Source organism: Sciurus carolinensis, chromosome 13 (genome assembly GCF_902686445.1).
Source record: "Sciurus carolinensis chromosome 13, mSciCar1.2, whole genome shotgun sequence".
NCBI lineage: Eukaryota > Metazoa > Chordata > Mammalia > Rodentia > Sciuridae > Sciurus > Sciurus carolinensis.
Window position 1 is genome coordinate 70,045,210 of NC_062225.1, and position 139,316 is coordinate 70,184,525.

Genomic DNA, 139,316 nt, shown 5'->3' on the forward strand with positions numbered 1-139,316 from the left:
ATTTCAGAGAAAACACTCAGCCTTTGGGTTTTTGGGGTTTGGTTTATTTCACTTAGCATGATATTCTCTAACTCCATCCATTTACCAGCAAATGCCAGAATTTCATTCTTTTTTAAAGCTGAGTAATATTCATATATATATATGGTGGATGTATAGATTACATTTTCTCTATCCATTCATCTGTTGAAGGGCATCTAGGTTGGTTCCATAGTTTAGCTTTGGTGAATTGAGCTGCTATAAACATTGATGTAACTGTGTCACTATAGTAGGTTGATTTTAAGTCCTTTGGGTAGAAACCAAGGAGTGGGATGACTGGGTCAAATGGTGGTTCCATTCCAAGTTTTCTGAAGACTCTCCATACTGCTTTCCATGAAGACATTTTTAAATGTGGTAAAATATACATAACCTTAAATTTACCATCTTACTCCTTAACTAAGTGCATACACAGTTCAGTGGTGTTAGGGACATTCACATGGTCTTGCAATCATTGCCATCATTTATCCCTTGAATCAGTTTCATCTGGTAAGAATGAAACCAAATGTCTATTAAATATTAACTGCCCCCCCGCCACCTCTTGTCAATCACCATTCCACTTTCTGTCATTTTGACTACCCTATGTGTATCAGGGAAGTGGAATTTTATAATAGCTGCCTTTCTGTGACTTACTTATTTCAGCTAACATGGAGTCTTCAAGTTTAATCCATGTTAGAGTCATTTCTCAGGATTTTCTTCCTTTTGAAGGCTGATGAACATTCTACTATCCATATATCACATTTGTTTATCCATGCATCCACAGGTACAAACTGGAGTTACTTCTACCACTGGCTATCAAGAATGATGCTGCTATGAACACGTGTGAGCTAACATCTTAGAATCCCTGCTTTTAATTCTTTTGGGTATACACCCAGAAATGGAATGGGTGGATCATCTGATATTCCTTTATTTAATGTTGGTGGAACTACCATTTTGTTTGCCATAGTGGCAATTTTTTTCACTTTTAATTTTAAAGGGTAATATATGTGGTTTATGGACAATTTGAAAAATACAGGAAAATCTGTAGAAGAAAATGAGTTACTTATCATACTACCCTTCAGAGAGCCAGTGTTTACATTTTGAAATCTTTCTGGCCAATCTTCTTTCTCCATATAACTTTACATACATGTATTTACCTGACTGCATTTTTGTTTTTCAAACAGAATTATTTAGATTGTATTGTCTATAATAATCTTGATTTTTTTTCTTTTACTACAGAGTATACTGTGAACATTTCTGACTTTTGCTGATTTGTGCATATGTGAATGGCTATGTAATATTCCAAAATATAAATGCATTGTTACTTATAGAATACAGCTAATTGGACTAATAGAAGTTCCTATTAAAATTTATTATTCTCATACAAAATTATCTTTTATTTATGGAAAAGTTGAGTGATAGTTGTAAGAATATAAGAAGTCAACCAAATATCTGAAAATTTTTTAAAATTTGGGTTTTTTAGGACTCAACGTCTCTGCCTAAAACCTGTACCCCCTATCTCTTTGATTTGAAAACAAATCAAACAAACATTCAAATAACAAAAACCAAATAAAACAGTCATTTTCATCCTGAAGAAATATGTAATGAAAATTTAAAAAGAAATGGAAAATAACCTACCATCCTAGGTCTGAGAAAAAAGTAAAGTTTTGTTCTGCAAGTCCTAGCTGATTGTTTCTTTCTCTCTCTTTTTTTCTTTTTTCCTTTTGCATAACTGTTATAAAACTGTATGTGCATCTGCCTAATGTTAACAAACTAAGTGCATTTGCCATACTTCAGTCTTAATAAAATTAATCGTAATGGTTTCTTACCATGATCTTGAGGGTCATATTATTCTTTACCCACCTTCGAACACACTGCTTGATTTGGGAAAATTAATTTCCTAACCACTATCCATGGGTCTTCAGACTTCCTAAAAAGTACTCCCCCCTTCCTTCCCTGCCAAACCACGCCTTTCTTCTTCTGGAATCACTGTTTTTGTTTTGTTTTTGCTTCCCATGGAAGCTTCTCCTGACTGATCCCACTTGACCTCTCAACTCAACTCTTTCCAATCCAGTCATCATGTTAATCAGAGAAACTATATGCAGAGAGAAACAAATTCCAGGATGAATTTTACAAATAATGCTGAGTCTACCTCCCTGAAATGCAACCTCTCTTTAAATTATGAGTTCTCTCCAAAACCAAGTTCTCATTGATAGACTCCACTTAAGGGATTATTCATGCAGACAACCCTCCAAACACCCGGTGCCATCACAAAAGATAGTAAAACACTTGGAAGGGGACAGCACTGCATGTTAACCAGGGTGGTATCTTATTATCTGCATATCATTATCCCTAGAACCCAACTAGATTAAAAACCATTTTAAAAGAAGTTTCAGAAATGGAACATTGTCCACTGGGAAATCTGAGCATGGTAACTCCATCATAACGTAATAGACCCGTTTGCAGTCTGCATCCAAATGCAGTCTATCTTACAAAATCTTCTCAGATAAAATAGTCTTCTTTCAAAGAATTTACGTGAATAGATCATCAGGTCATCAGTTTAGACTCAGTCCTTAAAAATAAATAAATAAACTTTGATGTCAAATCTTCTAGATTATTCATTCTCACATAAGATTTTGAAACCAAGAGAAAGTAGCCTCTGTCCCACAGTCCATATCTAATTTTATCTCAGGAACAATAAGGAAAAATCGCAGCTTCAAATGATGCTAGTCCTTAGAGGGTAAATATTGAAGTGTCTGAGACCCACAGCAATCAGTCTGGCCATCCCAGCGAAGGGCACTAATCTCGGTGGTGATAGATCAAATGTTCCTCAGGAATAGGAGGGACTGGCTTGTAAGATTCAGGCTGTTTGCATTTGAAGGTTAATCTTGCAATGGACTTTCAATTTACATTAGATAGCGAATTCTTAAAAACAAGTTTTATTTATTTGTAGTTGTTTATATGGTTTTATAACTTGGGAAGAATAAAATGTTGTACTTAATAATCATAGATGGAGGAGGGAAAGGACAGAGTAGGGAACAGAGGTTCCTGGTTTCAGTTTTGATGACGTACACTGGATGGCCATACGCCCTGGGCAGCGAAAGCTCTGCTGAGGGTCCTGAACTTTTAAGGTCAGAGTTTGAACTACTGGATCCTGGAGTCCAAGCTTTTCTGAGCTTTAACTCCTGATTTCCTTTAGATTTCTCTGAGGTGCTTCAAGGGCTGCATATCTAGGGTAGGGGAAAGCATCTTATTTGAAGTCCAAATACATAAAGATTTAAAAATTCAAAAAGAGAAGCTATTTTTTTTATTATTATTCTGGTCACCTATATACGATATGAACTTGACTGCACTAGGTATCTCATTGAAGTGGAATTGTACAATATTTATCCTTTACGTGACTGGTCTATTTCACTCAGCATGATATCTCCAAAGTTCCCCCATGTTGTAGCATATAGCAGAATCTCCTTTTTAAGGCTGAATAATATTCCATCCTAGTGGTAGACCACATTTTGTTTACCAATTCCCCCATCCATGGACATCAGGATTGCTTCCATCTCTTGTGTATTGTGAATAATACTGCTATTAACATAGGCGGTACAAATATCTATTTCAGTCTCTGCTTTTAATTCTTTGGGATATATACCCAGAAGTGGAATTGCTAGGTTTTCTATTTTTATTCTTTTGAGGAATTGCCATGGTGTTTTCCACATTGGTTGTACCATTTTTCATGCTGGTCAGCAGTGCATAAATGTTCCAACTCCTCCTGATCCTCAAAACACTTGTCATTTTCTGGTGTGTGTGTGTGTGTGTGTGTGTGCCTGTGTTTCCGTAGCAGTTATCTTAACAAGAGGGAGGTGGTATCTCATTGTAATTTGGGTTGCATTTCTCTAATGACTCATGACAATGAGCATCTTTCCCTGTGCTTATTGGTCATCTGAACTGTATATCTATCTTCTTTGAAGAAAAGTAGATTCAAGTTTTTGCCCATTTTTAACAGAACAACTCATTTTTTGAACATTATTATTTTTGATTTATTTGGGCTTCCAATTCAGACTTGAAGAAACCGTTCCCCTGATTGAAAGAAGAAAAAAACGTCTTTTAAAATGATTAAACTATTCCATCTTCCGTTTCACATGCCAGGGCCCTCCAGCTGAGCTCAGGAGTGAGCACTCAAGAGTTCTGCACTGCTTTGTCCACATGTGTCTCTTCAAGGAGATAAACTCCCAAGTTCCACGTTGCTTTTCAATCATCAAAGTTAATTTTTTTCCACTGTGGTGATATACAACTTTGCTAGCTAAATCACTGTGCTTGGCAATATGTCAGCGGATTACAATTTCAGACCACTTTTCTGGAGATGAAGTGTCTGGGGAAAAGACAGTTTCCCTCGCTGCTTTGTGGGCTACAGATGCAACAGGAAGCTCAAAAAGGAAAGGAGAGAAAGCAAGGGTGGCCTGAACCCTTCTCGCTAAGACTTGACCTGGCCAGATAGTATGTGACAGCGAGATGCCTCGAACCTACACTTCTTATGAATAAAAAGAACTGAAGAGGTGAACTTAAGGGATTTGAGAAAAAAAAAAAAAAAACTGAAATGGGGAAAGGAGCTGGATTCCTTTTACTTGATCCACTACCTGCCTTCCTGAAGCTTCTCTCTGTCTCTCATGCCAACCTGCCCTGTCACTGAGTTGATCTGATCCAGATTGATCCTGTAGGTAATGGCATTTGGGAGCATTTTTAGATCTCTGAATGACACCTGTCTTTGACATTCAAGAAGGAACAGAAGAAAGCTTCAATCTTGCTTCGATGTCACTGCCCTGGCCTGCGTTCCTCTCTCCTCCTCCAGAAACAGTCACTTTCTGTGGTGCCAAGACAGGCCTGGCTCTGTCTAAGTGGTCTCAACCATAAGGATTGCTTTCTCAGGTCCTGGGGTAGCAGCCAGGTTTTCATCTGTGCTCCAAATGATCTAGTGCGTCTATGAATTTTCCATTCTCATTTATTAACAATCACAAAGTATAGGGTTGGCATAGATTATTGAATTCATAGATTTGCTTCCTCCAATAGTGCCAAGGTTATACATCCTTGCTCTGACAAATCTTGTGTATGAATTTCAGAGGGTGGCTGTAAGAAAGTACCACAAACTGAGTGACTTAGACAACATAAGAGCATTGTCTCACACTTCTGGAGGCTAGCAGTCTGAGTTCTAAGTATTGGTAGGTCCGTGCTGCCTCTGCAGTTTGTAGGGAAGGACATTCCAGACTTCTCTCCTAGCTTCTGGTAAGAAGTTTGCAGCAGCTTTAACTTCAATCTTCACCTGACATTTGCCTTCGTGCGATCTTGTATTTGTGTGTAAAATGGGAGTCCCCAAAAGCACCAATGTATTGGATTATCCTGATGACTTCACTTTAACTTGGTTAGCTCTGTAAAGACCCTTTCTCCAAATAAGGTGCTGGGGGTTGGGGCTCCCACAGACCTTTATATTGTGGAGAAGAAGAAGGGAGTCAGTTAAACCCATAATACATGATAGTAGCTTGGAGTTGCAGAATCTCTGGCTGGATTCACCCAGGTCAAATCCAGCCTTATTGTTAACCTCTTTGGGTTTCAGCTTTAACCTTATAAAATAAAGAAGTAGATGATGATGTTAAGACTGTCTTCCATCTCTAAAATCTGTCAAGTTTAAAATTGCTCTTCTCCTTCGTCAAAACTTCCTGTCTCTTTACTAAAGATTCTCTCAGTAATGGGTTAAACATTTGAAAAACAGTTGAAACCAGTGAAATGGAGCATGCCCCCAAAGGGCCCAAGCCAAGGTTCATGGAACTAACGGGGCAGGCGACAATCAGAGGAGGTACGATCTGAAGACAGGATTCATCAGGGCCTAACAAATGCTCTCCTTCACCACCATGAGCCTCCAGGTGCCACTCCGTACTATTGACAGGCCTCCAACCCCTAAGACCTGCCAGGCCAGGATCCTCAGCCTTCAGCCTCTGCCTGAGTGCAGTCTCCCCTCTTTATCTCACCAGGAAAACCACTCATGCAGAAAAAGCAAATGTCCCTGGTGATAAAATTATCCCGGAGGGCTGGGAAATCCACCCTACTCTGCAGGCGGCCCTCAATCTACAATGCTGCAGCTCTCAAGAAACACTGGCATGGCGATTAGCACCCGGGTGTGTTTTGCTCACATCTGCACACACGACATTTTAAGTAGGGTGGACGTCCAGCTTCACATCCCCACACCCCCCTGCAGGCCACTGCCATCTGCAGGAGGAACTGGTGGGAGGCAGTAGCATGTGCTTCTCCCAGCTGGGAGCACCCTTTTCTATTTTCTTTGACTATTTTTTTTTAAACTCCACTCCCTACTCATTGTGGAAAAATAAAGAACTACAGAAATGGGTAAAGAAGGCATGAAAAAAAAAATCAGCTACACTCTTACTATACAGAGGCAATTATTGTGACATCTTGGCATTTTTTACTTCCAGAGTTTTTCTGAACCATTATATAACATAGTTGAGCTCATATTGAGTTTATTATTTTGAGAACCCAATTTTTTTTTTTTTTGGCACTTGATATGCTCACAGCATTTTGGCAAGGCTGGTTGTTAATCAGCCTTCTAATGGATATTATATGAGAGACTAACAACCTGTAGTTGTCCTCCATATTGACTTTGGGGTTTATTTAGGCCAGGGAGGGTGGCGGTGGGTGGTAGGGAGGTCTTGTTTGCCATTTTAACCTTTCATATTGCAAGTCTTCCTGCCACCTAAAGGAAAATTGACCTGGGCACTTCTTTGTAGTTCAGCTGGGCATGGCGGTGCAGATCTGTAATTCCAGAGACTTGGGAGGCTGAGGCAGGAGAATGGCAAGTTCAAGCTCAGGTTTAGCAACTTAGCAAGACCCTCATCAACTTAGCAAGACCCTCATCAACTTAGCAAGACCCCGTCTCAAAATACAATGAAAAAAGGGCTGGTGATGTAGCTCAGTGAAAGGACACCCTGAGTTCAATATCCAGTAGAGAGAGAGAGAGAGAGAGAGAGAGAGAGAGAGGAGAGAGAGAGAGGGAGAGAGAGGGAGAGAGAGAGAAAGAGAAAGAGAAGGAAAGTAGAAACCTGAGAAGAAACTTTAGAATCCAGTCCTAGAACAAACAAGAGTAACATTCTCTCAGCTTCTTGGCCACCAGGGCAAGTGGCAGGAATTGAAGAGAAGTGGTTTAGTTCTGTCCAAGTGTCCTGCAGGATCAGACAGGGAGAGAGAGTCCCAGGGAACAAAGTCCAGCTCAGGAGGAACCCAAGTTTATACACCCAATGCCCCGGATATTGCCCATATCAGCATATTTAATCCTTAGAGACTCTGCAAGGTACCCATTCATGATCTGATTTTAAAGACAAATTAACTTTAAAGATTTTAGGTGACTTGTCTAAGATGTCCAATTCAGGAAGTAACCAAGCTAGGATTTCAATCCAAATCCAAAAGTTTTTACACTGTATGCAAACTGGTCGCCAAGAAGCCTCCCTTCCTCAAGGCAGCTAATTAGACATTCACTTATACTGGCACCTTGTCTCAAAGAATAAAGAGATGATGCCTGGGTGGTATGGGGGAATGATGGGGTATGACAGGTAGATCCCTGTTCAGGACTGAGGTGACTGACAACCGAGGGCTGCCCATGGAGTCCCTCTGCAGGCACTGCCCTCAATCACCCTTCACTGAAGAGAACCGCCTCGTCCATAGTCAAGCCCCCTCCCCAGGCCATCAGCATCTGGTTACTAGTCCAGGTGGGGGCTTTAGCAGACCAGGCCCCTGGCCTTAGAGTGGGATGATTCCAAGGTCCCCTCCAGACCCTAGAGCTGCAACTGCCTTTGTCATTGCTTCTACCCAGTCCCTCCCTCTGTCCTGTCTGCCTTCCTTCCTGCACAGGAGCTGATCCCAACAACAGTTCCCAGTAAATCCTCTGCATGTGAACCTCCTGCTCAGAGTTTGTTTCCAGGAGTTTGACTAAGACCATGAGACCACAAGTCATAGAAATGCACATCTGTCCTCAGGGACCCTGGAAATGGACATCTTCCCCAGGACCCACGGCTCCAGGGAAGAGAGGAGACAGAGATCTTGAGGCTGTGAGAAAGAACAGGCCTCCGTGGGGTGGCCAAGTTGGTGCTTTGGGGCAGCTTGAGGGTGTGGTTCTGTAACAGTGGTCCACTTTACCTTTTGAACATAGCCCTCCTTCCTCTGAGGCTTATTTTTAAAAGGACATGTTATTTTCTCTCTACTCCCCACTCTCCCTCCCTAACAAGATTAGGGAGACGGTGTCATGTTTTCTTCCCCTAGTTAGTTGTGTTTGAACACACCCACCACAGGAAGGAGATATCTGTGGAGATCTCTCTCCTTTGGAGAGATCTAAGAAGTGAGTTTCAACACACCTTTAGGGTACACCTGGGACCCCCTGTCAGGGCACACCTGGAATGTGGCTTTTGAAGAACTTCTTTAAAAGCCCTCTGTTATCACCCTAAGATTTCATCTTACTCCAATTAGAATGGCTATTATCACACAAGCGATAATAGGTGTTGGTGTGGATGTGGGGAAAAAGGCACACTCATACATTGCTGGTGGAGCTGCAAATTGGTGCAGCCACTCTGGAAAGCAGTATGGAGATTTCTCAGAAAACCTGGAATGAACTCACCATTTGACCCAGTTATCCCACTCCTGGGTTTATACCCAAAGGACTTAAAAAACAGTATACTACAGTAATGTAGTCACATCAATGTTTGTAGCAGCTCAATTCACAATAGCTGGATTGTGGAACCAATCTAGATGCTCTTCAATAGATGAATGGATAAAGAAACTGTGGTATGTATACACAATGGAGTATTCCTCAGCCATAAAGAAGAATAAAATTATGGAATTTACAGGTAAATGAATGCTGCTGGAAAATATCATGCTAAGTGAAATAAGCCAATCACAAAAAAAACCAAAGGCCAAATGTTTTCTCTGATAAGTGGGTGATGATACATAGCAGGGCGTGGGGGCAGGGGGTAAGAGAAGAATAGAGGAACTTTGGATTGTGTAGAGGGAAATGGGGGGAGAGGGGGAGAAAGAAAGATAGTGGAATGAGACAGGCATCATTACCCTATGTACACGTATGATTACATGAATGGTGTGAATCTATGTCATGCACAACCATAGAAACAAAAAGTTCTACCCCGTTTGTGTTCAATGTCAAAATGCCGTCTGTAAAAATTAAAATAAATACAATTTTAAAAAATAATTTTTAAAAAGTCCTCTGTTTTTCCTGATGGGCAGAATCACAACCTCTGGGATAGGAGTCCCCTGTGTTTCTCCTTTGCTGGCAAAGTAGTAAAACTTATTTTTCCTTTTTCTCAAAACCACGTCCTCATTATTAAGTTGGCAAGAATTGTCATCAGGGACAAGGACTGAACTTTGGTAACAAAATTGGTGACCCGGATGGACCAGAGAGCAGCCCCCACTCCAGCTTACTTGGGCAGGCCGGCCACTCCTCGCTGCACTTCCATGCTGAGGATGTAAGAGGGACTTTCTGAGAGCTGCCTGCTGGAGAGTTTCTCAGGTGGAACCAGAGAAGTTATTCCTGCGAGGAAAGGGAGGGACTGAGGGACCCTCCCAGCAGCTGCCTAAGCCCCTTTTTGCTTCGGGGAACTCCCACCTTCCTTCTCTGAACTATATAGACTGCTCCCTCTTGGTCTACTTTGAGAAAAAGGAAACTGAACATAGTAGTCACGACACCTTGGCCATTCGGTAAGCTCCCCTGGGGTGATCACCGAGACCCTGGATTCTACACATATGGTTCCCCTTTGTGGGACATCTGTGGGGACATCTGTGGTGCCACTAGTGTAGAAGTCATGGTTAAGTGGGAGTTGGGAACTTGGGGGCATTTTCCCCTATCTGGTCTGTCTGTTTTAAAGGTTCCCATCTGTCAGCCTTGTTTTGGGAATCCTTTCTGTTTGTCTGTCTCTATGTTTTTTCGTTTGTAGCTATTTATGGCCCTTTAAGACATGGGCAATACTGTGTTGAGCCTATAGATTGTTTTTTTGGGAAAGCTATTGACCAAATGGGTCAACTATAGATATAAACCTGTTTAAGAAAAAGATGAGATTCTTTACTCTACCAATCTGGTCTTTGAGTGTTTTTCTGAATTATTGTACAATCTTGCAATTGGGTGTTGATCTGTCAGAGACAAAATAGGTGAAAGATTCTGTATGTACAGGCTCATGTGCAATTAAATAATAATGAGTTTAAACAGTCAAAAACTAAGTTGGATGCAAAAAATTTCTGCCTCTAATGTGCGAGTACAGCAGGCCATCAAAAAAGAATGTAAAAAAATTTTTTTTAAATTTTTTGAATTCCTTTCAACCCAGTGCTGACAGTCTGAGTACTGCTTCTCAGCCTGGCCCCGGGCAGTTGCCCATCATCCTGCTGTGGGTCAGGGACACCCGTCCTGGGATAAAGGCAAAGAAAAAAAAAGAAAAATCCCAGGAAAGCTGCCTGGTTTATAGAGAAATGTGCAAAGAGGACCTGGCCTCTTCCCTGCTTTCCAGCCACTCTTAGCGCATGGGAATAAATCAGAGTTTGAGAACAAGGCTCAGTTCACCGCTTCTGCAAATGAAATCTATGTGGGCTGTAGGCCTCACTGATTTCTTTCTGGGTTCTTGTCTCATAGGTTCAAAGAATGAAATCCATGGTGGTGGCAGAGGACAAAAATAAAAGAAATAGAATTAGTTTTGAATGAGAGGAATAAAAAGATGGAACTCCCTGTGATGTGAGGGGGAACCAGCAGAAAGCTTCCCACTGAGTATACTAGTGTGGGGACTTAGGCTTCTGGATCAAGGCGCTCATCAGAGTCCAGGCTGAACAGACATTAAAAGCATTGGGGCGAATTGTTGGAATTAATGCTATACATATGTTGGGAAGGAACCAAGGCTGGTGGCTTGGCCCATGACTTTCTATTTGGCTGTGTGCTTTTAGTCCTTAAGTCTCCATTTTTTTGGAACCTCCATTGGGGTCCACCCCCATTTCCATTTTCCAACCACTCAGAGACAAATGAGTGGACTGGAATGCTTAACCTCACAGGGTAGCCTAACATTTGAAAAAATCCTTATCTGAGGCCCACTACACTCACTGTCTGGCCATTAACTAGCCTATCTTAATGGGGGTGGAAGATGAAAGCTGCCAGTCACATGGAATGGGGCAATGGGTTCCAGGTTTATTAAATTGTAACCTGGGGACAAAACAGTCTCCCCTTTTTAAGATCTGATGGGATGCCCTGTTTGGTCAGGGGACAGACACTTCTGGGTGTAACCCTGCCTGTTGCCCACAGAGCTAAAATACAAGGGCCTCCCAAGTCCCCATGTATGCAAGCACGTATGTCTCAACTCTGCTGATTTCTGCAGAGAGGTCCCTAACCATCTCTGTGTGGTCAGTGTGACCTTCATTAGATGGAGTGCCCTAGAGACATAGGTATGTAAGGAGAGAGTCTCTGGGTACAACTGACAGTGGGAATCTCAAAGTTGATGGCATTATGCTGGTGACACTGGAGACTGGTCAAACAGCAATACCCTATGTTCCAACCCCTTGAGTACAAACTGGAAGGAAAAAAGACTTAAGGCACACTTTTTAAAAATAGGCCACACTGTCTCTTCCCTCTCCTGGGATAAAATTTGCTGTGTAAATTAAATGTACAGATAACATTCTCACCCAAAAAACAGTTCCTCCATGACCTGCTCTGCTGGAGGTCTTCTGGAAGTAAGTCCTTTTAGGCCAAGGAGACCGTGAATAAGGTGACCAGTGTTATCTTAACCCAAGACTTGTTTTAGGAGGAAATAACTAACCCCAGGGGGGAAAATAACCCCTTAAGAAAGAGGTTTTAATGGGGATTCATTCTTCCCTGGACAGTTGTTTAAAACGTGAATTGAGTCAGCTTTGCCAGATCCTACTCTGCCTCTTCTGACTGTTAAAAACACCTCACACTAATGAGTGTTAATTTGTGCAAGACTTGAGAGCTATAAAATATTTATTAAAGTGTGATATCCATTAATTTTAGGATTTTTCTTTGTCAGAGAAACAGATGACTTAAAATTTTGACCAGGCTTGATTTTTAAGAATAACGTAAATATATGTGACTGAAGAAAATGGATACATCTGAAACTAAAAATGTTTGTCTGAGCTTTATTTAAATATTCTGTGAAAGTTTATAAAATGAAAGTTCATATAGGCTTAACCGATATGTGCTCTCATTATTAAATTGGCATGAATTGGCATTAGGGACAAGGACTGAGCTTTAGGTAACAGTTAACAGCACAGAACTCCTGGGCGGGGTGGGGCAGGTAGAGGAACAGTAAGGGAAGTTCCTTGGGGCCTATTTTCCATATCCTTTACCTGGTGTCCCAACCATCAGGGACAAGAGAAAAGGGACCCAGAAGACTAAAAGAAAAGAAAAAAAGACACTCAAAGCAGAGGTTCTCAGTCTGAGCTGCACATTAGAATCAGCCCATAATGCCTAGAGTAGCCTCATTCCACCCCAAGATTCTAATGACTGCTCAGAGGCAGAGCCCAGGCAAAAGCATTTAAAAATCTTTCTAGGTGACTCTAATGTACAGTCAGTATTAGGAGTCCTTTACCTGCAGAGATGAGCAGTCAGAGAAGGCTAACACTTCCCTTAAAATCTACTCCACAAGTTTGCTCTGACCCCTGGTGGTCAGACCCTGAATACCACAGAAGATCTCTTCCTGGGTCCCAGGACCAGTGCTCCTGAAGGGAGCCCTCCCTCCTGACCTGTTGAAGGGTTCTCCATGTGCATGTGATGATCTACGTAGTGAACCAGCCACACGTGAGTCCAGGGAGTCTCAAGGAAGGATCGCTTGGGATTCTTGTTAAACCTGTGAAGTCTCTCTGACCTCAGCCCCAAATTACTAAGTCAGAATCGCTAGGATGAGGCCTGGAATACATTGTTTCACAATTTCCCAGGTGACTCTGCTGCACCTGCATTTGAGAACCGCTGCTCAGAGTTCTCAGCAGGTTGCCTTTCTCCTAGGCAATTCTTCCACTCATAGGCAAACTTCATTTTCTGCAGCTCCAAGGAGCCCTCCTGCCCCGTGTTGTTTCTGAGCGCAGGCTAGCTTCCTAAAGCACTCTGGGGAAGTGGGAGTTGCAGGTTCCTGGATGGACCAGTCAGCTTGTCAATGAGACTCTGAGAATCAGCAAATTCCTTCTAGTTTTTTTCCCCCCTCTTTTATCAGGTATGATAAACACTGCTTGTGAATTGTCCCAAATATTTTTTTTCCTGGTCATTGTACAACTGAATTGAAAGTTTTGTATAATAAAAGGTTAACATAATGAGCTGAAAAAGAAATGAATAAAGCTTGATTGTTCTCTTCAGGGACAGCTTTTGCAGCTGAGCAGACTGTACTTATCTTCATGTTTGGTTCCTTGTCTAATGATTGTCCTCTCAAGATGTAAGTACCGCCCTAATGCTGATAAAAATAGATATTAATAGACTTGTCTACACCTCCCCCGTGGCACTGGTTTATAAGGAGGCACAAATATTCCTTTGACCGCTTGTGCTGGCTTTGTGTAATCACAGCGGGCACAACTGAGCTAGATCGAAGTTCATCCTCACGAGGCCTGTCCCAATATTGCTCTCAGATTCCTGAGAAAGCGTTTATTGGGGGATGTGATTGAAGAAGGAAGTAGAAAGAACAATCCCATATCCTGCTATTGAATTCAGTATGCACTGAATGTGTCCCCTAAAGCCCATGTGTTGGAAACTTAATCTCCAATGCAATAATGTTGGGAGGTGGGGCCTTATAAGGGAGTGGATCCATGTCATTTTTGTGGGGGTGGGTTCCTTATTGAGAGAGCAGATTTATTTTAAAAGTGAATTGGCCCCCTCACTCACTATGTGCACTCTCCAATCATTCTGCCTTCTGTCATGGAATGACACAGTAAGAGGGTCCTCACCTTACACTGGCACCTTGATATTGGACTTCCCAGATGCTGGAAATTGGAGCCAAGTAAACTTCTGTTGTTTATAAGTTACCCAGTCCATAGCCATCCTGCTGTAGCAACACAAAGCAATGACACTGTGCTCCCCCTTTACCCCAGGGATAGTTTCTAGTCCCAGGACAGGATATGGCTCTGGTCCATGTGTCCTCCCAGACTACAACAGATAACCCTTGGACTGTGATTTATTGGATCTGGTGTTCACCAAAGGAGCACAGCCTGAGGGGTAGTAAAGTATGGAAGGAGTCAGCAGGCTCCATGATGACACATACTCCTTCCGGAGCACAGGAAGGACCCATATTCCTCCAGTCCTCTCCAACAGACCAGAAGGAGGAAGGGGTTCCCTTCCTTCCAGTCCGCCTGTTACTAGGGTTTCCCCAGCAGTGCAAAGCTCATTTCTCTCTGGAAGGGTTCTTTTGTCTTTATAGGTGCAGCAACACATGGCAACAGACATATTTTGCTAGTCTCTTGGTTTCTTGGCAATATTTACAGCATGCTTTTCCCACCCTGGACTTTCTCTTGGTGTCGAGCCCTACTTCACTGTTCCGGGTTGTCTTCTTTACCCTCCCAAATAGTGTTCTTGGTTCCTACCTCAGGAGTCCCAGCTCCCTCCTAACCTCGTTCCCCTACCCCTCTACCAGCCAAATGCTAAGTTAAATTCACTAAAGAATAGTCATCATTTCCCAAATACTTATTATGTACCAGATTCAGTATTAAATAATCTACTTGCTATTGTCCTTTTCAGTATTACGACACCTGATAAATTAGATTCTATTATCATCACCCTTTTCATGTTGAGGAAACCGAGTTAGGTAACTTGTTCAGAACTCCGCAATAAGGAAGTGGTAGGGCCAGGACAGTTTGATTTGAAAACTAGTGTGTTGATAATGTACTTTTGAAGATAATGTTAGATATTTTCAACTATTCCTTCAATTTTAAAAGTAAGACAAGACCTATATATCACAGAGGCCATGAGAATCTGTAGGGTGCATCCTTCTGGAGGGCAACTGCCTTATCCCTTGTCCCTTTAGCAATGCTCTTGTGTGCCTTCCCTGTCAGTTTCAAATTCTAGTCTGAGGACTCCCTCTAACTTACAGTTCATTTGTCTAGGTAAAATAATTATTATAGCTCAAGATAAATGAATGGTCTTCCTCTTCAACACTCAAGTAATCCACTTGATTTATGTACTACACTAAATGCCATGCAGATTTATTGAGCACCTACCTTGGGCCATGTATCTGCTAGGAGTTTGGGACATAGAGGATACATTATCCTTGCCATGTAAGTAGCTCACAGAACAGTTGGGAAATGATCAAGTATATAATAGCCTCAGTGAGCGAGTGAGACATCGTATAGCACAGGAAGTGGAAGAAGCTGTAATTCATAGAGGATAGAAACCCAGGCTCTGAAGTCAGATGGGACTGAATTCAAATCCAGGTTGACCACTTCTAGCTGTGTGGTCTTGGGTAAGTTATTTAACCTTTCAAAGGCACACTCCCTTATGTGTAAAATGGGGACAATGACACTTCTCTTGTAGGGTTATAGGGATTAAATTAAAATAGATGTCATATGAAAAGGGCCAACATATAGTATTCCATGAAGAAGTAATAGTAGGGGCAAAACTGCCAGTATTTCTTGAACATTGGCCCCTGGTAGGTTGTGAGAATAGCAGGGATACTTGACTTGGGCCTTGAACGGTGATTAGGGTTTGGGGAGAAGAGAGATGATGAGAAATTCTAGATAAAGGAGTAATGTAAATGAAGTCACGGGAACATGGGGGTATATGATGTGTCTGAGGACTATTAATTAGTCCTGTACCTGGGACCTGGGCACATGGCATGGGCAAAGATGCCACCCGAAGGAAAGGTACTGGCTAAATGAATGAGCTGGCAGAGGCTTCTCTGAGGGTTTGGGGTTCACTTCTCTCCTCTCTATTGCTCCAATTTTCCACCCTAGGGAAGTGGCAACGTTTTATAATGTAAAATACTATAAAGGCAGGAGAAAGGCCTTTCTGCTTACACCTGGAAGGGTAGGCTGGCACAGCCTTTTGGGTTTTAGCAATAAAAATTTAAGCTCTTTCCAGTGTTCATAGCTCTTCGTCTGGTAATTTCACTTTTAGGAATTTATTATAAGAAATATATCATCACCTTTTGCAAAGATTCACATGCAGGGATGTGTAACTTTGGCAAGGCCAAAAGTTAAAAATCATCTAAATGTCCAAAAAAAATGCAGGATAGGTTCAACTTCCCAAAATCAGGTTTGGACGCTCACCCCACAGAAAAAACAATGCCTGAGAAATGAGTGTTGGGAGGAAGAAGGAGAAAGGAAAGGAGAAGAGAGACAGAGAAACAGGGCAATTCTGCCGAGAGTAAGTTTAAGTTCAAAACACCTCCCTTCAGAGGCAATGGCACAGGAAGAGGGACCCAGCAAGGACTTGGAGAAAAGAACTGGGCGAGGGACAACATAACAAGGTGGAGCAAGAGCCCAGTCCACTGGGCAAGGCGGATCAGGGTGTCCCAGTGGGACATCCCCAGAAGACATCCCCAGGCTTTTTTTACAGAGGAGAGGCTCCAAGGCAGTGGGTAGGGCATCAACACTGGGTCAACCTCTCTCACTTGCAGCTGTGGGCTCCAGGGACTGAAGTGGCTAAGCTTTATTTTGCAGGGGTGAGTTTAGAAAACCTAATTGTTAAGTAGCCACCCTGGGTTCCTTCTGTCCCTTGTCCCTGTACCCTTCCTGCTGCTTGACCTTCACATTATTCCACTTTTTTATCCAGGTATGGGGAGGGAAACCCCAGCTTTTGTTGGGATCCCGTCCCCAAGGGCACAAGAAGAAATTGAGGGGGAAGGGCTCTGTGCCTGACTTGGATGGTTCATATCCATCCAGGCCACGATTCAAGCTTAGCAAACGCAGGCTGGGTGAGTCCCAGGTCAGGCTGTGTGAGGCCCGGGTCTTGTCATCCTTTTCTGCAAAATCACCTCACTTTGTTGACTTTGCCATTTCCACTCCCGGAAGAATGTAACAACACATGAAATCTGGTAGTTGATCTGTTCAAGCACTCCCTATACCCATTCACCCCGACACACAGTGCCCTTTGTTATGGATATTTGATTTAATCCCATAAATCAACACTGGGTCTGTTTTCTTATAAAGAAAAAGGGAATGAGGCTTATCAAAATTAACCAGACTGAGGACAATTTACACTGGGGCTGCCTGCAGGATAGTGAGGGGAGAAGGTATCAAGAGAGCTTCTGGGAGCCAGTATTGCTGTTTCTTGACGGGGGTACTGTGGAGAACTCATCGAGCTGTACCTGGGCTTTGTACTTTCTCACCTCTCTCCTCCTGGCTGCTTCCCTGCATCCTGCGCTCCTCAGGGAGGCCTCCAGTGACCCCTCCTCTGAGCTGGGATGTCCTTGCTTTGGAGTCTCATCAAACCTGCCACCTCTGCCCCTTCACAGCACTGATCCCAGGCGAAACCGTCTGGCTGTCTGGTGGGTGCTGGTTGGGTGCCTCTCATCAGATTCTTAAGCAGCAGTGCCCGCTGTGCCCACAGGGTCTACAGCTGTGTGTCCTGAGCCCAGCACAATGCCTGATACAGAGGGTGGTGCAGGATGTTGTAAAGGAATGATGGAGGAGCAGAGAGGGAGGCAGGCAGAACAGAGGACGTGGAGAAGAGGAGGAGGAGAGATGAAGAGGAGGGAGGAAGAGCTGCATCTCTGAAGATCTGGGTAACTGGAGTCATGGCCAGAGGCCGGGAAGGGGACACACCCAGGAGTGGATTTCCATGAGTGAGTGAAGAGCGTCCCCAGACAGAAGTCTTTCCAAGGGAAGGTGGGTGGATTCAAGGACTCTAGCCTAGGTTCCTAAGGTGAGGGTGACCCTCGCCTCTCTGATTTTCTTAAGGCTCAGAAGAGACTACAAGAAAAGCTATTTCTCTGTCGTTTCTATAGGACACACAGCATGAGATGTCAGCAGGGTGGTGCAGGGAGCAGTGGCACCAAGGACAGCCATCTCATTATAGAGTAGGAGTAGGGTGTGGTGGCAACACTGGCAATGACAGCCCTTACTGTAGCGCTCAGGGACAGCCCAGCAGCCAAGCTTAGGTGGCCACAGCCGGATCTGTGCATTAGTTAGATACAGAGAGTGGAGGCCTCTGGGTCTCAGTGACACAGGTGCCTCGCATGCAGGGAAAGAAACGAGCCTCAGAGGAAGGGGAGGCCATGGCAGGTGCCACTGGGGGCCAGAGGGCTGCATCTCAGAGCAGGATGTGAAGTGAAGGGCAGGCCTTCTGAGCAGGAAGTCCCACCAGGAATTTACTGTAGGTGTTACCTGGTTTATAGCCCCAGGCTGGAATTCTCTGGAAAACACAAATGATTGAGAGTTGGTTTCTAAAGAGCACAGAGAGATGGGGAGGAGAGCGCCAAAGTGTCAACAAAACCAGAAAAGCAAACAGCCAGCCGGTTGGCTTTGTGAACAGGTCTTCCTCCCGGGGTCCCTCACCTACGCCATCCTTACCGCACAATTTTCACCCAGAGACTTGTCTCCTGGCATCAAACGCTCCCTCGAGAGACATTTCCCTTTGAACTCAATATTCCCAAAGACTACTCTAGGGACAAAGGCTCCTGCTCTTGGTGGGGGGGGGGCAATATTTCATGAGATGAGAGAAGACAAAAACCATCATCAGTCAACTGGAAAACACCCAATTATTTTCCTCTAGGCACCATCTCAATATAGGCTTGTGTGGGTGGGGCTTGCTAACACATTTTCTCACCTTCTTTTTTCTGATATGATGGCTTCCAAATGTTTTTGATTGCATACCCTATTAGTAAAATTATTTTGAGCAGGTACCACAAATATAGGCATGTTTATTCACCCACCATATTTATATAATAGAGTGTGTATTGTATTTATAGTGAAAGTTCTAGTAGAGTATGTCCCCAAGTGTCCCACTAAGCAAATGTGAGGCAGACAGGGCAAGCATCATAAACCTCACTTCACAGATTAGTGAACTAAAATTCAGCAGAAAAAGGACTTTCCCGGGCCATGAAGCTAGAACTTGTGGAATGAGATTAAAAGCCACTTCTGCTCAAGCCAGTGAACCCTGCTCACCCACTGTGCTGTCTCTCAGGGTCATGTCTCACAGGTACTCCAATTCTTCTTTCCATGTTTCAAACTCCATCTCTTTTCACCTATCCAGTTTGGAGAAGGATCAGTCTTAGTTTCTGGTGATTTCCACATTTTTTCCTGCTTTACTGATTTTATCAATATCTCTGATAATGGCAGGTGAACTACTCCATCAGGGTTCTGGAATCAGGAAGTGTGGGCTGTTAATGCCTCATCTATACTCCCCGACCCATCAACAGTGATGATGTAGAGAGCATCCAGGGTCTCTTTGGGCCCAGAGGCTAATGAATTCTGCAATTTATTTGCAGAAAGAAGATGCTCTCTCCAGTTGAAAGGAGGTGCGCCATGATCTTCCTTGAGTGACCACTTTTGAGGGAGGACATGGCAAATGTGCTTTCCTCACGAGAATGTGACCTGAAGACATCCTGGAGTCTTTTCCTAACACTTCCTCTCTGTTCTTAGGAGGAGTTTGTAAAAACACCAATTTCCTGAAGCAGAATAATGATGAAGATAAAGAAATATCCAGAAATAATGGAAACCACAAGGAAGGCAGTCAAGAAATCAGTATCTAGAAACACCCAGAAGTGAGGAAGGTTCAGCTGGGGATAGGACTGGGTGGAGGACATGGGAGATCTTGCTGTTAAAACCTATTATCTCTCTCTGTCTTTTTCTCCAGTGCCAGGGCCTTGACACAGAAGTCACTGTTTAACTAAGGTGGAACAGCAGCACCTGGCGTGCCCATATAAGGAAGAACCCTAGGGGAAGAAGCAAGCAGATTCCAGCACTGCCAGTTGGCCTACAGTTTCTCTGAAGATCCAGCACTTTGCTCCACAGTCCCCACACATAAAACTGCTACTGCTGAGGCTGTGGGACTGGGTCCCAGCTGGGTTTCCTGCAGGAATACTGCTGTGGCTGCTGCTCCATCAGACACACCTGGGTAGAACACAGGTAAGCTGTGAATGGTGGCCTCTGAGGCTCTGGACCAAGAAGAGTCTTCTAGACATTAGCGAGCATATGAATTTCCCAGAGAGCTGCTTCACAATGCACATTATTCTGAGTTCCCCACACCCAGAGGTGTGATTCAGTAACTCTGAAAAACAGCTATCTCTGATGCAAGTGGTCCAAGAAGATGCTTTAAGAATGAGGGCAAAGGATGAGTTCATTTTCTAAGAGAAGCTTATAGAGCTTGTGCCCAGTTGCTACAGAGAGAGGACCTTGCCATCACTGAGCCATCTTGGCTTCTGCTCCAAGTCCAAGCCCTGATGAGTGCATCACTGACCATGAGAGAATCATGCCTCTCTGTTCACTGATGCATCTTTTCTGACACATGGAAGCACTTAACAAAAATTTGCTGAAAGGAGGAAGGGGGCCCTGGCCTTCTGTTTTCTAAAGATCTAGCCTAATAGTTCCATGAACAAAGTGGTGAAGTCTGGACTAATCACAAAAGACAGATCACTGCAGTTTCAGAGAATCCGATGGTTCCCTTACCCCTACAGCTGTGTCAGTCACAGATGGGTCCCTGTGGCTGCTGGAGTTAGGTCATCTTTGAAATGTGATGCTGTTCTCAGGGAGCTAGTCCAGCTGTTTAGCTCAAGTTCAAATGCAGATTTTTTTTCCATCTGCAGTCACACTGGTCTCTGACTGCCCTGTTTGTCCTGGATCACAAGGAGAATTTTGTTCATCCCCAAGAGGCATTAAGTGTATCTTTGACCTGCACATTCTTTTGAACTGCCCCACCACAAGCAGCAATTTTATTTTATTTTACTTTTTGGTGGTGCAGGGGTGCATGGTAGTTGTAGGGAGGTTTACTTATTCACACATTCACTGATAAGAATATTATAATCTACCAATTTGTAGTAGGCATGAGTTATAAGTAGCATGAGCTCATTGTTCCCAAATTGTAGATGGACAAAGCTTCTGCTGTCAAGACCAGACCAGACACAACTTTAGTTCTGTCATACCTCATTTTGTCCCATGAGCTGATTGTCTTCAATGACCCATTTGGAAGAACACCTTAGAAGAGGTACTACCAAGAAGGGCATTCACTAATGACCCACCTCCTGGGACTGTCAGGTATTGTGCCTGATACCACCCTACTTGTGAGCTGGGGTATTCTGGGTTCCAGTTTTCTCATCACTAAACTGTGGTAGCCACAGTATCCATTTCATACGATTGGAAAGGTTAGATGGGCTTGTATATGAGAAGTACATAGCTTACTCAAGAAATATTAGTTATTACTATTGACATTTCTTTAGCTCAGGTTGTCTGTGAAACAAAGACTGAGGTGAAGCATCAGTGCTATGTGCTCACTTCACAGGGGGTGCGACACCTGGGCAGTGGGAATGAGGGAAGTGGGAAATAAGCAGAGAATCATGGGAGGAAATAAGCAGAGAATCATGGGAAGAAATACCACACCACCCACCCAACCTCGCTTCACAAAGAGGCATGGCGGGTCACTCGGCAAAGCAGGCCATCTCTGGACTAGCTTTACAGAACACCAAGCCTTAGAATAGAGAGAAGGTGGAGATGATATTTCATACCGGCTCCTTATCTCCACCCTCTTCTGGTTCAGAGGAGTTCACTCTCCTGTTCTCTTGGCTTGTATCATCTTACTCACTTGGCATCCTCTGGAAAACTCAGATCCTAGTTCTTGAGCTTGACCAGAAGTGACCAGCAGAGCCACGTCCTTGGCTGGTGTAGAAAAGGAAATTTAGAGTCCCAGAGACAGATGAGGCTAGAAGAACCTGAGATAGCCCTTGAGATATGCTTGATGAAGATCAAATTACCATTGTTAATGTTTTCCGGACACTGTGCCAAGAACTAGTGGTTCCTGGGATCACCACTTTCTCATAAGGGGATTATGAAGGGCCATCTGAAGTGGACTACTGTACTCCACTTCTCCTCAGTGTTTGGAAGTCAGATGGAGGACATTCTAATGCCATCAAATCATCTATCTGTGGAGCACGCCACCAGATAGATGGTAAGGAAGCCCAAGGCCATGCAAAAGACCAGAGCAGAGTCAATAGGGGTGTGTTGATCTTCTACCACCCTTGAGACAGTAGCCCCTCCTTCTCTGTGGGTTCTGCATCTGCACATCCAACCAAATGAGGCTCAAAAGTATTGGGAAAAAAAATTCGTGCTAAACATGAATAGGCTTCTTTTCTTGTCATTATTTCCTAAACAATACAATATAATAACTGTTTGCACTGAATTTATATTGTTTGGTATTATAAATAATCTAGAGATGATTTAAAGAATACAGAAAGGATGAGAACAGGTTATACACAAATACTGTGCTTGTGCAGTCCTTGAGCATCCTCAGATTTTGGTATCCACAGGGAATCTTGGAACTTGTCCATCATGGATATTGAGAAGATAGCACTGTGTCCTGAGGTAGTGGCTATTTCTAAATACTTGGGCTGGGAGAGAACCAGGGTTCTGGAGTTAACATCCTTATTCCACCAAATAAGCCCCAAGGGACCTTGAAAACCAAGAGTAGCCAGGACCTTTGCTTTTCCTCTGAAAGAATGGTGCCTTGGGCAGCAGTCTGCCCTCTGATCATACTAGGTCAGCCCTGCCATGCTCACCTGCCTCAGGCCTGACCAGGACCTCTCCCCACACACAGAGAACTGACTCACAGAAACATGGAGGGGCATCCTCTCCCTCAGAGCTGACCTCACCTACCTTCAGGAGACACACCAGTGACCACATCTCAATCCAGTCAACTCTCAAGGGCCTGGGGTAGGAGAGGAGGTGAGGTCCTAAGCCACAGGAACATGTGCTCCAGATCTCTATTCGCACACAGACTTCTCCCCAACCCATGCCTTCACCAGTTAGCTGCCAGTCAGATGCAGGATGGTGTTAAGCTCCATCCAAAAGCTCCAGCTTCCTTTGAGGACTAAAGTTCAGAATCTTTCAGTCGCATCACCTGGGGGAGAAGTTCAGGGCAGAGAACGAATGAAGGAAGGAACATGGGACCCCTCAGCGGCCTCTGCCCTCCCAGCAGCTTAGCTTTGCCTCTCTCAACTTGCGAACACATAGATAGACTTGTGTTCTACGTTTGTTTTCTTTCACACTGCTCTTTGGCATATTTAAGACAGAAAGCTTTTTTTTTTTAAATGAAGTATATGATAAAGTTTTTGATAAACTTTCCCTCTGCTGGTTCCTGACCCAGAGGTGTGACTCCATCTGCTTGCATGGAAGCTTTTATTTTCCCACCCCCACAAAATCTCAGAACATTGAGACCCTTGGATCCATGCTCTGCACTAGCAGAAAAACAAAAACAAGACAAATCAAAGACACCTGAAGCCCAAGATTACAAATTCTCAGAAAAATCTGAGAAGAAGATTGGCCTGGGCCTTCCTGAGGACCATTAAGGGGGTGTCCCTGAGCTCCTGGTTGGAAGAGAGAATGACTTCCTTGGCCAAGGTTCCTGGCTGCTGAGGCTGCTTGGTCTTTCTCCCCACCCCTGCTCCATGGCAGGAGGGCAATGGCAGAGCTAGAGCCAGGCTCCCAGTCCGGGCTCTGCCAGTCACCTCTGTGGCTGCCAACAGACTGAGATGCCCAGAATGGCCAGGCACAGGCTGGTGTGCCTGAGGTAACCAGGTCAGAGGTCCACCTGCCAGCTCAGCTGCCCTTTCCTCCCTGTTCTGCTGTAGTCAGAGCTTGGGGGTGGACGGGTAGGGTCTCCTGAGAGCTCCTCCCTGGGACACAGCAGGTGCAAGTCTGTTTTCCTGCTGTTCTTCAGTTTTCACATGGGATGGATGAGGCACGGTGACCGTGACCCAGGGACACCCAGGCCGCACACAATCATACCTGCCTTGTTGTATCTTTGCCCTTCACGGCATCGTGGCCTCTCATGGGCCACTCTCTTCCCACTGACTGGCGGTCCTCCCTTTCTGTCTTGGCTCCTGTCTGGGTCTCTGCCTTTATCTGCCTCATCTATTTCCTTTCTTTGTCTTACTTCAATCAAAGACTAAGAAGATTGACCAAGAGGAAATCCCTTAAAAATAAATGGATTATCTAAATGTGTCCTCGACTTCCAAAAAGGCTTAAAAAGGGGGAGGGAAAAAGACCCCTAACCCCAGCCCTCTCTGGTTCATGCCTTTTGGAAGAGAGCAGGTGGGGAGCCTGAGGAGCATTGCTCCAAAACAGCAGCTCTTAAGATCCAGCACTTCGGGTTGATAAACGGGTCCCAACTTCCTAAGTCCCTGTAATCGGTTCAGTAAATGGGAAGCACATTCCTTCATCCATGTCCAGAAATCTAGGAAAATATCAAATATTACACAGTGGTTTTTTTAAATTTATTTTTATTGTAAACAAATGGGATACATGTTGTTTCTGTTTGTACATGGAGTAACAGCATACCATTTGCATATTCATACATTTATATAGAGTAATGTTTGATTCATTCCATTATTCTTTTCCTTCCCCCCATCCCTCCCACCTCTCTTTTCCCTCTATACAGACCCTCCTTCCTCCTTCCATTCTTGCCCCCGTTCCATCCCCCATTACGTGTTATCATCTGCTTATCAGTGAGATCATTCGTCTTTTGGATTTTTGAGATTGGCTTATCTCACTTAACATGATATTCTCCAATTTCATCCATTTGCCTGCAAATGCCATAATTTTATTATTCTTTATAGCTGAGTAATATTCCATTGTATATATATACCACAGTTTCTTTATCCATTCATCAATTGAAGGGCATCTAGGTTGGTTCCACAGTCTGGCTATTGTGAATTGAGCAGCTATGAACATTGATGTGGCTGTATCTCTGTAGTATGCTGATTTTAAGACCTTTGGGTATAGGCTGAGGAGTGGGATAGCTGGGTCAGATGGTACACAGTGTTTTTGAGAGTCACATAATTGTAGAACCCAGGGAGAATGCTTTACCTCATTTGTAGAACACAGTTGACCATCTACTTGAGAACTTTCTAGACCTCTTTCTCAGTCAAATGACATATCAAAGATATCTGGAGAGAAAAGAGGAGAATCATTTCATACAAAGATGAGTCTCCTTTTTTCCTGTAGTCACACGATGAGCCTAAACTTAATGGAAAGGAATAAAACATGCTGTGGGTTCCTATTTTATCATCTGCCCAACAATACCATTCAGGGTTTATAAGAACCCATATTCTCAGCTCCAGAAACATAGAACGTTATGGCAGAAAAGCACTTAGAAGAGTAAGTTCGACTTTCTTAGCGTTTCCAAGGGGGGCAACTGGGCCAGAGGAGGGAGCTATAAGCCCAAGGCTCAGAGACTTCAGTGGCGCTGCTCAGAGCCTTTCTGCCAGGCAAGTGTTCTTTGCTACCCCACAGGGTCTCCTGGGAGGGACCCATCAGCTGAGCTCTCTGAGCTCCCTTGGGCCCCGAGCCTGGGTCCACGTGCAAAGCCAGCGGGGACAGAGGGGAAGTGGCTGATCCAGCGCTGGAGCCATGGGAGGTAGCTCCTGTGTTCTGCTCTCTCGTGCCAAGCAGTTGATCTCCTTGGCAGCCAGCCCCGAGGCCGAACCTAGTCACTGGCAGGCGGTGGATAGTTCTATTCTGAGCGCTCACTTCTCTGGCACCTGCTCCAGATCCGGGATGCTGTGTAGCATTCTAAATCTGAAACCCCGGGAACGGCTTCTTTCATGTCTACACTTTTGTAGCCGCTGGTGGATTAGAGATTATCTTGGAGGATGAAAAACACTTGCTTACCTGCACCCATTTCAGGCCCGATTGAGCCGGAGTAGGATGCACAGTGCCGTGCCCTGGTCGTGGACCAGATCTCCATAGGCCTGGAAGCTGGGGTGGGGCAGGGGTCTCCGACTATTGCTGCCCAAACTTCTCCTGATTGATGTCGAGCCTCAGTTTCCCCTTCCACAAAGTGAGCCCTGCGTGGTCTTCCTCTGAGACCTGCCTTTCTGGGAGCCACAACCCCCACCCATGGTTTTCAGCCACAAGGCATCAAAAGGCTCTGTGAAGACTCAGAAGCATGGGGGTCCTGGGACAGCACCCTTCTGGGGGTTAAGTACCATATTCAAAATCCAGAATTAGGGTTCACCCTCACCCAGCACCGTCTCCCACAGGCAATCCTGGAATTGTTGTTTGTTCTCCCCTGGAAGCAGAGGTGCATATGCACAAAATCATCTCTCCTTCTGGCTCCTGCTTCTCTTTCTCTGCTTTCCCCATTTCCTTATCATTTCTCCCATTTTTCTTCTCCTTTTCTTCCCTCTCTCTTCCCTCTCTGCCTCTAGCTCTCGCGATCTTCCTTGCTTCCTCTCTCTCTCTCTCTCTCTCTCTCTTTCTCTCTCTTTCTCCCCCCCTGCCTCCCTCTTCTAGCTTCTCCCTCACTCCTTCCCTCTCTTCTCCCAAAGCCCTGAGGTGTGTTGAGGTGGCACATAGCTGAAAGTGATTTGCACTGGGTTTTTTTTCCGCCAGAGAGCAGTTAAGTGCCTTATTTTCTCCACTTGGGTGGCTAAATTATTCTCCATGTGTTAAACAGTGTAATTAAACACACACACAGGAGAGTGCGCGGGCCCCTTCCCCCACCCTTCCTTGTTCCTTGTCAGCAGAGAGAGTGTCAGCCCCAGCCTTCAAGCTCTGTTAGTTTTAATTTGAGTTGTGGAATTAGTAATGGGTTTTGCTGGAACACTGTTGTGGGAAATAGATCGCTCCTCGTGCAGGGTTTGGGCTCCATTTCAAATGAGTATTTGTTAAGGGGAAAACCGTCCCTTGTCGTGTTCTGCTACATTACATCAGATTTATTTCCATTGTTCTGAAAAACACCAGCCAGGAGAGGGCTGAGCACATCACTCCTGGGCAGACAACAATTGAACCGCTGCTTCCTGTTTCTTAGTTGATTGAAAAAGAAAATGCAAACAAAGTCACCCTTCGTGGCCGGGAGACGCTAAGCAAGCCTTGCAGCACAGTGACCAGGCCAACCCCTGCACTGTCACTGTGAGGCCTGGGGGAGCTGCTGTCCTGGGCCCTGTCATTGGCAGAAGGTGAGTGGCTCGTCGATGTGAAAACTGGATGCTGAAGAAAAGTACTGGAGAGAAAAACGCCCAGTGGGTCAAAGGGAACTGTCCCGTTCAAGGATGCTTCTGCGCTGCCTCCTTACGAGCATCCGACTCTGCTTGACTCGTTCCACTGAAGTGTCCCCACGCCCTTGTTCTGTGGTAATTCGTGGCAGTTCTTTTCTTGGTGTTGTCCAATAAGGCAGCCATGAGTTGCATGTAGATATTTACATTTAAATGTAAATGAAACAAAATGGAATAAAATTAAAATTCAGACCCTCAGTCGTACAAGCCATATTTCAAGGGTCCAATAGCCACCGGCAGCTAGCGGCTACTGTGTTGCATAACATGGGTTTAGAACATCTTCCTTGTGGCAGAAATTCTATTTTAAAGCTCTTTAATCACACCCCCCCCCCAAATATCTGAGGACGGGTTCCACCCTCTAAACCACATGGATTTTGTGTGCTTCCTTTGCTTTCAAATTCTTTCCACCGGGAATGTGGCTGACTTCAGGGGCATCCTGCCCATCCTGGCAAGGCAGAGTGGGTCAGGGTGGAGGCTGTGGGATCCTGGTCCAGTTATAGGTGCTGAGCAATAGCACAGTGTACAGCCCAGCTGATGCCCACAGAGGTGACCACTCAGAGTGGCTACCAGGCAGATGGGCGAGGGTCCAGACACGTGGGAGGGATGTGACTCTGGGAACCAGGAGAGACCTGATGTTGGAAGTTCAGAGGAAGACTGGCCAGTGCCTGGGGTGCCCACCATCTGGTATGGGATCCAGTCACTGGATTCAAGTTCAGTACCAAGGTAGTAGACCAGGCAGGATACCCGAGAAACTCCTGATGGGATGACGGTCACAGGATTTTCTATATGCCACACCAAGCCCTTCCCAAGAGTCTTCTCAATACCCACCTGGCACCATGAAACTATAAATCTGGTTTTGCTACCTTCACCTCCAGCCCATTTTATAAATCAGGAAAGGAGGCTCAGAGGTACCAGTGCCCAGAGTTGTGAGGTCAGTAAGAGATAGCTGGATCAAACCAAAGTCCCCACCCAATTTCACCTACTTGTGACCACCACTTCATGCTGTAACTTTTGCTCTTTTCTTTTCTCTTTCTAAAAGGACAAGGCAGAGCCTAGCTTTTCCATCTTAACATTGGGACCAGAGAAACCACCAGGGAGACAGGAGTAGGGAGACCTGTTGTGAGTCCAGAGGTGGTTGAAACCCTGCTGTCTCAGTGGGACCCATCTGAAAGGCCAGGGAATAGGGTAGCAGGGACAAAATGCCGAATCCGTAGGACTCTTCTCAATCTGCATTTCTCCCAGCAAACTCTGGAACTCCAGCTCTTCTTCCCAGAAAGTGACTTCCAGGCTCCTGGTCTATTTGGCTGGAGTCTAGATGGCACGTTTGTGCCAATTAGGTAGTCATCACCTGGTCCTAGTGGGTATAATGCCTGCCAGGAGAACTTCCTGCCAGTGGCCTGCTTGCCTCCCTGGCCGGGTGAACCCATGCTACTTGAATATTCCTTTTTTGGATACAACTGAGAACACCCATGGACCTCTTGGAATGCAATCCCTAGAACACCATCCGGAAGTTTCTGTGGCTCAAGAGCAGCTTTATACCTGGGACTGGAGCCTGGATCCCAGTTACAGCAGAGTCTTACTTCCCTCAAGGCTGTCAGACCCTGTCAAATCTCTCAGAGTTTTGCCTCATTATAAAGAGGAAGTCAAGTAAAGCAGGCAAAATATTTTTTTAAATGAAATGTAGCGAGACAGACCCTGCTCACTGTGTACTTGCACAGCTAACTCTGAAATGTGAAGACAGGTTTGCAGTTGCGTTGATTAAGTTTCATCTTTGGGTTCTGAGGTCTTTTAGGGTTTTAGTTCTGTCCTCCGCTTGGTTAATGGGTCTTCCTTTTCTTCTATTATTAAGCATGATGAAAAAGTTGAAAAGGATTCTTTATTTTCACTTCAACATTTTCTTTCAGGACTAAGATTTTTTTTTAAAAAAAAAAAGTTCGAATAGGACAGAATGAAGGAAAGAGCTCTGTGACTATTATAGTACAGTGATTCCAAGATAATACAAAACCTTTCATCCATAATCTCTGCAGTAACTTGGATTCTATTTACTATGCTCTACTCTACCTTCCTGAGCTATGTTACATGGCCCTACCATAGGACATGATGTACAACTTCCCAGTCTAATCTGGGTTCACCATCTTATGTATAAGAAGTAAGTGATTTTATCAAATGATTTTTGAAAATCAAGAAATTACACACACACACACACACACACACACACACTCTCTCTCTCTTTTCCTCCAGCATATTTACTAAGTACTCAAAACGCTCCTTTGTAAGTTCATTTCAGATTTTTTTAATGACTATCAGACTTCTTAAAAATACAATCATGGAGCTATAAAAAGTTTTGAATCAGTATTTGGAAAGCAATTGTTTTAATCACCAAATAAACTTTCTGTTATAAAAAGAATATCTCAACAAAATTTTCTTATGTTAAATTTCTATAATAATTAATATTTGGCTCAATTTAAAAAAAATTAAGCTTATTAGCAAATGTTTATAATACCTCTGTATTTGCATAAAGTGAAGTATAACTGTGTGCTTTAAGAGACACTAAAAGATAAAGAAGATAAGTTGCAAACTGGGAGAAGATATTTGCAGCATATATAACCAACAAAAGATGAATATCCAGAGTAAATAAAGAATTCCTACAAATCAATAAGAAAAAGACAACCCAATAAACAAATGGGCATAAGATATGAATATTTATTTCTCCAGGGAGGGAACATGAATGGAGAAGAAACATATTGAAAGATGCTCAATCTTACCAGTAATCAGGGAAACAAATTAAGACCATAAGGAGTTGCCATTTACTCCCACTAGACAGATACAAATAAGAAGCTTGCCAATACCAAGAGTTACTGAGAATCTATAGCAACAGGAGCTCTTTGCAATGCTGGTGAGATTATAAATTGGTACAATCTTGGAAAATAATTTGCCATACTTAGGTTGTGTATATGCATACCCTAAACCCAGAAATTCACCCTGCAATACAACATGGAGATATACTCAACAGTATTTCTGCCATAATTTTTTTACTAAAACAATTAAAGAGGAGAAGAACACCAAATGTCCATCAAGAGAAGAGATCTAAGTAAATCAGAGAATGATAACTTGTTATATATATAGCAATGAAAATGAAATAAAACTACTTTTTAAATTTATTAGGTTAAAAAGAAGCAAGTTGCTGAAGACTAAGCTAGGTACAGTACTTGATTTTTAAACAACTCATTTAGGTGCAATTAATGTATACAATCTGCACAAACTTAAAGTATAAACTTCAGTAGGTTGGGTATGTGTGTTTCCATGTGAAATCATCACCACAAAATGGTAAATATTTGCATCACCCCAAAAAGTTTTCTCATAACCCCTTTTAATCCATTCCTCCCTCCATCCCCATTTCTGAGCAACCTCTGAACTTCTTTCTGTCATAGTATATTAGTTTGCATTTCTAGGATTTTATATAAATGAAATCACAGTATACGTACTCCACTTTGGCTTCTTGCACTCGGAATAATGATTTTTGAGGCTGGTTCATGTTGTTAGATGTAGCAGTAAGGGTCTAAGACACTTCTGCCATTAAGAAGCCCTCATGGTCTTTGCATTAATCCAAATGATGTTTGCATACTCTGCACGTTAGATGCTGCTCTGCTGTTTGCCTCACGTCTGTTGGCATCCTTTACCTGTACCCCGAGGTCCTAATTAATATGCTCCAGTTCCCCCGTGGTCTGCATTCTTCCTGGAATACACAGCCAGGGCCTGGAGAGTCGATGTGTCAGCCAGGGGTTAGTAGCTGCTGGGGCCTGAACTGTGTTTACCCAGAATTCATATGAAGCCCTGGCCCCCAGGGTGACCGTGTCTAGAGATAGGGTCCTTAGGAGATGATTAAGGTTAAAAGAGACTAAGAGGTTATAAGAATGAGGCCTAATCTGCTAAGACTGTATGTCCTCTCACCCCCGCCCCCACTTTTCCTTATCATGTGAGGACACAGAAGCGACATGCTGGCACACTGGTCTCAGATTTATAGCCTCTAGAAACAATTGTGAGAAAATAAATTCTGTTGGTGAAGAGTCTAGTATGCAGCCCCAGCTGATTGTGTCAGTTCCCCCACCCAGCAGGGGAATCAGGGAGGCCTGGAATCGGCCACTTCCGCAGACACTGAGGCCAGCAGAAGAGGCCTCGTGACCACGCCGCACCTCCTGCCTGCTTCAGCCTGCTTCTGAAGCTCCATACATGAGCTCACAAATTTTCTCACAGAAAGACCTTTGTGTCAACTCTGCCATTTTCCAAGCTCCTCCTGTACCATTTTTCTTGCCAATCCAAGAGATCCCCCTGAGAAAAGACAGACTTTAACTTTGGTGTCAGGTAGGCCTTTGGTCCCTTATTCCTTCTTTCTTAAATCAAGGCAGTGGAGTCTCCTCTTGCCTTGTATATATTACACAATGAGGCAAGTGAGACAGGGGACCAAGAGCCCTCTCTAAGGTGGCAACAGGAAATTTGGTTGGTCTTTTCTGGGGCACAAAAAGTGAAATATTAAGTTCTATAGACCCTTCCTGAGTGTACGTGCAAAATGACAGATACAGATTCAGAGAAGATACAGATTCAGAGAAGTCATTTATGTAAGGAAATCCTATGAAACCACACCAGACATGGGAAATCACATAAGGGAATTTATTAAGCAAACAGTGTCTCCCTGCAGGGTAAGAGAGAAAATGAGAGGAAAAGAGAAAGGAAAAAAAAAAGGGTACGCGCTAGAGAGAGTGGAAAGCAAGGAGGATAGAGAAAAGCAAGGAGGACAGACAGAAGGATGGGAAAAGATGGCGGGGAAGCTATGGTAAACGGTTGAATTCTGCCAGGCTAACAGGGGACCAATATCGGAGAAGGATACTTGCAAGCTGACTGATGAACCAATAGCTAGCTAGGATGTTCACAGATTGACAAGTGGTTGGGAGGCGGGGAAAATGACTGCACCTGATGGGCGGGAGAGCAGCTTTATACATTACATTCCCCCATTTCTTTTTTTATAAGAAAATCTTTTGCTCTCCAGTTCCTTTTGAAGCCTTCTCTGTCCTTCCTGCCTAAGTGACTGGGGTTGGTTTTGCAGGTGAGATGTAAAAAGTCCATTCTCCTTCCAGACTTCCAAAGGCAGATGGCTTTCATGGACTACATTTCCTTGATTTGACTGATCCCCTATTTCTACACTAACTGCCTGTCCCCAATTCTGACTTCATTTACCCCTCTAATTCTAGGAACTCCTTTGCTGTAGGGAATGGGGGTGATGACCGATCTGGCTTCTTCGAGCTGGAAGGGGGCAGCGTGGGGCAAGCAGTTTGGAGTTCCCTTTTTAGAAATCCGGTCAATTGAGGGGTCCATGGTAGAAGTCCAGTTGGGAAGAGCAGGTTGTAAAGGCATCTGGGGATGGGTGCTTCTATGAGAGAAGAACAAAAAGACATGAGTACTGAAATGAGATTGATACAATATAATTGTTGCAGAATCTGGAACATGCCAATGCATACTATAAAGATGACAGAAGCCAATAATTCCTCACCAGGGTTGGAAGAACTGAGAAGTTGTTCCCATAACAAGGTCTAGCAAAGGCTGGAGAGGATAAGGCCTTATTTGGGAACTTTAACATTGTCCAGGTTATTAGGAATGTAAACACAACATTTAGTAGAGATCTCTATACTTCTGTTACTAGCAAACATAGATTAAGCCTACTTGTGTCTGTAGGCTTTAAACTACTACGATAGTTATCAGGCACATTTGCTTAAGAATCTCTTGTAGTTTAGTCTTTATTCTAGTGGGCTAACACAAGTGTACATCTTAAGTTACATTTAAGTATTATTTCTTTTAAATGCCCAAGAATGGCTATATTTTGGTTTTAACTGTTTTGCTAGGTGTTTAAGATCAAGTTGGTCAAAGTGACCTGTTCCTGTCTGTTAAAGAGTCAGCTGAGTTTCCACAGGGGTTATTCATAGAGAACTTAAGAGCAGCTTCTTAGCTCCATTAGTGCCATTGGTTAGGCAGGGTCTCCTCGATGAGGTGGCTTTCCTTGAAAGCACCAGGGATGTCTCCCTTTTTCCTTGACCCTCCTCTGCAGCAGGTGCACTGAGTGGCTTTTCCTCTAGTGGTCTCATCAATCTCCTTGCTCAGGAGTTTGGTGACCCAGAGTTTCAAACAAGAGAAGTCCTCTTGTTCCCCGGGTTCAGGCTGACTTTGAGGGCAAGACCCAAATATGGACTTTTCTTGACCTCTGTATTTAATCTCAATCTCTAAGTTTGATCTTAACCATCAAGCAAGTCAGTCTCACCAGTCATAAAGTAAGAGTACTGGGCTTTAACTTCGATGTCTATGACTTTACAGTTATTTACCCCCTTTTATCTAATTGGGGTTTACATTATCTGTCCTAAAGGTGATGGTTTACTATTCCAAGTTAATTTACAGTGTTCGCTCTTGAAGCAGTACTTCTGCAAAATATTGATCAGGCAACAATTAGAGTTTACAAGGAAAATACAAAATGGAATCACCAACAGTAAAACATTCAGTTTGTGCAATACCTATCTTGAATTTTGGCTGAGTTCCCGTTTGAGATCACAGTAATCTTTACAACAAACATCAAACTTTTGAACACAACTTTAAATGAGTTAAAGTCAGGCTTACTTTGGAGCCATTATAATGTGTAGCAGCGTTGTGAGGCAGAGCCTTATCTCAGGTAATGTGGGGCTTTTCAGTGAGGGGCAAAGGAGTATTAGAAAATAAAGGGTTATAAACACAGATTTTGAAGATTAAGCTGAGATCAGATAGAGCTCTGTTCTCTGATGGAAATGCGGATCTAAAGTGTTATGTCAGCAATCTTTATATATGTGCAATGTTAGGTTCCAAAGTTACTGTAAGGTGGGCAGGAACCAGAGAAGGGAGCTGATGAAACACTGGTTATCTAGCAAAAGAATTCCTTCCTGCCCAAGAGCTGTGTGCCCGAGATCAATGTACTGCCCCAGCAGTTAGGCATCTTGTGCCCCTGCACAGGAGCACTCCCAGGCACTAGGCATGCCACAGCCATGAGGTCATCAGAGACCCCAATCTCAGTCACTGTTGTCCCATTTTTACTACTGCGCATTACACTCTTTCTTAAATGTCATTTTAAGAAGTTTACATATATTGACTCCTGAGTCTATATGAACATTAATTAACACAATTTTATATTATATCCTTTTGTGTGGCAAAGTGGTAAAATGCTTTCATGCTTAACCTTTAAACAAATCAGGCTCTCAATAACTTTAACAAATTTTACATATACCCTATTGATGACAGGTCCTATAATAGAACATTAAATGATAGGTTTACCATTACAGACAAGTTTAATTTGGAGAATAGCAGCTTGATAAATTTTCTGCTTTAAAGGCTTGTATACCTGAAAATATGAACACATTTCTCTAACAAACACATTTGAGTAATCCCATACATGTCGACTCTAACTCATTCATCTTATTGTAGAAAAACCAAGATATCAGACAAGTGTACCAACAGTATTTGCCATCTCTTTCCTGTTGAAGAAAAGTCCTAGAAAAATTGATGTTAGACATTTTATAGACATCAACATTTTATTAGTTTGACCACCTAGAGACTTGTGAGTTAATTTTAAGGACATTTTACTTCTATTAGTTTACCCAATTTAAATTGAACCTCTTTAAATCATGTGAATTAAAAATATTTGGATTCATTTTTAAAATTTAAAATTTTAATTTTTATGCGTGCTTATATTTAACACAAAAGCAAAGGCCTTGTAATACTTATCTGCTTTGCAATGTAACAGATGTTCAAAAATAACTCTAACCTAAGTATGTAGGATCAAAATTGTGAGCTCAAAAATATAGCATTTAAGAAAAACAAAAGTCTTAGAAGAAAAATGATAATGGTTATTAATTAAAGCATGAGAAAATGAGAAGGAAAGAAAAGGTGAAAGGGAGAAAAGTATTCTGAGTTGTAGCCCAGGAGAAATTTAAAATGGACACTGTTTTTCTTTGGGTTTGAGATTGGTCTCCCACTGTGCCTTCCTCTATTTACATTTCAATGTAAGCCTTCACTGAGATCTGAATCTGAAAGGGGCTAAAATGTTCTAGCAGAAACTTGATGCTTAGGTCCTTTTAACTCTTTTTCCTGGTTAGTAATTAATTTAGGTTTGGATATTACATGGGGGAGCAGGGGAAGACGGAGAAGCAGGGTCTGGGGCGCTTGAGCCTGCAGGAAGATCTAAGAAGCAGGAAAGAAGAGACTTGAAGATAAGGAATCCCTTTCCATCTGCCCGCTGACTCACGGAAGCTGTGTGCCATTACACAAACGGATTTTGATGGCTTTAAGTACTGGGGGTCAGGCGAAGGGTTCCCAGGGTGGAATCTGCCAGATTGGAGGATCCAGATTCCATGGTGGAGACTGATACAGCCGAGTCTGTGGCCAGGGCCTCCCGAGGCCAGAGTACTGGGCTGGAGATGAGGGGCAGCACATTGATTGTGTCGTCACACAAGTACCAATGTGTGCCGGGCAAAAGCCAAGAAGAGTTGAGGACCTGATATCAGGGTTTTCGAGTACGAGTGCCCAAGCGTGAGATGAGCCTCAACCCTGAGAGGGAATCTCCACCATAAAATCAGGAATCCACCTGGCAGATAAGACTGACTATAGGGGCCAGCCATAACTATAAAAGTTGTGGCTGGGGGTACCCCACCCCTCAGCCACCTCAAGGGTATAAATCGGCCTAGGCCTAGGGGAACCGGCCTAGAGGACTCACCAATTTGAAGTCCAGTGGTGAATTCAGAGCAGAGCCTCCAGGCAGAATGGAAGGTGGAGCCGTATCCGGGAGAACTGGGGCTTAGATGAGTTTCCACTCGTGACAGTGGAAGGACCCATCCCAAGTCATGGCACCAGATGTAAGGAAATCCCACGAAACCACACCAGACAGGGGAAATCACATAAGGGAGTTTATTAAGCAAACAGAGTGTGTCCCTGCAGGGTAAGAGAAAATGAGAGGAAAAGAGAAAGGAAAAGAAAGGGCGCACGCTAGAGTGTGAAAGCCAGGAGGATAGAGAAAAGCGAGGAGGACAGACAGAATGGGAAAGATGGCGGGGAAGCTATGGTAAACAGTTGAATTCCGCCGGGCTAACAGGAGACCAATATCGGAGAAGGATACTTGCAAGCTGACTGATGAACCAATAGCTAGCTAGGATGTTCACAGATTGACAAGTGGTTGGGAGGCGGGAAAATGACTGCACCTGATGGGCGGAAGAGCAGTCTTATATATTACAATTTATTCATTTGCAGATTCGGGCACTGTCGGGGCTCATTTTCTGGAAGAGAAAATGACTGTCGGTTACAAAGGGGATTTTAGTTTTATAGGGTACAATGAGGATGGTTTAATCATTGGAAACTGTGGACTTGCAGTTTGGACAGTCAGGGGCTAGTTGTGCAGGTTAAAACGTTAACTTAGGAGGGTAGTGTAAAAAGGTTGATACTCATTATCTGGGGAGGTAGGAATCCAGATCTCGAGGGATTAGGACTCAAATCTTACCCATTGCTTTTTTCTCTGGGATCCATTGTTTCCCAGAGTTTCAATATTTGCTGTGCCTTCATTTAGGGCTAGTTTGCAATGGGGGAAGGTCAAAGTTTAGGGCCAGCATTCAGTATTCGCCCCTGTCCCTCAGTGTCCATTGTTAGTAGGAAAGGATTTACTGGGAGGTTAATGCTTGGCTAGTCCCTGCCCCCCGCCAGCCACACCTCTCTCTACTTTTCTTTGGTGGTTATCTTGTAGGAATATTATTTTCCATAACCCTTCACTGAGAAAGTGAGCCCCGAAGTTATTCCCTGGTCAAGCCATGAGCAATTCAAGAGAAAGTAGCAGACCCTGGTAGGCGTGGAGTGTGCATGTAGAGGCTGAACTAGCCTCCCCGTCTGCCTTTTCTGTTCAAGATGAAGGTCCCTCCCACCCCAGCGGCCGTTTCATCCGGCAGCCAACCACTCCCCTTCATGCATATGCATGTCCTCAGAGCCCTGCCCTTTCCTTGCAGAACAGCAGTTGAGCCTAGGACATAGAGTGATCACCCAGGCTGTCCTCACCCCTGCAGACCCTCTGAGCTTAGCCTGTCCTTGGCCACCAGTCAGTCTTTTGAGAGTGTCTGACTTCTGCACAATCCTTCCATGCTCAAAGTAATAATGATCATGGAGCTAATAGCCATTGTGTATTGACTGCCTTCTATTTACTAGTCACTGTGCTAAGCATTCTGCAAGCATGGTTTCACCTGAAGCTCACAACAGCCCTATTATGTTTGTAATATGATTGTCATCTCCATTTCACAAATGAGGATGGTGAGTCTTAAGAAAGGGATTCTTAAAGTCTGGCCAGCCCCCGACTCAATAGTGGGCAGCGGGGTCCTCCAGATGGACTGAGACCTGATTCCCACATGAAAGGCCTTTGTATGATTCTGATGGAGAAATGAAGCAAAATTCTTTAGACTTTCATTTCCACCTGGGATTAGGGCTGCTTTCCGGCAATCCCGTAATTGTGTTATTAAGGTAACTACGATTTGGTTTTCATAAACCAAAAATAGCTCAATGCTGGAGTTTATCACACTCCGATTTGACGTTTGACAGAGGGGTGGCAAGCTTGGTCATGCTGTGCGGGTGCCCGTCCCTAAGCATGCACAGGGAGTGCAAAACCTGCAATTTCCCAACTCTTCATTACCAGGTGTCATTGCCTTTGTCTTGAATTGACAAGCAATTTCTATCACTGTTTTCTTACTCTTGAATGGTAGCTTGCCGTTATTTTAGCCTTATCACTATTTATTTAATTTGCTGTGGGTTCTCCATGTAACTCCATTGTGAGTGGTGGGACATACTGAACATTTTGGTCTGTTATTTTCCAAGGATGGGATTGAATAAATGCATCTATCACATTAAGTAAAATCAAATGAAACTGCCTGTATTTAACCACTTTTTACCTTAGTGTATACCACACAAATATGACTCCATTCAACTATTTTGGATCAATAAAAATGCCAATTTTGTATAGTTCAAATGTAAATTATTCACATCCTGTTTGGAAGACAATCATATGTACAATTCTCTCCCAATATGCTTGTATAATGACACTTAATTGGTGATATTCTGCCTGTGAATCTGTGCTAGCTGCAGAATTTGCCACAAACCATTATAAGAGAACTGCAAGATAAATGTGAAGTTATTTCAAGTTTGCATATGTTTTTCTAGGATTCAAAATCTTGATTGCAAACTCATGTTCTCTCCTTATGAGCTACTTATTTATGTTCTTTCGACTTTATCACCTTTTTTTTTTTTTTTTACTGAGATTCAGTAACGGTCTTTTGTGTCACCTAAACAGTACCCTGTCAAACAAACTTCAAAAGCACTCCTTTGAGGCCCAAGGAAGTTTGTTAGAAGCATAATTAAAAAGGTGGATTTGGGATTCAAATCCAGGCCAACCTCATGATTGAGGATGTGCTGTGTATGTTGGAAAATAGCATCAGTTTCCTCCCTATGACTGTCTGAATGAGGACTCCTACCCTTCCTTGGAATCTCTTTAGGGAAACTGGACACCAGCATTTATTGAATGCCTACTGTATGCCGGTCACTCGGGTGACTATTAGGGCAAATCTGAGTTAATACCACAATGAACCCTATGAGGGTTGGTACCATCAATTCATGCAGATAGAGAAATAGGTCCACAGGCTTGGACACCAGTTCAGGATTATAGAAGCAGTGGGTGGTGAGAGCAGAGAGCAAACTTCAAAACCCACGTGACCCTTGGGTGCACTGCCTTTTCTTCTCCCTGCTTCCTACCTCCCATGTTTAATTCTGTGTCAAATCCTATAGGCGCTACCTAGAAAGGACACTGAAGTCTGGCTCCCCGCTACCTTCTTCACCACTGAAGCTCCACCACTGTCTCCTGTGGACAGATGCAGCAGCCTCCTAGCCTCCTCCCTGCCTCCAGGCTCCACCTGTCCCCCAGCTTGCTCCCTGCAGCCCTATCTACAGATCTGATCAGGTCCCCTGTCTTCAGTGGGCCTGCAGTACCTGAAGGGTATAAAAACATTTTGATCCAGCTGTCCAACCTGCCTTTCTGGCCATCTCTTCCAACGCTCCCTAAAGCCAGCCCCCACCCTCCAATCCCCCAGCGGCTCCCTAGCCCTCCACACCCTGTGGCCTCCTAACCAAATCCTGGGCCTTCAAGCCCTTGCTAGCCAGGGCATCTGCAGACACTTTCTAAGAAAAAAAAAAAAAAAAAAAGTCTACCTACCCCTCTCCACCGGGCAGATCCTTCTTCCTTCAAGGCACAATTCACTTTCTATAAGAAAGTCATGTGGGAATGTCGCTTCCTGTGAGGGGGTCATCCCCGACTGTCCACGGCAGCTGCGAGCCCCTCCTCTTTATGTCCACAGGTCTTTGTACACATTTTTAGTTGACAGTTTCTATTGAATGATAGCTGCCTGTTGAAATGTCTAATCCACCTTTCCCACTTGATAATGAACCCTGAGGGATGAAGACCATGTTGTGGTTATCTCTGGATTGCCAGCATTCAGAAGAGTGCCCCGCACAAGGTCAGAGCTCAATAAATGCTCATTAAATGTGCAAATACCCAGCGCAGACTTTCCCGCACAGGTCCGCACCCGAGAAGCTATCTGGTGCAGTGAATTGAATGCTGAACTGGAAATGAGGATGCTGAGTTTCAGCTGAGGCTTGCCCACCCACTGGTTATGTCACCAGGCACAGCATAAATGTGGGGATATCAGGGTGACCGTCTGGGGCTCACATCTGAAGACGCAAGGCCTGGACTTTTCACCCCTAAAAATATCCCTTTTTCTCACCAGAAAGAAAGAACCTCAGAAGTCTTCTGAGGAGAGTCATGGCACATAACCCAGAGCCTCTATCAGAGACCTCTGTCATCAAGTTCAATGGTCAGGACTTCAACTCCTTGCGGGATCGCTGCCTGCGCAGACGCCTGCTATTTGAGGATGAGACATTCCCAGCTGAGCCTTCTTCCATAGGCCAGAAGCTGCTCCAGGGAAAAAACCTTTCCTTCCTGGAGTGGAAGCGGCCATGGGTAAGTGAGTACCCCAAGAACACACCCAGCTCTAGGGCCCTCGAGGTGCCTGCCATGACCCCAGTGAAGGGAGCACAGGCCTGAGACCTGATGTCGTAGGTGGTACAAACCAAACTGGAAGGAGAATGAAAGACATCGGGACCCTCTGCTACAGTGTTGTAGCCTCTCAGTGGGAGGGGAAGACCCTGTGCCAAGAGCCAGGGCCTGGATCCTTGGTTCTAACCCAGTTCTAACACTGAGTCTACCACTGAATTAAAATGCCTCAGCTTTCTCCTGGAAAAATGAAAAGCCATTTGATATGAGGACTGTGGTAGTTGGTCTTTAGGGTCGCTCCCTCCTCCATAATTGAGCCCATCTATCAGTCTGTCACCCTTTATTCTCTTTAGGTATCAGTGTCTTTATATTCTTTTTTCCTTCCCTCTTAGAATACACTCAAAGGGGATATATCATTCGGGTCATTTATACTATAGGATGAATTTGAATAATTGCCTGGCCTCTTTTATATTCACATTCTCAATCTTGTAAAGGGTTGATCACCTATAAAAGAATTTCAGACTTCCACTGTAAAATTAGGGAGATATTTCAGGGCAGCATTCAAACCCTGACTCCCCCACCTCAGCAGATGGCCTCTAGCTCCACCTTGCAGCATGGTGAGCTCCACTGGTTTTTCTAGAACAATCTTAGTTTTAGAGCATGAAGCTCCACCAGAAATTTCTCAGCAGATTCAAACTTCTCATAATCTCATGAGGACTGCTACTGATGAGAAGGGACAGGAAAAGAAACACTTGGAGGATCCTGAGGCCCAAACTTCCTATCCATGCTTCTAAAGCTCCAGTAGAACCTTGAATAAAGAAAAATAGTGTAAAGTTTAGTAGGTGAATGATGGCCAGTATAAATGACTGACAAGACATATTCCTTTGGAGTGAATTCTAATAGGGAAGCAGAAGAGACTATAAAGACAAACTGAGCACAGTTTAAATGCCAAGCTCTCTACTGAGCACTTTCAATAAAGCTAGGCCAGGTTGTATAAAAGGTATTTTCTGATGATGCCCAGTGAGAAGCTGTGAGACCCCAGAAATATCTGTCTAGTGTGTGGGTAGCTCACTCAGTTCTCCCATGGGAAGGAGAACTCAAGTCCTCCCGCTCTGGAGGTGACCTCTTGCTTACATCAGGACAGATTTGTATCCCTGGTGGAAGCAAGGGATCATGGCGATCAGGTGGATCATGGGATGCTGCTCGAAGGAAGATGGAGGTGTTTCAGCCTTCCATGGTCCATCACATCAGCCATGGGCAGTAAGTCCATGCCAATGACTTCTGGCCTTCACCTCATATGGAGAACTGAGGCAGAGCAACCTATTTATGTATTTATTTATTAAAAATTCTGAGCATAAGACAGTGGTGCACACCTGCAATCCCAGTTACTCAGGAGGCTAAGGCAGGAAGAACATAAGTTCAAGGGCAGCTTGGGTAACTTAGTGAGACTCTTTTCTCTAAATAAATAAATAATAAAGAAATAAAGGGCTGGGGATGTAGCTCAGTGTAAGGCATCCTTGGGTTCAATCCCCTATACTGAAAAAAAAAAAAAAAAAAGGAAGAAGAAGAAATTTTGAAGGGTCATTCTTTGTTATTTTATTTAAAACACTGAGATTGTTTTAGAAAGCAGTATTTTTTTTTTAATTTTCCTACCCTCACAGGTGTTGAGCAATAGATGTGAGACATATTTATAGTGTTGAGGAATTTATAACATTTCTATTAGGAAAGAGTTGAGAGTTTCTTGCTATCTAATTCCAGCGATGTCTCAATGTGTGATGTATTTTAGAAATGAGGAGAAACTGAGGCAAATTGTGCAACCATTTGTACAGAATCATACCAGGAACCCCAAAGAGAGGCAGCTAGGGATCATACGTGTTTCCCTACTGACTCTCCTCACCACAAAACCTTCCTGAATTCAATGGGGGTCATTCTTCACTTCAGCATTTCTTTTTAAGTATCATATTTCTATGTGTCCCTTCTCATGACTGACAATACTTAACCTTTGTACAGAACTTCCCATACATCTTCTCTTACTTTGTTTTCTAATTTTATAGAAAAGGAAACTGAAGTTCAGACAGGTGACGTGACTTACCAAGGTGACACAGTTAAGGAGGGAAGGACCAAGATTTAAACAGACTCCTGACACAGATGCTGCCTTTAATGTTTCTCCCTCCCCTCTGTCCCTTTTCCTACTTTTCCCTTCCTCTGCCTAATCCACGTTGTCGCTCAGATTCTGTTTGAAGTAGCTCCTTCTCCACCTATTTCATTCTGATTTTCTTTAAGGAATTTCCAACCCCTCCCCTCAGCCCCACTCAGCTTCTGCAACAGCCTGTGACCTTGTGGCTAGGGGACTCAACAACGCATCAGTCTCAGTGCTTCCTGTAATGCTGGCTCTCAGGAAGAGATAATAACAAGACTCGCACTTACACCTGGGGTGTCTGTGCCGTATTCCCCTGAATTAAATTTGATACTTATAGTAGCTCCCTTTTAGGAGAATTTTTATTTCCTGGATAGCAATAATAAATCTGTTTATCAAGAGCGTGCATGTGTTAGCTTTATTTGCACTTTTGTGCAAGTTTCGATTTAATTCTCCTCACAGTCCTATGAAGTAGATAATATTATCCTCACTAAATAGATCGGCATCGTCCCGGAGACCTTTCCACGATGCTGGAGATGTTCTTTTTGCATGGTCCAATGCTGTAGCCATTAGTCACATGTGGCTTTTGAGCGCTCGAAATGTGGCTGACGCAACTGAGGGACTGAAATTTTAATTTTATTTCATTTAAATCTGAATAGCCACATGTGGCTTGTTACAACCATATTGGATGGCCCAGCATTGTAGATGGTGGAGCTTCACAATGGTCACCAATGTGTGTCAGACCAAGGGACTGGACGGTCATCTTTGTCCCCATTCTATAGTGAGAAACAGTTCACTTCCCAATGAAGAATGGGCTGTGTGCCCAAAGCATGTTGTCTAATGGGCGCTCAGAGCTCAGCACGCACCCCATTGTGGGTCAGCCTGTGGCCGTCCCAGGGCCAAGTCCTGCCTGTCCAGGCTGCAGTGTTTGTCTTCGCACAGCCAAAGCAGTTTCTGATGGGATAATTCACTAGAAAGGGCGCACTTGGGGCCAAAATATGTTCTTCATATTTAAAAAGTGGAAATATGAGAATGGGGTAGGTTGCATAGATGTCCCATCAGGCAACAGGTAACAGAAGGTGATAGCAGTGACTATGCCCACAACCAATTGCCACCGAGTCAATATATCAAGGAAAAACTAAAGGGAGTGAAGTTGCCACCTGTCCAAGTCTAACCACGAACACCCTGTGAAAGGGTCGCAAGGCAACAGGCATAGTGTCCCCTCATCCAGAGTGGCATGGTGCTGTGGGGAAGTCCTGAGCAGCCTCTGAAGAGAGTGCAGAGTGATGTCAATGCTGCCACACTGGGAGAGAGACTCCAGAGACAATGGGGGACAGTGGCTGATGTGCCACTTCAGAAGGGTTATTTGCTAAGATCCCAGGAGCTCTTGCATTACAGGAGCTTCTGAAATACCTAGTGTAACAGAGATCACCCCAAACTTTGCTCAGAGAAAGGGCCTCCCAACCCAGAACTCAAATCCTGAAATTACTTAGGGTTCTTCTAGACACAAAACCAATGATATACATCCCATTGAGACTTATGTGTAAGTCATAAATATTAAATATTTTTTATCAAATGATGGATAAGTATATTGACTATATGCCCCATTACATAGCCTAACATATATATCCTATTACATATATATATATATATATACACACACACACCCCTGTTGATAGATTTATATATATTTCCTAATATATATATATCCTATCGATATATTTATTAGTAAAGATTTTTTTATGAGGGGTTGACTCCTGAGAGTCTGGAGGCTCAGAAGTCCCATGATACGCCATCTGCAAGCTGTAACCCCAGGAGGGCCATGACAGACTTAAACCTGCACCAGAGGCTTGAGAACCAGGGGAGCCACTGGCATCCTTCCAGTCTGAGGGCAGGAAAAAGCCAAAGTATCAGCTCAAGCTGAGAAGGGGTGAATTCTTTCTCCACCTTGTTCTATTCAGGGCCTCAGTGGATTGGATGATGCACCCCACACACTGGGGAGGGCCTTTTGCTTTAGGAGTCCACCAACTCAAATGCTAATCTCATCCCCAAACACCTACACAGACACACCCAGAAATCATATTTACCAGATATCTGGGCTGCCTAGGTTCCAGTGAGGTTGACATATCAAATTCACCACCACAGCTTCCTTCTGTACACCTGGGCATTTCCAAGCCCTCCAGGGCCCAGTTCAACTCCCGGAATCAGAAGCCCCAAAGCTCAGAAGACTCCAGCTGCCGGTGTAGTTAGAGGGGAAGAACACGACTCCATGTCAGCAGATGCCTAGTCCCTAGCCTGCTTCTTGTGTGACCTGGAACAAATTGCGCAGCTTCTCCCTCACCCTGGCTGGGCCTCAAATTGCCTGAGGAACTATGTCAGTCCTGCACTGTGCCTCTGGCTAACCCAGGAAATCAGAACTGTGCAAGGCGGGGCTCGGCAGTCTCCATGTCTGGGAGCTGCCCAGTGATTCTGAGTCACCCTCAGGCGGTAGTTCAGCCTGAATCTGATCTAGGATCTGATCACACTGACTTCATCACTGCCCCGGAGCCCTGCCCATCTGGTCACCTGGGACCTGCCCAGGGTCAGGGCTAATTTTCTTTATGGGCCCTGTCTCAGGAAGTCAGATGACAGACCAAAATGCTTCTGGGCATTTCTATCCCTCTTTGTGGTGACCTCTCACAGCTCTAAAGCCCATGGTGGGGAAGGAACAGGCCCTTGGAGGCAGGAGACACAGGTGCCTGCCCATCTTGACACCAGTAGTTGCCGGGTTTCCCTGTAAACTTGGTGTTGACTACTGATTTCGTGTTTGAAATAATCACCATTTAATTTTTGTCACCTGTTTAATTTTGGCCTCCTGTTCTCAATTAGCTAATGTTTTTGTTTTTTAATTATAACCTCTATTGTTTTGGCAAATTATAAAAACGTGTGCTTATCCAATGCCTTCATAGCATTTAGTGACATGAAATGTACCCCCCCCTTTGCCCCATGTAAGTACTATTTCATGTTATTAGATGTTTTGTTATGAAGCCATCCTTGCATTCTGCATTTCTACAGTAAATCCTATCTGATGGTAATAAATTAGGCAAAAACAGTCTGGTGTATTGTGTGTGTGTGCCTGTGTGCCTATGTGCATGGTGTGGGTTCTCTCTCAGGTTGGGTATCGAGGCTACACTAACTTCTTCAATGGTAGCAAGATTCTTCTGAATTCTTAATAAAGTGGTAAATGACACAAGAACTGTCTATTCCCTAGAAATTTGAGAGAACTTAGCAGAAAAATTTCATATACCTGTAAGCATTTACAGGCATATTAGGGAGCTACTCTTTAACTTAAAAATATTATCCCAAAGCTATTTACTTTTCTGATTATTTACTAACTTGAGTTGTTTCAGCCATGTTAATTTTTGTTAGAAAATTGATAATATTTCTTAATTGACTAAGAATTTTACGTCGTATTTTTATATTTCCGAAATCCTTTTTTATGTCTGATCTTATTTGGGTTTCTCTACCAATGTGCCAAAGTTTGGGTCTGTATAAATCCCCTATCCTAAGTAGAATTTTTTTTTATACTTTATTAATCTTGCTGTTTTTCTGATTCATTTCATACTTCACACGTTGTTCTCTTCATCACTTCCTTTTTGCTATTTCCGGGAGACTCTTTCGTGTTTTTCTTTCTAATTTCTGTGAATTGATGGCTTAATTCATTTTTTAATTCTGTCCAGCAATGACTGCATCAGAAGCTATGAGTTTATCTATGAGCACAGCCTTCTTAACCTTGCAGATAGTACAGGAAAAGGGAGTCAATATTTATTGAATATACACCCTGTAGGATGCTGTGCTACTATTTCATATCCTTCCTTATTTGCAAAATGGAAGGACTTGTGCTGTTCTGTAAGGCTGTCTGGAGCCTGCAGGTAAGAATCCAGGAGTAAACAGCTAGCCCTCAGCCAGGGTTTCAAAAGTGGCAGCCATTGCCTTATTTCATCATTTAATTCTCCTAACTGTTCTTACATTCTGTTCCCATTTTACACATGAGGAAACCGAGTCTCTGCAAAAGAGAGGACATTGCTCAAGGTCTCCAGGTCATCTGGAGAGAGATGTCAGGGCAGGATTCCACACCTGGTCTGTCTAAAGTGCCCTTCCAAATGCACCTGCCCTTGTATGCAGGTTGCTGGAGGGAAAGCAGCAGGACAGCACAAGAGCTGGAGGTAGGTCAAGGAAACAGAGCAAAAGCTGGGCCATGTGGGCACAGGCCTATAATCCCAGTTACTCAGAAGGCTGCAGCAGGAGGATTGCAAGTTCAAGGGCAGCCTGGGCGATTTAGTAAGACCCTGTTTGGAAATAAAATAAGAAGGGCTGGGGATGTAGCTGAGTGGTAGAACACCCTTGGGTTTGATCTCCAGTGATATACACAAAAGAGAAGGAAGAGAGGGAGAGAGAGAGAGAGAAAGAGAGAAAGAGAGAAGAGAGAAGAGAGGAGAATTGAGTAAAATTGCCTTTTTTCTTGAGTAAAATTGCCTTTTTTCTTGATCCAAAACCCCCATGGCCTCCACCCTCTTTAATACTGTGAGAGGAGATCATAAATGTTCCCACTCATGACAACAGTCCATCTTCGAGACCTGTAGTTCCTTTTCCCAGGAGAAGGGGAGAATTAGAGGTTTCTGAAGTGCCCCAGGTTGTTTTCAAACTGGCTCTCGGCCCCGTGCACACAGCTGAAGTCCCAGGGCGTTCTTCCCGGCCTGCTTGGCTGGGGGAGTCCCAAGTCCAGCCAGTCCATGGCTCTGGCAGAGGAGCCCCCTGTCTGGGCAGGGCCTGCGGGTGACTCGCCTGGCATCTGACGATCAGTTCGTTGTTGGGAAAGCAGGGAGGCTGGGTAAGAGGATGCCCTCAGTCGGGGTATGTGTTTGCAGAGGGGCACACCTTTGTTTGTCCCTCTGGGTCCCCTCCGGGAGACTGGCAGTGTACAAAGATCTGGCAGTTTCCACACTCTGTACTCTCATGGCTGCTGGGTAATTTAATCCATTTCTACAGTGTGGCCCTGCTCTCTGGGGACTTATTTGTCAATGTGAAAAGAAATGATAGAGGAACAATTGCCAGATTATGCATTCTCTGCAAGGGATATCAGGAAGAGCTGTGCAGACTGGTCACTAGGATAATCCTGTGGGCTCCTAGTAGGGGACCAACCTACAGGGCTGTCCAGCTCTGGGGCAGGAGCTGGACCTTCAGCCCAGTGTGTCCCTAAAGTGCCTGGGGGATCCCCTTAGGACCTTAGGAACACTCACAACCCTCACATCTACTGGGATCCCCAAGTGTCCCCCAGATGTTGCTGTATACGGAACCCTCTTGCATCCCTTTTTTTCTGGTGGGCAGGTGCCTGTGGATTGGAAGTTGGGGAAGGATGAGGTCTTCCAAACTCAGTTTATGGTTGAGCCAAGGTGGGCAAAGATATGATCATGCATGTCTTTTATCCCATGCAACAAGTGGCTGATCTGGGGCCTAGAATCCAGAAGGCACCAAGCTGATATCTGACAGATGTGATTTCATGAGTTTTATTATGAAAAGCTTTATTACATTTATAAAAGTCTCATCTAACACATGTATCCTATTCATGTGTGTGTGTGTGTGTGTGTGTGTGTGTGTGTGTGTGTGTAAAATCTCTTAATAAAACACTGGCTTGTTGGGACTAGTAGGACTATTTGCTTTAAGGATCCTGACTCTTTATGTTGTCTCCTTACATTTATGTGCTTATTGCCTTTGACACCTGCTTTCCTGAGAACAGAAGAACCGGAAGAATGAAAGGACCTTTCTTAATTTAGTTTTTTAAACACTTTATTTGTTTTGGTACTGGAGATTTAATCCCGAGTGCTTTACCATTAAATACATTCCCAGCACTTTCTCAATTTTGTGTTTTTTGTTTTTTTGAAATAGGTTCTCACTAAATTGCTAAGATTGGCCTTGAACTTATGATCCTCCTGTCTTGGTCTCCCACCTAACTAAGATTTTAAGCACACATTCAAGAATTAAACTCTAGCCCTCAAAGACAAAGTGAATGATGTCATAGGTACCACCTCAGGACATAAAGGGTTGAAAGATGCTCACAGCTTCTCTCTCTCTTTCCTAAGGAATTATGCAAGTGTACCCCTCACTTCATCCTGGAAGGTGCAAGCAGATTTGACATCCAACAAGGAATAGCAGGTGAGAAGTCAACACCTTTCCTCGCAGCCCTTGAACTTGGACTTCACCTGTCTTAGACCCAGCTAATAAAAGTCTACCCAGCCACGAGCTCATAGTCCACTAACAGGGTTTCACTAACTGGAAAAAGGAGCTCTCTGAGGGTGTCTCTGTGGCTTCTGCACTGAGCACAATGCCTGACATGAAATAGGATTCAAAGAATTGATGCTGTTGAAGGCAAAGGAGAGACTCAGGGGAGGGATAAGCATATTCAAAAGGGCCCACAATGGCATCCAAGGAGAAATCAAGGCCCACATCCCTCAAGGCAAGAAGAGAGAACCCTTGTGTGACCCACAAAGGTCCTGCATGGGTAGGAGCTGAGCAAGTATCAGCAAAAAAAAAAATTTGGGTCTGTTTCCCATGATGGTTCAAAGCACCATTGCCACCTATGTCGACAGCAGAATTTTCTGTGACTTTAGCTCTGAGCACTTTGGCAATAAGAGGCAGCTCTGTCAAAGCCTGGCTGGGGCTCTCCTGTGCTCTCTCACCACACCATCACCTCCACCACCCCCGCTACAACAACCATCAACTGTCCCTTCTCTACCTTGCTTGGAACTGGCCCCAGTGAATCCTTTCCCTCCCCAACTTTCTTCTCTCAGGGGAAAAACTTTGTTATGCATTATGCATCCTTAATCCAAAATCTGGAATGCTCCAAAAGTCTAAATTTTTTGAGCACCAGTTTGATACCACATAGAAAATTCCACACCTGACATCACGTGATGGATTGCAGTCAAAATACAGATGCACTAACAGTGCTGCTTAAGATAACCTTCAGGCAATGTGTATAAGGAGCATATGACACATGTGAATTTCATATTTAGTCTTGGGTCCCTCCCCATTGTGTATATGCAAATATACCAAAATTTGAAAAAATCCCAAATCTATAATTCTTCTGGTCCCAAGCATTTCAAATAGAGGATGCTCAACCTATATTCATGAGGAAGTGTGACAATTCTGGTGGCCAGAACCTGTAAAATCATGGGTTAGGACTTCCAGGTGTGTCCAGGTGGCTTCTCATGACTTTATCCCCTCCCAGGAGACTGCTGGTTCCTGGCAGCACTGGGCTCCTTGACCCAGAACCCTCAGTGCCTGCAGAAGATCCTGATGGAGCAAAGCTTTTCATACCAGTATGCAGGGATTTTCCGTTTCCGGGTACGTTCGCTGCAGTCATTCCTTATATGAAGGAGCACTCTGTGAGCAGAGAGGAGGCCAGAGTCATGAGTTATTCTTGTGGCCTGGGGGCCTGAGATGAGAGTGACATTCCTGTTAGTGACACAGTCTACCTGATGGGGTTATGACATGACCATGGAAGTAAGGAGAAATGAGTGATAATTAGCAAAAGAAAAGAGTTATTGATCCCAAACCCAAACCCTGCGATGATAGTGGGTTCTTGTCTCTATCTATTCCTGCACTGTGTCCTGTTATTTTGATTACAGGATTGTCATAGGAAGTTGTAACCCTGGGGGATAATTTGGTCTTTCTTCACTATTCATTATCCTTTTCTCAAAAAATATCTTGTTGTTCTTGCACATTTATTCTTCTATGGGAATTTTAAAATCATTTTATCCAATTAGAAAGAAAAGCTGCTGTGATATAACGTGGAGCAGCATCACATTTATGTATTAATTTGGAAAAATTACATTTTTATTGTTTTAATTATTCTCTTAGAGAAACATGGTTTATCTTTCTATTTATTCAGAACTAGTTTTATGCCCTTCGATAAAATGTTATAGTTATGTTTTCTTATTGGTGCTCTACCTTTCTTGGTAACTTTATTCTCAAATATTTTATAATTTTATAGCTAATGTGAATGAAGTTAGGTTTTTTGTTTATTATTTGTTTGTTTTTGTTTTGCTCATTTCCAACAAGGCATCACTGGAGAAAAGAAAAGCTACTATTTATTATATGTCCAACTGTATCTAAATACCTTACCAGATTCTTTAGTTATTTCTTATTTTGTTATTTAATAGAATCTAGTAGAATTTAGTAGAATTAGAGTGACCTAATAGTATCTGCAAGTAAAGATGATTTTGTCTCTCCTTTTAGTTTTTATAGAACTTACTTTGCTCATCTTTGTCCTGTAGTGAAAAGAGTCAAATTCCTGTCTCCCTTTGATCCTGATACATTGTCAGATTCAATGTGCTAAAAACTTTGTTAGAATTCTTGTACCTGTATCATGGGTAAAATTAGCTTCTAGTTTATGTTATTTTTGTCACGTTTGAATTATCCCAGCTTTTAAAAATTAATGTTGAGTATTACCTACTTTTTTATTTGAAGATAATTTAAATAATATTTTCTAACCATTACCTGTCTTTTTCAAAGTAAAATAAATAAGAAAGAAAGAAAGGAAGGAAGGAAGGAAGGAAGAAGGAAGGAAGGAAGGAAGGAAAAGAAAATAGACAATAATTAAATTAGCTGGCCCTGCCTAATCACGTTTTAACATGTAATTTCTTTAACTCCTTCCGTATATTCAGTAGCTATTAACCTGCTCAGATATCTTATTTCTACTGAAGTTAATTCTTGAAATTTGTTCTTTACCAGGAAAATCAACTATTTCTTCTGCACTTCCAAATGCATTGCCTTAGAGTTGCTCATCTGATTTCTCTGATAATCTATTGAATCTCTTATAATCTGTGACTAAATCTACTTTCTCAACTCCAGTGCTATATCTTTATTTTTCCTTGATCCAGTTTTTCTTAATCCAACTAAATCTGTTTGTATTGCCATTTTTAAACAAATCAACTTTTGATTTTCCTTATTTATTCTATTCTTTTTCTTTTAAGGTTTTGTTTTCTATACTATTCATTTTAATTTTATTTTTATTAATTCCCTTTTCCTTTCTCTTGGTTAATTTTATTGTTCTTTTTTATTTTCTGAAGTTGCATAGTTAATATTTGAATTCTTTTTTTTAAAAGCTTTTAAAACTATAAATTTTCCTCTGAGATCTTATGTGAATCTATAATACATAATAAATTTATAGGTTTTAATATAAAATGTTTTACTTTGGGCTGGTTCTGTAACTCAGTGAGAGATTAGTTTCCAGAAGGCCCTGGTATAATCCTCAGCACCCCCACCACATGCACTTAACTTTTATTAATTTTAAGATGATATATTTTTAGTTTTTAATTTTGGTTTGTTCATTCATAGACATATAGGGGCTGTTCCTTTAAAATTTATTTAATTTATAAATGATTAAATTTTATAGGAGAGGGCAAGCATCTGGTTGCTGAGTTTTAGTTTTGTTATAGACAAAGAATATAATTTATAATATGTCAACATTCAAGGAAGTTATTAAACTAGTTTTAGTTATGGCCAAGGTTATGAGAGTTTTTGTTGATGATTCATGGATACACAAGAAGAATATATATATTATCCAGTGGTCAGAAGTTTATGTTTTGAATCAAACTTTCTCATTTGCAGATTGTACTATCTACAATTGTATGTTTTATCTGGACTTAATTTTTCTGCTTAATGTATGAAATACTAAAAGGGCAATTGAAGTTCCTCCTCAAAGTCATCTTTTGGGATTTCTCATGCTTACATGTATTCTGGCTCTGCAATTTCCTGTTGTATCCTTTGGTGGCCAAAGTTTTATGATCTCTATCTTTTTGCTAGGATAAAACTTGCAAAGCATCCCTGTTTGTTATATTTAAAGTCCTTGACCTTGAAATTCTCTTTATCTGATAATCACATGGCCACTCCAGTTTCCTGTTATTTACATTTCCCTCTTTGCTTGTCCCTTTATTACCAATTGAATTTTCCCTATTTTAGGCCTGTTTCTTATAAAAAGCATGTTGAGAACTTGTTACTTAACCACAGTTTCTTCTACCTTCATTTCTTGTGACCTTGAGATTTTTCACTCTAATTTAACTTCCATTGAATAGAAGTAGCTCCTTGCATACTTTCCTCAGTCTACATGAGAGTTTTTCATTTTCTCTTATTTAAGAACAACATTTTGGTTAGATTTAGGATTCTTGGAAAAACATTCCTTTTCAAAAGTTCCATTGTCCCATTGTCTTGTGACTTTCAGTGTTGCAGAAGAAAAATCTAATGCCAATCTATTCTGCTAACTTTGTATGCAGAATGTACTTTCAAACTACAAATCTCTAAGAAGTTCTCTTTCTTTCCTTGGAATTCATAAAATTTTCTAGAATATATCCAGATGTGTGCCTTAAAGAAATAGTCTTACCTGGAATTCATTGAACCCTCTGTCTGAAGACTAGCTTCCTCCCACTCAGTCTCCCTCCATATTGCTGAACCTCTTCTTTTACCCTGTTCTCTCCTTCTGAAGTCCTACTATGTGCATCCTGAGTTTTTTGATAGGGACCCTGGTGATGCTGCTGTCACTGGTCCGGGGACCACACTGAGGAGTGCACTGGAAGATTCAGGATTGAGATGTGGCTGGGCTCATCCTGGAGCTGCCAACATAGGGGAGATTTACTCAGGTGGTGAGGTCATCAGAGACCCAGGCAGGACACTCTGCCCTTCTGGGAGCAGAGTGTGTCCTGCTCCCAGACAGTTGCATAATTCCTCAGAAGCTGCAGTGCTGAACTCTGATCTCTCCTCATGGTTGTGTGCCCAAGCACTGTGGCACCTCAGATGCTTTGCCCAAAACACTCTGGTTTTCCTGTCAGGCACTTGGGTGTAGGCAAAATGGTGTCCACATGGCTCTTGGAGGGTAGAGACTTTGTCCACGTGCCAGTCCTCCTCATCCAGAAGTGCCAGCTAAGAAGTACATGTTCATGGTCTCAATCCTGACCAAGCCCTTACAGCCTCTCCTATAACAGCAAAGGCATCTGATGTTCTCTTTGTACAGGGAAAGTTTGATCAGCATTTCTGGTGAGAGAAGATGGAGGAGAGGGTGATTTCTAGACATCTCAACCAGAGCACTTTCTGGAGCCAGGATGCACTCACTCGTGAAGGCCTCCTAGGCACCAGGCTCTACTTGGAGTGCCAAACAAAAGGACCGTTGGAAACCGTCCCTCAAAACTATGCTCTCAAACTATCAGCAATGTGAAGAGAGAGCCTACAGAGTGGGAGAAAATCTTTGCCACTCATACTTCAGATAGAGCACTGATTTCCAGAATATATAAAGAACTCAAAAAACTCTACACCAAGAATACAAATAACCCAATCCAACAAATGGGCTAAGGATATGAACAGACACTTCACAGAAGAAGATCTATCAGCAATCAACAGATATATGAAAAAATGTTCAACATCTCTAGTAATCAAAGAAATGCAAATCAAAACTACCCTAAGATTCCATCTCACCCCAATTAGAATGGAGATTATCAAGACCACAAGCAACAATAGTTGGTGAGGATGTGGGGAAAAAGGTACACTTATACATTGCTGGTGGGGTTGCAAATTAGTACAGCCACTCTGGAAAGCAGTGTGGAGATTCCTTAGAAAACTTGGAATGGACCCACCATTTGACCCAGCTATCCCACTCCTTGGCCTATACCCAAAGGACTTAAAATCAGCATACTGCAGAGATACAGCCACAACAATGTTCATAGCTGCTCAATTCACAATAGCCAGATTGTGGAACCAACCTAGATGCCCTTCAATTGTTGAATGGATAAAGAAACTGCGGTATATATATGTACAATGGAATATTACTCAGCCATAAGGAATAATAAAATTTTGGCATTTGCAGGCAAATGGATGAAATTGGAGAATATCATGCTAAGTGAGATAAGCCAATCTCAAAAAACCAAAGGACGAATGATCTCACTGATAAGCAGATGATGACACATAATGGGGGGGTAAGAATGAAAGAAGGAGAGACTGTATAGAGGGAAAAGAGGGGTGGGAGGGGTGGGGGGGGGAGGAAAAAATAACAGAATGAATCAAATACCATTACCCTATGTAAATGTATGATTACACAAATGGTATGCCTTTACTTCATGTACCAACAGAGAAACAAGATGTATCCCATTTGTTTACAATAAAATAAATAAATAAATAAATAACTACGCTCTCACTTTCACAGTCTCATCTGTTCCCAGTCACTGCCTATAAGGAAATTAGTTCTAAATCTAACTTCTAATTATTCCACAGATGAGAACTGAGCCACAGTAAAGTGTCTAACCCAACATTTGTTGATTGGACGTTAAGTGTCAAAACCAGGATTCAGGCACGGTTCTACCAACTGGACAATTTCTACTGTATGTTGCTACACAATTAAGCACAAAATCCAAATGAAGCTTCCAGTCCCTACCTCTTCTAGGAGCGGGGATCAGCTTTCCTTGGTGACTCCTAATAGCATCCCTACTCCCTCAGCATGGCCACCGACATGTCTTACTGCTCACTGCGAGAGAACTGCACGTCCACAGCTAAGCCTGCATCTGCTGCAATGCACTGACTAATGTCCATGAAGACATGATCTTTGCTCTGTCTCTGCTGATGTCTCTTAGTCTCCACCTCTGCTCTGAGAGTGCATCCTCAGTTGGATGTGTCAGCCTAACCTCTGGGACATCCAGCTGTGAAAAAGGCCATGTGGATGAACGATCACATCCACCCAGCTTTAGTGGAGCCCCTGTAGCTTCGACTTGCTTTCATCAAGGCTCAGGTCTGATGCCGGAAGCCCTGCTGCTTATCCAGCACAGGGGAGGCCAGCAAAGAAACCCAAAAATCTGGCTTTGTAATGGATTTTCCTCATTTGGCCATGTCCCCGGGTGAACCGTTTAGAGTTAAATGCTAAAGATGAAAACAGTCTGTTTTGGAGAGGAACATCTGGCTCATTTGAGCTCTTAGCAGTAGCAGTGCCAGCCAGTTACATTTCTCTGCTGTAATGGCAGGGCCAGAGTGACGTGAGGACAGGAGTGTCAGAGGAGACTGTCACCACTTCAGTCCTCCTGAGCCAGAGCATTATTCCGCCTCCAAGCCTTTGCCCGCGTGGTCTCACCTCCTGGGAATCCTTCCCTGTCTCCTCACCACCTGCCTGAGTCTTGTCTCCTGCCTCAGGCCCCAGCTCCTGGTGGGTTTTCCTGCCCTCTTACAATCCCGCATCTACCACTCTTCTTGGTTTTCCAGCACATTCTCCCTCTACTGCCCTTTTGACACAAAAACCTAGAGAGACTCGTGCGTCTTTGCAGCTCACAGAGCACTTGCCAAGGTGTGGTCATCACAACACCATCAAACTAGAACTCAAGTCTCCTTCCTCCCTGGGCTAACTTGGTCTGTGCCTAATTTTCTCCATCTACCAATGTAGGTGACAGGCCTGTGTCCTGCTTAGCAACCTGGGCTGTGATTTTGTTCTGGGTCTAGTTTGTCATTACATCACGGAGGGGTCATGTTGCAATTGTGGCTGTCTTTTGACTTAGGTTGGAGAGTGGCAGGGGCTTCTTTCTGCCCCGCCACTCCTAAGACATATGTGTGTCTCTCTTCCAGTTCTGGCAGTACGGCCAGTGGGTGGAAGTGGTAGTTGATGACCGCCTGCCTGCTGTGGACAGAGCCTGCGTCTTTGTGCATCCTCGCAAAGGCAACCAAGAATTCTGGCCCTGCCTGCTGGAGAAAGCTTATGCCAAGTAAGTATGGGTCTGCCTCTCTCCCCAGAGTTCCCATGCTGGCCCTGTCTGCCTATGCCTTGCTCTCCGCCAACTGACCCTGTTGTTCTGTTGTTCTCCTGAATGTGAGCAATGTCCCTTGGAACATTGAAGCCCTTGTCACCTGGTTGGACATCCTCTGTAAATAATCATCATGTACAAGCATCAATACTGGGGCCATCAGGAGGGACCCAGAGGCACATAGTGAAGTGTGGGCAGGACAGAAGATAGAAACATGCACAGATAATATTGCTAGGGCTGGTGTGAGTCCACAGGAAATATAGCCATCCTTGGAATCTGAAGGAGAATGATTTCAGGACCCCACATGGATTCCAAAACCCACAGGCGCTCAAACTTCTTATATGAAACAGAGTAATATTTATATCTAACCTATGCACATCCTCCTGTAAGCTCTAAATCATCTCCGCATTACATGTAATACCTAATACAAGGTACATGCTCTGCAAATAGTTGTTAAACTGTATTGTTTAGGGACTAGTGACAAGAAAAGACTGTACATTCTCAGTACAGACCCAGTTTTCCTCCCATATTCTTGATCTGTGGTTCATTGAATTGTGGATGTAGAGCCTGCAGATACAGAGGGCAGACTGTGTGGTACCTCGGTCAAAGTCCAGTGAGAGGGCGGTGGAGGAATGATCCTGACTCTCTGACCCGCAGAGGAGGTGGCATCTGAGTGGGGCAGGAAGGATGGGCAGGATTCTGCACAATGAGGGGACTTAGGGGCAGAGGCAGCCCCGCAGAGAGCCAGTCAGGCAAAGACATCAACAGGACACTTGGGGCTGAGGTCCAGGCAGCTGGAGCCTGGCATGGTTGTCATGAGGGGGCAGTGGCTATGGGTGTGGGCAGCACTTGCCCATTCTCCTGTGTTCAGCACACTCTGTGCCCAGGGACTACCTTCTGGTGCTGACAACCTGGAGGACTTATAAGCATCCCAACTCACATGTTTCGCTTAGGCTTGGGCTGGCTTTTATTCAACAGATGTCTCCTGAGCATTTCCCCATATGCCAAGCACTAAGGTTGGCACTGGGACAGACTCTCAGGCTGGCTTAAGTGAATGTGGGCACATACATCTGTGTGAGGAAGAGGGCACTGTCATAAAGCCCTTTACGGGTGAACAGGTGCTCAGACTTTCCAGAATCCAAAAAATGCAAATAAAGAGAATAATAAAACACCTCTTCACTCCTACAAGACTGCAGAGGTTAGAATTCTGGATAGTGCCACGTGTTTGCCAGGAATCCTCCAGCAGCCCTGGAGGGAGGGCCCCAAGACAGCTTTCTGAATGGCAGCTTGACAACAGATTAGTTACAAGCACATCTCACACCCTGTAAGACACTCCTAGAGGGACACTGAGGGGACAGGTCGGAGACTGTTCCTGACAGTGCTGTGGGGGTGCAGATTGGACCTGTGGTGGGATTCATTACCAGGGTGCATAGGTACCAGGTGGCAAGTGCTCTCATGTGGAAAGCCACACAGCGTTGGAAGTCACAGATCCAGTCTGTACATAGGACGGTCCTCAGAGGTCAGGTACTGAGAGAATGAGCAAGAGACACCAAGCCATAAAACACAAAGTTATTTATGGAAATAGAAACTATGCCTAGGTCAATATATACTTGACAAGGACACACGAGAGCAAGCAGTCGTCCGTCACAGGTGAGAGGCCACACAGAGGACCCACCCTGGAGAAGAAAATGAGCAAAAGAAGGTTCCAGGATCATCACAACCAGCCCCTCATCTCACATGTGGGGAAGCCCTGCCTCCCAGCGGTGTGACGGTGGCAGGTGCAGCCAGGTAACCTAATCGGCCAAGGTCTCTGGTCACATGACCAGGGGACCCCCTAATTTAACAGGAAGCAGCCCTGTCTGCACCCTGTCCTAGACCTTGTGGGGTGGTCACAATACATAGTCCCCCCAAATCGCTGTCCTTCTGTAACTTACAACCTAAGGAGCAAAGTGTCCGAGTCTTCTTGGGGTGCATTCTTTCTTTTGCAGTTATTGCTCACTTCCAGTGTGAAGAGGAGCTGTTCGTTAGCACTGGAGAATGGGGCTCAGACAGCAGCCACGGTTGTTGAACTGGTGCACATGTTTAGGGAGGTTAATTCACTTCTAAGCTACTTACAAAAATACTGCCATTATCTTTCCAGCACGGATCCCACCCTCGTCAGTCCAGGGCCTCCTTTTTCTCTTTTGTGAAAGGGGGTAGCAAGGAGGTTCACTGGGAGAATTAGAAAGCTGCAGAATGAAATGATGACTTTGACCCCATTTTGTTAACAGCTGACCTAAAGCAATCATCCAGCTTGAAAAGAAATGGGAAAGTGGACCTGGAATCCACATTCTGCCACCCAGAGAAATCTAGCAGAGGGTAAAGCGTTTCAGACTTTTAAAGCCCTTTAAAAGCTTTGCCCCACCCATCCAAAGAAGGAAGTTTGAGAACGCAGGAGTGAAATTCAAATAGAATTATAGTGCTTCAGAGCTGGAGGGGATTTCTGTACATATTGAACCCTCCCTTCTTCTGTGATAGGTAAGGAAACTGAGGCCCAGAGGGGTGAAAAAACTTGTCCAACGTCACACAGTGTTTGAGGCCAAGCCTGGGCAATAACTGTTTTCCCTGTCACATACTTTTTTACTAGTCCTCGATGGTGTTAGTCCTACTGAAAGAGCCTTTTGTCTCCTTGCTTTGGATAACTCCATGCCTGGCACTCGGAGACCTCAGCACATCTGTGGAGAGCATGTCTGACCACGTGCAGAGCCCTGCTTCCCTCCAGGAGTATAGGCAGCAGCCAAGTGAACATGGGGACTCCAAACTTTCAACTGTCCTTGTGTCTGGGGATTCTGGAAATGAATTGGTCAAGTCAGTCAAATGTGGGGGGAAGAAATCCAGGTTTGGGGATTCTTTTCCCCAGAGGTCATAAAATGGAGAGCAGATTAGGCACAAAATCGGGCAGGCAGGCACCCTTTGGAGACTCTCTGCAGGCAAGAATGGCAACATCTCAGTATCCTGTCTGGCTCGGATTTAGGCCTCTGGATTCCTCCCTCTTATATCATCACCAGACACATAGACATTTCCCCCAGATGAAGCCGAAGTAGAGAAATAAGGACAAGACTCTCAGAATCCCTGGGTCTGGGTAACAAGGCCTAGTGACAAGGTACCAAGCACAGTTCTTTCTCCTCTTTCCTTTCTATTTCCTGTCGGCAAAGAGGGCTAAGAATAGTTACCGCATTCCTGAACATCAGCGGGATCCGTGAGCCCGTGTTTGTAAAGCAGAGCAAGAGCTCCTGGTCAAAACACCCAGCTGCTGCTGGGACTGATTTTGTGAGCATTGCAGATAGATAGTGAAAGAAGGTTCTGGAAGTACTGGAGGGGTGCTGGACTGGGGGGTCAGGGAAGGGTTCTTTCCATTGTGTGGGATGTTTCTGGTGGCTTCAGAACAGTGTGGGTGGGAGACCTCTGATGAGACCCAGAGCCACTGAGCCAGTATGTGCGAGATAGCCAGAAAGGGACAGAGCTCCCCACTGCTGTCCTGAAGCAGCTGGGGTGCAGCCCTGGAGGGTACCTGCAGGAAGGAGCTGTCGCAATGAGGTACCGGTGGGCTCCAAAATAGGCTCCAGAACCCCAGCCTGGAACCTGCAGTAGCCTCAGCAATGACAATGAGACCTTAGGAGCTGAGTGCTCAGACCCTGCTGGGCACTATTCCGATCAAAGGGAGGCTCTGCAGTTGACTGAGAAAGCACTCCAGAGATAAGAATCTCCTATCAGTCCTAACCTAGGGTCAGGGAGAGGGAGAGTGGACGATAAGATCAGACCCAGTTTTAAAACAAGCTGGATAAATCTGTCACATGGTGGTTCCTGTAGAATCGTCCCTTTGTTCTGCAACTCCTTAGCTATCTTTAGCAACTGGCTTTGTAAACCATTCAGGCATCTGTGCCAGGTTCTGCTTATAGTGGCTACTTGATACCTATTTGCTGAAGTGAATTTTAAGTAGTTTCCTGGAGGAGAGAGTGACCTAGGTGGACACAGGGTGAGAAAGAAAAGTCTGGGCTCCAAGATCGTCAAATCTGTCTTGCTGTTTCCAGCTGAACGGTCAAGGACAGGGCAGGGCAGGGACTTGTCCAAGGCCAAAGATCCTGTAGAGACAGCAGGGGGCATGGTAACAGGCCTCTGACTCACATCTGATTTTGCAGCACTAGAAAAAAAGGCACAGCAAGGTTTCCCCAGCCCACACCACCTGTGAAAGGCCCTGCCCCAGCTTGCCTGCTGGAGACAGGTATGTACAGGGCTCTAGAAAAAAAGTGGGACTCAGAGATGACAGATGCAAGGGCAGCTCCTGCTGGGCAACTTTGAAGCCAGGAGGCAGCCCCAGGCCCCGCTGCCCTCTGGGCCTCTGCTTCCTGCCCTTTGTGGTCACCCTGGCTGGATTTTGGGATTCCACAGAAAGACTGTTCACCCCACTGACAGGAACTAGATGCCCCAAAGTAAATACAATATGTCTGGCCCCGGCTTCAGTGGAACCACTGTGACTGATAGAACCACAGGCCTCTCCCCTCCCCATGCCGGCCCCCTTCATCACCTCTTCAGGTCTGGGGGTCTTGCCAGTGTGATTCTTCCTCCTTGGAATACCTGTACCTCTTTCCTTACCTGCATGAGCCTTGACTCAGAGTCCCTCCCAGAAGCCTTCCCTAGACCCCAGGTGGACTCGGCCTGTTCTCTGTTCCACCCATTCTTACAGCAAATACACTCCCAAGGAGGGCCGGGAAACGCCGCATGTTGTTATTATGAACTGCTTCTAAGGAAATTGTGTCCTGACGCTCAAGTGCCATTGTCGGGAGGATGGGAGGGAGCGCTGACCCGCCCCCCGTGCCTCATGATGACACCAGCATCACAGAGCCAGTTGCTCTGTCTGCACACGATCCACACACCAGCCGTGACCCAGCCCCGCAGGCAGGTGCTATTCATGCCCATTCCCCAGGTGAACCTAGGAAACCTTCAGCCTCTTTCCCAGGGATTGAGGGTTCAAGAGCTCTGGGGCCAGGATTGGGCCCAGGTGGCTGTGATGGGCCGCTCAGATTTGGAGCAGAATCCAGAGGAGGACAAGATAAGGGCATAAAGGCTGGGCACTTCCTGGGGTGCAGATGCAAACACAGAAGGCCCATGGGTGGTGGGAGGTGGGGAGAGGAGCTCAAGGGAACAGTCTGAGGGAGTCTTGGATCAGATTGTCCCTTCCTACATTACCTGACTAAAGCCACTTTATCTCCCTGCTGACTCAGGGCTGGTTCTGGGAACAGGAGTTCTAGATTAGGATCTGCCCAAAGTGGGAAGAGTGTCTGCTTGCCGCTTGTGCCTGCTGGAGGGAGGGACGGGGTCTTGCTTGTCTTTGAACACATAACTGGTATGCTCCCTAACCTGGCTCCTTGCGTGCCTGGCACAGTCAGTGCTCAGCATGCTGTCCGGCTCCACAAGAAGCAGTAGACACTCATCAAAATAACACCCAGGGTTACCAAGGGCTTCTCGTGTTCTTTGCTTCGAGTGGTCATGCTCCAGAGTGGATCAGCTAGTCCTCACCTGGGAACCCTGCAGGGGGTTGGTGCGTGTTCCTGCAAAGGCACCCAAATGCCGATGTGACTTCCCCTTCCCAGGCTGCGTGGATCCTACTCCCACCTGCACTATGGCTACCTCCCAAACGCCCTGGTGGACCTCACGGGAGGGGTGGTCACCACCGTCAACCTGCACTCCTCGCCTTCTGACCTGTTGATGGTGGTGAAGATGGCAGCCAAGGCTGGCTCCCTGATGACTTGTGCCACTCCAAGTGGGGTGAGTAGATGAGGAGCCCTCTGCACTATCCCAGTCCTTGTTCCCCAAGGCCAGGGAGGGGAAAGGCAAGGGCCACAGCGGATCACTGCTGCTGAGCTTGATGCAGGTCACCTCGCTTAATCCCAACAGCCCCCCTCTGCAGAAATCACTTCCCAGGAGAGGAAACAGGCCGAGGGCTGAGTAAGCTGCTCCACACACAGCCAGAAAGTGCCGAGCGTGGGTTCTAGTGCTGCTGTCTCCAAAGCCCGGACCTACTGCTTCTTCCTGACCAGGAGCCCTAGGCCCCCAAGTCACCAGGGAGTTACCACACACTGCAGAAGGCAGCTACAGCTCCTGCTGCCTCGGGTAGCTTCTTTGTATTGTTTTATGTTTACAAGGCCAGCACATCTGATTTTTGGATCCTCCAAATTATTCTAGCCTGTTCTGCAACATCTGTCCCCTACCCATGGGACACTCCCGGCACTCTTTAAATGTGTGGGTTTTAAGTCCCACCTCCCTAATCAAAGTGCCACCAGAGATCTGCAGTTCACTTTAGGGCCCCGTTTGATGCTCACCTCAGGGGCCTCAGCAGAATCCCTGCCTCCTGGTAGCTACCCAGGACACACCTGTGCTGGGTCTAGTCCATCCCGAGTGGTTGGTGCAGTGAGCAGCCCAGATCCTCAGGACTCAGTGGTGTTCCTTCAGCCATGGGGTGGTCTCCTGGAGCCTCAGCCACCTAGCGGCTGTCACCTCAACCTCTCTAAAAGAGAGCTCAGCACCCCAGGGAAGGGAACTCAGTGCTTGGCCTGCTTTTCTCCTCTGCAGCCAACAGCTGGGGCCCAGGTGATGAGGAACGGGCTGGTGAGTCAGCACGCTTACACCGTGACCGGGGCTGAGCAGGTAAGGCTAGCCGGCTGGCCTGGCATCTCTCCCCTGGGTTCCACCCTGGTGTTCTTGCCCCTCTGAACAGGAGCCAGAAAACCATGCCTCCAGCAAGGCTGACACGTATCACTCCTGCCCTCAAAGTGGCAGCCTCGCTTCCTTCTCTTCATCTAGGAGTTCTGCTGCCCGGGATCCTCTGTCCCCAGAAACTGCTCAGAGACCTTGCTCTCCTTAAAGTGATCTCAGATTAGAGCTTCTAGCTAGGCCAGGAAGGCAGAAGGACCATGCAATTAACTCAGGGCTGGGGCGATGTGCCCTGACGTGATGTTCAAGCTACACTGATAGAACGAAGATACTCTAAACTCCAGGGGCTGAAGTGGGATAAATTCCACTTTTCTCTTGGGCAAGCAGACAACTCTGGGCCTCATAGTTAGCTCTGTCTTCTACCTCTGAGCCCAAGACAGCTACTCTGAGTCCCTCCTCTCCCAGTCAGTAGAAGAAAAAGAGACCAAATTTAATCCTGTGGCCCCACCAAAACCCAAGGGAGGCTGGAAGCTGGCTGCCATGTGCCCAGATGAAGCGTGATTCCTGTGGAAGAGAGGGCTACAGCATCGGAGGCCACTCTTTCCCCAGACGCACGAACCCACTTGGGTGGACAAAGATGTGTGTAACTGCCGTGTGGGCATGATTTGCCTTTTCCATTCACAAGGGAAGAAGCTTGAAGCCTGATGGGAGAAACGTCTTTTGCAAGGTCACGGGACAGCAACCTGCAAAATGGCCAGTGGAGGCACCTCGTTTCCCTGGTTCCCATCTGTGTTGGTCAAGCAGCCAGCACGACTGCACTTCCTGGTCTTGTGAGGCTTCCTTGCAAATGTCCAACCTCTGCCTTTCCCACTACTCCTGAGGCCAAATAATGCCTTCTAGTCCCTAAGAGACAGGGTTCCAAACTCCAGGGTGTCTGTCTCACAGGTGCTTGTGGGCCAGGAATGCCGAGTGTCAGCTTCAATTTGTGGCTTTCTTAAACTACCCCTCTTGGTATCGATCCGTTCCTCCTGGTCATTGACTTGAGGCCAGTTGCACCATTGTTTCATGTTTTACTGAGTGTTTCGATCCGCAGAACAGGGACAGTATCTCCCGCCTCCTGCCTGCCTCCCGAAGGTAAATCAACACGGAACTGCTTCCTCTGCGTTCGGTGCCAACTAGAAGAGAGGCACCTAATAAATGTTCGCTGGATCAATGGGTAATTGCGCTAGTGTGAGTGAATGAATGGATTTGTCTTTGACCTGTGACGATGATATTGTTGATCCACGATCACAGAACATAGCAAGGACCCCACCAAACATTTCCCACTGGCAAGGAAACGTTTTCACAATCATCCAGGAAGTCTGAAGAGAACCCAGTCACGGTAGCTCTAGACCCAGTCCTCCAAACTGTACCGCGGTCCCTCCCAAGCCCTTCCCTGGGGATAGTCAGTACCGTCTTCACACCTGGCCACATGTGGACACTCTGTGGTGTGAAGCTCCCCTGCCCCAGATGTGGACTAGTCTGGGCATAGAAAGAGTGTGCCAGTTCCATCCACTGGCCATGCTGTCTGGATTCCTGTGTGGACAAGACCTTGATACTGCTTCCAAATGTGGGAAAGAGAGCTGTGATCAATTACTGGCATCCATGTTGGTCATGGGATGAAGGAGTGGTCTGAATGGAGCACCTCACCTGGGATAATGGTGATCAAGACCATGTCCTATGTAGTCCATCTCACCCGGCCGTTCTGAGCAGCTGACCCTTTGCAGAATGTGCCTTCAGGAGCACTAGCCTAGAAGATCCTCTGTGAAAACAGGTTTCCAAATACATTTGGGAAAAAAAAAAATGCAGCTCACCATTCCCTCTTCTGGGAAACTCACAGTATACATTAGCAGTTTAAAGGCTCTGAGAAGGTCTGTATTAACAAGATAAGTACTACTTCGTTTTAATTTACCACTAGCCATGAAATCATATTAACAAGATAAGTACTACTTGGTTTAATTTACCATTAGCCAATGAAACCACTGAAACTATCAATGGTCAATGGAACATATTCAAAAAAATATATCTGAAGAACTACTATTCCAGGGTAGATAACCTGGGCCACCTCTTGCCCAGCGGCACCTTTTCTGAGAGAGTTGACCAAGGTCAGGAGTCAGGTCAGCAGCCAGGGCAGTGAAGAACCTAAGCCAACTCACTCTTACATGTCCTTGCCTCAAATGTGATCCCTGCGTCCCTGGCCAAGGTCCACAAGATTGCCAAGAGGAAACTGTCATAAAGGACACCATCACACACGGCCCAGAACTTGACTTGGTTGAAGAATCCTCCTCCAGGGAGAACAGGCTATAACCCTGAGCCACGAGTGTTAAGATTAAACCAGCCCATAACTGTAGCGTGCTTTTTAATCTGCTCATCCTCCCTCCAGGCAGGACACAGACAGGAAGATAAATGAAATTGGCATTTTTTATTATGCACCTAGCTCTGCAGTGACTCCCCAGGGCAAGGGGGTGAGTGTTTATCTGCATGCCTCATTTAGCCCTGCTCCCAGCCCCTTTGAATCACTGGCTGCTTTTCTTCCATGTGCCCAACTGGGCCCCTGTCTATCTGCTGGGCACTGAGGGTGGCTCATTAAGCTCTGTGGGCCACTGGGCGACCATTTCTTACGTCCCTGCTCAGTGGACTCCGGCAGGTGCAGACAGCTCATGATGAACTGTGTGCAAGGCTGGGAGCAGGGAGGGGTGGGAAGCCTGTACCAGGAGACCCTGTGGTGGCACCAAAAACCACAGCATGTTCCACTGTGGTGCTGGCCAGAGATGGAGCAGACAAGAGAACAAGAGGAAAGAACCTCAGCCAAGTTCCAGAGCCCTTGTGGCCATGTTGCTTCTCAGGGCAATGCCCTCTTGGCATCTGGGCCAGAGGGGTCGGGGGTCATATTTGAGGTCAAGATCATAGCCACATCTCAGTAGGGGTCTTTATCCATGTTCCAGTTTCAAAACTAAGAACCTGGTCTTTAAAGATGAGCATTGCCTAGGATTGAAATTCTGTCCCCCTCCCCACTTACTTTGTGGCCTTGGGAACCTGGCTTAACCTCTCTGATGCTCAGTTTTCTCCTCTGTAGGACAAAGATTGTATAACCATCTACTCCAAAGAACTGCGCCAGATGTAAGGCAAGTTAGCCAGTGCCTGGCTCTGAGCCCTCCTCCACACACGGCTTCTCCTCTGAAGGCTGATGTGCCGTTGGGCTTTCTCAGCCTCCTCTGACCAGAGTCAGTGGACGTGCTAGCTCCCACCTTCCGCTCTCTGCTCAGACGGCGTTAGCACAGATCAATAGCCCAGCTATAGCTCAATCATATCGTAATCCCCCGTCCAGGCTGAGGACTCCGGGCCTCCGGAAATGTAGGTTCAAGGGTGTGCCGTTGTTCCTTGTACCTTTCCTACAGTCCTGGCTTTGGCTTACTGGGAGTGAAGGAGCAGGGTGCCGACCTCAGTATCTGATGAGAGATGATAAGGAAGAAAGGAGGCAAGGAAGGCTTGGCCACTGCAGGCCATCTGCTCTGAGAGGCTTCTGGCCAGCACCGAGGTACAGGAGGAAGAGGGCTAGCCTCAGCCCCTCAGCTCCCAGGCTGTCCCAGCCTTGCTCACAGCGGCCTTCTCTACCCTCTTCAGCACTGTGACTGCACTGCAGCTCCTGAGGGGCTGCTGGCGGGGAAGGGGACTCTGTCCCTGGGATAGAGCTGCGGTCTGTGACAGGGATCGGAGGAGGCTGGGGACCCATAACCATCTCTCCTCTGCAACCGGAAGCAGCATCCCCTGCTATTTATCTGCTATTAAATCTGAGCTCACCCAGGGTCTTGGATGCAGTTGGAGAGTATGATAAAGCGGCCTCTGGCCCCTGCAAGGGGCTCAGCAGAATGAGGGGCCATTTCTTCTCTATCTCATTCCAACTCCATGCAGGCAGCAAAAGAGACATTGATTTTTTTTTCCTTTCATTTTTTTTTCCCCCTGGCTGCAGCCAAATGAGGTCAGAAGTTAAATTAGTCCTCGGAGATAAAAAGCAGCTGCATTCATATTCCCTCTTTCTGCTGACTTTTGCCTGAGAGCCCTGACAGTTTCCTTTCCTGTTCCTGTTACAGATTCAGTGCAGGAGAGGCTGGGAAGAAATCATCCGCCTGTGGAACCCTTGGGGCAACACGGAATGGAGAGGGCGCTGGGGAGACGGGTATGGCTCCCGAAACCTCACACTGCTTCTTCACTGAGGGCTCGGCACTGAGAGCACCTGCCCGCGGGCAGTGCGTCCTGCAGACCTTGCCACAGGCCTGTCCAGCTCACAGCTAGGTGTGGCTGTCGGTCCACCTCACACTCCCATGATGCCTTTCTCTAGGCATCTGTGGGCAATGGTCGTGTACACTCTGTACACCGCATGCTCTGTGCAAGGCGGGTGCCACGAGGTCTGTACTATCCTCCAGGATGCCAAGGTCCAGAGCTGGGAACCCTCATACCCAGGGCAGGAGGAAGGACAGGGCTGAGCCTCTAACTCGGCAAGAGAGAAAAGTGGAGAGCAGGAGGCGCATCCCTGGAAGGGATCCCATGGATTCGCATCTGGGGGAGTCGGGGAAATCAAGACAAAGGTCTGAATGATCTTTTTACTCAACTGCTCAGATCAGGCCTGCCTGCTGATCTGGGCTCCCAGGTGTCTCAGGTGTCAGCAGTGGCTCCTTGCTTGTGGTATGGAGCAGGTGGCTCTCCAATGTCCTGAGGAGCATGCCCTGGTAGGGGTTCAGCTGTATGGTCAGCTGCCATGGGATGATCCCTGCTGTCCCCACAACCTCCCAGACTGAGAATGAGCAGGTGGCCCTGTGAAGGGTAGAGGGACAGCATCGGTCGCTTGCTCCTCCTGGCAGCCCAGCCCGTGAGGCACTCCTCTGAGGGTCTGGGCAGATGTGTGAAACGCATCACAGCAGAGCCGGGGCAGCCTTGTTGCCGGTGGGGATGGGGGTGGGGAGCAGGGTGGGAAAGGAAATGCAATGTGTTCAGACAGGAAACAGGACCCAGCGAGCAGAGGATAGCAGCACTGTGGGCACAGCGGGTTCCAGGGGTGGGTGCAGTCTGCAGGCTCCAGGTCCCCCTCCAGGCTGCCTGGACCCTGCCTGTGGTCCCTGCCAGGCTGTGGCATCACTGCTCTGACCATGGCTGGTGTGTACCCAGCACAAGTGGGCACTGAGCCGGTGTTGAGGGGAAGGTTTAATGGAGGTGGGGAATGAGTGGAAAAGCGAGGGGAAGAAGAAAGGAGGAAAGATCGAAATGAATTCGTAGGTGCCCCTGGAGAGCAGTCTGCCAAATCCGCCCACAAAAGGGAAGTGAACTTGCAAAACCATGAACCGAGCCAGCCTGGCAATGCCTGGCTGACTCCTTCCTCCTTCGCTCTTGCCTTTAGTCTCTCTTCCTCCCCAGGGCACTCCTTTTCCCTTTCAACATGAGTTCTAGTAGACTCTTCCCTTTCAAGGTCTTGTCAGCCATTACCCCAAGCTGCAAATATGGCAGAGCAGGTGATTGTTTAGCCAGAATCCCTAGTTTGGGGATGGCTGTTAGGGGTAGGAGTGGACGGAAGACCAGTGGCAATGACAGGTTCTGTAGGCTAGGGGAGCCAGCAGTGATCTCCCAGGAGTTGCTATTATACCCCTGTCTTCCATGCTAAGCCTCGAATGACCAGTGAAGGCAGCAAGGGACACCAGAGATCAGGGAGAGACAGTTTCCTGGACATGTTGGGGAGAATTTCATAGACTGCCTTGAACATGAGTTATCTTTGGAGGAAGGGAATATGCTACACTTCAGAAGGGACCCTGGGTAGGAGGGCCAGCATCGTCACAGTTCCTGTCTGGGAATATGTGGGTTTGCTCAAGTCCAACAAGCTGGCCTGAGTTGGAGGAAGCGGGGAGAGAGAGCAGTGGGGTGGGGCTGGACGGCCTGATGCCAGCTTAGACGCCTGGATTTATTCCTTACGGGCTCAGGCATGAATGAAGGGGAGCAGTGCCTGCAGAGGGGGGTCTAGCAGCACCTGCTCTCTAGGGTCAGGTCCCTTGTGAATGCTGAGGGTCTCCACCTCCCAGCAGAGCCCAGGCTGGAAGGAAGCTGTAGGGTCTGCATAATCACCGTCTCCACGCAGGTGGTCGATTTCTTCCTACTTTTTAGGAATGGAGATGGATGGAGAGAGCCGGATGGTCTAATCTCAGCCATAATTGAAATTTCAGTCGCACACACTTAAAGGCAAACTTGCATGAGTCGATAGAGTATTGATTTACACTACATTTATTTTCCCTTACACACTGCAGAAAATGTAATTATCACTTAATTATAAAATTGCCATTTTACAATAACACATCTGACTGCCTTAGCCTGCAGCCAGAAGCCTGAGTGGTGGTCCCTGCCTTGCTGTCCTGATGCAGAGGTGACCCTGTCAATGGGGGCTCCTCTATGGGAAAGATCTCATTAGATTCTTGTGCCTCTGGGGCCCATCACCTACCAGTGTGCCTCCACTTTGAACGGCAGAAGGAAGGAGGGGCAGCTGCTCCCTTCTGCCCAGGAGGGTCTCCTCCTCTCCAGACCCTGGGATGAGCTTCATCATCCCAATGATGTGGACAGCAGTAATTAGTTAACTAAGCAAGGTAGCAGGCCAAATGTTGTTGTGTCCTGACTACGTGATGAGACGTGTATCAGACCCTGTGGTGGTATAATGGCATGCAAGGCTCCTTGATCTCTTGGCAAGCAAGGGAGGGCAGCAACTAGCAAAAGCAATACAGGGTGATGGAAGGGAGACAGGAGAGGTGAGGGATGCTGGGTGCTCAAAGGAGGGCACCTACTCCAGGCACGGAGCAGGTGGGTCTTCAGGGCTATGGAAGGCTTCCCAGAGGAAAGGAGAGAGGAGCAGGAGTTAGCAGGTTACAGAACAGAGGGGAGGAAGAGCACTCCAGATGCGGGGAACATCAAGGTGAAAGCCAGGCTGTGGAGTTGGAGTGTCTTTAAAAAAGGGAGACATTCATGACGGCTGAAGCATAGAATTCAAACACAAGGTGGGGTGGGGAAGTATGGAATTTTCCAGGTAAGTATCAAGATGTGGGCAGAGGCCAAGTTTTTCTTTGAGGAATTTGAACTTCGCCCTCAGAGAAATAGGGAACCACTGGCTTGTTTTCAGCAGGGGAATAACATCATCAAGTTCACAGTTGAGAAAGATGGTTTTGATGGGAATGTGGAGACTGAGCAGGCAAGTGGGCAGGACCGGGTAGAGGGAGACCAGCTAAATGTCCAAGAAGTGGTGAGGGTGATATGAAGGAGTGAGTGAGTGGCGGTGAGAGGGTCTAGGAGGAGGAATCAATAGATGGATAATATTTGGTGACTGTTGAGAACTGTGGAGATGAGAGACAGAGAGGGAGAGAGAAGGAGGGACCCTTCATTTTTCTCACTCAGGCAATAGGAGGAGGTAAAGGGTAGAACAGATGATTTGAGGTCACTGGGACTCCAGTGGAAATGTGTGTTGGAATATAGATCCATCCAGAGCTCAGGATAGAGGAGCAGGCTGGGGACAGGGGTGGGAAGCCATCAGCATGACAGAATGACTGAGTCCTTTCCCTAGGTAGAATAATACTCTCCACTTTTCCCCAGGAAGTAATGGCCTGTCACAAGCCACCCTGCTGGGGCAAGATGTGCTTGATATAGAATGCTCTGTGAGATCTCACCCTGGGTCTCTCCACGCGCAGGTCGTGGGAATGGCAGGAGACTCGTGACCAGCGGAAAAGCCAGCTGTATGAGAACAAGGAAGATGGCGAGTTTTGGTATTACCCTCTTTAAGAAATGCTGTGTTAAATCTTTAACCATTGCCCAAACCCTCAGTCCCTACCCCTTTTCCTAAACTTTCATGAGGCTGGAAATGAGAATTGCAGAAACTTGTTTAGAGGGACTCTACTTTTTCTACGAAGAGAAAAAGACTTTGGATGGGAAATAGTTGTGTTCCCTGTCTTGGTGTGAAAGTCACCTTGGTTATGAGCTAATATCTGGGCTTTTTCAGATATTTTGATGGTAAAAGGAATGAGGGCATCCAGGGTATGAAATGAACAGCTTCGTGGAAGCCAGGCTTCTGGTTGTCATGCCCATATCTTCCATGCCATCTTGTGACCCTGCATGCAATTTCACAGTCTCCTTTGGCATGAATCTCCAAAAGAGGAGTGGGAAGTTCTTTTCTTAACCTGACTCTGGAATTCTGAGTGGGATATCACTGTCATCACCCACAAGTGAGGCAGACTGGACAACTAGATGTTTTAAAAACGCAGGTTCCACCATGTGCACATGGGGAGGAAGTGGACATTTCTTGGAGGGGTTGTCGGGCTTACTTAGTAACATATTTAAATGAAATTTAGCATGTGCGACAAGGATACTGGGTCTCAGTTATTAAGAACCAGAGGAACAAATGTAAATTAGGAGTAAAAATAGCCCCAATATCTCGACTTTAATCATAGTAGGAGGTGGGATTTTGGGTGCAGACTCAATTTTGTTTTCATAAAAACCTCAACAGTGGATTTGGCAAAGGGCACAAAGGAAAAACGAACTTCCTGGCAGTATGCGGTGCCCACAGCAGAGAGGCTGGCGTGTCCCACTGGTCATAGAGGGAGGGCTCATGGTTGGATCAATGACTCAGGGAACAATTAATGATATAGCCCATCTTAGGTGACATGCAAAACTCGGAATTTGACTCTCATTGCCCTCCCAAACACTGGAGGGAGAGATCCTGAAAAAGCAACTTGGTGTTGAATATGCAAGAATCAGACTTAGGTCTTTAGATGGGTCAGTAGTAAGTCAATGGATCCTTTAGCTGATGCTGAAAAGGCACAATGAAGTGATGGGAACCCCCACCAGGGATGTACCAGTTGTCCTTTAGTGACAGGTATCTGTTTTCCACAGGATGTCATGTCAAGATTTCCAAGAGAACTTCTCCTCCCTGTTCATCTGTAACCAATTCCCAATCACTCTGGACCCTGGGCTCACACCCCACGAAAGATGGCACCTGACAATGTTTAAGAACCAAGTGCTTCCAGGAAATACCACAGGTAGGTATGATGTTGGGGATCATTCTGCCAGTGCAGCAGACCTTCAGCCCTAGCGCTGCCCTGGTTTTGACCATCTCTGACCTTTGGTTCTACATAGACCACTAGCCTGATGCTGAAAGGAGAGGAATTTGTCAGTCTGAAGAAGTTACTGCTTCTTGAAGGGACACGGTAGCTGGTGGGCGGTGGCAGGAGAATCTCTACCATGCCTCCTTTGGCCGTTTTGTGTTCCACCAGGATCCTTCTTCTTACCTCCATCTACCTCGGGGGAGTGGAACAGAATCCCTGCTCTTTAAGTACCCAGGACAGTGGGGAAGGCTGTGGACAGAACCAGGGACTAAAGTCAAGGTGCTGCTTAAACCATTGTCTTTGCTACACACTAGCTTTGTGACTCTGGGAACATAGCTTATGTCTCTGTCCTCAGCATCCCCAACTGTAAACAGTGGAATTAGTAAACCTGTCTGCTCCTTGAACCTAAAAACACCACCCAGACACAAGACACCTACCCCAGCTTGACTGTGAGACAGGAGTGGGGCACTTCTGAGCTCATTGTCAGAGTCCCCAGGAATAAAACTTGTTGACTTCGTCCTTAAGAGTCACCTTTCCTTATTGTACCTCCTGCTCCCTGTGACAATGATGAGCGAAACTGCTCCCCATGGAGTTGAATCTGAGTGTGCTAATACATCCTTGATGAAAGAGGCTGTGAACGACATATTTGTGTGTGAAAGTGCGTGTATGTACATATGCACTCCTTCTCCTGAGCAGCAGCCTGCTGAGAATGAGTTGTTTGAATGACCCCAGGCCCCAGGGTGTCCCTCTCTTCAACCTCATGGTGCTAGTGAACACTCTGCTACTCAGAAAGCCTTCCCACCAGGAGGCCGAGGGCAGACTCAAGGAATTGCCCACTCGTGGGCGGCAAACGTACTGATCCATCTTTATGAGCTCTGTCTGTCTATGCAGCCAAAGTCCTCTTGCCTGGATAGAATGCATATCAATGAACTAAGCAAAATTATACCTTGGGGTCATTTTTAGAAATACCTTACAGGGAGAAAGGGAAGGGAGCCGGCGATGCAGCACCTGCTATATGCTCCTTGTTGAATTTTAATGCATTGTCTTATTCAATCCCCATAGAAAGCCCATGATGGTGATGATCCTCCAGGTCCCCCTCCACCCTCAGAGCTTCCCAGCTGTGACCCAGATCTTGATATGTGTCCCTTCACCTCGATCCTGCCTTATCTTCATTTCTTCATACATTTGAGTCTAATGTTTCCGCGTGCATTTTCTCTTCTTGCTCTGGCTTCTGTGAGCATGCTTGGGTAGAATAGCAGTAGGGATGGCCATCTCTGCCCGTGTTCCCATCCTCTTTGATGCTTGGACCATTGACACAGTTTCAAGTCTCCATGGTTCAGTGCCTAAGTTCATGCAAACCTGGGGACTCTGGAATTCCACTTACTATTATAAACACAGGCCTTGACTTTACAGGTAAAAGACATTAGCAAGGGGGGCACTATACTCGCTCCCTGTTTTTTAAGAGGAGGAGACTAAAGTTTAGGAAATAAAGAAACTTGTAGCACAACTAGTAATGTGGGTGGGGACCCAGGTCTTAGGTCTCCCAGTGCAGTGTGTATAAGCCAATCCCACATGACTCTCTGAACTAGACACAGCCCTCACTGAGGGCCCCAGGGTGGACTGAGTGCTTGTAATGGCTCTTTCTCACACAGGAGCCCTCAAGAGGGAGGCTCAGTACTTCTTCAAAGTGCCAGAGCTCATGGGAGGCCACAATGTTGTTGTGTCCTTCACTGTCAAGCCACAAAGCTTCGAGGCAGAAGATGAGGATTTTCCAATACGCTTCCAGGTGTTCAAGGTAAGGCAGCCCGCCTCCGGCCTCACCCTTTGGGACTTCTGTGTATACCTTGGGCTGGGGAGAGCCGCTGGTCAGGCTGGGAGATTTGGGTACACCACAGCTTTGGCAATAAAGCCCATGGGTCTGTAGCACTTATCTGCCCAACTTTAAATTTGAAATGAAACAAAGTGGAAAAAAAAATCTTTAAAACCAGAGAGAAATTAGACTTGACTATGTTTATCATGCCTGGATCACTTGTCAGCTTTTCCTGATATGATACAGAATTTAATGCCTGTACCTTAAAAGGTGGTCTGATCTATGATCAGCTTTTGTAACTAGGCAGATTCCTGGGGGCCTGCTCCAGACCTAATCAGATTCTCTAAGAACAGAATCTGAAAGTCTGCATTTTAACAAGCTCCAGAGGGACTGCTTATACACATTATGTTTGAGAATCATTGGTCAAACTTTTGGAAAGTATTAAAAACAAACAAACAAAAAAAAAACAAAGCAGCAGTTATAAATTCAGGAACTGTGTTGAGGTACCTGGTCTGCCCAGCCAGGACTGCACAGCTCAAACACCCAAACACCAGACAAGTCTACTAAAAGCATCTCAGCCAACTCTTCCTTTTCTAACGTAAGACAGAAGCCCAAAGAAGGTCTCAGGGCTGCCCCAGTGCACGGCTCCTGGTGGCTATTCACGTCATTGTGTACAAGCCTGGGGCCCCAGAGCTGGGCAACACAACGACCTGGCGTTAACTGTTTTGCCCAGAGTCTTTTCATTTCAGGACTCATCATACTCATTTTTAAAACACTACCAGAGTCTGCTTTTCTCCTTTTTACCAGAGATGCATTATTTCTCAGCTGCCCAAGACCTCCTCAGGCTCTCTAGATATCCTAGTGGATCCTGCAGGATCCTAATTGAGTTAAAAAAACAAAGAATAGTTTAGACCTTGACAGCTCAAAATATATTTGGGTTCTTTTTCACTGTGTAGTTAAGAAACAGGCTCTACTTGTGCCAGCAGCTGGACTCTCTAGCTTACTGGGGACTCAGTGGATACAATGTCTGGCAGGACTGAACTCGCATCCTCTGGTGCAGGCCTGTGACTCCCCAGCTGCTGCAGGAGCAGGGAGCTGCCCTACATCAAACCAACAGCAGTGGTGGATGAGCAGGCAGGCAGGAGTAAAGATGGTGGAAAAGAGTAGATGAGCCATTTCATCCTTGTCCCAAAGCTCCTCCCCCTCCCCCAGGCCAGGATTTTCCACCTCTGTTCCAATTCTTCCCTGGCTGAGAAGTCTGTCTGGGCAAAGCAAGTGGTCTGTCCACATGAGTGGATCCCTGACTTATAGGGAGAAGAATTAAAACCCAGCCCAACTAAGAAAACAGTGCCAGGGGGCAGCGGGACTGCATTAGAAAGGAAGCAACACAGCTGGCTCTGTTCCAGCTCTGCTACAGAAAATGCTGAGCCTCAGTTTCCACATCCTTGAAAGGGGATGCCTAGTGTCTACCTGCAGGATTATTGTGAATATCCAGCATATCACATGGAAGTGTAGAGGGGTTTTAAAATGGAACTACACCCTCAGTTCTTCTTTCTAAAGATGGAAAGACTGGAACATAGATATCTCCCCATTCATATGCACACTTACATCCTTGAAGGCACTGGGGGTACTAGAACAAATTCCCATCATATTTAAAGAGGTCTGAGGAGATCAAAGAAGTTGCCTTCTCATGGAAGCTCCTGACGCAGGGAAATTTACATGGGAGCAGAGTTCTGTCTTATTTCCAGCCTTACCTATGTCTCCCCTTTCCTTCAATGTTATCATCACTGCTGTGAACAGTAACCACACCTTGCTGAGGGACAAGGGGGCACCCCCTCCTCTCGGGCACCTTCTTTTCTCCTCAATTTCCTTCCTGTGGTTCACAATTGAGTAGGTTTCCTTTTTTACAACTCTGCATGGAATTAGAGTAATCATTCATTCACCAGCAGTGTGCCAGGGAACAGGTCAACTGCACAAAAAGAAGGAGCACAGGGCCCTGAGCCAGGCTGAGGGAACCCACATACCTTTCTGACTTTTTGTTAGTCAGCTTTCCATCACTGTGACAAAATGCCTGAGATACGATCAACTGAAAAGGAGAAAGTTTTATTTTGGCTCCGATTTCAGTCCATGGTCTCTTGGTCCCATGGCTTTGGGCCTGTGCTGACCCAGTCCCTCATGGTGGGGAACATGGCAGAGGAGACCTATTTACTTCCTTGCAACTGGGAAGCAAAGAAAGAAACTGCACCATGAGCTGGGACCTTTAACACAGGGGCCCAAACTATAGCAGGCTTCCTGAACTGTCTTTCTTCCTCTTCCCCACAGGTCGACTCCCAGGTATGGCTCAGCACCGTCCTCACTGGGCAGGCTTCTTGGTTCTGTCCCCTGGTGAAGTGTTACACCTCTTCCAACACCACGTCCTTCACATGTTCAGGGGCTGCAAACTTTCATTGATCTCTCCAAATAGGTCAACAAAGCAGGGAAAGATTTAGTTGTCCTAGTCTGAAATTTGGATCCCTAGAGGGTTCTCTTGATTAGCATTCAAGAGGGGCTGCAACCATGAAGCCAGCCTGAGTGTGACCCCTCATGCAGAAGATGGATGCAGCTGGTTCGTGTGTGTTGATGATAGCAGGACCGGGGGGACCTGAGAAGAAACTCCAGACTCCCAAATGAGTCAGCCCCAAACCCCTCACACACCCAAGCATGCGGTCCTCAAGCAGCTTCAGGCACATGGTCCAGCTCCTCTGACAAGCAACTCGCCACCCCTCCTAGACAGATGACCTGGCTCAGTACTGATGAAAGGTGACTTAAAACTGTCAGGAAGAACAGGGAAGGATGGACGGGATCCAGAAGCCCATCCTCCTGGCATGCAGCCCCCTCCCAAGGCTGGGAGCTCGGCGGCGCCCTTGGCTGCCAGAGGAGGGCGCAGTGGATGGAAGGGAAGCAGGATGTGGCCACAGCCAACGGAGGGTGACTGCAGTCCCTCCAGGCCTTCCAGGGGAGCCCCAGTAGGTAGACAGAGGCCAGGACAGAGAGTCTCAGAGCAGGACAGACTCAGAAGTCCTGGCAGGAAGCTGGCAGTAAGGACCCTGCTCCACAGTGGTGGCCCGGCCACAGAGCCTGGAGTTAGGATCTGCCTCTGGTCCCTGCCCCCACCTCCCCCCCCCCCGTCATGGATGTGGGACAGCTGGAAGAGCCTTAAGGAAACACCCAAGGACTAGGAATGGGTTGACATTCTACTTCCCAGAGCTGGAGAATGGGGTGGGGACTTGAACCAGGAAAAGGCTCAAACCCTAGAGTGACAGTCTGCTCTGTGCCCCACCAGCCCTGTGTTAATTTGAGGTGTGCTCCTCTCAGTGCTGGGCCAGTACCTCCCTCTCCACTCACACTGCTCGCTGCCCTGAGCAAGTGTCTTCCAAAGAATAGGGAACCTGGACAGGGCTGCGAGGTCTAGTGGAGGGAGGAGAGCAGGAGAGCCTGTTGGCAGGCCTCCGAGATTGTAGCAGGAGCTGCCCACATACCTCTGCATGCACCCTCCTGCCGGGAGCCTCAAGGACACAGCTCTGGAGAGGAAGATCCCATCATGGCTTCTGCCAGAGGGACCCAAGCAAGCCAGGCTCCCAAACCCGCTGGGGCTGCTGTTGACATCAGCAGAATCAATTTGGGGGTTCCATCCAACCCTCTGTGGTACACCAGGGGCAGTGACTTATCTCCTATCTCACTCTGGAGCCCAACTCTGTCCCTACTTCCCGAAGAGGAACTCTCCCCTTCCCCCACTCCTCCCCCACGGCAGAACTCATAAATAATCATTTCATGCTGCATAACCATTCTAAATGGAATCCCCATTCTCCACTGTAGTGGGGAAAATTTGTTTAGTAAGGGGTTTTTATTATGTAATATGTATGTGACATCTGGTAATAGGAACTGCATTATATTTATTGTTTTATCTCTAAGAAAATATTGAAATAAAAGGAAAATGATCGGGGCCTATTATTTTCCAATGAGAAGGAATCTCTGGGCTCTTCTAGAGAGAGGAAACAGAGGAAGGGAGAAGAATGGCACTCTGCAACGCTATGACAGCCCAGAGCATTTTGCTAAAGGTTTAGGAGGAAACAGGATGTAGGGCCCCAAAAGAAATGCAGCATTGGCATAATGTTTTCCTCTATATATAAGTAGAAGAAAAACAAACAAATAAACAGAAGCCCAGGATGCTGTTAGACTGAAAGAGATCATTTTGTTTGTCAAATTTCATTGCATTAATTGTAGTATGTTGAGTCTAGACAAAATAGCAGTATTGGGTTTTTCTGAGAGTTCACTGTGTCCCTTTCCACGGTCTGTAATTGCTGTTGTGGGGAATAGAGAGGGATCTGGAAGGTGGAGGGTCTCTCCTGGTGGCTGGGGACCATGCTTTCTCCCAGTAATCACGTTTCTTTAGTTCCAGGAGTTCCAGGAGACATTGCCGCCCACATTTTTCTCCTCATTCAGACACGATGTCCAAGGCATGGATTACGACATCAAATTCCACCCCACAAAGTCCTTCCATCTGATCCCTGGGACCTACGTTGTGGTTCCCTCAGCACACAGAGATACTGAGTTCTTGCTCCAAATCTTCCTGAAAATGCCAGACAATGACAGGTACAGTCTCTGGGATTCTAAGTGTTTTATTCTACTTATTTTGTAAAAATGTCATTGTGTATGGTGCTCTGTAAATTATAAACAACATGGACGGTGGGTGGAGACACAGTACTGGCCCTACTCTCCAGAAGATCCCCATCAAGGGGGACAAAACAGACTATGAACCAATAACTAGACCCCAAATAATGGGGCTATTGATGGATGCGAAGCTGCATGTGAGGACAGAGTGAAGGACTCATTTCTGACCAGAGGGATGAGGAAAGGCTTCTTCAAGAAAATGGCACTTGAGCGGGTCCTTGAAAAAAAAAGTAGAATTTAATGGCATAAAGGGGAAGGCCAGGCAAGCAAAAGGAAAAAGACTGGGCGAAGGCAGGGAAGTGGGTGAGCACAGTTTTGGTAAATAACAGATGAGGTCGGTCATGCGTACAGGAAGGTGGTCAGTGGCATGTGTGTCAACTTGTCTCAGATGTGTCCAGAATGTGGGATAGACAGGGAGACAGGGAGAGATGAGTCTAAATGACACAGCCCAATCCTGGACGGTCTGGAATGTCAAGTCATCTGGGTCAACAAGTACTCAACCCACTAGGTACCTCATCTCCCTGGCCCCAGGCACACACTTCTACAGTCATGGCAGTCCTTACAGTGGTGTGAAGGAGGCCTTCCCTGTCCAGCCAGCCTGGTAACCATTATTACCAATGCAAGATGGAGCATAAAACAAAGCTCATCCTCATCCTGGCAATGGGGCTTGCTGTACACTCCCATGGTTGTGAAAGATTAAATGGTCAGAAGATCAGACTGTTCATCAAAAGACTAGGCACATAACCATGGTCCTCCTCTGCTGGCCTCCAGACTGCTCACTTCACATCCTACGGTGCTGACGGCTTTCCACTCCTCCTTGTCAGAAATGTCAGATTCCATAGGCAGCCTCCTATGAATAATGGCCTGGTCATTCTTGTCACACTCTTCCCCTGTTTTTTTAGGAACTCGAGCAATGATTTCCACCTCAGAGAACTGAAGGTAGGTGTGTAGGAAGGTTTGACTGGAAAGCTTCCTTGGCCACATCCTGCCCCTGAGGGTGTCTGTCTCTTTCCGTGCCTCATTACTGACCAGTAAAACAAAGAGACCATAATGGACCAATGGTGGCTCAAAGGAGTGGGAGTGAGGGCGGTCTCCAAGGCCAGTTTGGATCCAACCTCTTCCTTCCACAAGATTTGGGTTTCCAAGTTCCCTAAAGGTTTTTTTCCAACTGCCAGACACAGCCTCGATCTCAGATCTTGGTGGGAGTTGTTCCCTTGTTGTACCAGACGGATGGTCTCTTTCCTAGAAGTTTAATGCTGGCTATTTTTCCTTTTATCCAGGGAACTCTTCCAGAAAATGGGTCCCAACAAAGCATTTTCTACAAATATGCTCAGGAGGTACAGTACTCAGCACCTAGGGAATTTTGTAGGCAGGTGATGGGGGCACTCGAGGGAGAGAGGACTCCTTATTGGGAGGCAGAGAGGAAAAGTGACTTTGTGGATATTTTATTAGCCTCTCTCTCTCTCTCTCTGGATCATCTTCTGAACTGATCTAGACACCAAGCTCCAGAGAGAATTGGTGCCACCATCTGGGTGGGTGACATTGAGATGCAATGTAGGGCTTACAAGAGAAGGCAATAATTACAGGGTATGTGAATGGTATGCATTGCTTCTTGCATCTTTGAACAAGCAATTGGCAGCACCCTCTGAAATCATCCCTTGTCCAGCTCGGCCACCACCTCCCCCAATCTGGCATGGTTCCTCCCAGGAGCTGGCCAGCTTCAGAAAGCACCAATAGCACTCTTCCTGCCAAGTCACCTATGTGCACACAGGATTTTCCTAATAGTTTAATAAACCGTTATAAAGAACTCCTTGACTTGTCAGGATAAAAGAGCTGCCAAGGGCTCTGCATGATGGGCTTTATACCATTAATAATCGTGTTTGTGTGGGAAGCAGAAAGTGAGTCAAATGCTTATGCATACCATACCGGCTTGGGCCAGGCAGAGGCCAAGGACAGGAAGGATGCCCAGTCCTGCCTCTGCATTCAGAAGACTAATGGGCTGGTGGCATCCTGGAGGCAGACTGGGCCCAGAGGGAGAAAAGGAGAAATCAAGAACATGGCTGGAATGAGGGGTACATGTTCCAAGCTGCAGCTGACTGTGGGTCTCTCTGAAATTGGCTTTAGCCGAGAACTCGGGGCCACCCCTCAGCTTGATTCCATAGGCCTTTACTTGATGCATGACAAGTCCAGCCAAGATGATTGTTGTCCGCAGTCTGTGAGCTCCTGAAGGCAAGGATAACATCATATGCATTCCTTGTCCTCAATGTTGATCACTGTCCTTGGCCTAGAGTAGGTGCTCAATCATTTCTGTCAAATTGAATAAAGACAGATTAGCTCCCCTAGAGCAGATGCCCAAGCCAAGTTTAGCTGCGTGAGGTGGTCAGCAGGGCCTGATTAGAATGCCTGAGACCAAACTTCCTTGAGGCAGGTGGAAAATTCTAACACATGGTCCATGCTCTAAAATAAAAATATGATTTATCATATAAGATGGTACAGATTCCAACAACATCCAAATGCCTCCCCACGGAGAGTGACTACCATCTCATATTGGGCCTTGGTGGAAATGAGAGTAAGACACAGACATGGCATTGTGCTAAGGTGACCCTCAAGCTGGCATCCATGAGCAGGGCCCACCTGCAAACTACCCTCAGAGGCTCTGTCCTCCAAAGAAATTTTAAAGTAAAACATCCCTCCATGTTCTCACTGTGACCTCTCTCCTCATCTTTTATATTGGTTTCACTAGCTTTAAACTAATACAGGGACTTGTTACCATCCCTACCACTGGTTGCTTTCATCAGCCCCAGGAGTGGTGGCTACACCATTGCTACCTACCTGTAGGGATGGGAGGGTGCTCTCCCTCTGACTCTGGGTTGGGCCAGATCCATCCACCATCCATCATTTAGTCAATTAGTAAGTATTTCTCAAGCACCTGGAGCATTTTAAGTTCCACAGCAAACTTCGGGAACACCAAAATGTCAGCCCATAGGTCCATCTGGTTGTGGTGGTGGTGGTGGCAGACATAGGATTCTTTGGGAATTTGTTTCAGCAGCCATCATCTCCATGCCTTCTGTCTCCACACTTTTGTTTGGTTATGGAGTGTGGAGTCTGTGCTAGGTGGGGAATAGGGAGAAGGAAGCAGACATGGCCCATGCCCCATGTTGCTTATGGTCTAATGGGTGATTCTGCGTAAGTCAAGTTCTTCATCAGCATGTCACTGGCTAAAGTGAGGTGTCAAGTTCTTTTGTAGAGAAATGCCAACTTTCCTGACCCACCAAACTGAGAGATATTGGATGGCTGACCCAAGGACCCATCTGAGACATGGTGGGGTGTTTTCTCAAGGGGCATCTGAAGGGTCTGCTTCTAGCTGAAGGTCCCCAGAAGGACAGGTCATGGGGTTGCTTTTGCTTTCACTGCTGGGGGTGGCCACCCCTGGGAGATGGAAGGGACATGGTGTCTGTTTTCTATGAGGTGCTGGTTCTCAGGAGACGCCCAGAAGGCACCTTCTTCCTCCTGAACCCTGTCCCTCTGCTAAGTCACCTGCCGAAAAACCAAACTCCTGTACCAGCTCTCCAAGTAAAAGCGTCCCCAAAGCAGAACGCCTCCACTTCTCTGTCAACTGGTCATCAAAGGCATGGCCCGTGATGCAGTTCAGTGTTCCCTAAACCTTGTCGAGTTCAGGCCCAAACACGTTCCCTTTCCCCTCGGCCTCCATCACTTCCTGATTTTAATCCGAGGGGAAAAACTATATTTCCCTTTTGGCCTCAGTGTCTGGGAAGACTAAGGCCCAGTGGTGTGCTCAACAGCAGCAGCTTCTCTGAGCCTAGATTCCGGGTATTTTTAACCCCTGTCATCACACACATGTGCGTGCACACACACACACACACACACACACACACACACGGGTCTCATTTCCTGGTAGTTTCTTTCTAGAAGCAGATGGAGAATGCACCTGAAGGCTGCATTGATTTCCCCCAACAATCCTTACCCCCGGGGGCTCCCCAGTGCCAGGCATGCTGGGGACAGGGCTAGCACAGCCTTCAGCCCAGTAACAAGGAGGGAGAGATGCCAGGGAGCCTGGTGGGGCCAGACATTGGGGACCCACACTAGAGATGCTCAGGGAGCGTTATGGCCATGGCCTGGAGCAGCCCCGACCAGCTTCAGGACAAAGGTGAGGCAGGCGTGTCATGGGAGAGAAAGGTTTAGGAATTGGAGAACTTTTACAGGGCAGGACTGGTGTGCCCCTCCAGTCCTGGCAATGTCCTGATGCCCATGTCCTTCCTTTGTTTGAATCAGGGACCGGACATAGATGCCACCCAGCTTCAGAACCTTCTCAACCAGGAGCTTCTGACAGGTATGGTCAGCCCAGGGGCCTGCTAGTCCCAGCCTCAGCCCACCACCACTCTCACTGCCACATCAGTCCTTCCTGATCTCCCTCTTCACAATCTCTAGGGGATACTTTCTCCCTGGACCAGTGTCGCGGCATTGTGGCTCTGATGGATGTATCCTTTGCCGTCATCCCATCTGCCAGCCCTAGGAGCCCATCTGTTCTGTGGTCTACTAGCTCTGGGTCCTGTGGATTCTCCACCAGCTCACTAATTCTTTAGATAAACCCCAATAGCAATGGAAGCGTGACCATTGATCCAGAGCCTACTCTGCTGAGACTCATTACAGGTGAATATATATGTATGTATAAATATGTACATATTTTTCCTTGTAATTTTTGTAACAAGCCCTGGGATATAAGAAGTATTATCCCCTGTGCAGTGAAAGAAATAGAGTTCAGAGAAGTTAAGTTTAATTTTCCCAGATCACACAGCTAGTCAGACTTGTGCCTGGATTTGAAGTAGGACTTTTAGCCTTCAAACTCCACGTTCTAACCTCATCCTGCTCACCCTCCTTAGAACACTGATGGGAGTAACTTTCCCCTCCCCACTTCCCTTACCATTCAAGAATGTTCCTTTACTCAACAAGCCTCCAATTCAAAAAAGATAACCACCAAAATGTGTAGAAACCTCCCGTTCTACACAGCAACTTCACCCGTTGCTGCTGTTTGCAGATGTGGACACTAGGTAGAGGCAGTTCAGTGGCTCACCCAGTTCCATGGGTACAAGCGGCAGGACCCAGACTCACACCCCATTCCTGGCTCTCATCCTGACTTCCACTTTCGAGCCAGCGGTTTCCCCCCTGCCCACCTCCTCTCCCTACAGGCAGGGGAGGCTGTGCACCTGTGCTGTCCCCAGCTGCCGACTGGCAACTTCTCTCCCAGCTCCGTGCTGTCTCCTGAGAGAGACAGATCACCCGGCTCCCACGCTGTTAACAAGGCTCTGTTGGGATGCGAAGCCAGCCATTGTAGAACAAGAGGGCTTCTTGATGAAATCATAAATCAGGCCTGTCTCTGCAGGCTGTGGTCGCCATCATTCAGGGACAGAGGAGTCCAACGCCCTTGCAGCCCCAGGCCAGGGCAGATAACCCCAGGGGAGGTCGCCACTGAAGGACCCCAGTAAAGGAGACAGGTCTCTTCTAGCTGTCTTCCTACTCCCCCATGGCTCCCATCCAGTCCTCAGGGGTCAATTCTTTCCCTTCATTAGTCATCAATGAGCCCATTACATGGAGTGGCCAGGACTGGCGTCCACACAGGGAAAACATTCCCTTCACTCACATGTGCACAGGGTTGGCAAACTCACCTACGACTGCCGTTTCTAGAGTTGCAAGATTCCTCCATCCTTCTCCCCACCCTCCCTGCCAGGTACCCCACCCCCAACTGGTGAAGGCCATGTCTGGACTCACTCTCTTCCCCTGGGTGCAGGTGATATTGGCCTCCCTTTCTTAGGGCTTCCTTTTCCTTCCAATAGTCCATTTTCCTTTGTAAAACAAATCTAAGGTTGCCTTCAGACACAGTGGGAACCAGCTGGCATGGAGCCACACTTAGGTGACACAGGACCAACTGAATACTAGTCAATGGGTGGAGCTACTCTGGCTTCATTGGCAGGACTAGTACCTCCCTCCCCTGCTTGTGGCACCTGGACTAGTTAACTCTTAACTTCTCATCCAGTTGAAAGTGAATGGACGACTTGACCAAGAGGAGTTTGGGAGGCTGTGGAGGCGCCTCGTCCACTGCCAGGTATGGCCTGTTCTCTGCAACTACCACTCTTATTACGTCCAGTTTAGCAAGTGTGCCCAACCCTATGCCAGGATGGAGGGACATGAAAGGAGAGGACACCTGACCCCTGCCCACAGAGAGAGCTCAAATTTCATTCCAGGAGATGTTTGTGCAACAGAAGGCCAAGCGAGTGTCCAGGATGAGAAATGCTCTCAGAGGCTGGAGGAGAAAGAGGTCACCATGGACCTCAGCAGGACCCACCCACTGGCTTGTCCTCATTTCTCCCCAGATTAATTACGACTCCCCTAGTCCTCGAGTTCATCTCATTCTCTTCTGAAGTCTCTGCCAGAGGATCTGCCAAAAACACAGATGTGGTTGATTTATGGTCTTGGGTGGCCTCCCCATTGTCCTCAGGACAAAGTCTAAACTCCTCAGAGTGACACCAAGACCCTTTCACTTGCACTCCTACTTTTGAGTCCCATCTTCTTCAGGCCCCAACTACAAGACTTAGTCCCAATAAATGCCATAGCCTTACACCTTTGAGGTCCCCCCACCTTACCTGCACACTGAGCGTGGCCATTGCCAACCCTGCTCCAGAGTCCAGCCTCAGATATGCCATCCCCATTGAGCCCTCCTTGCCAGCCCCCAGGGCCCAGTTAGCTGGCTCCTAACACATGAGCCCACAATGGTCAGGGCAAGCCACTTTGCTGTCTTTTTATTTTGTACTTTAAAATAATCTTTCCTTATTATAAAAGTAATATCTGTTCATACTAGAGAATATAGATGAGCAGAAATAAATTTTAAAAAGAAAACATGGGGCTGGGGAGATAGCTCAGCTGGTAGAGTGCTTGCCTTGCAAGCACAAGGCCCTGAGTTCGATCCCCAGTACCACCAAAAAAAAAAAGAAAAAAAGAAAACATGATCTTGCCAACCAAAGACAAACTAGTAAAACCTAGTGAATATTTTCCAGAAGTTTTCCTGTATGTATATATACACACACTAATAAGTCATCTGCTTTGAAAAAATGAAAACCACCAATATATCAAATGTCTAGCCAGGTCACTAAACATCCCGGAAACATGTTAAAAGGCTGAATGCGTCCTTCTGTGTGGCTATGCCAGGGTGCATTGCCTGATCCCTCACCTGGGGTCATTTGGCTCCTCACAGGCACTGCAGGGGTTGGCATGGCCACCTCCTCCCCTTTAGACTGCAGGGTCCTCCAGGGAAGGGGTTCCCCATAGTCATCGTTCTCTAGTGCCTTCCACAGCGTGTGTAACACAGTAGTGTTTAGAAATGCTGAATTAATGACCAAGCCAGTTAGTGAAAGAGCAAGAGAATACCCAGTTGACAATACTCACAACTGTCTTACATGCCCAAAGTCAAATAAGGTCGAGAAAAAGCTCTCCGGCTGCCCTCGCCCAGTGCTCATCCCACTGTTGCCCTCCCACATGCGGGGTTATTTTGCCTTAAAAAAGCACCTGAGGGGCAGCTGTATTCAGACCAAAATTGGGAGTTGCACATTCAGTCCTGTGCCACCCGCACACTTCACCCATGGCGAGCTCTTCAGCTGGGAAGTATGGGGATGAGCAGGACTACAGAGAGGATTAGGCAGAGGTGGGAAAGTCCTGGGTAAATGAAAGAACAGTGCCAAAGTGACACATCACAGTTACTCCTTCCTGCAACTGTGCTGGGACCCAGAGGAGGTTCTAACCTGCCTTCAGTATTTTCTAGAGAGAGTTCACTAATGCACAGACATGCTCCTTAGCCCTTTAAGAGTATCTGCTCATTTATACCCAGCAACAAAACTGTGAGTGAGGTACTGTAATTACTCTTATGCTACAGATGAGGAAACTGAGGCCTAGAAAGATCAAATTGCTCGTCTAAGATTAGTTACACAGGTGATGACTAATTCTGCTGGGACTTAAACCCTGGGCAGTTTGGTTGTCAAGTCTGTGCTCTTTAACCACTACCCTCTACTTCTTAGAGAACCCTATGCTTCCCTCCTAGGCAGCGAGCTGCCCTACGTGTCAAGGCCCCAACAAGGGGAGGGGACAGGAGAGGAGAGGAGGGGAGAGGAGAGGAGAGGAGGGGAGATGAGAGGAGAGGAGAGGAGGGGAGAGGAGAGGAGAGAAGAGAAGAGAGGAGAGGAAAGAAGCAGGTTGGGAGAGGGAAACCCACCAGACCCAGCGGCAGCCAGGCTGGTGGACCAGGTCAGTGTGACCACTCCTGCCTGCCCCAGTCCTCTGCCTACTGCTCTGCCTGCCTCTGTGCTGGCTGCACCCATGCTTCAGTGCCACAATTTCAAGGGATGGAAACGGATTTGGGGGGAACTTCCATCCCGCAGGTCACGTCCTCCAGTTCTAACTCAGGCTTCTTTCTTCTTTTCCCACATCAGCATGTTTTCCAGAACATTCAGCTGAGCTCTGGAGTCCTCCTGAGCTCAAACTTGGGGAAGGCCATAGAGAATACAGGTAATGCAGGGACCCATTGAGCAGTGATGCCTGGGGGCCAGAGTATGTGACACTCACGTTCCAACGTGCCGCGTGCGTGCTGGTGCAGTGAGGCTGGACACGCGGGAGAGGAGAGCCGCGGCCCTTGTCTTCTAGTCTACACTGCCCTTGGTGGGCCTCCTGGGCTCCAGACTCAGACATCATCCCCCACGCAGCCTTCCCTTTGCCTGGCAATTTCCCAGCTGCCTTTTCTCCCTGACACAGCACTAATTGTGAGAAAATAGCCCCACATGACTGATCCCATACCAGGTATGGAGCTCACCTTCCAGACACTTCCTGCTCAGTGTCTGGGCAATCAAGGTTAAATACCCACGGACAGGCTGATGATCTCTCATCTCTCTCTCCACGGAGGGTTTGGAGCTAAATTAAATCAAATGGTACCTGTCGGTTTCAAGTAGGCAAAAGCTTTCAGTCCTGGGATACTGAAACAACACCTGAGGGTGCTTAAGTTCTTCACAGTTCACCCAGAGTCCTTATTCATGTCATCTCGTGTGATTGTCCTGACTGTGAACTGGGAAGGGCAAGATTCATTACCCGCACTGTACCTATGGGGGAAGGGTCACAAAAAGGTTATATAAGGAAACGGCTACCTTTCTTAATAAAGGATGAAGTCATGTGCCCCCAGGTTAACTCTGGAAGGAGACTCTACATAGTTCTTCCCAAGCCTCCTGGTCTGGAGCAGTGGTAGAAATACAGATTCCACTCCCCACCTGATCCTCCCCTTAATTCTTCATAACAGAAGCTGCGGAGCTGAGCCTGAACTGATCAGAGTCCCCTGAAGGTCTTGCTAAAGCACCAAAGGCTGAACCTCCCTTCAGTTTCTAAATCAGGGGTTCCAGGTTGGGTCTGGAGAGCTGGTGCTTCTAACAAACTCCTGGGGTGCTCCTGTCCCTGGTCTGGGACCACTCCTGGAGAATCACTGAAGGGCCAGGTAGAGGTGAAACCATAAAGGAGTCTTCACTATTGACGCCAGCATAATACAAGGGAGGAAATGGAGAAGAGTTCAAGTTTAACTCAAAAGCCTCAGGGGCCCTTGGGTCAACCCTAAGAAAATGGGTGATTTGAGAAGGGGGCAGATTGGAGAGTGAGTACTCTAACTGAAAGCATCCCCTTTCCCATTTTATTAACTTTGTTGGAGATACCAAATGTTTCTCTGGCTTCATGGGGTTCACAGGCCACCAGGCTGTTCCTTTGATGAATGGTTCACCTTGCCAGGTTCTGCTTGCTATCAGAGCTTGCCTGCCTAACCGTTGATCAGTCTGCACATGTCCTCCATGTGGCTGGTGCCTCCCTAGAGCCTGTAACTAGACATGAAAGGCCGCAAGGTCAAAGAGGGCAGGATACTGCCCTCCTGCCCTGCTAGGCCACCTTCTCAATTCTGGTCTCCTCTGTGAGGACCAGCTTTTTCCTTGGATGACCAACTTAGAGCTGAATCTCCCTCTTCCAGGGAGACCACACCTGCCCTTGCTGGCACCATCCATGCATAAGACCCACAAACAGTTGTGGGATCAGGGCAGATGGTTATTTTATAAAGTCGCCAGCAGAGAGAGGCCTGGCAGAAACAGTGCTGGAAGCAAGCCGCAGCTGTCCTGGCAACTCCCTTGCTACATGGGGATTATCTGATCATTGTGAAGGCTCATGTCTCTCCAGAACAGTCAGCGTCTTGAGGCTCTTGAGTGGGTCTCTGGTCAAGCTCCAGAACTGTGTCATTGGGACCCAGCCAGAGAAGACGGAAGCATCTGACAGATAGACTCTGGTGAGGCGGACTGGCTGCCAAGCCAGGCTGAGGAGGAGAGGTGGCGTAAGTCCACCAGGCCCTCTGAATAGGCCTCTCAGGTCTTGCAGAAGACCTCCCTGCTCCTCGCTGCTCACCAGCTCGTCCTGTGGCCCAGTCTTCCTTACAGGGATCTCCATCAGCAGTGAGCTGCTGGACCTCATGACCCTTCGGTACAGTGACAGCATGGGCCGGGTCACCTTTCCCAGCTTGGTCTGCTTCCTGATGAGGCTGGAAGCCATGGCAAGTAAGTGTCCCATGGGCACATCCTGGAGACTTTATAGTGATGAAGAACACAGGAGAGGACCGGGAAGTCATGCTGCCCCAGCCCTCAGGAGTCAGTGGGCTGGCTTCCTGCCTCAGACACCCTTGCTCCAAGAGGGCAGTGCTAAGTGAGGCCACAGGTAGTATGGTCAGCCATACCCCGAGTCTCCCTCCCACACCCTTCCTTCCCTAACATTCCTCTATCCCAGGTCTCCTCCCTATCAGCTCCTCTCTTGGAAACAGTTGATTTAAATTGTCCTGTCCCTTTCCAGGTGGTACTTACAACTTTAGTTCAGTCATGCCAAGAAGGTTTTGGTCTCTGCTGAAGAAATTTCACACCAAGCGAATAGGTGGGAGCAAGAGGCCTCCCCTCAAGCTTTAGGAATCCCACCCTGCGGGCCAGAGGGACTGATGCTTTTAGAGGCATCACCTTTATTTTACATGGATGTTATGTAAGACCCGGTCCACAGTGTAGCTCAGAATGGAACTGCTGAGGGCGAGGTAGAACAGGGCCCAAAATACCTCTGGATCCTGGCACCCCACCCCTGCCATGGTTCTGAGTGGGGCAACTAATAAAGACCGAGAGAAGAGAACCCTGGGAGGGTAAAAGAGAAGCCCGAAGCATGACTCTTGCCACCAGTGAGTTCTCACATGGACCAAGACATCCCCAAGACTTCCTAAACCATACCCTGAAAGAAAGCCAAGCCCGCAATCCCCATGGCTGAATGGGGAAGTTTGCAGTGTCTGGAGTCTGGGCAGGGGAGAGGCCAGAGCAGTCACGGAGCTATTCTGAGAAGGTGCCCTGAGCTGCCTGGCAGCATAGAGCCTGACCCGGAAGCAAAAAGGGAGGGGCAGGCGCGTGGACAGGGAGGCTGTGTCCCTGGAGTCTGTCTGCTTTTATGTTCACATGGCCCTGGCCTGCCCCGATTCCCTCCTCCTAAGTCAGTCAAAACCTTTCCTTCTTTAACCTAGAAACATTCCACAACCTCTCCAAGGATGGAAAAGGACTCTACCTGACAGAAATGGAGGTGAGGTCCTTTCCCCTCCCAGGGCCAGGCACGGTCCCAGGCTGCCTCTCCCGATCCAGTTCCCTGAGAATATTGAACGGTCCATCAAAGACCAGCAAGCTGCCGGCCCCCCTGCCTCCAATTACTGTCTTTATATATTGCTGGCTGCCAGGCTGCTTTAGGATCTTGGCAGACAGATTTTATTTTTTTCCAATAGCTTAATAAAGCAGAGGATTATGTGGGAGTCATAAATCCAAGAGGGAACTGAAGAACAACCCGCTGAGCTCACCGTACATTAAACTTGCTCCCACTGAATTTTAGAACCTCCCAATTGGCCAGCTGGTCGACCTCAGATATACTTCTCACTGCCTGGCTATTTAGGGGATAGCAGAAGATATGTTGTGACATGGGCCTGAGACCGCCTGCTTGGCTTGGAATTAGCTGAAAAGGGGTGATGAGGCAGAACTGAGATCTTCTCAAGGGAGGAGGGTGGATTTTCCCTACTCCATGTTAAATAAACAAGCTTAAAGAATTGGTTGTGATGCATCAGAGAAGGAGGGCCTCAAGAGGGAGGGAGGAGGGGAGGGCAGTAGATAGTGCTGGAGAATTAAACCTGCCCTATTATGGTACATGCATGTGCAATGTGCAAATATACCACAGTGAAGCCTGTGTGTGTGTGTGTGTGTGTGTGTGTGTGTGTGTAAAATTATAAGATACTAATTAAAAATAATAATAAAGGGGAGATCAGTAGAGTGGAGCAAGTGGATCAGAGTATGAAAGGGCAGGTACTGGAGAATGAGATTGATCAAATTATATTATGTGCATGTCTGAATATATCTTAATGAATCCCATCATTATGTATAATTATAATGCACCTATACAAGACAAGAATTGTTTGTAATAATGATGTATTTCTCAGTGGATGAACCTGGTCATGTACAACTGAAGCAAGGAGTATAGAAAACCCTGTGGACCAGGTAAGGCATGGAAATTCTGGAATCCTTTCCTCCTATGAACATTCCCCTTTTCCTCCAGGAACCACACATAAGACTCCCTGGGAATAGTCCCCCAGCAGTTACAGAGGCCTTATCTTTGTGAGCTGAAACTCAACAGCTCAGGACCCCTAGTCGTAAGGCCAACCCTGCAAATTTCATTTGGGCCATGTCGACCAATGGTCATTCATGTAAGAGTGTGGTCTGAAAGTCACAAATGAAGAATTTAGCATTCTTAGTTAATGTTACAAAAGGCAATAGAAATAAATGATGGAGATAGGATGGTGTAGAGCCATAGAAATGGCAGGCCTTGGGGAGAGGAGAGTTGGATCCAGCCCCAGCTCTACCACTGCCTGACTACACAGCTTGGACAGATCGCAGACATCTGTAGGCATCAGTGTTTATGCATCTAGCATGAGTGTGCGAGAGAATTAACACCCACAGCACATTTCCCCTACATTTGTTTTCATGGAACAGCCTCTAGAGTTATGTAATCCACACCCACACCTTGCTGTAGCAGAAGCTCCAGCAGAGCCTCCTAGAAGCCTCCAAGGCTGAGAAGCACAAGATCTCCCCTTTGTTGGGTATCTCCTGGTGTTACATGTTCTTTATCTAGAGGCCAACAGTTTTCTTCCCTGTAACTTTCTACCTCTTCTTCTAGTTCTTCTTTCTGGGCCATGGTAGGGGGGGAAAAAAAAAAAGCTGGACTAGACATCTTCTAAATTTCTTTCATCTCAAGCCTTGAAACATTGAGGGTACCTTTGTTGTCTACCCAAAGCCTCTCTGCTGCAGTTATCTCTGTTGTTTCTCATCAGGGACCTCCCACTGGCCATTCTCCATATACCCACATCCCTTTAAAGTACACAATTCTCCATGCATTAGTCATAGGATTATTGCCGTCTGAAACTGTTATTTTTCTAAATACTCTTAATTTTATCTACCAGTAATGTACCTCAAATCACAAGATAGATAAAGAAAGGATATTTTAGCATAAATATTTCCTGATGAACATTTGGTGGTTCCTAATGATCACAGATTAACAAACGGCAGAGGTCACTATTTGACTTAACTATATTTTCTTGAATTACCCTATTACTCCTTCTCAAAAAGAGATCATTTCCAGTTTTATTGTGCCCATTCCAGTCTGCATAATTTTTTAATATCGAAGACACAATTCAATTATATCTTTAAGCTAATTTGGTCCACAGAGCCTAAATGCTTGAATTTTTGAAATGACTGAATTCTCTCTGTCTTTTCTTCATTTAGGGTCCCAATTCCTTCTTAACTAATTTTTCTACCCCTCCTGTTTTGAAGATAAGACGAGAAGGGAGTATAACATAAGGTGAATGGTAACGTGTATTTCATCCTCATTCACCAACAACTGTCATCAAACCTAAGCTTCTCCCTATTAAGCCCAGTTTCCTTATTAATCACACCTTCTGACATCACATTATGACACTATTGAATGTCACACTTGAAGTTTATCTGTTCACTTTTGGCTCATGTGTTGCTTACAGAATCAGAGGCAGGAGGATAAGAGATTTCTTTTTTCAAATCTACAAATCCACCTTCATCAGTACCCATTTCCTCCCTTCCTCCTGTTCTGTTAGAGGGCATGTCCCTGGGAAGGTGTTCTATATCTCATTACCATCTACCTTTGCAAGGGCCTGATTGAATGAATTCTCTCCTCTGTCTTCTGAATACTAAACCTGTCTCTTTCTTGGGGATTTTCCAGTTCCCATTCAAACATGCCTATCTTTTAAATTTCTTCCATTTCCTATCCCCTTCCAGCTACAGCTGTATCTCTCTCCTCCCATTACAACTGAACGTCATAGAAGAACTAATTATTTCCACATCCTCACCTCCCACTTTCCCCTCAAACCACTTTAATTTCAATTTCTTAGGCTCTCCCTGACTTTTACATTGGTTCCCATCCATTTGGAACCCTCACATCTATTTCCTGCAACCAGAATTTATTCATCACATGCCCCAGGTTAAACCCTTCAATGTCTTGCCATCACTGTACAGGACACGCCGGTGTCATTGATGTGGACTCCGAAAGCCTGCATCGTCTGGCTCCTGCCCACCCAACTAGCCACAGCTTATTCCTGCTTCTGCTCCCACTACCTCTGCATACCATGATTCCCTTCTGTTCTCCATGTTTTTCTAGCCTCGGGTCCTTGACCTTGCTGTCTGCTCTGCCCAGGGTTAGTCCCCAAACTCCAGATCCTTCATGTTTTAGCCCAACTGGGCTCCCAAATTATTCCTCCCCAGTCATGACACTCCATACACATATTTTCCTTGTTGCCTCCTCCTTCCTTTTTTTAAAGAGAGTTGTTGGGATCTAATTCATACACCATAGAGTTCACTCCCTTAAATCATAGAGTTCAGTGGTTTTCAGTATCGTCACAGAGTCATGCAACCATCACCACAATACGATTGTGGAGCATTTTTTGTCACCATGAACAGAATCCCTGTGCTCATTTAGCAGTCACTCCCCAGTGACATCCCGTTCTCTAGTCCTAGGACACCACCGATCTACCTTCTGCATCTATAGATTTGCCTATTTTGGATATTTCAGACAAACTAAATCATGAAATGCATGAAAATGTGTGATCTTTAGTGATCAGTGTCTTTAACTCAGGCTTATGTTTTCAGGCCCATCCATGGCCTAGCATGTATTAATATTTCATTTCTCTTTAGTACCAAATAATGGGTCATTGCCGCTCTACCATGTTTTATTCTTCCGTCCATCAGTTGGTAGGCATTTAGGTTGTTTCTACTTTTGACCATTGTTAATAATCCTGTTATGAACATTTGGGCACAGGTTTTGGGGTTGACATACATGTTCATTTCACTTGGTTGCATGCTCAGGAATAGAATTGCAGGATCATGTGGTAATTCCATTTGTAAAAATTTGAGGAACTGTTTCCAAAGTAGCCACACAGTATTACATTCCCACCAGCAGGGAATGAGAGTTCCAATTTCTCTACATCCTCACCCACACTTGTTATTGTTCATCTCCATGTTATAACCATCCTGGAGTGTGTGAAGTGATATCTCATGGTGGTTTTGATTTGCATTTCCCTGATGGCAAATAAGGCTAAGCATCTTCTCAGTGCTCATTTTCCATTTGTGTATCTCTTGGGGAATGTCTATTCAAACCCTTTGTAAACCATTTTTAAATAGGATTCTTAATCTTTTTGCTATTGAGCTGTAAGGGTTATTTTTGTATTCTACTTACTTGTCCTTCAACATATATGTCATTTGCAAAACTTTTCTCCCATTCTGCAGGTTGTCTTTTCAGTCTTTTGATGCTACTATTTGCAATACATGAGTTTTTAACCTTGATGAAATCTGACTTATCTAATTTTTTCTTTTATCTTTTACACCATTGGTGATATATTCAAGGAATCATTGCCTAATGACTTTACGCAAATACTTTATACAAATAATGGTATCATAAATATTTGCTTCTGGGCTGGGGTTGTAGCTCAGTTGCAAAGCGCTTGCCTAGCAGGTGTGAGGCCCGGGGTTTGATCCTCAGAACCACATAAAAATAAATAACTAAAATAAAGGTATTGTGTCCATCTATAACCCAAACAATTATTTTTAAAAATTTGCTCCTGTTTTTCTTCCAAAAGTTTTACAGGTTAGCTCTTATTATTTAAGTCTTTGAACTATTTTGAGGTAATTTTTTACATGTGTGAAGTAGAAGTTTAACTTCATTCTTTTGCATGTAGTTATTGAGTTTTCTCAGTGCCACTTGTTGAAAAGACTATTCTTCCTCCATTTTATTGTCTTGGCATCCTTTTCAAAACTCAGCTTATAATCATGTAAAGATTTATTTCTAACCTTCCAACTCTATTCCAGTGACTGAGAGGTCTAGCCTTATGCTGCCACACTGTGTTGATTACAATAGTTTTATAGTGAGTTTGAAATCAGGAAGGGTGAGTCCTCAGGTTTGTGTTGGCTATTTCCAGTGCCTTTCATTTACTGATGGATTTTAGGACCGGCTTATCCATTTCTGCGAAAAAAAAAAAAAAAAAAAAAGAAGGTAGCTGGGATTTTAATAGGGATCACATTAAACCTATAGATTAATTTGGGAAACACTGTCATCTTCACAATATCGTTGTTGATCCACGAATATGAATATGGGATCTGTCTCCATTTTTTAAAGATCTTCTTTAATATCTCTTAAGAACATTTCACCATTTTCGGCATAGAAGTCCAACACTTTTGTTAAATGTATTCCTAAGCATCGTATTCTTTTTGATGCTACTGCAAGTGGAACTACGTCCTTAATTTTATTTTCCTATTGTTTATTGTGAGCGTATAGAAATAAATTTGATTTTGTATACTACTTTCATATCCTCTAACCTTACTAAACTCATTTGTTGGTTCTAATAGGTTTTTTTATGGAATTCTTTAAGAATTCTGCAAATTGGGGGTAGTTTTATTTCTTTCCTTTCCAATTTTGTATGGCTTTTATTTCTTTTTCTTGCTTAATCATCCTGGCTAGAACCTCTAGTATAATGCTGAGTAGAAGTGGAGAAAGAGGCATCCTCTGTTCCTGATCTTGGCAGAAGACCCCCAGGTTCACCATTCAGCATGAAGTAAACTTGGGGTTTTTAATAGCTAGCATGTGTCAGGTTTTTTTATAGATGCCATTTGTCAGGTTGAGGAAGGCCCATGTGTTTGTAGCTGGCTGAGTTAACACACTTTTGATTACCTGCTTGATCTCTGTGTTCCGTGCTGGGCTGTAAGCCTAGGAATGTCTTGTCTGTGGTTCTCTCCTTAACAAGAAGCAGGGAAATCACTCAGGAACCATTTCCCAAATGACTCCAGAAATCATTCCTTCAGGTTTATCTTCTTCTGCTTTGTTCTCATCCTGACTTTTGTAAATATTGTCTTACACCCAAGTTTCCTGTTATTTCAGCTATTTCCCTATTTGCTTCCCCACAGGAGTCCCGGGGAACACATAGTTTACATCATCTTGTTATCATCTCCAATACACCATGATCCGCATTCTCTTATAAAAGCTATGATCTGGCCTGTTTATCCCTCATCGTTTTGAAATCTGCCTTCCTGTGCCCAGGTCACCTCTCAACTCTACACAACATTCCTTTGCTTTGCCACCTCAACGCCAAAGCTACTTCCTCCCAGGTTTCCATCATTCTCAGTTGGCAAAGAGACTTTCACTGTTGATCAGCATTTGGTTCAGAAAAGAATTTCTCTCTGCTCATTTGGTCCTCTGTGGGGAAAAAAATTAAAAAAAAGAAATCAGAGGAATAAGCCAAGGCTTGGTCATATTTACTAAGTGTACTTCTCGCCAGAGAGGGTGGTTATTGGAACCCCATCAGTCTTTGCTGCTGGGGCCTCTCCTACAAACTGTGTACAAGAAGCCTCTCACCCAGCCTAAAATATACCAGGGAAGTTGGGTTGTACTGCCATTGCGACAATACTTGTTTTCCTCTATTCCTGCCTCATCCTCAACCCATCTGCCCTCCTCTGAATTAGTACCAACCAGCTGAACTCTTCCTCCCTGCCCGTAATATCTTTCTTTTGAACAAAATACGAGTCTCCATCGCCACATTGCAGGTAATACTTAGATTTGAAATATCAAGTTCATACTTTAAAAAATGCTAATTGTGCATTGGTATGTACCCCTTGGACATTTGAGGCTATGCTGCTCTTAATTGATTTCAGAGTCTAGAGGCTTAATGCATTGCAAATCACATCCTGCTGAGAGTTTGTCTAGTGAATGTCATTTAGATCCATGTTGATCTGTTGTCAATATGGCAGTAAAGTGCCTTATTCTAACAAAATTAGCATTTGTAACAATTTCCCACTGCACAGAAGTAGTATCTAGAGGAAAGGGTCACCTTTTCCTAATGTATATGAAAGTAGAAAATGGGCAGCCGTGGCCTTGATCCTGCTGATTACCATCAAGAGCAGATCTGCTACCATCCCAATAAATCCATCTCTCCCATCCTTCAGACCAAGGAAATTCCTTTTTAGATATCAGTGTTTGAGCTCAAGATTGGCATTATGGAGCAGATGAGATTACCAGAGGTTGGAATCATTCTCCTGTGCAGGTTGTGTTGACAGCTGGGAGTCTGGATTTACTTCTGGTGATGTGGAAACTCCAGACGCCACTGGAAAGTATAAAACCTGTTGGTTACGGGGTACCTACAAGGTCAGAGTGTTCAGGCTTCTGGAGCTGGTTTTGGAAGAGAAACGAACCCAAGTACAAGAATCACACCTACACTCCCAGGGCACACGAAGAGTTGGAACCCAGACAAAGGGGGATCCAACAGTAGAGGGAGGCAGAAAAAGTCACAGTGCCAGAGCTGTGCAAGAAAGCAGATAGTGCCCAGGGCAGCAGGAGGGTACGCTTGGGACAGACTGAACCACTAGTTTATCAGGTTGCTTAATCATGGAATGAAGAGTGTTCAGGAGGATTTTGAAATTCCGCTGGAGAGACTTGGGAGAATTATTAGAATAACGACAGACTACACAGACCAAAAAAAAAAAAAAAAAAAGAGAGAGAGAGAGAGAGATAATTATTATCTCTTGGAAGAACGAAGAGTCATAGAAGAAAGGAAATGTGATCCAAGAGTATTTCTTCACTCAGCAGTGAACAGTACATACATAATTGTAATAAAATTAAAATTGAATATTGATTGGGCAAAAAGTGAAATAAATATATTAGAAGAATGGAGGAAGAGACGATTCAGATATGGAAGTGAATTAGGAGCACCCAGTCCCATATTCCGTCACCAGAAGTCAATAGGCATTTAAAATTGACAGATCATGGAGTAACTGTGTGAGGGTGATCTTGAGAAATACGGAGGGAAGCATCAGAGAAAAGGAGTTTAGGGAGAGGAATCCAGGATAAGAATGGGACAGGAGATGAGTGTTTTTCCTTCATGACTTGGAGTGCTATTTGAATTTTTACATTACGGAAATTAGACTGAATTTTTATTGAAAAGCAAGCAGACTAGCAAATAAACTGAGGGACAAGAGTTTCAGACTCAAGAGGAAGAAGAGGGAGACAGGGAAGAAGAGCCAAGACTTTTTTACCCAATGGGCAGGGAATTTGACGGGTTATAGTCTCAGAAGAAATATCAATGCAAGAATGTCACTTTAATCCAAGCCACATGCACTGGAGAAAAGCCATTCCTTGGCCAAAGTCCAGAGCCAGCAGGCTGGAGCTCAGCCTGGACAGAGGACTGTTGTTATTATAGCTGTCCCAACCTCAGTCTTTCCAATTTACCCACAGGTAGGAGGAACATTTGCCCAAGACTCTGTCCAGGCTGCTGTAGGCTGGGTGGATTGTGACTTGAACTTGAGCTACTGGCAGGGCAAAGCAGGTGGAGGGTGCTCTCCAAGGGATTTTGAAAACTCAGAGGGATGTTCCCATTCATTGGGGACACGGGGTATAATGGAGCCCATCAGCCCTGCAGCCCAAGGTACCCTGTGCTCCTGCTGCTGCCAGATGGTCCAGAACAGCAGCTGTAGACGTGGCCTCTGTGGTCACTTCAAGGAAGGGAAAATTTCTTTACCTTTCCAGGGCCTTCTGTTTGTAAACATCCATGTCTTTCTTTAGGACAAGCTCCCGGTGCTCACTCAAGAACCTGGCTCATTCCAAGAGGCTATGCTGCCCCCATGATTGCAATACATCTAAACCTGCCCCATGTGGAATGGAGTCAAAGCCACCTTCCAGGAGCATGGACTGGGTTGTTGGTCAAATCAGACCCTGGTACCCAAGGTCACTTGGAAGTTCATTCCATCACTTTGCAAAATCAGCCTGGACTCCCTGGAAAATGAAACAGGATATGTTCCACTGCGAGAAAGGAGGGCAGAAGTTGCCTTCCCATCAGTAGAATCCATTTCTTGGAAGAGCCAGAGTGATCCAGTATGGCCACTGTCAAGGTGCTGTGGGTACCTGGGTGTGGTCTACCTGGTGGTGTTTTCTGAATAATCATGCTTTGCACTGAGTCTTGATTGTCTCACAGCTAAATGGCAAAATAAAGCAAATGTTCCATAAAATTCTCTCACTCAGTTAAAAGAAGAATCTTAGTTCTGGTTCAAAAATACACTTGGGGAAGGGACAATCCAGCCAATGAGGCAGGTACCTCCCTCCTCATCCATGAAGTGATTCTCAGGTATCCCCAAAAGATCATGGCCCACAAAAGAATAGAAGAAATTCAGAGAACAGCCAAGCCAGATCTCCAGAGAATTCGCAGTTTGAAATCTCTTCTCTGGGAGCATCTTCCCCATGGGGAACCCTTCCAAATACGTGTGTCCAAAGTACAAGAAGGTGGGAACCCTTCTGACTGTGGCTCTCTGAGCAGACACCACCCGAAGGGAAGGGGTGGGAAAGACTGCACCATCATGCACACACCACTGCCAGGAACAGGGTCAGGGTTTGGAAGTGAATGCTTCCTGGGCACACGTAACAACACGGCCAACTCACTGCATCCACAGGGATGGTTGCAGAGATTTCAGGCGATTTGACCACCTGCTTGAAGAGTCGATTCCTTCCTGCTTAGATTTCCAAATGGTCAGAAGGTCAGACACATAGCAATTCTTGGGGCATGTCATTTGTCTCCTGGACCCTGCTTGGTGAGCCAGGACAGATGGTCGTTGTTAAGAGCATGGAATTTGGAATAAGATAGGGCTCGTGTCGGAAGGTCCTGCACCCTGGGCTACCAGAATGCTCAGTTACATTGCCTGCTTTTCTGCAGGCACAAAACCTCAGACCAGGTTATTACAGGCTTGCCTATAAGAAAAGTCCAGAAAAATGAATGAGCCATTTCCAACAGGACTAAGAGATGACCCTTCCTTGAACATCCCTGTAGAAAGTCCAGCACACCTGCACACTTTTCTGCCCTAATGCCATGTCATCCCAATCCCCTTCTAGGCCTGCTTGGGTCCTGGGATATAAGAAAGGACAGGTTAATTTTACAGGCCTTTGGCCATGCCCCTCTGCATTGGCTGGATTGGTGTCCATAGTGATATGGAAAGTTTCCTCACGGGGCTTTGCTGAGAGTCCAGGCTGTAATTTTCTTTTAACAGGATGTAAGGAGAGAGGCTGCTTGACCAAATGACTGAAAAGATGACTAGCAGAGTCTCGCTAGGGCTCCAGAGAGGTCAGGGAGGCTTCAGGGGCCATGACAGAATCTGACATTCCTGCCTGGAGCTTTATCCCAGTTTCACAGAGAAAGGAAGTACCTTGGTCCTTAGGCCCAGCATAGGGCAGACCACCAGCCTGTCCCCAGGCTGCGCTTCCTTAGGATTCCGCACATCCTTCAGTCACGGTCAAGAAAGGAGCTAAAACAAGGTGGGCATGACAAGCTGAGGACCTCAGATACCCCTGGTCCTGCCAGAGTCTTACCTACAGATTCTGGAGCAGGTTTCTTTGTCCCTTAGGGTGAGATGGGCTGGTAGCACCCTGATGCCTGGACAGGAGAATCAGAAGGGCAGTCAGCCCTCCAGAGGCAGATGGTGAGGTCTTGGAAGCAAACCTCACCTGCTACTTGGACTCCCCAGAGCTCCTGCAGCTGTGGTCATCCAGGGAGGAAAGTAGGGTGCAGGGTTCTCCTTGCCCATTTCACAGATGAGATCCCTGGCATCCTGTGAGGACGTGTTCACACCATTAGAAATGGCAGATACAAGACTGAAATTCAAGTCCCTGACTCAGTGACTGTACCCTTTGCAGCAACTGGGCCTTAGGATGACCCTGGGTGGAGGAGAAAAGAACCAGCCCATTTCCCAGGAGCTGATGGTTACCATTGCAGATGGCATGCACCAGGTGTGCGCGCGTGCGCGCGCGCACACACACACACACACACACACGCTAGGGAAGCTGAGTCCCAGAAAGCAGCTCCATGTGCATACCAGTAGTTATGGAAGAGCGCTGACTTCCCTCCGACAGAAATGGGTCCCTTTGCCATACTTTGCTCTCAGCACCTCCAGGCCCAAAGAAGATAAAGGCAGGATTCTCAATGGAGATCACAGCGGCTTGTCACGAATCTGCTCCAGCTCTTTCCTCCCCTAATTCTCTCTCTATGAAGAGAAAATTCATGGAAGGCTTCAGATTCGGGCAAGTAGATGTATTGGGGTATCTTCCAACTTAAAGTGTTCGACTTCCCTATGTTTTCAATTAAGAGCCAAGACAATAGAACTTATCCAAAAGTAAGCATTTCAAACTTTTAGTTCTATCTCATAACCAATTAGGAGCATGGGTGGGAGTAAGAAAGATGGAAAGATTATGGGGAAAAAAAGAAGATAATGGGAGAAAAGAACACAGACTCTATCAGGTAGGGTCCTGTCAGGAAACTAGGAACCACTCAAGGTATTTCAAGAAGAAAGGAATTTAATACAGGGAACGAAATGCTTATAAGCTGTTGGTTAACTGGAGAAGCAAAGGCCAGGAACATCACTCCCAAACCCCAAGTTTACCATTAGCTTTCAGACAATCAGGAAGCTTGTGCTATTGCCATTCAAGCTAGATACTACAGGGAACTGCCAGTAATGGTCCCAATTTCCTGTAGCCTGCATAATACCCCACTCTTCTGGAGCCCACCTATCTGCCCACCTTGCTGGAGGCAAGATCATAAGGCTTCTGTCTCTTCATCTTCCAAATGCCACACAGTGGATCTAGAACTCTCCTGGCAAGGTTAGTGCTCAGGTTTCCAGCCCCTGCCAGAAAGGAGAGAACGTCAAAGGGGGTATAAATGGTGTCCAGTGCCAAGAGACAATAGCCAGCACAGAGAGAAAAGAAAAATGGAGAGGGAGAAGGAAAGACTCAGATGGAGAGAGGTAGAGGGAAGATGGAATCTACACAGATAACAGGGAGACAGAGAAGGCATGGCGGGGAGCAATATAGACAAAGATGGGAGAAACAGAGGGCAAGACAGGAAGCAAAGATTAAAAGGGAGGAAGACTGACATCTACGGGTGCTGGTGGAAGAACTGGGGATAAAGCCCCATCGTGTGAACTCCATGCCCAGTGGAACTGTGGGCTTACCCAATGATCGGTGTTAGCTCTTCCACTCTCAAACCTCTGATACTGTGACTCTCAAACTGTATCCTGCTCAAGAATCACCTGAAATAACTTGCTACAAAATTTTCAGAGATTCTGATCCAGGAAGTTGGCCGGGAATCTGTATTTGGGAAGCTCCCCAGCTGATGGTGGTCCTGAGTGACCTTTCAGGAAACACTGCTCTCAGCCTCCACTGAATTTGGCAATTCTTAGGGCTCTAGCAATGAGGGTAACTAGAAATACATAGTAAATTCAAGCATGAGACCCTGTCAGAGGCCCCACCCCCACCCCAGTCATGCTCTGCCACCCGGGGGAATTCCAAGATCCCTTCCTACCCACCCTCCGCTCACTTCTCCCCTTCCTTCTGGGTCCCAGAGAACTGGTGTCCTGGCTGATTTTTTTTTCCCCTCTAAACAAGCTAATTAAGCAATAATCCTAGATGAATCCATCACTCTGACAAGGTTGTTGATTAACCATCCCCCAGCCAAACCCAAAGTGCTTAATATCCCAGCAGAATGGTCAATAATGAGTGCGGCAGTGGCCTGGGGCTGTGCAAAGCAGGTACTGGCCGCTTCTGAGAAGACGGGTGCAGAATGGATAATTCAGCCCGATTTTGCAACCTGGTAGACAAAAGAAAGGAAGGTAGCCTGACTTGAGGAGGCGCAGACTGGGGCTTCTTCAGTCGGGGTCGAGATCATCTTTGTGAGACCGCCAGATGCCCCCAGAGGACTTCTAAATCTCTGAAAAACCCTGGACTACTGGAGAAAGGCCCTGGGTAAGGTGGTTGGACACACCTACGCTTCTCTAATTTTTCAGCAGTGTCAACTATACCGATGCTGAAATTAAAAAGGGGACAGACAAAACAATAAGATGACTGCCTTTGAGAGGTGAATTTCAAGTCCAGACCTACATATGTGTCTCTTTTCTACATTTAGAATATTATTTGGAACACACCACTGACTTTCTGCAGTGCCTGGAGAATTGCCTTTGACCAAGCAGAAGGTGATGGAACACTGCCCCCTGGTGGTCACAGTTGTTGCAGCATCAAACCATCAGCCTTTCACAGGTTTCTGTTCATGCCAGTGTCCAGCGTGGGCTGTAGTGGGAGGAGCCTCCGTCAGCCCAGCCCAAGCATGCCCTACCTGAGCTGCCATGCCCATGGACTGACCTTATCGCCTTTGTCTAAACTTCATCTCACGTCTGTCATTGTTTGCATAAAGAACAAACAATGACTTTGGCAAGCACTCTGGACCAAGGGAAAGAAAATGTCCCCTGCTGTGGTCCCCTGTTACCCTGATTTTGTCCCTGACATGCCATGTCATCTTAGGTCTCTGAGGGTTTCTAATTCTGTTCAGCTTCAAGGAAACCAAAGTAGCATACAGTAAGTGCTCTGTCAATGTCAAGAACAGGAATGACTGAGCGTACATAGTGTGAATCCATGGTGGAGCAGACAGAGCCTGGGCAAGGACTCTCGGCCTAAAGGTCAGGTCCTGGTTCCTTCTCCACCCAGCTGGGTGTCTTTGGGGACATGAACTTCTGGACATCCTTCTCCAAAAATTAAGGGGCTGGACTCAAGGGTCCCCTCCGTGTCTCAAACCCGGTAAGCCAGGTTCAAACAGATTCTAGTCAGTAATCATCATTGAGGGCAGCAGTTAATAGCCAAACAAAAATAAGAGCCTCTAGCCATGTAGAATCTGTAGCTCTGCCTGAAGCCTGCACTGTCTCTGCCCGTCAAGTCAAACAGTGCTCACTTTCCTCAGCCTGGGAATTGCTGTTCTGCCTGGGATGTTCACCACAATGGATTAAAAACTTCCTCCACCTATCCAGAGTTGACCCTTAAGATAACGGTTAGACAGTGACACCTAGTGGCCATCTCCATTAATCACTGCCCAGTCCCGGGGCTCACCAGTGCTATACCCAGAAGTTCAGCATTTGCTGTGGTTAAATTGGCAACACTAACCCACAGTTGGAGTATTGCAGACCTAGTCTTGCAAGTTCTTCTTTGTCTGATCTTAGTTTCTTTGCTTCTGGGTTTTGACCTGACCCAAATCCTTCCCTTTCAACTTCCTTGTTCTCTGAACCTCTGTCATGCTTATAGTTTATACTCGGGTCCCTACCAGGTAGGAAGGAGCAGGCCAGATTGAGCACAAGGACTGGATTCCACTCGCACACATGTCTGTCCCCACACCCATCTCCATACAGCTGTGAGGAAGGACTGCACAGCTAAGCCACTGATTGCAGGCATTTGGAGCCAAGGCCTGCAAACCAGCTGCCAGCTGTTGAGGTGGGAAAAGTACCAAACCCGCCAGGATAAAGTTGGTGGCCCTAATGTTCTGTGGAGCACAGGGAGCAGCATACTTGGCTTCGTCACTTGGGCAGCAGATTGTTGGGGTCCACATGGTTCACGTAGCACTAAAGAACAATGCAGATGTGTTCTTTTAAGCACACTTTACTGCTACATTTATACCCCATAAATGGTGAAGGGTGGAGGAGAGACTTTGAGGTGAGGCTTCAGAACCTCCCCTGGGCATGGGCCCACCCCAGTTGAACTGAGGCAGAAGTAGCTGAGTTTGTTGGGTCTTTTCTGAGCCCCATATTACTCTTCTTCTAGAAGAGCAGGGCTCCCTGCCTCTTGATCATGTTCCTTATCAGCAATTTTGGGCTTGAATTTATTAGTCTTTCTCAAAGTGTAACCTTTCTGTCCTACATGATTTCTCTGGGAGAGCTTGGTGTCTTCCAAAAGGCAAACTGCAGAGCTGATGGATGAGGCTGTCGACTTCCTCACCTTTACCCCTCCGTCTTCCTCTAGGCCATCATCAAGGTACAGTGGTAACACTCAGGAGCCCCTTGAAGAAGCAAGTCCTTTGAACAGGTTGGGGATGCAAAGTCAGGCATTTCCATAGTTACTGGTGGTAATTTTCCCATCACTGAATGATTATGTAATCCTACTTTTTTTGGAGGTGAGAGCAAGTGCACCACTGTTTTCAAACATCTACTGATATTAGTCAGAGTCCGGCCAGAAGACAAAAATCACACTTGAATAAAAATATGAAGAATTGAAAATTAGTAAAAGACTTCTAAAACGGGCAAATGAGGCCTCTATGGATTACAGGATAGTCCAAGCAGTACATGGCTGCCATCCCTAGGGTCAAGGGAGATTACCCAGAGGAGCCACAGAGAACCTGGACGAGAGTCTGACCTGGTTGCAGAGTGTAGCTGCAGACTGTGGGACAGTAGAGCCGCTCACAGGACTCCAGGGGATTGGAGCTAGAGCCCAGAAGTGCCCCAGCCAGGGCTGGCAACTCTGGAGAGAGCAATCCCCCGACTCCCCACCACAACTGCCACCGCCACCACCACTACCAGGCCCGCCAGGAACTGCTGGCAATCACAGTAAAAGAGGAAAAAAGACCCTCTGGAGCCAGGGGCAGGAGCTCTTCCTCAGCCAGGCCAGGCAGTGTCTCTCTAGCACCCTCTCCTGACAAAGCCGAGCATTGCATCAGTTGTCAAAGGAGAAATGTTTGCAGGGTCCAGCCCGTTTTACAAAGTAAGGCAAAGGAGGACAGATCTGGAACTGAGAGGCAATAACTTGATAAGTGGCATACCTACTCTATGCCAGGCTCTGTGTTATGAGTTTTGCATAATCTCATCCATAACTCTCTGAACTAGATATTAGCATTCCTATTTTAAAGTTGGGGAAACACTGAAAGCTAAGAGAAGTAACCTGAGAAATGCATGTGACTGATACGTGACCGAGCTGGGTTTAAAGTGCCGTGTGTGACTCTAGCATGTGTGTTTCTACACCACACCAGCAGTGTCTCCCTCTCTATGAAGGATTAAGGGCAGTAAGATTCTTTCAATCTGGAAGGATTAAAAACAGCAAGATATTTTTCTCCTCCCTTTAACCTTCTGCCTTACTGTTAACCACCTGATCCTTCCCAGCTCTATCCTTGGGAGACAGACTGTGAGGCTGATGTCCTGTGGTGCTCTAAGAGAGTGACTCCCACACCAGAGTCACTAGAGACTTGGTGGAAAGGGTGGCCTGGGCCACTTCTGGAGATTCCCATCTGGTAGATTTGGGGTGGGGAGAGAGAACCTGGAAACTGTATTTAATAAACTTCCAAGAAATCTTCCATATAGTGCAGTAGGAGTCCAGAGCATCTCTTCTGGGCTAGATGTAGGCAGTTAGGAGCTGCGTAGCCGTTGACGGGAGGGGAGAGACCCAGCTAACACTCTCCACAGCCCCAGCACCCCATGGAAAGGTCAGTATTGATAGCTAGTTCCCAAAATGAAAATCAAATAGGGCACATGGATCTGCTTTATGGTTGATGAAGTCGTAATGGCTCTAACAGACACAAAATTGATTTCTGTTTGTCAGACTGGGAAATTGGAGAACTCCAAGACCTCTTGACATTTTGCCTGCCATGATTTCTGGACAGAGGGTATTTCAGAGCTAGAGCATGCCAGGGACAATCCTACCTGGCTCAGAAACAAGGGCTTCCAGCTTCTGAACACCTACTGTGTGACAGGAATCCTCTTCAAGAGTTATTACCACCACCATCAGATGAGGACACTGAAGGTCTTGCCCAAGGTCATGAATATACACTCCAAAGCTGGTCTCTTTTCACTGGCCCATGTGTCTGTGAGACAAGAAACCAGTTTTTGGCCATGGCTACCTGCCGGGGAGGGAGCCAGGACAGTCCTGAGAAGAGCTGAGCATTTGTGGCACTGGGAGTTGGCAGGCCAGGGAGAGCTGGTGTGTCACAGCCTGCCGGGAGGCCAGAGCTTGACCAGGAGAGCCCAGAGCATCCCAGAGGAGGTGGAGATGCTGATTCCAAACCCAGGCCTCCCCAGACACCTGGAGATGAGCATGAGAGGGGAAGCCCAGGTGGCGGGTTCATAAGGTCCAGTGATCCATTGCAACAGAAATTGTCATCCATCAATGTCACAAAACCTGATGGATTTTCCTGCATCACTACAGGAGTGTCTCAAGCACCAGCCCCGTCAATCCTGCAAACTCTTCTGTGTCATGCTGCCAGTCAGTGCTATAGAAAGCTCCAGAAAGCTCAGTGAGTACCCACTGACTCTACTAGAGGCTGTGTGAATGCCCAGGAAAACTACCTTAGGAGCATCTGTGGCCCCACTGTGGGACCCTCCGAGGTGGCAGCTCTGCCCCGCTCAGGTCATATGCACCAGTTAACTTGTGCCTGTCACAAGGTGGGCCCTCAGTAGGAAGCCATCCATGTGCCACCTCCTGCTGTGTGAACTTGGCCTACCCTCTGGACCCTGCTACCCTCCTCTGTAAGGTGTGCATTTAAAATACTGCCTCTTGTCAAATCCTGTAAAGTATCTAACACCCAGAGTGAACAGTTGTGTAACTATGCACTCTGGGGGATAATGAGGCATCAATGCCAGTTCACTGATTGTGTCAAAGGGGCCTCTGGTGGAGGACGCTGAGGGCGGGGGAGACTAGGGGTGCACAGGAACTCTGTACTTTCTGCTCAAATTTGCTGTGAACCTAAAACTCTTCTGAAAAATACTCTGTTTTGAAGTGGGGGTGGGGAAAGTTACTTCCCCTTGAGGAGGTTGCGAGACTTAAATAAGAGAATGTTATCATTGGCCGAGCACAGTCTTTAGCACCCAGTGGGATGCATGGTCAATGAATGCGGGGATATCACCCTCTTAAGAGCCAAGAGGCCCTGACAGCAAGGGGTGATACCTCCATCGTGCCTCATCTCCCTCAGGGAGACCTGGGGGCGGGAACGGGTACAAGAATCCAGCACTGGGTCAAATGCCCCTGTTACTGCTCAGGAGATGGGACGGCAAACATGGCCCAGGCTGAGTGTAATACAGAGCCAACAGAAGACAGAGGAAAGGACTTGGCTGTAAGGGAAAAGCACAAATCCAGCTGGGCCACTCCCCTGCTCAGAAGTCCTGCTTGCTGCCTGGTGACTTCATCCCGCACAAAGCCTTCGCCTCCCTTGCTGGATCCTGCAGTCATTCTGGGTACCACTCAGCAGAGCAGGCAGAGCACAGCCTGGTGTCTGCAGACCTGAATGCTCGGTCTAATTCTGAGTGACTTTGAGAGCATCTCTCCCCTCTGTCTCGGTCTCCCCAAACCCATCTCCTCCTGCCTTCTATCACTGAGGACATGCCAAGGGTCCACCAGGAGCCAGGCAGTCTCTGAAGACCTTCCTACTGTGGTATTGTTTTTTAAACAATGCAGTTTAAGTGCACTTCCAGAAATATAACACATATGAAGCAGGAAGGTGGAAGTTAAGTGTTTCCTTAGTCCTGGTTCCCACGGTGGGTGCATTTCCTCCCAGGCTTGTCTTTTGAATCTACATTTCTGTAGACTCTGAACATAGATGCCTTTTCAGAAAGTGCCTGATGATTTTGAAGACTGCGGAATTGGGAGCCTGTCCTCTGTATGTGCTCAAGTCTCTTGGCAGAGGGAAGTCAGTGTGATCGGGGACAAACCTGGATCCTTGTTGGGCGCTGCTTTTCATTTCCCTTCAGTCTCCTCCACCACCGCACCTGTTCTCCCCGCCAGGTGCTCCGCTGTTCCAGACCCTGTAAGAGGACCAGAGCTTCTCTTGGGAAGGCACCTGATGTGGAAGAACAAGCAGGAGCTTTTATTCCAATTCAGTTCTGCCATCTACTTTCTGTGGGGCCTTCGGAAGTTACATTGCATCTCTGAACCTTGTTAGGCTTTATCTATTTAGTGGAGAGAAAAAATCTCTACCTAATAGAGATTGTAAAGATCAAGGAAAATGACACAAGTGATTGTCTCTGGCCACATAAAGATCAGTACTGCTTTATTTAATGAGATATTAGACATCTCCTCCTCAGGTGGGATAAGCCAGGTTGGGCCAGTGCCTAGGTAAGGACTCCTCATCTCCTGTCTATTCTCATCCCGATCTTCAGTTGTGCTCACTCCCTCCCCTGTGACCTCCAGGTGGCAGCATGGGGCTGAGGAACCAGAAACTTTCTTCTCAGGCTGCCACCTTTCAGAATGGGCATCTGGCAGGGTCCTTGAGTGGCAAAACCCACATGGCTATTCCCAGACTCTTGCTGAGTTGGGAGAGTGGGGAGGTCATAACACAAACCTGACTTTGAGTCTTCCGAAGAAGGGTCCCGGGAGGACAGGTGCACTTGAGTGGGGGAACTGTTGATAGGATGGGACCAAGAATCAAGCTGAGGCTTCCAGGCCGCCAGCTGGGAGCTTGCCCACCGTGCGGGGTCTCCTGGCAGGTTCCAGCGTCCTCCCTGGCTGGTGAGGAAATGAGGCCCAAGGAGGAAGGGGACTAGCCCTAGAGCCCAGGCTCCTGGGAGCAGCTCATCAACCAAGGCCATGGCACCACGTGGCACTTGGCCTGGGCTCTCTGAGGGCACTAGGAACCCCAGGAAGGCAAGCGTCCCATGTCTTGATGTCCCTCTGCCTCACCCAACAGGACTTCTTCCAATCCCCCAGTAATCTTGGCCAAGAGACAAAGGGATTTCTGGAAAACTTCCTCCAGATCCGCGGCTAATCCTCTGCTTTGATGATTCCTTTACCAATTGCATTTGCAGCTTGGTGGCCTTGAGTCATCTCACCCTGAATATTCCTGGGAAACGTCTGGGGCCACCACATGTACAGATGCGTGGTGCCGGCTTGTGCTCCTTCTGTCTTCTTTCCTCCTTCCTGTGAGTCTTGCTTTAAAGCAGACCAGGGAGAAGCCTCAGGTCTGTGCCTTGTGGTCTCTGGACAGGGCACACTGGCGACTGGCTGAGCCCCAGTCCCCTTCCCCTCCACACACTGGCTTTCAGAGAGATGCTTGTGCTTGAGGTTAAGACTTCAGCACCCTTTCCTCTGAAATGGGGTCACGATCATCTTACCTGGAAGGGATGCCCTGGAGGTTTGCCAGTAAGAGACTTACTGAGCTTAACTCGGCACTGGTGTGTAACAAGCAATTAGAGTGAGTTAGCTTGAATAACGTGGGGTACACACCTGCCACCCCACCCCGAGAACCGCTGTGGCCCACCTCCCTCTCTTACCTCTGGAGGTGTGGACCCCTGAGGGACCGCGGCTCCTCAAGGCTGAGAGACACAGTGGTGCGGCAGCTCCGGGCAGGGCCAGGCCTCTGTGAGCTGTGCAGGGTCCGGGGGCTCCCCATTTACATGGTTCTGGCCAGGGAGCTCTGACAAGGCCACTGAGTAGAGCAGCGACCCAGGTGCAGCGTCTTGAGAGACAGGGGAGAACAGGGCCAGGGAGGCAGCGCTGAGGAGAGCCACCCTATGTCCCAGGTAGGGACAAGTTGCCTCAACTTGACAGAGAGGAGGGCCCCAGGCAGCTCTTAGGCAGCCGGATGGGGAGAGGCAGAGGCTGGGCCGGCAGCTCCAGCAACCACAGAGCATTCCTCCATCTTTGAGGCACAGTTAGAGCATTGCTTTGTGACTCACAAGTCAACAGGGCTCCCACTGCCCCTAAGGATTAGCTCACATTGGCTCAAAACCCCTGTGGCAGGGAGTTCAATTTGCTTCCTGAGATTTGTGCTAGGGCTCTGACCTCCTGCTCCTGAGCTTTCCATCTCAGCTCAGCTTCTCTCATCTCTCCCAGATGTTGGCCCAGTCACAGACTCCTGTCTCCTTTCTGTGTGTCTAAGTTACACCAAAAACAAAACAAAACTCGCCCTTTTGAGATAGACAGTCCCAGACCTTCGCTGGGGTTGTGCCTTGCTTAGCTCAATGCCCAGAAACACGCCCTTAGCTAGCCAGGAGCAGGCTCCTTACAGGAAAACACGAGTCCATCCTACCTGGCCACACGCTGGAGGCCAGCTCCCACCATGCACCAGAGATGCTGCCTGAGCTGGCCGTCCCACAGCTCATGTTAGATGCCAAGGGTCAGGCTTCAAACTCTTCAGAAAAGTGTCCTAATGAGTTACTGAAACCTCTCTCCTCTCAACCTAGAGCTCCTTACCATGCTTCACTCGATTTCTTCCACAGAGACTGACATCTAAGGAGCACAGAATACAGCAGAGGTTTTTATCCCTAATCAGCCATCAAAAGTGATTCAAAACCACCTCGTATTTGATCAATAATTTTCTAGATTTTTAAACGTAAAAGAAACATTTTGATTACAATCAAACATCATGAAAGAGCCCTAATGTATACAAAAACAGAACCTCTTTTCTGAATCTGGAAGTTGCAAAGGGATTAAGAACCCCTAATCCTGGACTGGTCTCCACTCCATGACCTGAGGAGACGTCTAAGGCCCCTCTGAGCACTAGAGAGAGACAGGGAAATAAAAATGTCTCTTTACCCAATGTAAGGACATTCAGCTTAACTCTTACTGAGATAAATGCAAATTAAAACTGCGCTGAGATACTGTTTTCCTCTATCAGATTGGCAAAGACCCAAAAGTTGGGGAACATTCTATTTTGGCAAAGGTACAGGAAACAGGCAAACTTTTATGCATTTTAAGGGAGAATCTAAATTGCTTCAGTACCTGTAGAGGGAAATTTGGCAATGGCTATAATACAAATGTACATATTCTCAGGTCCAGGAGTTCCATGAGCAGGAATTTATACTTCAGATAATCTCTGCATGGGAGAGAAATGATGTAGAGCTTGTTTGTAAGCAACATCAAAGGAAGCGACCAACATAACCATCCATCAGGGGAGGTGGTTAAGTAGGTATGTGGTTAAATAATGTGGTTAAATAAATAGCAGATTCACACAACGGAATACTCAATTACCATTAATTAAAACTCCCTTATATTGACTAGGAAAGATCTTCAAAACATACATTATTTAGTTAAAGAAGAGGGGGAGGCAATCTGGGCATGATGGTACATTCTTGTAATCCCAGCTTCCTGGGAGGCTGAGGCAGGAAGATTACATTTTGAAAACAGCCTGAGAAAGTGTGTTTAAAAAAAAAAAGTCAGAGAGGATGTAGCTCAGTGGTAGAGTGCTTTGCTATCATGTAAGAAGTCTTGGGTTCAATACCCAGTAGAAAGAAAGAAAGAAAACCAGTCATAGAACCACGCGGCAAACCATACTACCCAGAAAGAATATAGATATTTTGTTACAATTGCATAAAATATTCTGAAAGGGATTAAAAAAAAAAAAAACTAAGAATACTGACTTCCTGTGTAGATAATGAGGCAGTAAGATAATAGGGATACAAGGAAGACTCTTCACTGTTCATATGTTTGAATTTTGAGCCATCCTAATCAAAACTTAAATTTAAAAGTGATAACAACAAAGAATAAAAGGGATTACAGCATGACATTTAAAACTAAGATCTATGGGGCTGGGCTGTAGCTCAGAGGTAGAGCGCTAGCACAGTTGAGGTCCTGGGTTCAATTCTCAGCACCACATTAATAAATAAATAGATGTTAAATTATATTTTTTAAACTAAGATATAATTAGTCTCCTGCTTTAATGATATAGAGTGATTTGTTCTCTAAAATAATCCCAAAAATTAAAATGTAAGTTCTATTTTTTACAATTGCCTAATATTGCTCAACAAAGTAAATTTCTAGACCTTTAAACTCAAGAGGCTGTAGGATTTCTGACTCCTGCTTCCGTATAGAAAACCACAGATGATTGCTCTTGCTCTTACAAAAGAAAAGTCAAATTACTTTCAAAATGACATCTTTCTTGAATTCATCAGAGAACTGAGGTTACAAGCAATAAGCTAACTCAAAATCTAAAAAGGTTAAAAAAAAGAAAAGGCTGCTCTGAGGAAAGACAGGACAGGGTACCTGCTTATACACTGAACTCTACATACAATGGAAGGAATTTAGCCTATTTAACAAGGGCTGAGGGTCGTTCTTGGGGCCTGCATGATTGTACACACATAGGGCAGTCCACTGCCACTTGTGGTCTTCTCCATGGACCACACTAAATGTTCACAGAAACAATAGGAGGAGGCCAAGGGCCCCACACAAACCTCTTTGCTAATTTGAGTCTGGGAGAGAGGAACAGTGCTATAGGAAAAGCTCAAAATTCTGAAAAGACCCTTCTCCCTAAATTCCCTTGATGGGGCAGACAACACTGGGAGAGGGACAGAAAAGTCTGTTGTCCTTAAGGCATTGACTAAGACTCATTGCAGCTGCAACACAGGAAAAGTAAAAGCTCTTCCCCTGTGTAAGGAGCAAAAGACCAAATAGACCAGTAGAGCCTCCTACAGAAGGAGAAGGACAGAATCACTGAAATATCCCCACCCACAAGACATGGGGACCTAGTGGTGCTTAAGATTGAAGCTGAAGTAGAACAGTGAGAAGTCCTTCATTCCTTCCCCAGTTTCAGGGTCAAGCTCAAATGTGTTGATTAACAAGGAACAACAGAAGGACAAAAAGCACGAAGAGTAATTTTCTTGATATAGGCATAACTGGAATTCCTAAAGGAAACCTCTCTGGAAAATCAGTTACCACCCAAAACACAAGGTAAAGCGAGAGAAATTTAAAGCCAGTGGTGCACTAGGGGTGAAGAAAGCAACAACTCCTGACTAGATTGCTCAACCCTCCATAATGAGGGCCCAGTAAAAGACAAGGCATGGCCATTTCCAACCACAAATACTGTTTACCTATATCTCTACTGTTCCATACAAGGTGCCCATCTTTCAAGCAAAAAAAGTATAAAACACACAAAGAAGCAAGACAAAGCCACACACTATCAAAAGATAAGGCAATCAATGGAACTATATTCAAACATGACACAGTATTGAAATTGTCTGACAAGGGATTTAAAATAACTATGACTAATATGTTTTTTATTTGTTCTTTTTAGATATACATGACAGTAGAGTGTATATGACATACATACTTACATTGAGTATAACTTATTCTAATTAGGATCCCATTCTTGTGGTTATATATGGAGTTTCACTGATCACGTGTTCATATATGAACATAGGAAAGTTACGTCTGGTTCATTCTACTAGCTTTCCTATTCCCATACTGCCTCCTTTCCTTTTATTCCCCTTTTTCTAATCCAAAGAACTTCTATTCTTCTCTCCCTCACCCTTATTATGTGTTAGCATCCACATACTACCATTGGCCTTTGATTTGGGGGGATTGGCATGACTGATAGATTAAAAGTTTTAATAAAAAGGTGGACAATATGTATGAAGTTAATTCTGGCAAGAAATAGAGAAGAAAAAAAGTAGAAATGAAAAACAAAGAGATAGAGAATGTCATTGAAAGAATTCATCAGTAGACTTGGCAGCTGAGAAAAACAAACAGTGAACATGAAGACATGAAGAAATGACCCAAACTGAAACACAGGACAGAATTGAAGACCTATGGGGCAATGTCAAACAGTTCAACATAGATGAAACTGAAGTCTTTGAAGGTGAAAAACAAGAAAAGCCAGGAGCAATATTCAAAAAATATTGGCTAGAATTTTAAAAAATAATAACAGACACTTGTATTAGTCAGGGTTCTCTAGAGGAACAGAATCATCAGGAAGTATGAGTATAAAAGGGAATTTATTAGATTGGCTTACATGACCAGAAGCTGGATCATCCACAATGGCCACCTGCATGTGGACAGTTGGAAGAAACAGAAGCTGCACAGTCCAAGATGCAGAAGCCCCAGAACAAGAAAGATCAACAGTGCTACCCTAGTCCGAGACCAAGGCTTCTGGAAACTACCTGGATAATCACAGGCAGAGTCCATTTTGGAAGAGTGAAGAAGCAAGAGTTTGATATCCTCAGATGATCAAAGCCGAGATCAAGAACCTGTTCAAGAAGAGTCAAGCTTGCATTTGCATCTGCTTCCTTGTTCTTCCAACTTCTATTCCATCCTATTGGGCAGGGCTACCCGTGATTAGGGAAGGTCTCCACTTCAGTTGCTATCCCACATTCCAATCATTCCTAGACACACCCTCACGGACACACCCTCTTAATCATCAGCATCTCTTAATCCAGTCAAATTGACAATTCAAATTAACCATTACAATACTAAAACACATATTTATTGATCTAAGAACTGCAAGTAGCTTAGAAAAACAGCAAGATAACAAGGAATGAGAAGGGGAACAGGAGGAAACCTAAGCATGCCCTATTCAAACAGCCAAAGTCCAATAACAACAACAATGAAAAGTTCAAAGGCAGCCAGGAAAAAGGAAAAACCACACACACAATATATACAGATAGGAGCAAAGGATAGGATACAGCAGACTTATTTTCATCAACTATGTAAGCCAGGGGATGATGGAATGGTCTTTTAAGTGCTGAAAGGAAAATGGGAGAATCTTCACCAGAATTCCACTCTTAGTGAAGATGTCATTCAGCATAAAGAACCAATAAAAACCTTTTCAGAAAAAAATAAAAATGGAAAATCTATAGCCAGCAGGCTGGCACTCCAAGAAATGATAAAAGATTTTCAGAAAAAAGTATATGGTAACAAACAGAAACTGGGATCTGCAAAAAAAAAAAATAAATAAAGAGCATGGAAATGGAGAAAATAAAGGTAAATTTTAAGTTGCTGTAAAAGCTACTGATTGAAGCAGTAGCAATGTATTGGGTAATCAGAGCACAAATAAAAGGGAAATATAAAACAATGTTGGCACAAAGGATGAAGGAAAGAGTTAAGAATATGTTGTTATAACGTCTTTACAGTACAAATGAAACAGTAAGATTGTTTTTGAATGCAGACTGTGATTAACTTAGTATTTACATTATAAACCTTAGGGCAATCCCTAAAATAAATTTAAAATGAAATAAAAATAATAAGTCACTAGTGGAGATAAAATAGAATAATAAGACACCCTCATTCTGGAAAAAATATTAAGGAAATGGAATAAATAGAAAACAGGTAGCAATATTATTTTTTAAATATTTTTTAGTTAGAGATGAACATAATACCTTTATTTTATTTATTTATTTATATGTGGTGCTGAGGATTGAACCCAGTGCCTTACATGTGCGAGGCAAGTGCTCTACACTGAGCCACAACCCCAGCCCAATCTTACTGATTTTAATCCAAACATATCAAAATTATATGAAATATAATTTTCCCAAATACACTGCACAAACTGAATTGTGACATTCCAAAATTCACATGTTGAATCTTCAATACCCAGTACCTTAGAATATGACAGTATTTCAAGATAGGTCCTTTCAAGAGGTAATTAAATGAGGTTATAGGCATAGGGCTCTAATCCAGTGTGACAGGTGTCCTTTTAAGAAGAGACAGACACCAAGCATGCACATGCAGAAAGAAAAGACTGTAGAGGACCCAGTGTGGAGGCAGCCACTTGTAAACCTCTCTCACCCAAAGACAGAGGCCTCAGGAAAAAGAAACAATACCTGCTGATACCTTGACCTTGGCCTTCTAGCCCTAGAGCTGTGAGAAAATCAATTGCTGTTGTTTAAGTCACCCAGCCTATGGTAGTTTGTCACAGCAGACCTAGCACACTAACACACATGCCAGGTAACAGATGCAATGGTCAGATTGGATTTTTTTTTAAAAAGGACAAAATTATATTCCGTGTCTTAATATAAAGGCGTAGATAGGATAAAACTAAAATGATGGGAAAAGATGTGTCATGTGGAACTATTAAAAAGTAGGCTGAAGTGGCCACATTAATGTCAGATCAAATAAACTTAAACCAAGAAACATTGCCAGTGACAGAAGAGGGCAGTGTGCAGTGGTGACAGGGTAATTCACCAAAAGACACAATCGTCAAAATATGTTTCCACCCAAAATGAGGGCTTTGAAATATGTGAAGTGAAAACTGATATAACCGAAAGAAGACATGGAAAAATCCACATGGTACCAAGCAACTGCAATGGCCCCATGTAGAACAGGGACTCCGATGATCTCTAAGGATATTGAAGAACTGGAGACTAACTTCGCCTAATCGATGTTTATAGAATATTCCACCTGACAACGGCAGGATACTCATTCTTTTAAAGAGCACATGGAAAATCCACTAAAATAGACCCTCTTCAAGGCATTTAAAAACTCACATGCTTAAAGGAATTTAATAGAAAGTATGTTCTATGACCACAGCAAAATTAAACCAGAAATCAAAACCAGAAAAGCGGCTGGAAAATCTCCAAATATTTGGAAAATTTTAAACAGCTCTTCTAAATAATCTGTGGGTTCAAGAGGAAGTAACAGGAAATTGAAAAATAATTTAAACTGAATGAAAATAAAAACACAGCTTATCAAGCTTTATGGGATGTATTTATGACAGTGCTTGGAGGGGGCGGTTAACCTTAAATATTTATGTTAGAAAAGAAGAAAGGTATAAAATAAATGACTGATCTTTTACTTTAGGAAACTACAGTAGAAAATCACGTTAAGCTCAAGGCAGTCTCAAGGAAGGAAATGATAAAGGAAAGAGCAGAAATCAGTGGAAATGGGGATAGAAACACAATAGAAAAAAGTCAATGAAATGAAAAACTGATTCTTTGAAAAACTGAATAAAATCAATAAACACCCAAGCCAGACTGGAAAAGATCAAACACATGAAACAGTTATAAATTTTGCAATATATGCAATACCTATATGGTGAAAATTACCGAATACTAATGAAAGGACATCAAATAAATGGAGAGTTGGAAGACCTAGTATTAAGATGTCGATTGACTCCAACTGATCCATAGACTTAATTCAGTTCCAATAAAACTGAAATTTTTTAATAAAAATTGACGAGATAATGTAAAATTTATGTGGAAAAGCAAAGGAAATCAGGAGCCAACAGAATCCTTAAAAGAAAAAAATGAAGGAACCAGTGGAGCATGGTGGCACCTGTCAATAATCCCAGTAGCACAGGAGGCTGAGGCAGGAGGATTGCATGTTCAAAGCCAGCCTCAGCAACTCAGCAAGACCCTGTCTCAAAATTTAAAAAACAACAACAAAAAAAGAAATAAAGAAAACAGGCCGAGGATGTGGCTCAGCAGTTAAGTGCCCCTGGGTTCAATCCCCAGTGCTTAAGAAAAGAAAGAAAGAAAACAACAACAACAACAACAACAACAACAACAACAACAACAAATAAACAAAAGAAACCACTCTACCTGATTTCAAGACTTACTAATTTTGAAGACTTGAATAAGAACTGAATCTGAGACATTTATAGAATATTGCACCCAACTACAGCAGAATACTGTAATGAGGTATAAAACTACAGTAATAAGGTGAGTGGTTTTGGAGAAAAAATATATGCGTGTGTGTGTACATATATGTATATATGTATAACAGAATAGAGGTCAGAAATAAATCCACACATACACAGTCAACTGATTTGTTTACAAAAATACAAAGGCAATTCAACGGTAATTTTTCCAAGGATCTTATTCATAATCACCCCAAACTGGAAACAGCCCAAGTATCCCTCACCTGTGGAATTGACAAAGAATGATATCTTCATGAAAGGTACCAAACAAACTCAAGATTTACGCCCCAACCTGGATGAAACTCAAAAACATTATGCTAAGCGATGAAAGCCAGACTCAAGGGGAAAAACCACACCATTTCCATGCCATTTGGGAAAAGGCAAAACTATGGGGACAGAACACAAGAAGTGGCTGCTAGGGTCTGGGTTCAGGGGACCCATGCAAAGGAGACAGGAAAACTTTGGAGTCTTGGGACCATTTCTGTACCTTGGTTGTGGTGATGGTCACACAACTCTGTTTATTCCTCAGATCAAACACCAAAAAGGGTGAAGTGTCCTATATGTAAATTACACTTTCTTTCTCATAAAACAGTGGTGGTGGGTGGGGAATGGTAGACCCATTCGCTCATGTTCCAGAACCTTCTTATGGACACACAGTATATAGGGAGCCTAACCATGATTTTGACCTGTCTCTTTGATTTCAAGGCCCATGTTCTTTTCACAGTATCCCTCAGCTTTTTGTTGGAGGAAAATAAAACAATGTTTGTGTTGTGCTTTACAGTTTAGAAAGCACTTTCAAAAAGCACTTTGGGATTCCTTGTCTCATTTGATCCTCCAAAGCCCTGTGCGATGCTATTATAACCCCATAGAACAGATGAAGAAACTGAGATTCAGAAAGGTTAAGTGAGCTCCCGTGGTCCCTTGGTTAGTCCGTGACAGATCTGGATCTGATGCCTCTAGTGCTTGTTCCTGTGCTCCATAGCAAACCTTGGTATGCACAGCACTGTCTCTGGGGACCCCTTCACCCTCTGCACTTCACTGTTAGCATCTCCTGCCCTCAGGGCACCTCTGTGACACCAGGAAGTCCTTCTCAAATTCAAGCAAGCAGGTGAGCATTTGCACATTTACAATACACACTAAGTAATGTTCTCTTCTCTGAGAGCTTGGGCAACTCTTCCCTTGGGAGGGGCCACTGGCCACCCACAGCCCCAGCACAGCGGGAGTCCCACTCTGTGATGACCTCCTGCTAAGCTCTTTAGGTCCAGCTTCCCCTGCTTCTACCAGTGCCCACCCCGCCCTGCCCTTCTCAAGCCAGTTCCTGAGCATAGGACACCTTCAGCAGACGTTAGTCAGCTTCTCATTGCAGTGGCCAAACTACCCCAAGGGGACAAATTAGAGGAAGAAAGGTTTATTTGGGCTCATGGTTTTGGAAGTTTCCATCTGTGGTCAGCTGACTCCACCGCTTTGGCCCTGACATGAGACAGAACATCACGGAGGAAGCAGAAGTGGCAGAGGAGAGCTGTTCAGCTCATGGCCTCCAGGAAATAAGAGATGGGGGTAGCCAGGGACAGGTCTGGTCCCCATGGTCACGTCCCCAGTGTAGACCTACTTCCTCCATCCATGCCCGATCTGCGTACGGTTTCCACCTCCTCCCAGGGGTCCATTCAAATCATTAATCCATCGGGTGGATTAATCCTGATGAGGTTACAGTCCCAGACAGGCTGCGTTGGGGATTGAGGCTGCAGCAATGTCAAATTTTGCAGAAATTTTCAGATGCAAACTGTAACACAGGATCTCAAGTTTAGGCCCTTCGTTAGGAACACACAGTCCCCCACCTATCTCTCTCTCTCCCCCTCCGATTCTTTGATATCAGAACCTTGAATCTATCTGTGATTCCGCCAAAGAAGCTGGAGCGAAGTGCTCCCCTCCCTGACTCACCTCCTCGGGACTAGCGTTGTCTCTGACAGTCTGATGCGCAGGCCACAGTGGAAGTGCCTGCCATCCTCGAGGTGTTGGCTGTTGGTTATGTACTTTTAAATGCAGAACCCAAGGTGTTCTTCTACGGCACAGCTGGTCCTCCTGTGTTGCTCAAGGTGGCCCCGTCCAGCCATCCTGAATCTTGTTTTGAATTTCCCTTGCCCCAGACCTCAGTTTTGAGTCACCTGCAAAGGTGTTACCTCTGCTCTCAGAAACTTCACTGGAGCCAAAAAGCAAATTTCTCATTCTCTCCTGCCCTCTTCTAATCTCCTTCACAGTGAATGAGAAGCTCGGTGAATTAGAAGTCAAAATTAAATGCCCAGTCCCACGGTTTCCTCTGTGATTTTTCCTCCATTCTTCCTGCCTATCTGCCTGTCTATCATCTGTCCTTTATCTAACATCTATTATCTGCCATTTATCTCTTTCTATCATCTACTTATCATCTATCTATCCATCACACTAGATTGGGGTGAATCGACCATAGGGAGTCATGGGATAGTAGTTTTAAGCAAGTGCCCATCTGTGTGTGTGTCTGTGGTTATGTTTACACAGATGAATAGTGTGAGGGACAGAAGCCGAGGCAGGAAGAAATGAATAGGAACGATTTTTTTTCCCTTGGTGAGAAAGAGCCAGAAATTACATCTATTCAGAACTGGTCCTGCATTTCATGTAAATAACAGCATCATGAGATGTGTCACTGAATGACACTTTCACAACAAATCAGGAAGTCCTCTTGAAGAAGCTGCTGGTGTGGTGCTCTTGCCTTGCTTGGAAGCCCCTTGTGTCCACTTCCAGAGATGATCAGGAGGAAGTGGAGAAAGGAGGAAGCATACGGCCTCTCCCTGGGCCTCCAGAGAGGGGAGAGTAGCAGGGCCTAGGGGGCTCCTCAGAAATGGCTGTGGCCAGGGGGTCTGGCTCGCAGATGTCTGCCCCACAGAGAAGGAGAGCAGAGGCCATTTCTCTCTCCCATGGAGCAGTGCAGGTTCAGAACAGGAGGCTGCCCCACAGATGCCAGCTTTCCTGGTGTGCTGCTTGGAAGCAGGTAAATGAGCTGAGATCATGTGACTTAACTCCAAGGGTTACATTGAAGTGATTTAACCTACAGTGCAGCATAGCACCTACCAACCAGAATGGGCTCCAGCCATTAACAATGGGGAAGCACAGTGGTCCTGGAGCTATGCACCAACTGAGCATCAGCTTTGCTAGACCAATACACAATTGTCTCTGCCACAGCCCAAAGATATTGTCATGCCATTTTACGGATGGAGAGACTGAAGACAGGGGTGATTCCGTGACTTATCAGGATCTCATGGTTGGTCAAGGCAGAACTGGACTTGTCTCTTCCAAATGCCCCTGCTACTCCCCAGCTTCCCGGCTCTCCCAGGAAGGCTGACTAGTGTCCAGTCCAGCTCGGCCTCCCAGAAGAAGCCTCAGCCAGCCAGTCACAGAAGGGTAGCTCTTGGGCCTTCATCTCCGGGAACCAAGAGCTCAGACAGTGATACATCCTCCAGGAGGAAGCAGACACAGACTTCAAAGATGTGAGCTTCTCAGCTCCAGACTCAGGTGGAACACCCTTCCAGGGCTTCAGGGTGAGGCTCAGCCTATGTGCCTCCTGCTTGGCCAGAGGGCTAGAAAATCTCTCCTACCTGGCTAGGCCATATCACATTTTGCTGTTGGTGCTGAGCTCTGATGAACAACTTCTTAACATCTGTATTCATCTGCTCAAGCTGACATAGCAACATACCATAAACTAGGTGGCTTAAACAACAGGGATTCATTTCTTACTGTTCTGGAGACTGAAGTCCAAGATCAGGTACTTGCAGTTTCTAGCCAGGCCCTCTTCCTAGCTCACAGTTAGCTACGATCTTGCTGTGTCTTCACATGGTTGAGAGACAGAAAGAAAGTTCTTTGATGTTTCTTCTTAAAGGGCTCTAATCATATTGGATCAGGGTCCCATCCTTAGAACCTCTTTTAACCTGAATTTTTCCTCTAGAGTCCCCATCTCCGAATAAAGCCGATCGAGAGTTAGGGTTTTGGCATGTGAATTTTATGGGAACACAAACCTACAGTCTATAACATCTTTTGGAGTCAGATAGTCCTAGTTTCAACCTCTGGAGCAGAGTTTGGGAGACCCTGTTCTCTGGTTTTCTCTCTCCACAGGCTTACAAAGTTGCCAAAGATCAATAACACCTATGCTATGGACAGTGCAAACTGCATGGTACACAGTTGGTGCCTCATAAAGTCAGTAAACATTTTTTGGACACTGTTTTAGTCAACTTTCTTTGCTGCTGTGACTAAAGATCTGACCAGAAAAATTGTAGAGAAGTTTATTTGAGGGTTCACAGTTTCAGAGGTCTTAGTCTATAGACGGCCGGCTCCATTCCTTAGGGCTCTTGGTGAGGCTGAACATCATGGCGGCAGAGTGTAACGGAGGGAAGTCTCACACGTGGTGGTGACCGAGGTGATCAGGAAGCAGAGAGAGACTCAACTCGCCAGATACAAAATATATACCCCAAAGCCATGCCCCTATGCCCACCTCCTCCAGCCACACCCGCCACTTCAGTTACCACTCAGTTAATCTCCATCAGGGGATTAATCCACTGCCTGGGTTAAGACTCTTACAACCCGATCATTTCTCCTCTGAACCTTCTTGCTTTGTCTCACACATGAACTTTGGGGGGACACCTCACATCCAAACGACAACAGACACCCACTTTGAGCCTAGCTTTGTGGAAGGCACTGGGAACTCAAAGGCCAAGGCAAAGTCCCCATCTTCTTGGAGATCACAGTGCATGGAGTGAGCCAGACACACACTTACCATATTTCTACCCAGGGTCATGCATGTCAGAGCAGAGGGGTATGAGGGACACAGAGCAAAGAGCAATAATCACTCTTGGGGTACAAAACGGAGCTCCACAGAGTAGCAGGTGTTTGAATTGGGCTTGAGGAATGGGTAGGCCATCAGAGGCAGAGGAGCACAGGGAAAACATGGGAGGAGGGGGCTAGCATATGTAAAGGCCCTGGGGTAGAAGAATTTTGGAATGTTAGGTGTACTCACTGGGCAATGATGGTTAGAGCTCATGGGAAATGGAAGGGAGTCATGAGAGGGGAGCTGGGAAGTGGGACAGGAGGTTCTAGGTAGGAAGTGTGTACTTGTCCTGCCTCCGTGACTTTCCCATGCTCAGGAGCACATGCGAATGATCCTCTTCTCACTGTAGCTTCAGCTCAAGGGGCAAAACCAGAACAGAGAGCTGCGGAGGGGCAACTTGAACTATATATGAAGACAGAGGCTCTTTCAGCTCTCTTCCATCTCCAGGGCGACAGGAAGAGCAGGCCCACACCACCCCCAGAGGATCTGGGGATCTGGGTGAACAATGGGCTTTATTCACAGAGAACAAGCCCTGCAACAGTCCGAGATCCCCCTCAGCTTCCTCACACATCCCCTGGGGACTCCAGGCTTGGCCAGCGGCTTTACTGGGCTCTAATGAGGCATCTCACCGACTGACCTCAGCAGCTGCTTCAGAGCCTGCTGCCCTTCCTCCTCCTCCACTGGCCATGACTTTTGAATCCTTTCCTGATCCCCGAGGTGGGAGGTTGTGTCTTTCAGCTTCAGGCTTAGAGCTGGACAAGCTCAGAGCCTGGGTCAGCTCCAGGATGAGCGGGCCATGTCTGCTCTCAGGGGAGGAGCTTTAAAGGCTTTCTTGGAAGTGAATCTTTCAGACTATAGGAAGGAAGGTCCCAGGCACTGGGCCCTGCTGTTGGGGTGAGGGTGGTTGACAGGGAAAAGCTCCATCGGCAGGGAGACAAGGGTCACCAAGCAACCTTCTCTGGTATACCCACTGGCCTTGGGCCTGGAGAATTGACATTCTTGACCGTCTGCCTTGGTCCCAAACCCTCCTGATTTAGGCTTCAGTGTGGGGTGAGTGTGGATGGGAAGTGGACTTCAGAGTTAGGTTCACTCCAGAGACTGGGCAGAGCAGGAGAAAGTTTGTCTCCCATGAACTCCCAGAGGCAGTGAGCACCTCCCAGTCTGAAGGCACACAGAGGCAGGAGAGAAACCCAGGGGTACCTGCTGAGGTTGGGGGGCAAGGACCAGGCTTCTGGAGACTGGCGAAGTGTAGAGAGAACAGTCTGGAAAATGCTGGCAGGGGACTCAAAGCTGAGGCCAGGGGAGGGACTTCTTGTGTGCTAGAACGATGAAGCCAGGTTCAGATGGTAGCGCAGGAGCCCAGGCTCGTGCTGGTCGGGACACCCCAATCTACGAAGCTCTGGGGCAAAGCCCCTTGGGAGTGGTCCATTTCCGAGCACAGGCTTTGAGTGCTGCTGAGGCAGGGACAGTATCAGGCTGAGAGTTCCCACAGGACGGGGTCAGGAAGACTTGTCACTGTGCATGGGCAGGGGAAGTGGCAGCCGGGAGAGACACAGGCAGGGCGGCCATGTCTGCTTGTTCACAGACATGGGACCAGAGTCACCACACTGGCTAGGGGGCTGTTAGGGATGGGGCTGAGAGGGACAAAGGCGCCCGTCTGACCAGATGAGAGAAGACGAGGGCTGCTGGTGTTGCTTCAGCACCGATCGATGGGAACGTGGTGTTTTAGTCAGCTCTTTCACTGCTGTGACAAAAAGACATGACAAGAACAATTTTAGAGGAGGAAAAGTTTATTTGTCTTCCACAATTTCAGAGGTCTCAGTCCGTAGATGGCCAACTCCATCGTTCTGGGCCTGTGGTGAGGTGGAGCATCATGGCGGAAGAGTGTGGTGGAGGAAAGCAGCTCAGGACATGACCACCAGGAAGCAGAGGGAGAGAGAGACAGACTTGTCTCACCAAGGACAAAACGTATACCCCAAAGGCATGCCCCCATGACCCACCTACTCCAGCCACACCCTACCACCTACAGTTGCCACCCAGTTAATCACGATCAGGGCATGAATGCACTGATTAGGTTAAAACTCTCAACCCAACCATTTCACATCTGTACCTTCTTGCATTGTCTTACCCACGTGCTTTTGGGTAACACCTCATATCTAGACCGCAACACCTGACTTTGGGCTCCTTCTCTGGGCAAGAAGGCAGTTGGCTGCCTGTCTTCTGAGGTCCCCTTCAGCTCCACATTCTTAGTCCATCTGGACCCATCCAGACCCTGCATATCTTCCAGCCTGAGCCAGAAGCCTGCCAACAGTGGGCCACTTGAGAGGTGGTCTGGCACCGCTGAGGGGTTTCTGAGAAACTGCAAAGAACTGCAGTTTCCTTCCTGAGAAGTAAGGGAGGCACATTGAGTCTCCTCTCCCCCAACCCCTCTGCAGGTGACTGAAGCCACTGCCCTCTCTCCTAGCCTCTGTGGTGTTCTGTGAATGAGTCTGAAAACAAACCTAGGAGGGAGGAAAAAATCAGCTGCTTGTCCCCAAACAGTTCCACTGGGCACCTCATCCTGTGCCTTTGTCACAGTGACCTGTTATTTTGACAGGGAGGCCACCTGATGGGCCTCTGCAGTCTCTCTTGGAGGCTGAGCTTGCAGTGTGCGGGGAGGACAGACTGGGCCAGGAGTGTGTGCTCTGGTCTTGGGCCAATGGACGGACTTCCCTGGGCCTGTGTGGGAAAAGCTGTAGAGTTCTTTTTGTAGCTTTTGCTGGTAGAAAGACAGGTTCCAGAACAGAGGTGTTTTGGTGAAAATTCAACCAGAAAAGAAGTAGAGACACATTCAACCTGGCAAGTCACCAGGGCTTAGGGCAGAGAACAAGAACTAAGGAGCCTGGTCACACCTGGCCACCACTCCAGAAGAAGATATTAACAACGATCATCAGCAATGCTAATGCAAAGAGCTAGCCTGTCTATGCTAACAGCTTTACACTTGGAACTGTGTGGCCTGTGGGTAGATGTAAGGGGTCGGTGAACTTGAAGTGGAAAAAGTTTACATCCTTATTTTCACCTGGCTTCCACTGAAATTCAGCACTTCGTGCTCTTGTAAATGTGCCAACCAACCTCAGACACTTTAGCAGCACCTGTGATTTGTCACCAGAAGAAATCAAAGGTATTTTTCTCAGCACAGCTCACTCATTACAGATCTCTTACATCGTTGTTCAGGTTCATCACTACTGCAGGACTGTTAAGGTGGCTGCTAGACCTGTCACTAGATCTTGCTTTATGAGTTAACAAGCACCTGAGATTCGAGATCACAAATTGGAACTTTGATAGCTGTGTTTCAACATTATTGGTTTCCTTTATAATCCTACACACTCTGCCTTAGGCATTTTAAAATACTGCTTTGAGGAGGGGCTCACAAATTGTATCAGAGTGTCTTAAAGAAAGAAGGACCTGCTTGCTTTACTGTGTGATCTGGAATAATCCTCCCAATCGGCCAAAGTGGTGGCAGGGCTGGAAGAACCTAGGTAGGCCTAAAACTGTTTGTAGGAACAAATCCCTTTGTTCAAACAAAGAAACAAAAAAAAACAGTTATTGGTTTATCTCCACATCTGATAAAGGTGAAGCTGCTCTAGTTGTGTTGGGGTGGGGGTTCCTTGGAGCTGCCCTGCCCTTCTACCCAGCTCTCCCAGCAGGACGCTTTCCCTCCAGCTCCCTTCCGGGAAGCGCCATGACTTCCTAGGTCTCCACAGAGCACATTTGCACATCATAGACCTAAGGCCACCCTTCTCAAGGACCAACATGTTGGTGGCATAGGCTCCCATATTGCCTTGGCCCATAGGAAGTCCAGGATGCTAAGGGCCCAGAAATGCAAGACCTCAGTCCTGACTAGGAGCAGATCAGTGGTGGGCATGAGGGGGCTGTCCTTTATGACCCCATAGTGAGGACCCCATGTGTATTTGTGAGAAAGACCAGGACAGAGAGGTCTTCCTAGTTCAGAGAGCTCTTCTCTGGCAGCTTCGGAGCTAAAATCATGAGCCAGAGAGCTCTAGGTTCATAGACTGACTCTCCCACTTACCAGCAGTGTGGCATCTAGCCTGTTTTCTTCTGTTAATTAGGAATAATAATAGTCTCCCCCTTAAAAAGTTGTTTTAAAGATTAAGTGAAAAAAAAAAAAAAACAAAGAAAAAACATGGACCGAGTTGGGCATGCCACGGCCTGAGCCCTTTCTCTGGGAAACAGGTCTGTGCTGGGGCAGCTCCTCCCTCCACACAGGACCTCTGGGAGGTAACCCAACTGAAATCCTTTTTTCTTCCCCTCCTTTTAAAACTTGTCACTTGGCATTCTCCGGGTACTTTGGTGGCAGCAGCACCGCTCACCCAAGTGGCACACACGGTAGCTATAACTATCACCTAATAATTAGCTTGACATTATAAATGTCAAGGGCCTTGGGAAGACTGCCATCTTCACATGAGAAGGTACGGTAGTTTCACGCCCGTGCCAGGCAAGACAAAAGCAGAAGGGAATAGGGACCCGAGGTCTGGCTTGCCCTCAGTGTCCTTGTGTATTTATGCAGAGGCAGATTTACTGTGATACTAAAGAGGAATAATCTTCAGGGTCCTTTAACTAACAGTCCTATGCTTTCTGGAAAATTTGTAAAAGTAATTTGCATTTTTTTTTCCCCCAAAAGAGATCCTACAAAATTGTATAAGCACAAAGTTCCCATGTTTAATTCAAAGTTGTCTCTTGAACTGGGGTTGTGGCTCAGTGGTAGCTTGCTTGCCTGGCATGCAAGAGGCACTGGGTTCGATCCTCAGCACCACATAAAAAATAAAATAAAGATATTGTGTCCACCTTCAACTAAAAAATATATTTAAAAAAAAAAAAAGTTGTCTCTTGGGTCCGCCCTGCCCAGAAGCTTAGCCCTCCTAATGCCTGTAAGGACCAACCAATGGTTTAGGGAGTACAAGCTGTGGAGCACTGAAGAATTTGGTGATTTTTGGCATCAGAACAGAGCCAGGGACCTTTAGTCATTAAAATCGGAGTTCTCTGCTCTGCCACCTAGTGGCTGGAAGGCTCAGGTGCAGCCACGTGATCTCAGAACCTTGGAGTCCTCAGTAAACAGCAAGTAAGAAGTCTGACCTGCCCACAGCCCAGGCTGATAATAGAGCGACCTGCCCACGTGCTGAGAGGGCAGCGTTGGCAGTGACTGCAAAAACGCAAAACACCGAGTTAGGGATTAAAAGACCAAAGATAATCTCCCTATCTCAGACCCCTGGTGAGCCATGTGTGGATCGAGGTGCATAGCTAGTACGTGTATTGTTCAACTAAGAAATAAAATGGGCAAATATGATGTCCTCCTTGGCACAGGTGGGGGGGAGGTCAAAGCAGTCACCTACCCAGATACCTGGTGGATCTTAGCTCTCCAACTTTTGCAGCCTCAGGCCTTTAGGCTCAGCCCTTAGGACAGATGACCAGGGAAACTGAAGTGTTTTGACCAGGACACAGAGGAGGTGGGTGAGAAGATACTGGAAATCTCCCACAGCAACAAGGACAGGCTCTGCCATCCCAGCTGACCCAGACTCCAGAGTCACGGGATGCCTTTCCTTCCAGTTTCCCCATGAAAAATCAGTTAAGTTCTAAAATCCTCCCTCGATACCTGCTCTATTATTCTCTCCTCTATTATCCCCTCCTCTATTCCTACAGACCATCCCGTTTCTGGTGTGGGCTATCGCAGCCCTCATCTAACCCAGGGCTTCCAAATCCATGGGCGACAGGTATGCTACAGTCCAATCACCTCAGCTCTCAAGACAACCAGACCAGGTGTGGGGAGGCTGGAGCTTCCAGACCAGGATTTTCAGCCTTGGAAAGCCTCATCGAGTGTTCCTACTATGAAATTCAAATGTCATAATTTCTTATGTTACTTCTGTATGAAAAATTGGGAGAAGGATCCATATTGCAAGTACCCCCTTTTGCCTACCTGGCCCAAACCTAGGTACTGGAGCCAGAACTATTTCCATGGAGTCCAACTATGACAGAGTAGCTCACCTTCAGAATGGTGATCGAGATTCAGCATGACATAAAACTTATTTAAAGCCACATTCTGACCACAAGGGCAAGTGGGAAGATGCCCATGACCTCCTACTGTGTGCCTGTAAGTTGAGATGTATGGAGAAAGCAGCCTTGGAGGACGTCCCCTGAGTGGTAGCTCTTACTCTCCGAGGCATACGAGATCACGCACTGCACTTGTGGAGAATGCAGATTCCAGGGCCTCCTCTCCTGCCCCCACCCCAGTGTGTTTGCAAGCAGATCCAGCCGACTGCACTTTAGAAAGCATGCTGATATGGACACAAGTGTTTGCCAGACCTTTCTTTGAGAGACTGTGCTCTGATGACCTCCGCTAACTGCAGATTTCCCCCAGTTGGCCCAAAAGACAAAACACCAGCACATGGGTAGGAATTAGCTGTAAAAAGCTGTTCTTTGGCATAAACCCTCAATTCAAACATATCACTTGGAAAAATTCTCTAAGAATAAGGGATCATTAAAATATGGCAAGTAGTTAAAAGGAAGACCATCTGGGCAAAGCAAAGCAGCCTTGAGGAACCAAAATAAGTTACTCATACTCAAGAACATTCTCCCACAAAGGCAAACCACATGAAAAACAGAAAATTGACTCCTAAAGACCAGGGAAAGTCTTGCAATCCTGGAAAGAAATTATTTATAATCTATGACCAAAGCAGCCCCTCGGGCAGACACATCCAACAAACTGCTCCCTACATTGTGACAAGATGGAAAGTGTATGGAAGACATCAGATATGCATGTAGCTAGATGCCACATGGCCAGGGAATAAAAGCCCAAGTTCCTCTAGAAGGTTTGTAGAGTGGAGTGAACTTTATCAATGGCATCTTTATCTGCAGAGTGGATGATTAAAGGCTAGTCCACTTGGGGCCTGTCCCTTCACTCATCTGGATGGCCTTACTGGTTATTGCCACCTTTTTTGATCCCCAGATGAAGGCATGGTCTGGCTCCCAAGAATACTATGAAAGTATCAGGCAAGTGACATGCACCACTGGACATCCTGACCAACTTGACAAATCAGACTGCCCCTTCACCATAACTCTATGGGGATGTTTGAGTCTCTCAGTTGGCAGACGCTTGCCTTCCCTGCAGCTTGTAGCTGCCACTCACTCTGTCACCTCCTTTTGAACACTGCATGAACCATTTCACCACAGTTCAAAACTCTGCCCAGAACAGGGAGCAGAGTGGAAAGTTCAGGAAGGATTGTGGGTGTTAATGGACTGTGACTAAATGGAAACCCAGGAACGACTGACTGCAGGGTTCTTTTCACTGGTACAAAAATTTTGGTCTTTCCTCTGTGCTCAGACAACATGGGAGGCCAGAGAAGATGGTTCTGGAGAAAGCAGGTCCAAAATTTACCAGCACCTCATTTGGGCTGGTTCACCATGGAATGGGCACTCATGGACAGAGTTTTCCCAAAGGAAATGTGAGCCTTCGTGACTCGCATTGATTTGAGATCCCAGTGAACTGGATCAACAGCAACGATTCAGGAGGAGGCCGAGAACTTCCTGAGAACCATCAGAAAGAAAAAGGTTAGAAAAGAAACAGCCTCAGCTTTAGCTGAGGCTCTGTTTTTAACTCAGATAAATTATCTATCAAGGCAAGAAATACAGAAGGTTCAACAGCATCCTTTGTGAGGTGTAGTGATACACATCTTGGCCAAATGCAGGCAGATCTATAAGGGTCGTGAGAGTTGAAGACATGAACCACACAGGCCTCCAGGGCCCAGGTAGCACCAGCTGTCAAGGCCCAGAGGTCCAGATGGTCACTAGGCCAGGAGCTGGAAGCAAGCATGGCCAGCAGAAAAAAAAAAAATCTACTCTTCATAGACCTGAGAGCAGGCCCACAGAAAGGCCCCAGCCAGGTCTGCTCAAAGGTCAGTCCCCTGAGTCACTGCACTTTAAATCCCACCCCGCAAGCACAGGGTCCCCTAGAGACTGCAGCAGGGACAAGCTCACATGCAGGTGCCCATGAGGTCCCAGGGAGGGAGTCTAGGAAGATGAAAAGGCATGAAGTTGGGCAGTTGGGCTGGGGTTGTGGCTCAGTGGTGGAGCGCTTGCCTAGCATGTGTGAGGCACTGGGTTTGATCCTCAGCACGGCATATAAATAAATGAATAAAATAAAGGTCCATTAACAACATATATATATAATTTTTTTTTAAAAAAAGGAATGAAGCAGTCATTGCACTCAGCTTTAGAAGGGACACCTGGGGTTACAAGTCATCCTAAGTTTTGACTTGGCTATGTACCCGGTTCTCCTTGACCCTGAAAACACCAACTGATAACCAAATGACCTACAATGATTTGGTGGTGTCTACAACATGCCTAGTGCTTCCCAATGCCTGACTACTCGGCACTGAGTGAGACAATCTACTGCACTCAAGACAGCAGAGAGAAGGAAGAGACGATAATCCTTGCCAGGTGTCATTACTGAATTCCAAGGTCACCGAGTTAGCCGGTGGTGGGGTCGGATAAGCAAAGGCCATGACCTTTGGCAGCACTGCTGGGGGCTCCCCACAGGCCACACGGTATCACTGTCACGTTACTGTCCTGCTGCTGCAACACGCTAATGCAACCCGAGTGGCTCTCAACAGTACAAACTGGAGTTTCTTGATCAGAAGTCTCCCTGGGTCAGCAGGGCTGCGCTCCTTCTGGAGAGTTCCTTTTCTTGCCTCTTCCACCCGCTAGAGGCCGCCTGTGTGCCTTCTCGGATGGCCGCTTCCATCTTCAAAGTCAGCCCTGGCAGGTTGATTCTTTCTCTCCTCACATCACTCGTTCCTTCTCTCCTGTCTCCGCCTCCCACTTCAAGGGCCTGCATCAGGTCATTTTTCATTACTACACTGAAATATGCAAGGTAGGCTGACTGCACGAAGGAGGGAGTTTTATTTAGCTCATAGTTCTGGAGATCTGAGGGCGCCCTCCTGGTAGGTGAGAGTAGTACGCGTGTTAAGAGAAAGAGAGAGAGATCCTGTCACCAACAGGAGCCAGAGAACAGCTCTGAGGTTGGGCTCAGGATTTCCCAACAAGTGACTCTTGCGAGAACTCACTCTGGGAGACCAGCATTCCCTGTAGGGCAGTGCCCCAGTGACTGAGGACCTCCCCTCAGGCCTCCCTCTAAAAGGTGTCCATCAGCAACCTTAATTTTATCCACACCCCCAATCGGATATCATATATGCACATATTTTGGGCATTAGGATGTGGATATATTTGAAGGGAGACACTATTCTGCCTAAAACAATTAGCAAGGTCAGAGGATAGAATATATTTTATTTAGCAATCTGTTGATTTGGTTATAATTTAAGTGTTTGGAGTTATGGTACTGTGGCCTCCATCTGTACTCTTGCCCCAGGCCCTTGAAACATCAGGGGTTTGGGTGGAGGTACCCAACGGGAGCCAGAGAGCAGTGCCCCAATGACCTAAGGGCCTCTCCTTAGGCCCTGCTTCTTAAAGCTTCCATACCCAGAGGGTCTCCTGGAGTGAGTTCTCACAAATGCTTGTCCCAAGGGGACTATTGGTTGAGCAACTCTTGTCGGAGCAGAAATGCACTGAGCAGAGTCATCTCTGGCCAGCACTTCTGCCTCTGGACAGTTTCCATGTGCCCCTAGTCTGTGGGCCTCCAGAACACGCCACCTTCTTCACCTGATCTCGCTGTAAACCCAGTCCTCTGACTCCCAACCCTTTGCTGTCCTTATGATGCCATTCCTCCCAAAGAAGGTCAATTTCCAGTTCCTTTGTTCTTTTTTACTTTTACATAAAAAGGGTGGAGGCAGGGGAAGCAACCTCCTCCTCATCCCAGCCCAGTAGTGCAGACACATCAAAGGATGCCGAGCCCCAGGAAACCAGAGCGCAGCTTACCTCATCCAGCAGCACATCGCTAAGCAACTGTGGGATCAACATCTGTTTCCATGGAGATGTCACATCATTGCCATTCTCTAGGCAGAGCGGAGAAATGCTTTGGGAAGAATGAGTAAGCTGGGCTGTGTCACAGGAAAACAAAACCTGGTGCCATGAATAAAAAACTATCTCCAGAGTCAAAGGTGGATGAGAGAGACACTGGAAAGAAGAAGAGAGGGGGACCAAAACTGAGGTACTGAGGACCCCACCATTCTGAGTTCCAAAACCCACCCAAACAGACCCCAGGAGAGGACACAGTGCCCAGTGTTCTGCCCACCTTTCCCATTGGCTGTGCCAGAAGAGGCCAAGGGAGGATGGGGAGGCAGGGCCTCCTGGCTAGTGGTGAAGGCTACCCACCTGCAGCCAGGAAGGGGACTGTATGAGACTCCCTTGTTCCTCGGGTGTCTGAATCAGGAAAGCCAGTGCCTTGGTCCTTGGTTGGGCTGGTTGTCCACTGAGCCATAGACCCAAAACCAGGCTGCGGGAGCTACGTGGTAAAAGCAGCCCAGGAAACACTTGTCTGAGGCAGGTTTTCACCCATTGTGGGGAGGAAGATGGTGCAGGGCAAATTCAGTTGACATTGAGGGTTAACTGACCTTGAGACCAGTGCCTGCCTCTGGTTTAGAGACTTTCAAAAGTCAAGTCCTGGTGATGTGGCCTTTGCCACAAGGGTTCAAGCAGTAGTGATGGACAAAGTGTTTCCGGGAGGAAGATGGGGGTCCACCCTGCGAAAGGTCTCCTGGCCCTCAGAGTCCATATGAGCACCACGGAAGGACCCAGGTCTATGCAAAGGGACACTGAGGTCAGTGTGAGCATGTGCCACAGAGGCAACGGGACAAACAGTCAACCCCCAACTCAGGGGACAACTCATGGGTGTGCACCACTGTCAGGGCTGAGGGTCGGCACAGCTGCCCTCTGGAGGGTCGGGACTCAGTCCAGAGTGGACGGTGGGGCGCTGTCCACAAACCCCAGGACACCTCCTGTGCCATCTACGCAGACTAGCATGTCATCAGTACGACCAGCGCCGCAGGAACCATTCAAACCTGGAATAAGCCAGGAGCACCCTTCCTTCATCACCTCTGAGGAGGAGCCAGAGGAGTGCCCATTACTTCATTGTCCTCCTAGGGACCCTGACCAGGGGGGCTAGGGAACAAGTCTTAGGGCTGGGGATTGGAATCTAAGGGGGGATGTGGCAAAAAGTTCAAAGAGAGAGAGCAAGACGGAGGTGCTGGAGCAGATCCTTCCGACATTTCCAACCTGCCTGGCCGAGGACAGGCCACCTGCACAGAAGAGGGAGCCAGGTTCTGAGTGCAGCCAGAGTGGGAAGTTTCACAATCACAGAACTGAATCCTAAATACTGAGATGACTGCTCTAATAAGACAAGGGAGCAGAAGCTGGGTGTGACATACACTCCTGTAATCCCTGCAATATGGGAGTCTGACGAGGCAGGAGGATCGCAAGTTAGAGGCCAGACTGAGCAACTGAGTGAGACCCTATCTGGAAATTTTAAAAGACTTGGGCGCTGTGGGGCTGGGATTATAGCTCAGTCGGTAGAGTGCTTGCCTCATAAACACAAGGCCCTGGGTTCGATCCCCAGCACCGCAAGAAAGTGTTGGGTGGTGTGGCACCACCTAAGAGCCCAGTGACTCAGGAGGCCAAGGCAGGTGATCACAAGTTCAGGACCAGACTCACCAACTTAGTGAGACCCTCTCTCAAAATAAAAAATAAAAAGAACCGAGGATGTGGCTCAGTGATAAAGTGCCCCTGGGTTCAATCCCCAATACCAGAAAGGAAAAAAAAGATTAAAAAAGATGAGGGGTCTGGGGTTGTGGCTCAGTGGTAGAGCGACGTGTGTGAGGCACTGGGTTTGATTCTCAGCACCGCATGTAAATAAATAAAATAGAAGTCCATTGACAACTAAAAAAATATTTTAAAAAGAAAAAAGGACTAGGGCTATAGCTCAGTGGTAGAGTGCCCCTGGGTGCAATCCTGGGTGACCCCACACACAGAGGGGGTGGGGCAAGTCAGAGGGTGCAGAAAGTAATGACAGCTGGTCATTGAGAGGAAGCCTGGAGGGGTTTTTACATCTTAAAGGGGAGGAAGAGAAGGAGAGGGAGAAGGGGAGGGGGAGGGGGAGGGGGAGGGAGAGGGAGAAGGAAGAGACCACTGCCTGTGGTCTGAATATGGACCATCTGGTTTCCGCAGAGTGTTGCCAGCCTTATTTTACGGAGCCTGATAGTCTTGCAACTATGGAAAACATACATGAGAAATTTTCACGTTTTAAATTCTTCTCTGCCACTTGCTTCTTGCACTCAGCAGGGTGGATTTAAAACTCCTCCATGCTGAAGAGGGGGAGACCATGGATTTTCACTGCTGTCAATGAATATGACAGTTCATCCATTCTCCTGGCCGTGAACCCTTAGGTTGGTTCCATGTTTTCACTATAATAAATACTGCTGGGAACATTCTTCTCCATGTCTCGTGGTGCCCAGGGATGAAGTTTCTCCAGGACAAATAATTTCAAGTGGAATTTCTGGGTCAGGAATTATGTACAACTCCAACTTCATGAAATATTGTAAAAAAAATTTGGTGTCGGTTTAAGCTTCCACCACTGTTTTTATTTTAAGTTATCTTTCTTTCACCTCCCCACTTGGTATTGCCAGAATTAAACATTGTTGCTAATCTGATATGCAAAAGAGTAATTCATTAGGCTCTTAAAATGCGTCCATCTGAACACAAAGAGGTTGTGCTTGCAATTTGGGTTCCCTCTATTCATATCTTTGGTTCCCTTGGGGAGTTATTTTTTTCTTAATTATTTGTGAAAATCCTTTGTATATTCTGTATCTAAACTTTTTAGTTTTATGAATTGTAAATGAAATATGTGACTCGTGTTTTGCTTTGATTTTGGTGTGCTTTGAATTAAAAAAATGTTCAATTTCAATGTAGCCAAAATTTTCAATTTTTCTCTAAAGTTTGTTTTTTCTGTGCCTTCTTGTTTTTTCTTTTTTGTTTGTTGTCTTTTCTGTTTTTATTTATTTGGGGGGTTTTTCTAGCCTGTAGTTCTGGGACTGAACCTAGGGACTCACACATGCTAGGCAAGCGCTCTACCACTGAACTCTATACCCAGCCCTTTCTGGGCCTTATTTAAAAAAATTTTCCTGTCTCAATTCAATATAAATATATAATGCAGTGTTAAGTTCTATTTTTCACATTTGAATTTTAAGCCATTTGGAAATTGTTCTTTTGGTGTGGCAGAAAATAAACTTCATTTTTTTCCTATTCAGTTAACCAAATATTTCTATCCTTTGACACTGAGCTGTAATGGCACTTTTGAAATATATCAAGTTTTCCCTTGACTAGATCTAACCTTGTGCCAATCCCACATTTTGCAATGACAGGACCTTTGTAAGTCTTGACATCTGATCAGAATACCTCACCCATTCCTCTTCCAAGCTCTGTGGCGATTTTCAGTCTGGTGTTCATCCAATTAGATTCACATTTTAAATTCTTCTCTGCCACTTGCTTCTTGCCCTCATATGTGGTTTTACAACTCCTCCATGCTGAAGAGGGGGAGACAATAAATTTTCATTGGTTTTTAGGTTCATGTAAAGAAGTAGGACTTTTTATTAGAATTTCATTGGAAATATAGACTAATTAGCATTGTTAGGATGTTGGCTTCTCCCATCCATGAGCACAGTCCATCTTTCTGCTGCTCATATCTACTTTAGTGCCTTTCAGTTTTTTTTTGTTGTTGTTCTGGGAATTGAACCCAGGGATACTCTACCACTAAGCTATACCCATCCCTTTTTATTTTTTAGTTTGAGACAGGGTCTCATTAACTTTCCCATGCTGGCCTTGAACTTGCCATCCTCCTATTTTAGCCTTCCAAGAGGTTGCCTCCCTGTGCCCTGCTCAATAATTTTTTTATTATAGATGGATATACACACATGCACACACACAGGTCTTACACAACTTTTTTATTTTTAAATTATTATTAGATCTTTATAGTTATACATAGTAGTTGGGTTCATCCTGACAAACTCATACATGTGTGGAAATCAATTTCAGTTCATGATCCCCCCTTCCTTTCCCTTTTTCCCTCCCTCCCTTATTCTCCTTCTTGCAAAACTTTTGTTAGATTTATTTCCAAGTTAGAAAATATTTCCTATTGGGTATAGCAGTCATAAGAGAGGATGGAGAGTTGCCCAGCATGGCCTATAACCCTCTTCCATAGTGTGAGGCGGTTGTCATGTGGTACTGATGGACACGGTCAGAGAAGCCAGTGTGGCCTGCTGTTGGGCCCCTCCCCTGCCTACCACATGGATGCAGAGGACTACCACATGGATGCAGGGAAGGGTGGTGCCCAGGATGAAGGAGAAGAACCAGAGTGTCTCTATCACAACAACTTCAACGACTTTGAAGATGCACATGAACAAGAAATAAACTGGTTGTGTTACACACTGACTGGAGTTTGATGCAGCGATGGTTTTATCCAAGTAATGCACTTCTTGGGTAAGGTTTTGACTCTTTTTAAAAATTGTCTTCTCTACTCAATGCTTCTAGTGAATAAAAAAAAATTGTGTATACGTTCATTTTTTTTTATTAAGACCACCCTTTAACATGTCTAATAATTTCTATTCTCAGATTCTATTGCAGAGTCGTATCATTAGCAAAAATGAGAACTTTGTTTCTTCCTTTCCACTCTTTACTCTTTGATTTACTTTTCTCATCTCACTGCCTTGGACAGGACCTGTCTTCTCATCTCACCTCCAATCATAACAGAAATCCTTCTTCTGTTTCATCATTAATTATGAAGTTGGATAGGGTTAGGCATGGATGACATTGGTTAAGGAAGTTTCCTTTTCCTAGGTAGCCAATAATTTTTATTATAAATGAATAGCGAATCATAGCAAATGGTTTTTCTGCATCTATTGAAATAAGATAGGCTTTTTAAGTTGTGTAGTGAAGTGTATTAATTCTCTAATAATTCAGGTTTACAATCCTGAGCTAAACTTGATCATGATGTATTTCTTTTACACATTAATGAACTTCTTTTTAAAATTTTTTTTAGTTGTTGATGGACCTTTATTTTATTCATTTATTTATATTTGGTGCTGAGAATCAAACCCAGTGCCTCACACATGTGAGGAAAGCATTCTACCACTGAGCCACGACCCCAGCCCCCAGCCCTAATGAACTTTTTTATCAATATTTTGTTCAAGATTTTTGCCCTCATATTCATAAATGCTTAATTATAATTTTCTGTTTCCTCTCTCTCTTATTTTTTTTTTTTTTTTGGCCTGGAGATTGAAACAGAGACACTTAACCACTGAACCACATCCCCAGCACTTTTTACTTTTAAATTTTGAGACAGTCTTGTTAAATTGCTTAGGGATTCACCAAGTTGCTGAGGTTGACCTTGAACTTGTGATTCTCCTGCCTGACTCCCAAGTTACTGGAGTGGATTATATATGTGTGCCACCATGCCCGTTTTCTCTTCTTGTTTTGATGGCAAGTTTTGCCTGCTTCATTAGATGAGTTAAGAAACTCACTTCATCTGCTTCTCATCTCAATAACAGTTTGTAGTTTACAAAGGGTACATTAAGTTTTCAAGTTTTGAATAGAGGAAGTGAGAGCATGACTAGTCTATTAAGCTATCTGGTGAGAATATTTTCTTTAATTTTTATTAGGTTATTATTTAATTTATTTAAAAGTATATTCGGGATTTTTATTTCTCCTTGAATAATATTCTATTTATATTTTTCCTGTAATATTATCTAATATTTCAATTCACTTAAAATTGTCCAATCTTTTTAAAATCCTTTTACCTCTTAGCGTCCTTATTTTTCATATGTCTCTTTGGAGTCCTTATGCATTTTATGTTTCTTGTCAATAAAATATAACAGAATTATTTTAACTGTCAAGCGTGGTCCATTTACATTTGGTGAGATGATTGATATATTCAGATTATTCTCCAGCAAAGATATATTTGTTTCTGGATATACTGCTTTTTAATTTTATTTCATT

The 139,316-nt window shown here is 45.8% G+C and overlaps 1 protein-coding gene across 1 annotated transcript; it reads left to right on the plus strand.

Moving 5' to 3' along the window:
- Positions 1-40,134: 40,134 nt before the first annotated feature.
- Positions 40,135-99,114, plus strand: Capn13 (calpain 13). Its single transcript, XM_047523356.1, has 22 exons — positions 40,135-40,332; positions 48,622-48,694; positions 49,767-49,882; positions 56,129-56,265; positions 61,935-62,109; positions 62,914-62,988; positions 67,125-67,210; positions 70,743-70,817; positions 71,941-72,086; positions 73,805-73,947; positions 76,285-76,296; positions 78,395-78,594; positions 79,575-79,611; positions 79,953-80,009; positions 82,966-83,032; positions 83,122-83,171; positions 84,725-84,793; positions 87,168-87,243; positions 89,175-89,303; positions 90,293-90,348; positions 91,247-91,304; positions 98,932-99,114. Exons 1-21 carry the CDS (start codon positions 40,135-40,137, stop codon positions 91,271-91,273), a joined length of 2,004 nt encoding a protein of 667 aa, XP_047379312.1. The 3' UTR covers positions 91,274-91,304; positions 98,932-99,114.
- The last annotated feature ends 40,202 nt before the right edge of the window (positions 99,115-139,316 follow it).

What these genes read in the sequence shown, in the direction of transcription:
- Capn13 (XM_047523356.1), top strand. Translation starts at nt 40,135, where the DNA reads ATGGCACATAACCCAGAGCCTCTATCAGAGACCTCTGTCATCAAGTTC. An exon ending in GCTTCCAGGAAATACCACAG is followed by an intron (nt 72,087 to 73,804) that starts GTAGGTATGATG and finishes TTTCTCACACAG; the next exon opens with GAGCCCTCAAGAGGGAGGCT. An exon ending in GGCGCCTCGTCCACTGCCAG is followed by an intron (nt 84,794 to 87,167) that starts GTATGGCCTGTT and finishes TTCCCACATCAG; the next exon opens with CATGTTTTCCAGAACATTCA.